The sequence below is a fragment of the Hemitrygon akajei genome, chromosome 15 (genome assembly GCF_048418815.1).
Source record: "Hemitrygon akajei chromosome 15, sHemAka1.3, whole genome shotgun sequence".
Lineage (NCBI taxonomy): Eukaryota > Metazoa > Chordata > Chondrichthyes > Myliobatiformes > Dasyatidae > Hemitrygon > Hemitrygon akajei.
Window position 1 is genome coordinate 55,441,249 of NC_133138.1, and position 144,179 is coordinate 55,585,427.

Consider the following 144,179-nt stretch of genomic DNA (forward strand, 5'->3'; position numbering starts at 1 on the left):
ACATAGAGAGAGTGTGTAAGTCAGACAAAGAGCACAACCAAAGTGAAAAACCACATAGAGTGAAAAGTTTCAAACACAAAACTAAACAATTGCCCAAAGTGACTGACTGTGGAACTGAATCAGACAACACAGAGTCTGACGAATGTGAGCTGTCATGCCTAGAACTGCATAGCATTCCTGAAGCAGATTACAAATGGATCACAATAGATGTGTCTGGTGTAAAACAGAAAATGTGGCTGCATACAGGGTCAGCTTTGTCTATAATTTCAGAGGCTGACTACAACAGACTGTTTTCTAAGCTACAATTAGAGAAGACCTTGGTGATGCTAGAGAACTTCACAGGTGAAAAAGTGTTTCCCAAAGGCAAACTGAAGGTGACTGTGACATACTCTGGCAAAACACAGCAGTTAGAGCTTTACATGTTGATAAGTGAAGTCCATCACTTTTCGGACATTAATGGTTGAGAAAAGCATTTCTCTACAACACAAGGTGGTCACCATTTTGTGTATCAGAACTCTGCTCACGTGATGACAAATCAAACTCCTGCAATGCTGTTCATAAGCAGGAATCTGTGATCACACATAGACCTTCTGAAACCAGGTCTAAGAGGGGAAGTGAAGAATAAACAGTCCAGCCAGTTGCCAGGTAAATCGACAAGGTACTTTGAGATTGGACAGGAAGTGATTACTGAGAAGACAAGTGGACACCTGGTAGGAGAGCTACAAAAACTGAACCACTGCTGTACATGGCGGATATTGGAGATGATGCATGGAGACATCATGTAGACGAAGTATTGGGTGCTCAACCAAAGAACGCACGTGAATCAAATGCTTCCAACAAGGTGGACACTTTGCATCCACCAGCCTTAACTCTCAGTAATGATCATGTCACCAGCAAAACATGACACATACAACAGAGAAACTTGTTTGTGATAAGACACCTACCAAACCTGATGCCACTCCAAAGGTCCAAAGGCATTATTCTGAAAGAAACAGAACACTACCTAAAAGACTGAATCTGTAGTATAGTGAAGTTAATTATGGGCTGTTATTGTGAAAGCATGTTTATTTGAATATGGTTTGTTCCAGGGAAGTTGAATGTTTTGTTACATATACAGTTTTGTGAGACTGACAAATCGACCAAGAGGCTCTTAGTCTAGTATGGGAAATAAAGAAGTTCCACCACTACCTCTATGGACCAAATGTTACTCTAGTGACAGATGGCCTGCCCCTTGTGTCTATCTTCAATCCCATTTTCAAAGTTTGGCACTGTTCTTACAGACTCACTCTTATCACATAGAGTTCAAGGGTACCAAACAACACAACAACATGGCTTGTCATGTTTTCCACTCTTGGCAACTGAAGAAGGAAAGTCTTCATACTGTGAAGCAGCAGAAGTTTTCCACACCACGATGTTGGACCAGTTGCCGATATCAAAAGGGAAATAAGGAATGACTCAACATTGTCAAAAGTCTACGGAATTACCATGCAAAGATGTCTAACTCATGGTAACCCTATGTTTCCAGAGTCCTCAGTCAAATGAGACCAATTGTCAGTATGTCAAATAACTCTGATGTGTGGATCTCGTGTTGTGGTTCCCTCTAAACTGTACACCAGAGTGTTAGAAAATCTGCATGAAGAACATTACCATTCAGTCAAGATGAGGAGATTTGCCCGGAGCTATATGTGGTGACCATGAATAGATAAATAGACTGAAGACTTGTCCACAAACTGTTTGGTATGCCAAAAAATTCAAAATGCACCCCACAGGCACTATTACACCCATGGGATTGCTTCCTTCACCATAGTAAAGAGTACATATTGACTTTGCTAGGCCGTTCATGGACTCCATGTTTCTGATTACTGTAGATGCTTATTCAGGAGCAAAGTGGGAATGGTCAGAAAGATGTGAAACTTATTCGAAGTGGCCGGAGGTTATACCAATGAAGTCAACCACCTCAGGAAAGACTGTCTCCTCCCTGAGGACTATATTCACCAGAAATGGCCTACCAGAACAAATTTTGAGTGACAACGGACCACAATACACGTCAGAAGAATTTCAACTGTTCATGAAGAAAAATATCATCATATTTCAAGTCAGTTCCTCACCACCCAGCAATGAATGGGTTAGCTAAAAAGCTTATCCAAACACTCAAGGGGTACATTAAAGATATGAACAAGGAGGCGATTTCTTTACAGCACAAGGCAGACAACTTCCTTTTTGTGTATCGGAACTCTGTCATGCAACGACAAATCAAACTCAAGCAATGCTGTTCATGAGCAGGAGTATGAGATCTCACATAGACCTCCTGCAACCAGACATATGGAGGGAAGTGCAGCCAGTTGCCAAATGAAGCAGCAAGGAGCTTTGAGATTGGACAGGAAGTCCAAGTGCATGATTACTGAGAAGACAAGTGGACTCCTGGTAGGATAACTACAAGAACTGGACCATTGATGTACACAGTGAATGCTGGAGATCAGACAAGTTGACGTCATGTGGACCAGATACTGGATGCTCAACCAAAAGAACACACCTGAGTCGACTGCGTCCAACAGGACAGACACATTACAGTCACCAGACTTACCTCTCAGTGATGATCATGTCACTGACAGCAAAGTGACGCCACAAACCCAAAATGTTGTCTTAGACAAGACACCTAATAAACTTGATGCCACTCCACATGTCCAGAGGCACCACGGAAACATTATTGTTCACAAGACACCTGTCACAGGCCCAGAGATGTGATGAGAACGTTATCATTGACAAGACACCTACCAAACCTGATACTGCTCCACAGGTCCAGAGGTGCTATCTTAAAAGAAACAGAGCACTACCCAAAAGGTTGAACCTTTAGAACTGTGGAGGCAGTTATGGAATGTTATTGTGAAGGCATGTTTATTTGAATATGGTTTGTTAAAGGGAAATTGAATATTTTGTTACATACTGTTACGTACCCATAACTGGGTCACTTACCAGCAAAGATAGAGAGGTTCGTTGAAGTCTGATGGTACTATTTTTAACAGTATTTATTGATAAAATACACAAAAATAATATCAATGCAAACATACAGATAATATACATCATCAATACTAAATCTAAAAGCGCAGGTATAATAATAATCAATAAGAAATAGCTCTATTGTTGTCTAGGGGATAATGTATTGTCCGATGGAAATATAAAAGTCAGTCAAGTTCATTCAAGCTGCAGCTTTTGGTTGGATAGAGAGACGGAGGCTTAGAACTTGCCCGGTTTTCCGTTTTATGATGTCGATCCTTCAAAATGGCATCGGTGGTGATCTCTTCCTTAGCTAAGCCGCCTTCCGTGGTAGGGCCTCAATCCCGGGGCAACGGGAAAGGACACACGTGGGCCCTCCACCGGCTATTGCTATTAAACGCTGTCATGGAACTTCTAGCATTTCTCCTGGTGCGTGTGTAGGGCTGTTCCCCAGTCCCTCTTTTATCCTGACTCACAGGGTCTCAGATGTCAATCAGGGTGGAATGATGCCATCCCCCCAACCAGCCCACGTTGCCTGAGGGTTTTCCATGAAGTACAGTACTGAATACACAATTCCGTCTCCAAAAGACAATGACCTGTTCCGTGGCTTTGTATCACCGGGGCCAGGACATTCCAAACGTCTCTCTCTCTCATTTCCTGGGTCTCCTGACCTGACTTAATAGCGATCTTGCGATTCTCAAAAAGGAGGGGGGGGGGCACAGGCGTAACACCCCCTTTCTTCAACGCGTTTTTTTACCATCGGAAAAAAACCAAAGTAATACAGAGTCTTACAGGATTTTAGAATCTAACACCATACAAAAGTTTTTTTTTCTACAGGATAATACAGTTATACATTCAATTCAGTATCTAGATGGTTACCCATTACATTGTCACTTCCTTTAATATCTTAACATCTTGTACCTTACTAAAGTCTTGTAGCATCAGACTCCAATTTAATAACCACCTATTTTTAGGTCTTATTTTTCTTTAGCCAACAAAAACTAAAGAGTTGTGATCTTAGCTTACGGGTATACTACAAAAGTTCATGCAAGTACTAATCTTTATGTTGCTTTCAAACTTAACAGGCAGGCTTCCATGGGGGTTGTCTTTTATTATTCACATGCTTTGTCGAAATCCCTTAAAACCGGCTTCTGCTATTTAAAAATGGCGTCCCCATTAACCCTCGCCTCTTTTCCGGTTAATTCCCACGTGGGGAGCTTGTGCACCCTAGCGAAATAGGCTTTCGCCCGCTCCTTCCATAGGATTTATTTTATCAGCAATGTGTTCCAAACTTAGACCATTTCCCGAATTTCCACCCAATTCTGTAATTTTACGCAAGTTGCTAGTTTTCTTTTCAGGACCCTTGAGGCTGTTAGTTTTCAGTTTAAACTCTTTGTTCAAACAGCATTTCAAATTCTGCCTTTTCACACCACACTCTGGAATAACAATAGCATGTGGGGCCCCGTTACCTTCCAACTCAACCTGTAATTGATTCACAGGCTTTGTGGTACCACACCATTGTCTCTGTAGCCTGATTGCTGCTTTTGATATCAGTCCAGCCTTTAAATTTTCTTCATTCAATTTGGGAACTACATATTTCCCTTCTCCTTCAATAATAATATTCATCTCCCCACTTTTGATCTCCTCACTAACTTTTAACACACCTTCGAGCACAAACACCTGGGAACTCTCACTTCCCACTATTACCAAGGTTAACCCTTTCTTCACTGAACCAAGTCCATCTGACCCACAAGGACTGCATTCCTTTTCAACTGAATCAAATACCTCAGACTTTTTCTGAGCTCCATTACTAGGTTCAGTACCACGTGCATCCACATCTTGGACACACTCAAATGGGACATTTGCCTCTTCCAGGCTTTCAATACCCGTACCTGGTCCAAATTCTAAATTCTCCTGATTCTCCCAGCTACTCTCTGGGCAACTCCCTTCCGGAGTAAACTCAACCCCGTGGGCTGAAACAACCTCATCTGCCAACCCAGCAGACTTCTTCAAGGTAAGGGCACCCTTTCCATCTAGGACTACCCTCATTTCATTATCAGGAACACCTTTAGAATTTCCAACTTCTTCAAACAGTTCTGCCAAACCAGACAGATCATCCATGTCCAAATCTGGACCTTTTAACAGCTGTATCTGTTTCTCATCTTTATTTTGTGCCTCTAGAACTTTTCTCCTCGCTAAGGGTAGATCTACCTCCTCTCCCTTACTCTCTTTCACTTTCCTATTCTCCGTTTTCCCACCCTCCTGGTACAGGGTCGGTAAAAACGTCTCGGCCAAATCGATACTGGCCTGATTTAAACTGTTCTCTGTCTCAGCTGCCTTTCTCGACATGCTGCAAGTGACCGCGCATGCGGGATAGATCTTGGAATCTAGGGGCGGGGCCGCAACACTCACAGGCCGGCTCGTTAGCTTCATTGCTGACCAAACCTTACCACCGGCTAAATCGTTACCCAGAAGGACGTCCGCATCAATTCTCGGGAATTCTGATCGCACCCCCATTTCAACTTGTCCAGATACCAGCTCACAATCCATAATGATCCTATGCAGGGGCACCATTTCCGTCCCTTTTCCTATTCCTTTCACGGCTACCATTCCCGTCTTGCGACCAAAATCCAGTACCTTACTGCTAATCAATGATAGTTCCGCCCCCGTGTCTCTCCAGATCCGTACTGGAACTGGTGTGTCTCCCTCCCTCATAGATATGGTTCCGTTTGACATACAAGTCTCAGACCCTTCTCGTACTCTGTCTACCCGGGGCTCTCTTGTCAATTTACTGATTACCACAGCACATCCAATAGGGACTGCTGCTTTCCCTTTTCCTGTCTCCTTCCTCGGAGCAAAGCACCTAGATGCAATATGTCCCCCCTTTCCACAATTAAAACAGGTCAAGCCCGGAAATCTCTGGCTGTCTTGCCTTTCCCCCTCAATCTTACCACTAGCTCCCGGCGGGACCTCTGCCTCAGCCGGCGGGCTTTCTCTATCGTTCCCTCGGTCTCTCTGGGAACTTTTATTCGAGGAAAACTTTGTCTTGTGGGTTAGGGCATATTCATCTGCGAACCTAGCAAATTCTGAGATGGACATTCAGCTTCTCATTCAAATACATCCGGATATCCTCCGAAACACAACCTTTAAATTCCTCAATCAGAATTAACTCCCTGAGACGCCAAAAATCCTCTTCCACTATTTCTGCTGTACACCAACGGTCCAAGAGCACACCCTTCTCATAGGCAAACTCGGTATACATCTGATTCCACCCTTTCTTTAAATTTCTGAACTTTTGTCTATATGCTTCAGGTACCAATTCATAACTCCGGAGAATGGCCGCTTTTACTTTGTCATAACTCTCCGCCTCTTCCTCCTCCATGGACAACGCCATATATGCTCGTCGTGCCTTCCCTTTTAACACACTTTGTAACAGCGCCACCCACTAATCTCTGGGCCACTTCTGATTCACTGCCACCTTCTCAAAAAGCAAGAAATAACTATCAACATCCGTCTCCTCGAACAGAGGTACTAACCTCAACTCCCAACTAACATTAAACCACCCCTCTCAGTCTGACCCTTGATCTCTTCACTCTTGCCTTAACTTCTCCATCTCCAAGTCATGTTTCCTCTGTTTCTCTGCCTCCCTCTCCTTCTCGGCTCTTTCCTTTTCTTTCTCGGCCCTCTCTCTCTCCTTTTCAGCTGCTTCCAGCTGTTTTAACTGAATTTCATGCTCCCTTTGTTTCTCAGCCCTGTCCTGCTCCCTTTTCACCTCTAACGCCTTTAGCTGGAGCTCATGCTCCCATTTCACCTCTAACTCCTTTAGCTGGAGCGCATGCTCCCTTTGTTTGTCGGCCCTTTCTTTCTCTCTTTCTTTCTCTTTCTCGGCTCTTTCTTTCTCCTTCTCAGCTGCTTCCAGCTGCTTTAACTTAATTGCATGTTCCAACCTTAGTTTCTCCAACTCTAACTGAGCCGTCCCACTAGCTGGTACCTTTTCAGGGATATTTTCCAATACCTCAGCTGCAAACACATTCTTCCCAATATAATACTGAGTTATTGCCCTTCGCACCTCCCGCTTTTTCATGGACAACCTCACCTCTGCGAGGTTTAGCCCTTTCGCCAGATTTATCAGGTCCGATTTGGTGGCCGCCTCTAGCGCCTCCAGAGTCGGGTTTTCTATAAATTCATCCACGTCCATCTTTGCTGGTTTCCCGTCTGGCTACCCACATAACCTGATCCAAGTTTGGACTTACAAGCCCGATTCACTGGCCTCCCAATTTGGTGTCAAATCCTGAGACGAGAACCCCAATTGTTAAGTACCCCGTAATTGGGTCACTTACCAGCAAAGATAGAGAGGTCCGTTGAAGTCTGATGGTACTATTTTTAACAGTATTTATTGATAAAATACACAAAAATAATATCAATGCAAACATACAGATAATATACGTCGTCAGTACTAAATCTAAAAGCGCGGGTATAATAATAATCAATAAGAAATAGCTCTATCGTTGTCTAGGGGATAATGTATTGTCCGATGGAAATATAAAAGTCAGTCAAGTTCATTCAAGCTGCAGCTTTTGGTTGGAGAGAGAGACGGAGGCTTAGAACTTGCCCGGTTTTCTGTTTTATGATGTTGATCCTTCAAAATGGCATCGGTGGTGATCTCTTCCTTAGCTAAGCCACCTTCCGTGGTAGGGCCTCAATCCCGGGGCAACGGGAAAGGACACACGTGGGCCCTCCACCGGCTATTGCTATTAAACGCTGTCATGGAACTTCTAGCGTTTCTCCTGGTGCGTGTGTAGGGCTGTTCCCCAGTCCCTCTTTTATCCTGACTCACAGGGTCTCAGATGTCAATCAGGGTGGAATGATGCCATCCCCCCAACCAGCCCACGTTGCCTGAGGGCTTTCCATGAAGTACAGTACTCGATACACAATTCCGTCTCCAAAAGACAATGACCTGTTCCGTGGCTTTGTATCGCCGGGGCCAGGACATTCCAAACGTCTCTCTCTCTCATTTCCTGGGTCTCCTGACCTGACTTAATAGCGATCTTGCGATTCTCAAAAAGGAGGGGGGGGGGCACAGGCGTAACAATACACAGTTTTGAATGTGGTGGTACAGATACAATTTTTTTGTTACATTAATCTAAAAGGGTAGGAAGTGCAATGCATCTATTTCTCATAGCGCTGTGACGCCCCTTGGCACTTTTTATTGACTGATAACTTACCCATGTTACTTAATCTATTGCTCTCTCTCTGTGCAAAGTGAATATGCCCGTTAACCTCACCTTTGTGTGCATGTTTTTATTTAATTGGTATGTAGTTGTACAGAGACAACTCTCCCCATGACTGTGACTGCATCAGTTTCCTCTGGGTGCTCCATTTTCCTCTTTCATTTCAGTAACGTACAGTTAAGCTTAGAGTTAGTAAGTTGAGGCTATGCTATGTTGGTTTGGGGAGTGGCAACACTTACAGGCTGTCCCAAGCACAATCCTTATTGATATGATTTAGCATAAATGGCGCATTGTTCTGCACATGTGACAAATAAACCTGGTCTTTAAAATTTCTCTATCTTTTAGTGCTTAATATTCTATATTTCTTTAAGCAGTTCTTATAATCATTGCAGCTGAGGAAAGAAGTGTTCAAGTACATCTACTAATGGCAATGAAAGCCTCTGGACTTACCCCCACCTCTGGTAGGCCTTGACAAGAGTCAGACAAGATCTGCCCATCTCTTCTTGATCATGGAGTCCAACATCATGCTGAGAAATGGTTCTGTGAATTAATAGAGAAATTACCAAAGGAAATAGCCTTTCTACACAGTAGCCCCATCTCTACCCATTCTGGTGGGACCTGCAAATGCAATTAACTTTATAATTAGAGATGAAAATGTTCAACCAATCAGTAATATCCACAATCACTAGCTCATATAATGGTGCCAGTTACAATGAGTATTATATAACCCTATAACATAGAGAATGATGGAAAGACAATATAGTTAAAATAAGATAACAAAGAAGAACAAACTGATCCTCTATCTTCTTGAATGCTAAAGCTTAATGTGTGGAAGTGTTTAAGATGATTAATGGATTTAATAGATTTGTGAAGAAGATGGTAGAAAAGGCAAAAAAAGAATATTACTATAATAGTGAACGTAAAGCTGAAACTACATTTTCCTCACAGAAGGTTGTATAAGCATGCAGAATAGCCCCTTAAGAAATAATTGAATGATTCAGATAAAAATATTAATGATCACCTTTTATATAGAAAACAAGTTTTTAGGAATCAAACCTTATTTTTACTTGCAATTCACATCATCAACAAAAGTAATTTGCCTTCTATCCTGTTCTGAAAAGTATTTATTGAAATGCTGGTTGTAAATAGATGATTTTCCATCTCTGGTTTTTTAATTTAATCACAAAGGCCATGTTGATCTTCCTTTGTCTTGAGGTATTCACCAAACATTAACAGTACCCTGCATTTTCAATATCTGTCTCCTTCACTGACAGCTGGATATAGTGATTGGAAGATTCATAGCTTAAATGTGGGCAGGCGCAAAGAAGATAAATTAAAAGCAGGAATATGCAGCCTTGAGCCTTCCCCATCATGTAATCTCAAATTTGTAGCATTCCAGAATTTGTGGCAAAGGAGTTCTGTGTTTAGGAATAACAAAAAGACATGACTAAAAGGGAGCACACAGTTATTGAAACAGTCTTTGAGCTTTAGGGCAGAGATTTGGTGGTTGTGTATTTGAAAAAAAGGATATAGATGGATCTGGGTTTTTTTTACTTTAGCTAGAGGTCTAGTTACTATTACAAGAACTGAAAAAACAATAAGATAGAGTGTGGGGTGAGTGAGAGAAAAAGAGAGAGAAAGAGATAAGATCAGTACTAAACCCATGATGGGAATCAGCAAGTACCAGTAAGACCATGAGCCAATGGTTGGGTGATCAGTAAGCTTGTCAAAAAGATGCAAGCCTAAGGACTGGGTGAATTTAAATTCTCTGCAAAGGAGAATGAGGATGTGCTGTAGATGTGGAAAGTAAATTTAGAACATGAATAGATGGTAATATCTCGTACGGTTATATTAAAATGATTTTTTTCAGCCAAGTTTTACCTGGATCCATTACTGACTGAGGCAGGAGAAATAATACTGGAAAAGAAGGAAATTGAACTGAATGTTTGCATCTACGGTATTTTATTTTCCTCTATTGTTTGATCATAGGCTTCTTAATCTTTAGTTTAAATTCTCTAGATTCTCTTCCAGCATCTTTTTGCAGCATAACCTTCTAAAGTGTAAACTTAGTTTATCCAGACCTCTGCCTTTAATTATTATTCATCCTGTTAAGCACTTCCTGTTACATAAGTTGCTTTTTCACATCCTAATTATTCACAGCAACCTTGGACAAAAATACAGAAAATATTTTAGCTGAAAAACGAACTGATAGAGGGAAACTATAATGCAGACAGCATATGTGGAGGCAGAGAGAATGTTGATATTTCAAGTCGAGTCCGATACGGGGTCTCGACCTGAAATATCGACTATCCCTCAGCCCTTTAAAGATGCTGCCTGACCTGTTAAGTTTCTCCAGCAGTTATGTTCCAGATTCCTGCGTGTGCATTTTCTTATGTTTCTGGTAAATATATAATGTTATTGTATATAAAATATAGATGTTAACTAATCTTGTTCATAAGAATAGGACCATAATGGGGTTGAAATGAAATAAATGGACCAGTCACAATATGTCCTTGGGCTGCCTGTTAGCCTATGAAAGGCAGATCTGAATCAGACAGGAACCTCATTTGTTTAGGTAAGATCAATTCTTATTATCTACCAAAGACCAGGATGCAAGTTTAGCAGCTAACTGAGCAGTATTATGATAAGCGGTACATTGGTTGTGGACAGTCAGTTAAATCTAGTGGTATAGAAATCTCCATTGGGTAACTGCTGGTATTACTTTTTTTTTGGTGGCCATCAAGAACAATCATGTTCCCAAAAGTACTTCTGAAAATTAAGAGGAATATGCCTGCTGTAAATCTGGGCAGATATTAACTTAATCCTGAACAAAATAAAGCTGAGATCGACTATCTGATTTGCATGGCGAGCAAAGAGAAAAATTCAGGCATATATTTATTTTTAAAAAAATCTCTGGCACAGTGCCATGTTTGTGCAAGGTTTAGTGGAGTGTGAACCTGATGATGTGACTGCTGAATTCATTTTTCCAAATCTATTCCAGTAACATCATATCCAGTGGAAAGTCAGAGCTTGCTTTTTAATAAATATGATCGGGGAAACAGAGCTTATAATAGAGCTTATCATTGAAAAAGACAAGGTCGATTGTGCACAATTAAGGTCTATTAATAAAGTGCATCTATGCCTGGTTAAAGATAGAGTCATGAACAAGTCATGTGAGGAATCCTGGCATGAAGGCAGATGCAGATGGGGCTTTCCAGTGTAGTCTGTGGATCACTGATGTACCAAAGGACTGATTTACTGTCACTTTCTACCCCAGTGGAAATCTGATGTTGTAATTGTGATGAATTAATATTGCCTAAAATACATTAGGAGTAGGAACACATCCCAACAATGGCATCCCTTGGACGTGCACGCAGCACAAAAATAAATCATACAGGATTTCATATTATAACTTCATACAGTACAAATTATTGGAAACTTTTATCTTTATTCTTTCTAAAAATAGGACAGTAACATCAATATGTAGTCTCATCTAATATGATATATATTTTCCTAGTCTTTATTTGAAACTGTGTCATTTGTGAGTGATGGAGTTCCTTTCAAAGTAATAAGTCTATTGATTGCACAGCCTCTTAGGAACTAGGGTGGAATGATGTCTAGCTATAAAATGGCCTTAGAGACGATTAGCTTTACAAATAACTTGTCAAGGAAATGTGATATTGGCATGGAAATGAAAACTGAGACTCTTTTCAATTAAAGTCAAATAACTTCAGGGCAAGTGTTTTAAATGTTAAGTGCTTATAGCTGAATATGAGTCATGAAACTTGAATATTAGGGGAAAAAGCATTAAATGAATATTTATTATTGCCTTTGGGTAGTTCACAAGATGTTAAAAAACAAATGATGCCTAGTGCAGTTAATGTTTTAAGGAATTTTGAAAAATAAACTTTGTTTACTATGAAGTTTAACGAAAATCAAGAAGGGAAAAAATCTCTTTAAATCCTTTAAAAAGAACCAAAGACCCCCCTCCCCCCCCCCCCACACACACACACACGCACACGCATGCACACGTGCACACACACAGCTACATCACACAGTTACATCATTTTTATTCACAGAATTTAACCTTGAACTACGACATAATATTTAACCAACAACTAGCCCAGCTAGCTTTGGAATGCACTTTGCAGGACTACAGCCAGGATACGGTGAAATCAATAACCGTTAATTACATCAGATGACACTTATCAAAGCATATGAATTAAAATGATGGTACTATGATCCATATAACACTGCCTACTAAATCATTGAAATTAAGTTACTATTAGAGTGAGAGGCAGATTCTATATCTACATAAACTCGGAAATATCATTACAGTGACCATACTCCTTGGTTCTGCTTCCCATTATTGAAGTCCAAATAAATGATTAAACCACCAAGACCTTTTCTTGAACAATCCAGCTGAAGAATATTCTTCAATATGAATTAATATCTTTTTCCTCTTTTTCTTGGTACAATCAAAAATCAAATTACACTAGCTGAGAAATTTTTGCTGCTGTTTAAGGTTATGGCTCTGAAATGGAAGTAGGGACCATTGGAAAACCAGAAGTCTGATCATTGAACAGTATAACACAGGAGTAGATGCTTTGACCCACAATGTCTGTGCTGACCATGGTCCCAGACTAAACTAATTCCATTTGCCTGAACATTATCAATACCTGCCTGTTCATTGACCTATCTAAATATCTTTTAAATGTTACTGTTACATCAAACAGAGACAGTCTCATTGCATCTATGTTCCTTAGACTGTGATTCTCAATTTGAGTTATTAAGATATATTAAGAATTGAATTATTCCAAAAACAATTACTAAACGTATCTATAACCAATTGCTACAGCAGGATACAAGAAGCTGTTCCCTGCACAAGCTCATTTTTCTTAATTAATCAGAGATCATCTGTTCATTTCCGATCGCTCCTGTTTTATTTACAGATACAGTGTGGAACAGACCTTTCCACTCCTTCGAGCTGCAGCACCCGATAACCCATTGATTTAACCCTAGCCTAAGCACAGGATCATTTACAATGACCTATTAAACTACTGACTCTGGATTATTGGAGGAAACTGAAGCACCTGGAGGAAACGCACAAGCATGTAGGGAGGAACATACAAACTTTCTTACAGAGAATACCGGAATTGAATTCCAATCTCCAACACCCTGAGATGTAATAGTGTCATGCTAACTGCTACTCTACCATGCAGTCATAGGGGTTGCACTGTTGTTTATACGGTCGTTCCATTTCCCACAATCTTCCATAATTACATAATTATTTTGAATTGTTAATTTCCAAAGGCACCCTGATCACAAAGCATACTTGCAGTTATTTTGCATTTCACTCCTGTTGGCACACATCATCTCTGGCCTCTCTCAGAACTTGACCCACTCTAATTCATCAAAACAGTTCCATGGTAAAAGCCATCTCTTTGGTCCTACACACATCTTTGGGGTGTACAGTTAATAACGGGCACAGCACCATAATTTCAAAGAAACTTAGTGCTAATCTCCTCAACCAAGGACTAAGCATTTCCCTTTGCATCTGGATCCTCAATTTCCTGATGAACAGGCCCTAACCTGTAAGGATAGATAGCAACATCTCCACCATGATTCCATTGACAAGGTTCCGCATGGAAGGTTAATTAAGAAGGTTCAACTGTTAGGTATTAATATTGAAGTAGTAAAATGGATTCAACAGTGGCTGGATGGGAGATGCCAAAGAGTAGTGGTGGATAACTGTTTGTCAGGTTGGAGGCCGGTGACTAGTGGTGTGCCTCAGGGGTCTGTACTGGGTCCAATGTTGTTTGTCATATACATTAATGATCTGGATGATGGGGTGGTAAATTGGATTAGTAGGTATGCAGATGATACTAAGATAGGTGGCGTTGTGGATAATGAAGTAGGTTTTCAAAGCTTGCAGAGAGATTTAGGTCAGTTAGAAAAGTGGGCTGAAAGAATGCAGATGGAGTTTAAAGCTGATAAGTGTGAGGTGCTATATTTTGGTAGGAATAATCAAAATAGGACATACATGGTAAATGGTAGGGCATTGAAGAATGCAGTAGAACAGAGTAATCAAGGAATAATGGTGCATAGTTCCCTGAAGGTGGAATCTCATGTGGATAGGCTGGTGAAGAAAGCTTTTGGTATGCTGGCCTTTATAAATCAGAGCATTGAGTATAGGAGTTGGGATGTAATGTTAAAATTGTACAAGGCATTGGTAAGGCCAAATTTGGAGTATTGTGTACAGTTCTGGTCACCGAATTGTAGGAAAGATGTCAACAAAATAGAGAGAGTGATGCACTATCAATAACTCCAAAAGACTGGAAGTAGAGTAAATACTGAAAGGCTTTTATTAGCAGTAAAATGGAGCACGTCCATGCCAGATGACTGCCCTGGACTGTGGGAGGAGCAGTGACACAATCACCTTTATCCAGGGGTCAGTGGGAAGAGCCACAAGAGCAGTCAGCAGAGGGTCTGTGTCCGGACAGATATACATGGTTTACCGCAGGGAGTACAGAGAAGATTTACTAGAATGTTACCTGGGTTTCAGCACCTAAGTTACAGAGAAAGGTTGAACAAGTTTGGTCTTTATTCTTTGGAGTGTAGAAGGTTGAGGGGGGACTTGACAGAGGTATTTAAAATTATGAGGGGATTAGATAGAGTTGACGTAGATAGGCTTTTTCCATTGAGGGTAGGGGAGATTCAAACAAGAGGACATGAGTTGAGAGTTAGGGGGCAAAATTCAGTGGTAACACGAGGGGGAACTTCTTTACTCGGAGAGTGGTAGCTGTGTGGAACAAGCTTTCAGTCGAAGTGGTAGAAGCAGATTTGATATTGTCATTTAAAGTAAGATTGGATAGGTATATGGACAGGAAAGGAATGGAGGGTTATGGGCTGAGTACAGGTTGGTGGGACTAGGTGAGAGTAAGCGTTCGGCATGGATTAGAAGGGCTGAGATGGCTTGTTTCCATGCTGTAATTGTTATATGGTTATATGATTACCTTCAATACTGGTGTTCTGCAAGACTGCATTTTCAGACCCCAACTTTACTCCCTATCCATTTACAGCTGTGTGAGCAGTTTCTTCTTTAACTCTGTCTACAATTTCACTGAAGACAAAACTGCAATGGGTCAGATCACAGATAATGATAAGACAGAATACCATAAGAGATAGAAAGTCTAGTGACATGTTGTCAAGACAACAACCTTTCCCTGAATGTCAGCAAAACATGAAATCTGGTCATTAACTTCAGAATGAAATTCCAATGAGGATATTGATCTGAAACAGTGACTGTTTACTTTTTTCCATAGATGCTGCCTGGCCTGCTGAGTTCCTTCAGCATTTTGTGTGTGTTACTTTGATTTCCAGAAGCTGCAGATTTTCTCTTGTTTGTGGATTGACTTCAACAAGTTGGAGTTAGGATGGTGGATGAGTGGAAGTGAGCAGAAATTCCTGTATGTACTGAGGTGGAGCTGGTTGTGACTTTTAGGTTCCTAGGTGTAACCATCACCAGTAGCCTGTCCTGAATCAACAAAAATAGATGCTATTGCCAAGAAAGCAATCCAGCTGTTCCACTTCCTCAGAAGGATAAGGAAGTTTGGCATGTCCCTATTGGCACTCACCAGTTTTTATAGATACACCATAGAAAATATCTTTTTGGGAGGTTCCCAGTGTTGGTCTCTTTACACAGGAGTCCCCTCCTTACCTCTATACTGGGGATCCAGAGAGGAAATTGTTGCACAGAGATGTACCATGTAGAAGTTTGTAAAGTAGATTCAGTGACCTGCCAGCTGGCTGTCTTTTCTGCAGATCGGAGAAGTCAATATATCACATTTGTACGAAGAAAACAGGTTGCAGCAAATATTTGAGTATCTGAAGGGACTGGTTCTCAAGCTGTGGCTGCACTTCAGCCACATGCTCCTAATCTATAGTCACCCAGGCCAGAGGGGATTGGGTCAGTCGGGGGATCTTCTGGTCCATTTACTCCTGGACATGGCCGAAGTGTCCCTTCAAGGGGCCAGACAGTGTGCAATCCAGGGTTCTGCCCAAATTGGTTCCCTGCCCCTAATCCAGGGATATGCTTATGCCCATGTGTCCCAGAGGAAAGAGTATACAGTATCTACTGTTGCAATGGGGGACTTCCAGGACTACTGAACACCTCAGGGGCTTGAGTGCATTTTGGATAGTGCCTTAATTTGAAATTGTAAATAGTGTATTATGAAATACTGTAATATTGTATTCATGATATAATATAATCATCAAATAAGCCATCTTTGGAAAAAAGAAAAGAAGCTTCCTACTTGTTAAAAACAAGGATGTAGTGTTGAGACTTTATAAAGCACTGGTAAGTCCTCACTTGGAGTATTATGAACAGTTTTGGGCCTTTTATCTTGGAAAGGATGTGCTGAAGCTGGAGAGGATTCAAAGGAGTTCATGAAAATGATTCCGGGATTGAATAGCTTGTCATAGGAAGAGCATTTGATGGTTCTGGGCCTGTATTCACTAGAATTCAGAAGAATGAGGGCTGACCTCATTGAAATCTGATGAATGGTGAAAAACTGTTTTAGAGTGGATGTGAAGAGGATGTTTCTTATAGTGGGAGAGTCAAAGACCAGAGAACATAGCCTCAGAAAAGAGTAGTCATTTTTAGAACAGAGATGAGGAGGAATTTCTTTAGTCAGAGAGTGGTGAATCTGTGGAATTTTTTGCCACAGACAGCCGTGGAGGCTAAGTCCTTATGTATATTTAAGGCAGTGGGTTGATAGATTCTTGATTGGTCAAGACATGAAGGGATATGGGGAGACAGCAGGAGATATGGGCTGAGAGAAAAATTGGATCAGCCATGATGAAATGGCAGAGCAGACTTGATTGACCAGATGGTCTAATTCTGCTCCTATATCTTATGGTCTTATGATTACGTTTTGTAACTCCAGAAATTAATCGATATTTAGTTTATTTTCCCTTTTTTTTTGTGAGGTTGTAGCATGATGATGTATGGTATTCATGTACTTCTTACATATAGCCTATAATGCATTATGTATACAAAGAATGCTTAATTAAATATTATATTTATTCAATTATTACAAAAAAATATTAAATACACTACACACTCCACCTTCCTTACCTATAAACTCCAAATCAATATTGAAAGCATCTCCTCTCAAATATGTATCAGGTTACTCTCTAGACATCGTATATATATAAAATGACAGAATCATAAATTTTACAGCATAGTAAAACTTTAATTGTTCCATTCAGGTCTAAAGATTTAATCACTGTGGAAGAATTTTTAGTCCTGTGGGATTATATCTTTCCTGACAAAGTGGGGTTACGCTGTTTGGCAGATGAAACCTATGGCCCTGAAGCTATCTCAGGCTCTAAGGACTCCTCCATGGTGGTTGTAGGTGTTGACTGACAATGCAGGAAATATTTCTAACAGATCTGGACACCTTTCTCCTCTAATATAGTCTCTGCTCTCCTCAACTGATGGATGAATTGTCTCCAGGTGACACCAGACACAATCTCCACTGTGCAGGACAGTGGTCCTGTTCTGTCCTTAATATTTCCAAGTAGTCATATTTGACTATCTCTGTAGTCTCTCATCTGGACTATTTGTCCAGGAGTGAAACATTGAACCTTCTTGTTTAAGGGGCATTCAATTTGTCTCAGTTGTTTGTCTTGCATACATCTTTTGAGATGTGATTTGTGGAAATCCAAGCTTGAGCGCAAGGGACGAACAGCAACAGAATAGCTGGTGAAATGTTGGCTGTGATGTGTGCTGCATTGTGATATGCAAAGAAGTAATTGATTCAGAATTAAGTATTCCGCTGATATTGCTCGCAGAACATTCTTTAGACTCTAGACTAACCTTTTTAGCAGGTTATTTGTAGCTGAATAGTATGATACAGATGTAATATGTTCTATTCGTTCATTCTCTGGAATGAGTGAAACTGTTCAACAAAAATCTGTAGTTCATTGTCACTGATTGAGTGTTCTTTGTCAGAGACTAAATGTTCTGGAACACCAGCCCTTTCGAAGAGGCTTCTCAACACATCAAAAGTGTGTGAGCCTGTAGTGAAGGCTATTGGGAACATTTCTGGCCACTTTGTAGTTGCATCTACTCCTGCCAAGGAAATGCAGGCCATTACCAGGGATGGAAAGGTGCTGCTCTTGGCATCTTCTGGACTTGTTGCCATCCCAAACAGTGTACAACAAATTGCTTAATCTGCCGATCTATCCCAGGCCGGCAGATAAAGCTTTGAGCCAACACTTTCACTTTGAACATGCCCAGATGACCGGCATGAAGCTCTTCTAAAAACTTAACTCTCAGTTTGGATGGTACAACAACTTTCAATCCCCACACAAGGAAAACCCTGGCACTGGAAAAATAGAGGAATTGGAATTTATGCTGCATATTGCAGCCATTTTGGATGATTAGTTAGACCTGAGATAGCGTAGTCTTTTCTGGTTTCCCTTTGGATCATGACTGTGACTTGTCCTTTAGCCTTGGGGCATCACTGCTTGAATTTTCCCAGCACACTTGTGTAATAGTTGTGCGTCAATGATGTGACGAGAATAAGTGATGCTTGGTTTAAAGAATTCACACTTGTTATGTTGTGTGCTGAGTCCATTATCTACTAATCTTAACACTGTCTAGAGATATTTAAGATGTTCCTTGTCATCCTCACTAGTAACAAAGATACCATGCAGGTGACTTAAATTTTAACTTTTTCTCTTCCTTGTGCAGTCATTTATTTTTGTCTGCCCAACATGCTCTTTGAATATTCCCTACTTTATTGGGTTTTTTTTGCTGTAAATTATGCCTTTAAACCTGCATTGGCCTGGTGTATGTGAGCACCTGCTGCAACAGTAACACAATTTCTTTGCCATAGCCCGTTTCTGTTCAGGTGTTGCAACTTTGTTTACACTAACTTTCAATTCTGAATGCATCTCAAGTGCGTCTCTACTTTGTGTTTCTATTGATACAGTTATTTCAAATGATTTTATAAATATAATTCGTGCATCAGTTAAGAGTCACTTTTGAAAGAATTCATGTATGGTATCCGCTAGTGTCGCAAGACCATGGATCTGCGCCTGGAAAGTCTTCTCCAGGGCGCAGGCCTGGGCAAGGTTGTATGGAAGACCGGCTGTTGCCCATGCAGCAAGTCTCCCTCTCCACACCACCAATGTTGTCCAAGGGAAGGACAAGGACCGATACAACTTGGCACCCATGTCGTCAAAGGAGTTGCCAGATGAGGTTGAAGACAACGTCAGACTGCCTTAGGGACTCCAGCTCCGGATTTGTCCTCAGGGTTTACTCCCGAAGAGTTTCCCATGAGTGGGTATGGCTGCAAGGCAACAGATGTTTGAAATCAGAGTTTTCCCTCTCTTTGATGGACTGCCTTCCCAGGCTGATGAGCTCCATCTATCCAGAATTACATGAATTCATGTAAGAGTTCACAAATGAAATGATCACTAAGCCCATTATTAAGCCCAATACCTAACTGCCAATGGTCAAATTGGTACTTGTTTCTTATTGGCTATTCTATTTGCTTTAAAATATTGTTCAATTAGTTCAGTATATATATTCCAGTTATCTTTTTGTGTAATCAAATGCATCAATCATTTCAATATAGCTGGCCATTGCTGTGCTTTTTTGATTATTATCACCTGGTATTCATTGTTTATGAACCCTTGAATTCTTTTATTGTCTGCCTTTTTTTCATTAGATTGTCTCTTGTTTTCAGAAGAAAACATGATCCTCTGAAGGAAAAAAAATGCTGTGCTTTTTTTTAACTCGACCATTTCTCACTACACTTTTATTATTCGAACACCTCACTGCACTTCAACAGGTAAGTAATCATTACAGGTTCATTTTAAAAACACTTCATCAGTACTGTTATGTTTTGTAACTCCAAAACACAAAATAAAATTGAAAGAAAAAGAAGGGAGCTGGGATTACTCAAGTACATTAGTTCATTTTTACTTTTAAGTGGCAGTACATGTATAATATGGTGGTATTATGAGGTATGCAATTTACATACTTTTACAGATAACCCACACTGCATTATGTAAACAACAAAGAATGCTTAAGCTAACAATATATTTGCAATATTACTGAAATGTTAAATACACAACACACACTTCTTGAAGTCAATTCAAGATAAACTTCTATTGTTGATATATGTGCATAATTTGGAACCAGCCAAAGAGGTATTTATGCTCCACAACTGTCAATGTACCATTTATCAAATAGCAATGAATATGCAAAAACAAGTTCTTAGTTGGATAACTTAAGGCTTCAGTTCAGTATATTTGTTATGCTGTTCAAACTCATTTTGTGGAGTGACTGAAAAGGCTGAGTCAGTGTTCAATTCCATTTTCACTCATTTGCCGTTCACTTCTTATGAAGGGTCTCAGCCCGAAACGTCAACAGTGCTTCTTCCTATAGACGCTGCCTGGCTTGCTGCGTTCCACAAGCATTTTGTATGTGTTGCTTGCTTGAATGTTTTCTTGAAAATTCCACAAATTAAGTGATCTCTCAGTGCATTATTGAGCCCATCACTGAGCTGACAATGCTATAGACAATTTCTTCAATTCAGCCACATAAACTAAATGGACACCCTTTCCTTTTGTTTCTGTTTATGAAACCTAAAGTATTCTGCAATCAACAATGGTTTCAGTTTTCAATGTTATTACGTTCATAATATCGGTTAAGCTCATTTCACTTGGTTTGGTTGGAGCAGTTTGACTTCTAAGCAAATGGTGTGCTTTTCCACCCAGTGCAAGCAGCAACACTGGCACTCATTTTTCATCAGGTATTCCCACTTGCTTGATTTGTTCCGTACACTTCATCCAGTTATCTGCTGTGCAAATGAATGTACATCTTTCTGATGTAGCCAGCCATTTCTGCTTTACTTTTTTATTTATTTTTATTATTCCCCAGTACTCACTGTTTATAAACTCTTGATCATACTCATTGCTTGTTAAGTTCATCTGTTTTCTGTCTCATTTTGTAACTTGAACTTTTCTCTGCACTTCCGAAGAAAAGTGCACTGCATTTCAAGAAGTAGGTGGTCATCTCGGGTTTGTTTTAAAACTTCTTTGTCACCTCTGTTATGTTTTGTAACTCTAGAGCTAATTGAAATGAAACACAGGAGCTGGAGTATTTGTCTAGTTATTTTTTCCAGTTTTGTTTAGTGAGGCGCTCTCATATGGCGCGGTGGTGTAATGAAAAATGCTATTCACGTACTTCTTACCTATTACCCAAAATGAATTATGTAAACAAGTAAACACCACTTGATCAAACAACATATTTAGAATATTACTCAAATATTACTGAGGTATTAAATACCTCTACCTGTTATGGCAACTGCTCTGTAATGACTGCAAGAAATTGCTGAGAGTTTTGAACACATAAACCAGTCCTTGGTCTCTGTCAATTCTTTCTGGTGCCTTGGGGAAGCAGCTAACATACTCAAAGACCCTGCTGATCACAGATGTTCTTTCTTCACCCACCTTTCTATTAGGCAGAAGATACAAAAGCTTGAAAATATGCTTCAGCAGGAGATGCTTCTCTCCCACTTTTATAAGACTCTTGAACAGACTGCTTGTTTGATTAAGGTGAACTCAAGATTTCACTACCTACTTTGTCCTGGCCCTTGCACATTATTGTTCAATTTCATTGCAACCTTCTCTATAACTGGATCTGTAACACTATATTCTACATATTGTTACTGTTTTCTTTGTCTTTGTCAGACTCAGTGTATCTATTCTTTGAGATGATTTGCATGAATGGAATGCAAAATAAAGCTTTTCACTGCAACTTGTTATGTGCTGTTCTAAAAAACCAGTTACCAATTACCTAGCTATCATCACCCTTCATTCTAAATTTAATTGGTGTCTTGATGTTCAGGAGCTTGATAACATAAGAACAGAACAGATTAGCACATTTCAGGAATTAATGCATGCTGGCTGGATTCAAGGTTTGGAAGAGGCTGCAAAGCTTGTGCCAAGGGCAGATGTTTAGGCAATTAGTGGAAGTTAGAAAGGAGTGATTGGTGCCTGGTTGAGAAATTGAAGGCAAAAATTATTTCGGCAAAGGAGGTTGGTGATAATCAACCCTTTATGAGGTGGGAGTCAGCTGGCATTGTAGCTGGTGATAAAGGCCTCCATCAGTAACCCTGAGTGATCAAGTAACTTGGATATCGCATAAGGGTTGAAGCAGCATTGGGAAGGTTGAGTTCATGGGGATCATTGAAGTGAATGATCCATGAAGATTTGGTGGGGTATAAAGATTTACTTTACCTGGGTTCAAATTTACCAATGTACTATGAAATCTTAATTGTTCCAAAATAACATTGGTTCCTTGGACAGTTAATATTTCCCCCAGTAGTTCAAAAGGACATTGCAAAAGGAAACAATATTCTTCCATGACTTTGATGCAAAAATTCTACAAAAGGGAAAAGACTGTCTCCTTTGGGGAAGTGACCAGTGCATTTTCAACAAACAAAATGTCTTAATGTATTGCAAAAATAGAAGTAAGCAACTGAATTTCACTACAGCTGTCACTACTTCCCTCCATCCTCCTGCTCAGCAGCGCTGTAAATGGACATGACATTCAAGCAAGATGTTATACAAAAGCCTAAAATTGCTACACCATACAAGGAAGGATTTCAAACCATTGATGGTCTTCCAGTGTTGTATAAAGCAATTCAGTCAGTCCCATTCCTTTTCCTTTCCCCACAATTCTGCAATTATTATCATTTGAAATATTAATCCCACTTCTTTTTGAAGGGACAATAATATCTACATTCACTATCATATCAGAAATTCCAGGCATAACCACTCACAGTGTTGAAATATTTTCCCTTGTTAATTACTTCCTATTCTTTCTATTCACTTTCTCATTCTTGGTATCACACAAGTAAATTCTCAACTAAATCAAAATCCTTTATATCTTTCCTCAAGTTTATTGAATGAATTAGGCACTATGTTCCAGGAATACTTTTGAAAAACAAACTCAAAATAAAGAAGTAGGGAAATTATTCTGTGCTTCTTTTGCTAGAGACCAATGCTTCATTAAAAAATTTTGATTTTGCCCCTGCTACCTTCAATGAATTAATACATATTTTAACCATGGTCATTTTAGTTCTGCGTCCTTTAAAAAATGTATGATTTAATTTATACAGTATCTTTCTTCCTGCTGAAATCTACCTCTTTGTATTTCACTGCATTATATTTCATTTATTCACATCCTCTTGAGGTCTCTTGTTATCCTCCTCATTGTTCATCATACCTGCAAGCACTGAGTCTTACCCACCCAGGGAAAAAGAATCTAGTGCCTTCCCAGCGTATATGATGAATATGCTTTCCTTGGGTGTTGACCTGTACCCGGCTGGAAGCTGAAGAAAAGTAACTTCACCACACACCTGCGTTAAAGTCATTAGTGAACGTTGGTTATTCTGTTATTGATTGCACTAATAAAATGATTTGTATGGATGGCATGCAAAAAAAGTTTTTTTTACCATACCTTGGTATATGTGGCAATAATAAACCTATTTAGCATCTTACATTAAAAATAGCGATGACCCCAGGAATAAATAACTGTCATCTCCCCTTGAATACCTTGAATCTTATTCCTCTTTCCTTAAGACAATTTCTGATCCATTTTGGCACTGCTGTAGCGAAAGAATCACTCACACCCTCCATACTTCAGGATAAACAGAAGTGTGTTTAATTTGATCAATTCTACACTTGCTCGTGGGATACGATGGTTCTGTTCACATTTTCTCCCAGTAAGTACAGAGTAACATGTTTTTACCATTATTAGAGGAAAGGTTTGGACATTCCACATACAAACACAATCAAATAAAAGTGAATATATAAAATCAGTCACTTTTGGTCATCACTGTCCCTGTGTTTTGTTGGCCGCACCTCCACAAAGATGCGCTTTGTGAAAATGGCAGTTGTTTTCCTACAATGATTGCATTCTGTAGCAATCTCAACTACTGCAGTGCTCGTAAGTAGACTCTAGTGGTCTTTGCTACATTTGTTGTAAACTCAAGGGATCTAATATGATCTGAATCCTGTCACAGGACTAATTCCTAGCACACATCTTGTTTTTTATTATGCTCTATTATATCAAAAAAAAGTCCCGAAGTTCTTCCTAAATGATGTAGGGGATAATATACATTGTTTTCTGCCCTGTTTCCATTTACCACCCTGTTCCTCCAAGTCTAACTTCTCAATAACCAAAAGGTATTGAACACATGCTTTCATGCTTTGTTTTGCTCATCCTCCTTTGCTGAAGAACCTTTTTGTCTCACAAAATGTTCAGCCTGGAAAATTCTGTGAAAATTGAGAATGTAAGCATTCGGTAGGCACAAGTTTAGTAAAGTTAGTGAAAGTTTGCTGCCATGCAGCAGACTCAAAAGTGTCAAAGGAAAGCCAAGAGCCTGAAGTTTAGTTTACCCTTTCCCTCTTAATATATCTGCAGAGCTCTTGGGAGGTTCCTTAACCTTCCTTGCTTGCCAGGTCCCTCTCATGACCTTTATGCAAATGGGAATATGTCATCCCTAAACTTGTGATATCACAATGAGCTGTGATCTGAGGAAGGTCTTTTTACCGATGGGTGGTAGGTATCCGGAAAACATTAGCTACTGGAAGTAAGTACTCTCACAACATTTAAGAACCTGGATGAGCAGTTGAACTGCTAAGACAGAAAAGGCAGCAGTCCAAACAGTCACAAGGAAATCTGCAGATGCTGGAAATTCAAACAACACACCCAAAATGCTGGTGGAACACAGCAGGCCAGGCAGCATCTATAAGGAGAAGCACTGTCGATGTTTCGGGCTGAAACCCTTCGTCAGGACTAACTGAAAGGAAAGATAGTAAGAGATTTGAAAGTCCAAACAGTCCAAATGTTGGTAAATGGAATCAGTGGAGATGGGTACTTGATGGTCTTCATGGGCATAGCAATCTCAGTGACATATTTCTGTGCCTTATCAATCTATGACCTTTTGTTTTGGTGCTTTTCTTCAGCTTTTCATAAGGGTATAAATAATTCAATTCTTTACAATTTAATCAGAATTTAATGCTAGGGGTAAGTATGAAACTGATAATCAGTCTAATTCCAACTCAGTTATCAGAGAGAGGAATGGAATCAGGGGCAGAGTCCGATGATGTGAAATCATTGTTCATGTTCATAGCCATAGTGTCACAGAAACAGCACAGCATAGAGACAGGCCCTACAGCCAACCTAGTCAGTACTGAACTATTAATCTGTCCATTCCTTTCGACCTGAACCAGGACAATAGCCTCCATACCCCACCTATCCAAATTCACCACTTCTGCTGGTAGTTAGTGCCACCCTCTTAGTAACCTCTGAATGAAGAAGTTCCCCCTCATGTTCCTCTTAAGTAGTTTGCCTTTCACCCTTAACCCATGACCTCTAGTTTGAGTCTCTTCAACCTCAGTAGAAAAAGCCTGCTTGTATTTACCCTATCTATACCCTGCTTATCTTGTATATCAAATCCCCCCTCATTCTCCAGCGCTATAGGGTGTGAAGTCCAAACCTTGTAAATTTTCTCTGCAGTCTTTCAATTTTATTGATATCTTTCCCATAGGTAGGTGACCAAAACTGCACAAAATGCTCCAAAGTAGGCCTCACCAATGTTGTATACAATTTCAACATAATATCCCTACTCCTGCACTTAATACTTTGATTTATGAATGCCAATGTGCAAACTATTCCACTTGTACAGGTCCCAGATTCCCTGGAAGCGAGCCCATTGATCCAAAAATATGAAGCCCTCCCTCCTGTACCAAATCCTTAGCCACATGTTAAACTGTATTATCTTCTTATTTCTGGCCACATGGCATGGGTAACAATCCTGAAGTTAAAACCATAGTTGTTCTGTGCTTTAACATAGCACCTAACTCCATGAACTCACTTTGCAGAACTTCGTCACTCTTTCGCACTCATCCACAGAATCTTCTGTCTGTCCCTGTAAACACTGAAACCCCTAACACTACAGCTCACCTCTTCTTTCCACCCTTTCCTTCCCCTCTGAGCCTCAGAGCCAGGTTCAATGCTAAAGGTCTGGCTGCTGTGGCTTTCCTCAGCTAGGTCATTTACTCCAACAGTATCCAGTAACCTGTTACTGAGTGGAGGTGGAATGGCCACAGGGGTACTCTGCTTATTCGTATTCATAAATAAAAGTATTCAAGATCATAATATTACGTTTGCATTCACATACAGCAGCATCTCCCAGCAGTAAGCCGAATGTTCCGTTTCTTATCAATAGATGCGTTAGGATAATTATTTACTGACGGTGTGAGAGGTGAAAAGTGATTACCTAAACTCCTGCCATTACAGAAGAGTAGGGAATTAACCTCAAGATGATCACATTCAGATTTCCATGTGTACATTTTATTTCTGTAACATTGATTTTCCTTTTCACTGCTTGGCTATAAAAGGAGAAAGAAATTGAACTATTCCATTACAGCACTGTTACAAAAATTATTAAATCAATTTGTGCCAGAATACTTAAAGCCTTAATTAATGTGAAGAATGTCACAAGAAAGGTGTCAAGTCACTGGAAAACTGATAGCTACACTTAGTGAATGACTGAACTGTCTAGATAAGGTATCATTCAAAGAATACAACACACTGGCTAGGAAATGCTTACACCTCAGTCATCTTAGTTAGATATTTCCATTGCGTATTTTTTTAAATTCTCCAGTCAAACTGATAACAATATTTTGACACGTCTAACATTTGTTGGAAACATGGCAGATCAAAAGATTCTGCTTCCATTTCATCATTGCTGTAAGATCTATTTTAAAATTGCTGATGCAGGCCTGTGGTCCAAAGAGACCAGGTTCTGAGGAATAACCTTTCCTGTTATAAAACTCACACTCCCAGTTGGATAAGACGTAAGGCAACTAGGGCATAAATAAAATGAGACCTTGGTCATGCAAAAATCCAGCAATGTGAGAGTTCTCCTCCTAATCAGCTCCTTGACTAGGAAAGCAGTCTATTGCCACCTCCTTACCAGTGTGTATCCCTCACTTGTTTGCTAGCTGCATGGATAGCAAACTAACTGCCTTACATAGGTCAGCAGAAGAAGCCTATGGCATAGGCTTGTCTTTACAGCCAGAAGAAGTGTTGCATTTGTCCAGGAGTTTGACAGTATTCACATTTTGGAACGTGAATACCTGCTTGTTATAATGCAGCATTCTACTACACAGTTCTCAATTATAACAGAGTAAGGGATCCAAGTCTGGAACACCTACATGTTACAAAACATCGTCTTTATCTTCTCTGCACTTTCCAACTGCTGCAAAGACCAACTTCAGTGTTGATCACAGCATTATTCGCTTCCTCATTGAAACAAGCAGACTGATAGAGTAAATGCAGAGAGATTGTCTCCACTAGTCGAAGAATCTAAAAGTGGAGAGCCATGCTCTGGATAAGAGGTTAGCCATTTAAAATTGAAGGGAGGCATTCTTTACACACTCAGTGGCCGTTTTATTAGGTACACCTGTATGTTAATACAAGCATCTAAATAGCCAATCACTGCATAAAACTTGCAGATATGTCAAGAGTTTCAGTTGTTATTCAGGTAAAACATCAGAATGGGGGAGAAAAGTGATCTAGGTGACTTTGACTGTGGAATGATTGTTTGTGGTATCTCAGAAACAGCTGATCTCTTGGGATTTTCACTCACTACTATCTGTAGAGTTTACAGAGAATGGTGCAAAACACAAAGAAAATCAGTCAGCAGCAGCCCTATGGATGAAAATGCCTTGTTAATGAAAGGTCAGTGGAGAGTGACTACATTGGTTTAACCAGATAGGAAGGCACATACTTCTATTTCAGCAAGGAGATGTTCTTTTCTTTAAAATACGAAAGTCCATCTGCAAGTCAGGTGAATCAGTAGCATTGCTTGGCCTTGCATCACACAATCATTCATACATCAAATTGCGTTCAGTCAGTTAACTCTTCGGATATACTATGACAGAAACAAAAATATGAACTGATACTGCATTTTTATGTTAACCGTGCTGTTTTGCTTGGAGGTTTGAAAGTGCTGCTGAGTGATTGAGTCTATGAATGGGTACAAGGAGTAAACATTTTTTGAGGTTCTTTCCAAAGTCAGGAAAGAGGCACAAAACTTTTTGCTTCTCGATCATTTTATTATCATTTATTATCATTTTATTAAGCATTGATATAACAAAGAAAAATTAAAGCCAACCTGATAGGAATCTGCTAAGCAAAGAGAGTGACAAAAGAACAGAGATACTAAGATGGTGCCCAGCATGGAGCAACTAGCTTATACCCATAGGTAAGTAAAATTCTATTCAAATGTGTAGATAGGAGTTAACCAATGAGATACCTCATTCAAACAATGAAATACCAAGAGAAGCTTTCAGAATCATATCAGTGCTATACCAATATACGCACAAGGGAACTCAATGAACTTGCAGACACATACTATTACCACTAGGAAGCATGGTATGTAAGCAATTATACAAAATACAAGCGGAAAAAGAATTATTAAACTGTAAAAAAAAATCAATTAACTATTTTTATCTAAGAAGTAAACAGTTAGATCCAACACTTGGTATGAAAAGACAAATGCCCAGTAACGGAAAACTCTATCAAAAGCTGTGGACTCAGCATAGTCCATCCCAAGCAAAGTGGTCCCGACCGCTGAATTCATTTACATGCTGACAAAAAAATGCCGAATCAAAGACCCGTATCATCTAGTCCATGCTCGTTTCTCACTATTCCCATTGGATGAAAATACAAAAGATTTAGAACCCACAACAATAGGTTGAGGAACAGTTATAACCCTACAACTACCAGATTCCAGATTCCTGAACTGCTTGGATAACATCATTCTCCATTACTCTGAACTGATTTTCAACCTGCAACTCACTTTCAATGACTTTTTATAATTCATGATCTCAGTATTATTTTTATTTGCAGTTTGTCTTCTTTTGCACAGCCTTTTGTTGTCAATCTATCTGTTTGTGGATAGTATTCGTAAATTTTATTATATTTCTTTATTTTCCTGTAAGTGCCTGCAAGCAAATGAATCTCAAGGTAGTATATGGTAACTTCTACGTACTTTAAAATTAAATTTTCTTTCAACTTTGAAATGTTCAGGAAAGCCCAATTGACACAAAGAAGGACAAATTCAATCCATCGAATTACTGTCCATTGAATCATTCTCAATCATTGGTAAAGTTATTAAAAGTGATGCTGACAGCGCTAACATTACTTCTCACCACTAAACTTCTCAACGATGTCTAGATTTGTCATCAGCAGGATAACCTGGCTCAAAACCTTTTATTATATCAGATACCAAACAAGGTGGAAGGAGCTAAGTACCAGAAGTAAGAGTGACTGCTGTTGTCGTCAAGGACTCCTGGTAAAACAGAAGTCAGTCTGCACCATCGGGAAAACACGTTAGTAGTGGGTGTCACAGCTTATGCAAAAGATAGTTGTAGTTTGGGGGAAGAAACTGTTACATAGTCTGGTCGTGAGATATTTTTATACATCCCAAAGATGAAGAAGTATTCTGAAGGGAGGATGAGACAATCATGGCTGACATGGGAATTAAAAAACAGCATTAAAGCAAAATAGAGGGCATATACTATAGCAAAAAATAGTGGTCAGAGTAAAAAGAAGTCAGAGGGCTGAGAAGCTTTAAAAAAAAACAGAAGGCAACTAAAAAATATAAGCAGATAAATGATTAAATGAGAAGATAAGCTAGTCAAAAATATCAAAGAAGATACTATAGCTTTTTTTCAGATATATGAAGAATGAAAGAGAGGTCAGGGTGGATATTGGACTGCCGGGTACTGCAGAGGTAGTAAGGTGGGTAAAAGAAATGGTGGACAAACTTAAGTATTTTGTGTCTGTCATCACGTGGAAATCACTAGCAGTTTGCCAGAAATCCAAGAGTGTCAGGGGCAAAAGTAAGTGTCATTACTACTACTAAGGAGATGGTGTTTGAGAAGCTGAAAGGTCTGAAGATAAATAAGTCACCTGGACCAGATGGACTACACCCAGGGTCCTGAAAGAGGTAGCTGAAGATATTGCACAGGCATTAGTAATGACTTTTCAAGAATCATGAGATTCTGGAATGATTCCAGAGGAATGGAAAATTGCAAATGTCTCTACACTCTTTAAGAAGGGAGGGGGTCAGAAGAAAGAAAATTATAGACCAGTCAGCCTGACTTTAGTGGTTGGGAAGATGTTGGAGTCGATAATTAAGGATGAGGTTTTGGGGTACTTGGAGACACATGATAAAATAGACCAAAGTCAGCATGGCTTCCTTAAGGGGATCTTTTGCTTGACATCTGTTGGATTTTTTTGAGAAAATAACTGGCAGAATAGACAAAGGGGAGTCAGTGGGTGTCGTTTCTTTGGATTTTTAGAAGGCTCTTGACAAGGTGCTGCACATGAGGCTGTTTAACAAGATAAGAGCCCATGGTATTACATGAAAGATGCTAGCAAGGAAAAGAATCGGCTGACTGGCAGGAAGCAAGGAGTCAGAATAAAGGGGGACTATTCTGGTTTTGTTGGCTGTGACAAGTAGGGTTATGCAGGGAGCAGTATTGGGATTGCTTCTTTTCACATTATATGTCAATGATTTGGATGACAGAATTGATGCCTTTCTGGCCAAGTTTGCAGATAGGTGGAGGGACAGATAGTGTTGAGGAAGCAGATACTCTGCAGAAGGACCTAAACAGATTGGGGAAATGGGCAAAGAAGTGGCAGATGGAATGTAGTGTAGGGAAGTATATGGTCATGCACTTAGGTAGAAGGAGTAAAGGTTTAGTGCCTTCTCTAAATGGGGAGAAAATTCAATAATCAGAGATGTAAAGGGACTTGGGAGTCCTTGTGTAGGATTATCTAAAGGTTAACTTGTAGGCTGAATTGGTGGTAAGGACAGCAATTGCAGTATTGGTCCTTACCACCAATTCAGCCTGCAAGTTAACCTCTCGTGAATTCGAGATGACTAGAATATAAGAGCAAGGATGTGACACCGAAGCTTTATAAGACATTAGTCAGACAACACTTACAGTATTGTGATCAGTTTTGTATCCCTTTTGTAAGAAAAGATGTATGGCATTGAAAACATTTCAGAAGAGTTCACGAGAATGATTCTGGGAAATGAAAGGGTTAACAATCGAGGAGAGTTTGATGGCTCTGTGCCTGTACTTGCTGGAGTTTGGAAAAATGAGGAGTTTTCTTCAGCTGGTGTGGTATACTGCGTCCGGTGCTCCCAGTGTGGCCTTTTATATATTGGTGAGACCCGACGCAGACTGGGAGACCGTTTTGCTGAACACCTACGCTCGGTCCGCCAGAGAAAGCAGGATCTCCCAGTGGCCACACATTTTAATTCCATGTCCCATTCCTATTCTGGTATGTCTATCCATGGCCTCCTCTACTGTCAAGATGAAGCCACACTCAGGTTGGAGGAACAACATCTTATATACCGACTGGGTAGCCTCCAACCTGATGGCATGAACATTGACTTCTCTAACTTCCGTTAATGCCCCTCTTCCCCTTCTTACCCCATCCCTGACATATTCAGTTGTTTGTTTTTTATTCTCTCTCTGCCCATCACTCAGCCTGTTCTCCATTTCCCTCTGGTGCTCCCCCCTCCCCCTTTCTTTCTCCCGAGGCCTCCTGTCCCACGATCCTTTCCCTTCTCCAGCTCTGTATCACTTTCGACAATCACCTTTCCAGCTCTTAGCTTCATCCCACCCCCTCAGGTCTTCTCCCATCATTTCACATTTCCCCCTCCTCCCACTACTTTCAAATCTCTTATTATCTTTCAGTTAGTCCTGACGAAGGGTCTCGGCCCGAAACGTCGACAGTGCTTCTCCCTATAGATGCTGCCTGGCCTGCTGTGTTCCACCAGCATTTTGTGTGTGTTGTTTGAATATTGAAAAGCCTAGATAGAGTGCATGTGGAGAGGATGTTATCTATAGTGGGAGAGTTCAGGACCAAAAGACACAGCCTCAGAATAGAGGGATGTCCAGGTAGAACAGAGATGAGAAGCAAGTTCTTCATTGATCAAATCCAGTGAATCTAACCATGTAGTTTTGCTCTGTGCCCGTAATGCAGCTGCAAGTAATTGTTCTCATTGCATCTGTCTAAATATGAACTTGTGCATTTGACAATAAATTTGACTTTTAGAAGTAGTGATTATAAATCAGTAAATTACGAATTATAGCCATTGGATGATGTATCGTGCTGGCAGAATGCACAGTTAGCACCTGTTTTCATTACAAGGACGATGAAGTTAGAGAGGTTGATATTAATTATGTGGATTATTTGTAAGGAATTTGTTGCTCCCCATGGTTAGGCTCATTCAGAATGTCAGGAGGCGTGTGATCCAGGGATACTTGTCTCACTTTGCTGTGTGAATTGGGCTGCTCATGAAAGGCAAGAGGGTGGTTTTTGATGGAATGTATTCTGGCTAGAGTTCACTGACCACAGGGATCTGTTCTGGGAGCCATGCTCTTTGTGATTTTTATAAATGACTTGGATGAGGTGGTGCGAGGGTGTGTTCGTAAGTTTACAGATTACACAAAAAATTGGTGGTGATGTGGTTATTGTAGAAGGTTGCCAGAGATTACAACAGGATATTGATAGGATGCAGAGCTGGGCTAAGAAGTAGCAGATGGAGTTCAGCCTGGTAAAGTGTGAAGTGATTCATTTTATAGGTCAAATTTGAAGACAGAATAGAGGATTGATAACAGTGTGGAGGAATACAGAGATCTTGTAGTCCACATCCAAAGATCCCTCAGAGTTTCTGCACAAGTTGACAGGATGTTATTAAGGTTTATGGTGTGCTGGTCTTCATTACTCAGGATTTGATTTTAAGAGCTGCAAAGTAAATATGTGGCTCCATAAAACCCTGTAGAAACACATTTGTTCATTTCTGGTTGCCTCATTATTGGAAGGATATTGATGCTTCAGAGAGGGTGCAGAGGAGATCTACCAGGATATTGCCTGGATTAGGGAGAGAGATAGGGCTCTTCTCTTTGGAGTGAAGGAGGATGAGAGAGGTAACTTGATAGAGGTGTACATGATAATAAGAGGCATAGATATAGAAGATAGCCAGCACTTTTTTTGCCAGAGTGCAAATGGCTATTATAAAAGGGCATAATTTTAAGATTATTGAAGGTAAGTGTCATTAAGAGATGTCAGATGTCAGAGGTATGTTTTTTACACAAAGTCTGGTAGGTGCCCTGCCAGGGTTGGAGGTAAATACATGAAGGATATTTAAGATGGCCACATCTATCTGCTCTTAGGTAGGCACGTGGATGACAGAAATATGTAGGACTATGTAGCATGGAAGGGTTAGATTGATATTAGATTAGGTTTAAAGGTTGGTACCTCATCGTGGGTCGAAGGGGCTGCACTGTGCTGTAATATTATATGTTCTATGTTAAAAATAAGATGAATACAGAACAACCAAATAATGTTCACATGCTGAAGAGTTTTGAAAATTATAGTAGCAATTCCACATTCTAACAAGAACAAGATGGGACAGATGGAATATAATGTCAGTTCTGGAGATGTGAGATTAAAAACAGGAAATACTGGATGTACATCATGACTCAGGTAAAATCTGCAGGGAGAGAAAGACTTTTCAGTAAATCTACGTAAGGACTTTCCCTTTACCTGTCAGTGTACATTAGTAGGTCTTCCACTAAAATGTCTATAGGATGACTCCAGAGAAAATAAACTGACAGAACTTCCCTCCTTTTTCTATTGGCAGCCTTTGACGCAACAGTTAAAAACAATATCCTCTTCCAGTATTTCGGAATCAGAATCAGGAATTATTATTGCTAACATAGGTTACAAAATTTGTTGTTTTATAGTAGAAGTACAGTGCAAGACATTAAAAAACTCTTAAGTTATAATAAACAAACAAATAGATAGACAGAAGGTGCAAAAGAGGAATAGTGAGATAGCATTCATGAGTTCATAGAACATTTGGAAATACTGTATGTTGAAGAGGAAGAAGCTGTTTCTAAAATGTTGAGTGTGGGTCTTTCAGCTCCTGTACCTCCACCCAATGATAGTATCAAGAAGCGGGCATGTCCCAGAAGGCACAGGTCCTTAATGATGGTTGCCAACTCTTTGAGGGACCACCTTTGAGGATTTCCTTAGTAATGGGAAGGTGTGCCTATGATGGAACTGGCTGAGTCTACAGCCCTCTGCCACCTTTTTTGATCCTGCACTTTGGTCCTCTACATCAGCTGGTGATGCCACAGGTCAAATTTGCTAGAGTCTTTGGTGACATACCAAATCTCTTCAAACTCTTAAAGACGTATAGTTGCTGGTGTGCCTTTGTCATGATTGCATTAATATGGTGGGTCCACCATAGATCCTCTGAGATGGTGACACGCAGGAATCTGCTCACTTTTTCCCACCTCTGAACCCTCAGTGAGGAGTGGTATGTGTTCTCCTGAATTTTCCTTCCTGAGGTCCACAATCAATTCCTTGGTCCTGCTGCGAGGATGTTGATACAACACCACTCAACGAGCCGATATATCTCGCTCCTGCATGTCTTTCCATTGCCATCTGAGATTCTGCCAACAACAGTGGTGTCATCATTGTGCCTTCATTATGTGCCTTGCCACTCTGATGTGAGTGTAGAGAGAGTAGAGTAGTGGGCTAAGCATGCCATCCTTGAGATGCAACTGTGGTGATTGCCATTGAGGAGATGTCATTACCTATGGTCTCCTGATAAGGAAGTCGAGGTTCCAGTTGCCGAGGGAGGTAGAAAGGACCTGGTCTTGAAGTTTGTTGATTAGTAGTGAGGGGATGGTGGTGTCGGACACCTAGATGCAATCAATAAACAGTAGTCTGATGTTCAAACTTTAAAGTTAATTCATTGTCAAAGTACACTTATGTCACTATATACAGCCCTGATGCAAATTTTTTGCAGGCATTCACTGTAAATAAAAAGAAACAAACAATAATAATTATAATAAATAAGCAATAAATATAGAAAACATGAGATGAAGAGTCCTTGATAATGAGCCCATAGTGTGTGGGAAAAGTTCAGCAACTTCAGTGAGTGAAGTTGAGTGAAGATAACTGCGCTGGTTAAAGGGCCTGGTGGTTGAGTGGAATTAATCATTCATGAACCTAGTAATGTGGGTCCTGAGGCTCTTGTACATCCTTCCTGATGGCAGCAATGAGAAGAGAGCATGGCCTGGATGGTGGGGATCCTTGATGGTGGAAGCTGCTTTCCTGCGGTGTTCCATGTAGATGTGCTCAATGGTGGAGAGGGAGTTACCCATGAGGGACTGGTCTGTATGCATTACTTCCTGTAGACTTTTCCATTAGTGTTTCCATATCAGGCCATGATGCAACCCATTAGTCAAATCAAATAAAATCAAATCAAGTTTATTTATCATTCAAACCATACATAGATACAGCTGAACGAGACAGCATTCTTCTGGGGTCAAGGTGCAAAACATTCAAAATAGCAAGTGCTACAATTCAAAATATCGAGCAAACAAGCATGTTTCCTCAAAAATAATACATTTATATAGCCCAAGACCCTGAGTGACAATGTCCAGCAATCAATGGTGGAGTCTTCCGGCAGTGTACAGATGCACACAATCCAGTCTGTCATTCTACCTCTCAACCACAGGAGGGCAGCACTGACAGGTAAGCCCAGGCCCCAGCTGAGCTCAACCATATGGTAGCACTTCCTCATCTCTCACCTGAACTGCAGCAGCAGGCAAGCCCAAGGTCTGAGGCCTAGTTCTTACTACAACTGAGGCTACACAGCTCCCATGTTGACTGTCCTCCACTAGACAGGGGTAACAGGCCTGTGGCAACTTACATTATTACTGTCCAGCAGAGTCATATGATTACAAGTGAAATGTCCAAGACAATCTCCCACAATTATCACAGTTATACTGCACCAAATCTGATGCTTCTAAGTAGTCGTCATCAATATGGTCTGCAACCAGGTCAGGTCCTTCATACCAAAATTGGCTCCTACAATATCCCAACAAGCTCCTCTGATATCCCAACCAGCTCCTTTAACACCTCAGCTGACTCCACCGCCAACACCAGTCCAGCTACTCATATCAACAAGAAGCTCACTGACAGAGTAGCCCTGCAGTACCTGATGTTCTTGTAGAATTGTCTTCGGACTGTAAAAAACAAATTTTACAAAGAGAAAAAGCACCTTTGGTTGGACCCCAAGAGGCTACTGGATTCACAGTCAATGCCATCTTACCGGAAATATACTCTCTACCACTTATCTGGAGAAGTCTGTCAACGTTTTATATGACATGCCAAGTCATCACAAACTTCTAAGTAGAGGCACTGCTATGCTTTTTTAGTAATGGTACTGATGTGCTGTGCTGGAACTAGGAAAGGTCCTTCCAAATGATAACACCAAGAAATCTGAAGTTGTTGACCCTCTCCACCTCTGATCCCCCGAAGAGGACTGCACATGGATCTTCAGTTTCCTATCCCTATAGTCAATAATCAATTCCTTGGTCTTTCTGGCATTGAGTGAGTGGTTGCAGTTGTAGCACCCCACAGTCAGATTTTCAATCTCTTTCCTGTACGCTGATTCATAACCAATGACAGTGATGCCATCAGTGGACTTTAACGTGACATTGGAGTTGTGCTTTGCCTCACATTCATAAGTAGAAAGTGAGAAGCACATGGGTCGAAGCACCCAGCCTTGTGGTGTGCATGTGCTGACTGTGATTGTGGAGGAGATTCTGTTATCAATCTGAACTGACTGGGGTGTGTAAGTGAGGAAACTAAAGATCTGGTTGCATAAGAAGGTATAGAGTCCTAGGTCTTGGAATTGATTGATTAGTTTTGAGGGGATGATAGTATTGATTGCAGAGCTGTAGTCAATGAAGAACACCCTGATGTATTCATGTTCACTGTCCAAATATTGCAAGGCTGAGTGAAGAACCAATGAAATGGCATTTCCTGTTGACCTGTTGTGACAGTAGGCAAATTGGAGAAGATCCAAGTCGCTCCTCAAGCAGGAATTGGTGATCTTCATCAGCAAGCTCTCAGAGCACTTCAACACAGTGGAAGTAAGAGCTTCTGGACAATAGTCATTGGGGCAGGTTACCCTGTTCTTCTTAGGTGCCAGTATAATTGAAATCTGCTTGAAACAGGTGGGTACTTCAGATTGCTAAAGTGAGAAGTTAAAGATATCAACGGACACTCCAGCCAGTTCATTAGCGCAGGTATGTAGTACACAGCCAGGTACGCTGAATGCTTTCTGAGTGTTCACCCCCTGAATGATACTCTCACGTTAGTCTCAGAGACTGAAATATCAGGGTCATCAGGGGCTGTGGGAATTTGTGAAGGTGCCTCCATGTTTTGATGGTCAAAGCGAGCATAAAACGCATTGAGCTCATCTGGGAGAAAAACCTTATTGTCACCTATGTCACTTGATTGCACTTTTTAGGAGGTGATAGCATTCAAGCCCTGCCACAGCTGTCGAGAATCCTTCAGTGATTCAAGTTTGGTCCAGAATTACTATTTCACATGTGAGGTGGTTTTCCAGAGATCTTACCTGGACCTAGTCACTAGACCTGAATGCCACTGATATGGTCCTCAGCAGATTGTGCAGCTCTTTGTTCATCCACGGCTTCTGATTTGAGAAGATCCTGAATGATTTTAACCATATATAACCGTATAACAATTACAGCACAGAAACAGGCCATCTTGGCCCTTCTAGTCCATGCCGAACACTTTCTCTCACCTAGTCCCACCTACCTGCACTCAGCCCATAACCCTCCATTCCTTTCCTATCCATATACCTATCTAATTCTTTTTAAATGAAATTTTGTGGAGACACACTGATCTACGACTGTTATTATAAAGTAGTGTCAATCGTGGTGCGTTTGTTTAGATCCTCTGATAAGTCCTTGAACTTAGCCCAGTCCATAGACTCAAAGCATTCCTCTAGCTGCTCCACCACCTCATACGAGCACCCCTTTGTTGTCCTTATCTCTGGAGTCTTGCACTTTATTCTCTGCTATTATGCAGGTAAGAGACCAGAGCGATGATCAGATTTTCTGAAATGCATTCTAGGGATGAAATGCTGGGCATTCCCAATTGTAGTATAACATTGGTATGAATTGCTGTTGTGCAGATGTTTTGAAGTTGAGTGGAGAGCCAGTGAGATTGTATCCACTGTAGAGCAGTTGTGGTAGCAGGTAAATGGCTGTGTGTCCAGGTCCTTGTTCAGGCAGTAGTTAATTCTATCCGTGCCCAATCTCTCAAAGTAGATGTGAGTGCTACCGGGTATGTTGTTCAGGCAGCCCACCCTGTTCTTTTTGGACAATGATTTGTGCACTCTTGATGTAGGTAGAAACCTCTGATTCCAGCAGTGAAAGGTGTAAGTTGTCCTTGAGCTCTGCAACCAGTTAGGTTTTTAATACCCTGCGGGTACACCACCAGGATATGATGCTTTGCAAGCTTTGTGAAGGATGTTCAACCTCCGAAACAGAGATCACGCAGTCGCCAGATGCTCTGGGGATTTGGACAGAAGCAGTACTTTTCCTGTCTTACATAATAGATATTGAACTCATCAGGGAGTGAGACGCCACTGCTGTTTATGCTGTAAGGTTTCGCCTTATAGGGAGTAATGGCATGCAAACTTTGCCACAGCTGTTGTGCATCCAACTGTGTCCCTTATTTCACATGGAATTGCCTTTATGCTCTCACAATGGTCTTCTGAATGTTGTACCTGCAGGGTTCTGGGTTACTGCCTTGAACAGCACAGATATTGCTCCCAGAAGACTATGAATCTCCTGTTTCATACAGAGCTTCTGGTTTGCATTTGTTTGGTGATGACTGTGGCATTTTCATTCATGTTATTTATATATTCATATCTTTCATTTTATGTCTCTTTTGCCATTCTTCTGGGAGGAACAACAAACATGCCTTTTGTTCCATTTAATTTAACTTAACTTATTTAATTTAATTTAACTTATTTATCTACTTGGTGATACAGTGCAGAGTAGACACCTCCGGCCATTTGAGTCACACAACCTCTGAAACCCCATAATCCTATTTAACCCTAATCTAATCCTGGGACAGTTTACCTACCTGGTATGGCTTTAGACTCTGGGAGAAAACCAAAGCACCCGTGGAAAACCCAAGCATTTCACAGGGAGAATTAAACAGACTCCTTACAGGACAGTGCCAGAATTGAGCTCCAAATTCCGGATCACCCTGAGCTGTAATAGTGTTGCACTAGCCATTATGCTACCATGACACCTATAGTTGTAATCATAAAGGCATGTTCACTGTAATAAATAAAACTAATGTGACAAAGGGGTGGGAGGAACACAGTGACTGAGCAGCAGGTAGGGAAATTGACTCAAGTATAGAAGGTAGGTAAACAAGTCCATAAGTACAGAGGGAAGAATGGTCAAAGGGAACATTGGAGGGCCTGTTGTCAACTGCTCCACAGATAAGGCAATTGAGCTTCGTGAACGGATTAGCATACGGAGCTATGATATTATTGCAAATATAATAATGTGATTGAATGAAGGAAAGGACAGACAGTTTCATCCCACCACTTTAACAGGGATAGAATTTCTCTTGTCCTTACCTACCAACCCATGAGACTCTACATCCAACACATCATTCTCCACAAATTCTGTTATCTTTAATGGGACCCTATCACAAGCACACCTTTACCTCTCCCTCACTCTCCAATTTCCCCAGGTTTCACCTTCTCCGTGATTCCTCTGTCCAGTTGTCCCTCCCTACTAATCTCCCTCCTGGAACTTAAGCCTGCAATTGGCAGAAGTGCTGTACGTGTCTACTTCCCTCCTCCCTCATCCCTATTCAGGGCCCCAAACTGTCCTTCCAAGTGAGGCAACACTTCTCCTGTGAATCTTTTGGGGTTTTCTATTGTAACTTGTGATCTTGACACGGCCTCCTCTACATTGGTGAGACCCAACATAGACTGGGGGGACCATTTTGTTGAGCACCTCTGCTCCATCAGCAAAAAGCAGAATTTCCCAGTGGCCAACCATTTTAATTCCTAATCCCATTGCCACCCCAACATTTTGGTCCATAGCCTCCTCTTCTACCATGATGAGGCCACTCTCAGGATGGAGGAGCAACTTCTTATATTTTGTCTAGATAGCCTCTAACCTGATGGCATTAACATTGATTTCTCCAGCTTCATGCAGTTTCTTCCCCTTCCCTTTCCCTCTTTTTCAATCTACCACTCTGGCCTCTTACCTGTTCTCCTCACCTGCCAATGACCTCCCCCTGGGACCCTTCCTCCTACCCTTTCTCCCATGGTACATTCTCCTGTTCTATCAGATTCCTTCCTCTCCAGCACTTTACCGTTTCCACCTATCACTTGTAGTTCACTCCCTCCACCACCCAATTGGCTTCACCTATCACCTTCTTCCTTGTCTTCCTCCCCCTCCCCCACCTTCTTATGCTGGCACCTCCCCCCTGCCTCTCCAGCCTTGATGAAGGATCTCGACCCGAAACTTCAACTATCTATTAATTTCCATAAACGCTGCCTGACCTGCTGCATTCCTCCAGCATTTTGTGTGTGTTGGCAGCTTAATGTTCCTGGATATAGAAGTTTCTGACACAACAGAGGTGGATATAAAACAGGAGGAGGACTTGCACTATTGATAGTGTGAATGTCACAGCATTGCTTATGGATTCATAACTGCCATTTGATCCATCTTGCCCACACTAATAAAGACACTTATCAAAGATACTGATCCTATTTACCCGCCTCTAACACCTCCTCTGGCCATTTTTTTCTATATACCCACAATCCTCTGTGCGAAAAACTTTGCCACAGATCCCTGTTAAGTCTTTCCTCTCTCACTTAATATTATGCCCGCTAGTTTTAAGCTCCCTTACACTGAGAAGACTGTGACTACCTACCCTGTTTATGCTCTTCTTGATTTTATAAACCTCTGTGACATTATTCCTCAGCTTTCACTCCTGGGGAAGCAGCCCCAGCCTCTCCAATATCTCCCTCAAGCCCTCCAGTGTCAGGAAATGTAGAGGAGGCTTGACCCAAAAGCAGAGCAGTGGAAACGATTTAGCGGTGAGAGATAAGGTTAATAAACGACAGTGAGGTAACAAGACAGAAGGGGCCACAAAACAAGAAAGAACAGGTACTGACCTCAGATGCATGAAAGTAGCTGAAGGCTAGGAGCAACAGGTGGAGGCTGGCTGATTCAATGAGTGAACAAGGACAGTGGCTGAGAGCTGGGTTTAAATAGGCTGCAGGTGATGATTTGGAAACGAGTGGTAGGTGACTCCTGCTAGATGGGCAGAGACAGAAAGGTGCCTGCCAGTGCCTGCTTCACAGTCAGTCCAGCAACATGCCTGTAAAACTTTTCATCAATTTTTCGAAATATGTAGAATGACTAGTTAGGGACAAGAGGTACAGGATTGGCTTCATTCTGCATCCAACTAGGTAACAGTATTGTGAGCCACCTACAGAATTCTACCATCTGAATATATATTCAATGTTTAAACCAGGGATTGTCATTCCCACCTTTAAAATAAATTCATATTTAAAGTTCGAAGTTCAATCCTGATGTTCATTTTCTTGTGAACATCCTCCGTAAATCCAAGAACCATAAAATAATCATTGAAAGTCTGTGCCCAAAGGGTGGACAAACAAATAATGTGCAAAAGACAACAAGCTGTGTAAATATAAAAGAAAACTGAAATCATAATAAACAAACAAAGAAATAAATAAATACCGGTAGATAGATAGATAAATAAATATCTATCAAGAATATGAGATGAAGAGTTCTTGAAAGTGAGCCCAGTTGAGCCACGTGGCAAATAAAGTTGTGTGAAGTTATTCCCACTGGTTTAGGAGCCTGATAGTTGTTCTTGAACCTGAAGGTCAGAGTCCTGAGGCTCCCATACCTTCTTCCTGATGGCAAGAGTGAGAAGAGAGCATGACCTGGATGGTGAGAGTCCCTGATGATGGATGTGCTTTCCTGCAATAACACTCAATGTACATGTGCCCAATGGTGGTGGTGGTGGTGGTGGTGGAGGGGGGGGGGGTGTTCTTTATCCATGATGGACTGGGCCATATCCACTACTTTTTGCAGGATTTTCCAATTAAGGACATTGATGTACCCAAACCAGGCTGTCATGCAAACAGTCAATAGACACTCCACCACATCTATAGAAGTTTGTCAAAGTTTTAAATGTCATGCCAATCTTTGGAAACTTCTAAGGAAGTAGAGGCACTGCTGTGCTTTCTTTGTAATTATGCTTACATGCTGGGCCCAGGGCAGGTCCTCTGAAATACTAAAACTGCGGAATTTAAAGTTGTTGACCCTCTCCACCTCTAATCCCCTGATGAGGACTGGCTTGTGGGTCTCTGGTTTCCTCCTCCTGAAGTCTCTAACCAGTTACTTGTTCTTGCCTGTTTTTGAGGCATTACTCAGCCAGATCTTCTACCTCCCTCCTATATACTGATTCATCACCACCATTGATTTGGCCAGAGACAGTAGGGTCATCAGCAATCTTGAGTATGGCATTGAAGCTGCACTTAGCCCCACAGTCATAAGTGTAAAGTGAGTAGAGCAGGGAGATAAGCACATTGCCTTGAGGTGCATCTGTGCTTGAAGAGATAGTGCAAGAGACATTATTGCCAATCTGAACTGACTTGGGTCTACAAGGGAGCAAATTGAGGATCCAGTTGCACAAGGAGTTATTGAGGCCAAGATCTTGAAGCTTATTGTTTAATTTTGAGGGCATGATAGTATTGAATGCCAAGCTGTAGTCAATAAAGAGTGTACTGATAAATGCATCTTTGTTGTCCAGATGTTCCAGGGTTAAGTGAAGAGCGAATAACATTGGACCTGTTGTGCCAGTAGGAGTCACTTCTCAGCCAGGAGTCGATGTGTTTCGACACCAACCTCTCAAAACACTTCATCACATTGCTACTGAACGATAGTCATTGAGGCAGGTTGAGGACATTCTTCTTAGGCACTGATATCATTGAAGCCTGTTTGAAGAGGTTAGGTACATCAGACTGCTGAAGCGAGAGGTTAAGGAGATTGGTGAACACTCCCGCACAGGTACTCAGCAGGTACGCCGTCTGAGCAGGGTGCTTTCCGTAGGCTCACATTCTCTTGTCGGTCTCAGAGACCAAAATAGTCAATTAGTTGTAAGAAATGTGCTTTGAATGCATTGACTGTGCCATTAAATGTGATAAAATGTGCATACATTTATTACTTCTCTCATTATGCATGAGTTATACAGTTTTCTCGGTTGATAATTAAAGACCTTGCTTAGAGATGGCACATGGGAAAATTAATGATAAGTATACATACAGGAATATCCTGGCTGAGAATTCAATGTCAAGCACTCAGTATCTGAAATATCAGAAGAAGGAAAAGAATGCCATGTATTTAGATTAGGTAATAACACCAAATGATTGTCATTGTAAGCAGTCTAGATAAAAGCTCTAAAGTTGGAGAAATTAATGGGAAATCAAGGAAGTTTCTAATTTCTCCGTATTTTTATGTTTCCACTTAGGTATCTAACTATATAATACCTCTGTGAATTATTGGCAAATTTAAATACCTGGCTTTCCATCTCCTATTAACATTCTGAAATATTCTGTGCTTTTCATCAATGTCTTAGCCAGTATACTTCTGTATGTAGACTTGTAATTTTTTTTCATTTGGTTAATATTTCTCAGCTAGGTCTCAGGCACATAATGGCAAGGTGGTAGATGTAAATATATAAGAGCCTATCAGTACTATTAGAAGTTCTGAGCACTTCCTTTAGGATGGATTTATTGGTCTTAGACAAAATACATTATAGATTTACCAGAATAATATCTGAATTCTGGTGGCTCATTATAAGGAGACACTGCAGGGACTCAAGTTGCACCCCTTGAAAGAGCAATAGTTTGGAGGAGATAATTAAAATTTTCTAGGTATTAAAGGAAAATGATAATGTTAATAGCTAAAGAAACTACTGTTGTTGCCTGGGGAGGCTGGACATAGGAAAAAAAAAGGCCTTTTAGAAATAAATATAGCAAATAGTTTTCACTTAGGCTGAAAATGGCATTAGGTCATGAATCAACCATGATCTTATTGAATGGCAAAACTGATTTCAGTGAGACTACCATTCTAACAATAATTCTGTATTTTACAAAAGACTCAGTACCTCCGTTACCTGCGCACATTGCTATCCAGTAATGGTACCAATGTGGAATTTCTCAGATGTTATATATCTATTGTAATAAAACAAGGACTGGTGGACATCATCATTGACTGAAGTAGAGCTTGGATGAGCACCTTGGGTGACATGGACCAGATGGATTGACGGGCCTGTTTCCATAGCTCTATATCTGTCTTTCCAAATCTGTGGCTCTATACATTGGCTTAGTTTACCACCATCAGAAAAAAATAGGACACATCAGATTGGAACTTGCTGGAAAATTTTCAATAAGATCTGTAGGCATTTCTCCATAAAATGCCATCAAGTTCAATGCCAGCATCTCTCAGCTACTGACTGTTTCTTGCAAGTGAACCCATCACTATGCTCTGCATGTAGTCTGGTGGCGAAACATGAACTTATGGAATTTCCTAGCTTTTACATTGGAGGAAACAGCACATAAATTTTTAAATGTTGATATATTTTCCTAGCTTTTGAAATAAAATTAATCAAAGCACTGGCATTATACAGTGATTTATCAGATAGCATGTAGTGACTTGCAACCAGCAAGTTCACTTGAACAGATCAACACAAGCTAATGCAGGATAAAATCTCATTCCCTCAGGCATTTTACTTCAGATTCAGATTTCTGTGAGTATAAAGTAGCATGCATAAGCACTTTGGCTAGACAAACCTGTAAACATGAGAAGAGAAACACAACATGCTGAATAACTGCAGAAATTAATCTAAAACGGGTAGAGAAGCACAAGATCTTGGGAGTACAGAATGACAACCATGGAAAAGTGTTGCTAAAACAAAAGCAAACTCAATGGGGCTTTTCTATTGAGGGATGGAGTTGAAAAGTCTGTTAAACTTTTTGCAAAACTTGGTCAAAATGCATAAAGTTTTGGTCAGCATTTTATGGAAAAAAAGTGGAACTGAAGACCTACCTAGAAAAAAAATTACAAATAGAAATCCAATGCTAGAGTTTACACCACAAGAAAGGATGGACAGACAGGACTCCATTCCATTACAAAGACAATACTGGAATTCTTTAAAACTGAAGGACTTAGATAGATTGGTCACAAAAATGATGAAGTAGAGTTCATCCTCTGCCACATGCATGAAACATATAGTAGCTTCTCTAGATTCTGCTGCAGCTTTGAATAGACTAACATTAACTTCAATGGAACTAATTTTCAGAATAATATGAATCTATCTCTATATCATGCAATTAGAGCAAGAAGGAATTTTCATCTGGGTGTTTCTAATTGTGGATTAAAAGCAGAATATTAACACAAGATAATGGCTAAGAAATTAAACAATGTATGGTGGAGAGTACTCACTATTAGATTTGGATCAGATTCTGATTCAGGTTTATTTATCACATAAGTGCATTAGTTTCATTAACAACAAACATACCTACATTCAGAATCTTCCAGTCAATTTTACGTAATGGTTATTGAAATTATAATTAATTGAGAAACCTTAATTTTTCAAAGCAAGTGGGCAGAAAAAAATGTTTTATCCTAGTATTAATAATGGCACATTTAAGATAGTTTTGCGGTGAAATAACAGATAAAATTTGTAGGATTTGGAAATGTTTCAACCTGTATTAATATTGCTTGTAATTTGATGATGGGTCTTATTACGATAAAGATTAACACTTGTTCAAATTAATAAGAATACTTGTCATTGCCATTAGTAGACAAACATCAAAGTAGTGGCCATTCACTTTTAATCAATCAACCAAATAAAGAAGTTCTGTTGTCATTCATCATCAGAATCAGAATCTGAAACAGATTTATTATCATTGATAGTGTTGTGAAATTTGTGGCAGCAGTGATATAAAATTTACTATAAGTTACAAAAATAAATAAATAGTGCAAAATATGAATTATATGCATTTATGGACCATTCAGAAATCTGATGGTGGAGAGGAAGAAGCTGTTCTTAAAACACTGAGTGTGCGTCTTCAGGCTTCTGTAAATCTTCACTGATGACAAGACGTTTATTTTCCTTAGATCATTTATTGAGTTGTATTAACTATTTTGTTTAATGGGTATAGTTAAAAAATTTCCTGTATATAGTACATATAACTTTATACTCCAAAAACCAGTTATATTAAAAAATATAGACATATTGACAATATGCAGATTTCATCTGAAATTCATGATACTCTCCAGTGGAGAAACTGGCAAATTACGGCAGGAAAAGAAGTACAGCATGCGGTGAATCACAATCAAATGAAAGGTGATTTCCATCTTCCCTCTCAAAAGAAAAGGGGATCCTCACTTCTCACTTGGCATTTATTGAGTGTGAATAAATTGCTGAATTTGACCTTAAATAATAACTAATCTCACCAAAGTCATTTAGGGCTGATATTTCATCTTTAATGACATTTTTAATTATATGATTTATGGTCCTGACATGCCACTCTGCCTTGGAACCTGACAAAACAAAGTGGGAGTAAATTGTTCCTAGAGGATTTTTTGATGATGTAAATTTATTTACCTTCTTTCTTTCTTTCTTTTTTTATTAAACTTTTTTTATTGTGTTTTCAAGTAATTACAGAATAAAAGTGTATGAAAAAGAAAATGTATGTTACCCATCCCCCCCTCCCCTTAACCCCTCCCCCCTAACATCCCTATAGAAAAAAAAAGAAGAAAGAAAGAAAAAAAAAGGAATGCCTGGATATTGGAAGATCCCCACATGCTCCATGGAGTTCGTAATAACTTTAGTATATATATTTATTTATTTCCCCAAGTAACCAATTATTTCATCTTCTTCTGACTCTTTATTTTCCACTGAATCCTCTGGTCCATTCTTCTTTTTTTAATTCTCTTTATTTCTTTAGATAAGTTAATTAATTCACTCCATAGTCTAGAAAATGTTCATGCCATTTTCTTGGCATTAACGGAACATAATATGTGGCATACCATCTTTAAAAGGAAGGACTGTAACTGTGAGATTCACAGGGCAGTATTGAGGGATTTCCAGTGCAGTGAACAAGCAATAAATCAATGTCCTGATGGAACTCAACTGGTCATGCCCTATCTGTGGGAGTAAAGAAATTGTGAACAATTCACTTCAAGACCCTGCATCAGGACAGAGAGAGGAGAGGTGCGATGGCCAGCATGAAGAGCAGAAGGGGAGTTGCAAGGAAGGATCTGGAGCTGATTGGTGGACTGAGGAGAGGTGCAAGAAGCAGGTAGTGTCAGGTAGGGATGGTGAGTAGAGGAGGTGGATTGAAAAACAAAGACAATGATAGAAGGAGGCAAACAAAGTGAGAGGGGGAGAAAGGGAAAGTATAGACTGAGCAAGGTGGAGAGAGGGGAGTGTGAAAATAGGGGACAACTGCTGGAGGGACATAATCAGAAAAACAAAGGTGCCAAAACTATTGGATTCTGACAAGTAACTAAGGTGAGAAGGGAAGCCATTATCAGAATCAGGTTTAACATCATCACCATTTGATGTCATGTGGCAACAGTACACACACACATATATATGTATATGTGTGTGTGTGTGTGTATGTATATATATATATATATATATATATTGCAAAAAGGTGGTGAGATAATGTTCATGCATTCAATGTCCATTTGAAATCTGATGATAGAGGAAGGGAAGAACCTGTTCCTGAATCAAGTGCATGTCTTTAAGCTTCTACACCTCCTCCCAGATGGTAGCGATGAGAAGAGGGCATGCTCTGGGTGATGGGAGTCCTTTATAATGAATACTGCCTTTTTTTGAGGCACCATTCCTTGAAGGTGTTCATGATGCTGGAGAGGCTATCACCCATGGTGGAGCTGACTGAGTTTACAACTTTCTGCAGCTTATTTTGATCCTGTGCAGTTCTGCTCCTTCCATACAGACAGTGTTACAACAGTTAGAATGTTCACTATAGTACATCTGTAGAAAATTGTAAGTGTCTATGGTGACATACCAAAACTCCTCAAATTACTAATGAAATATAGCTGCTGCCGTTCCTTCTTTGTAACTTTATCAATATGTTGGGCCTAGAGTAGATCCTCAGAGGTGTTAACACCCAGGAGCCTGAAATTGCTTACTCCTTCCACTTCTGATGCCTCTATGAGGACTGCTACATGTTCTTTGGTCTTACTAGCAATGAGTGCAAGGTTATTGCTGCTACACCACTCAACTAGCTGATCTATCTCTCTCCTGTATGCCTTCTCATCACCATCTGAAATACTGTCAAATATAGTTGTGTCATCAGCAACTTTATAGACAACATTTGAGCTGTGTCTAGCTTCACGGTGATCGATGTAGAGAGCATAGAGCAGTGGGCTAAGCACACATCCCTGAGGTGTAGTAATATTGATTTATCAGCGAGGCAAAGATGCTATTTCCGATCCGTACAGGCTGTTGTCTTCCGATGAGGAAGTTAAGAATCCAGTTGCAAAGGGAGGTACAGAAGCCCAGTTTTTGGAGCTTTTTGATCAGACCTGGAGGAATGATTGTATTAAACACTGAGTTGTAGTCAATAAAAAAGAAGGCTGACATAAGTATTAGTATTGTCTAGGTGATCCAAGGCTGCAAGAAGAGCCAATGAGATTGCATCCACTGTAGACCTATTGTGGTGATAGGCAAACTGCAGTGGGTCCAGGTCCTTGCTGAGATAGGAGATGATTCTAGTCATAACCAACCTCTCAAAGCACTTCATCACTGTAGATGTAAGTGTTACTGGCCAATAGTTGTTATAGCAGCTCACCCTGGTCTTCTTGGGCACTAGTCTAACTGCTGCCCTTTTGAAGCAGGTGGGAACACCCAACCGTAGTAATGAGAGCTTAGAAACATCTTTGCAAACATCCACCAATTGATTGGTACAATCCCACCTGGTACCCCATTCAGGCCTATTGCCTTTCAAGAAAAGACAATTTAATATCAGCCTCCAAGACAGAGATCACAGGGTCATTGAGAGCTGCATGGATCCTTATAGCTGTAGTTTTATTGTCCTTTTTGAAGCAAGCACGTAAGTATGGGAGAGCTAAATGACAATTGGGACCTGAAGGGGTTTAGTGGGGGAAACGCATACGTCAAGTAGGCAGGTAGAGCCAGGAAGGGAAAAGGGGATGATGATGGGTGAAGGGGACAGAGGGGAGACTGGGAAAGAGGACAAAAGGGGAGGACAAGTGGATGAGATGGGTGGAATTAAATGGGATGAAGAGGGGATAAAAATGTATTTCTCAAGTCTATCCTGTCTCCTCATATCCAGTTAATTCTCACCTAGATCCAGGAAGTCCTGCATGACTTCCATCACTTGGACAACTTCTGACTCCCCATTTCCCACTGCCTCATAATCACAAAGGATGCCTGATCTTTATAGACCTCCATCCCCCATCAGGAAGGCTGAAAAACCCTTACCTTTTTTCTACGACAAAGATCCAGCCATTTTCCTTCCACCAACACTTACATCAGCCTGACTGAACTTGTTTTTTTTTACTATAAATGAGTTCTCTTTTAAATCCTCTCACTTTCTACACACCAAAGCAGCAACCATGGGCACTTGCATGGACCTCAGCTACGCCTGTCTTATAGTGGGCTGAAATGAACAATTCCTGTTCTAAACTTTCTCTAGTGCCACACCCCAACTCTTCTCCATACATTGATTACTACATTGATGCTGCTTCTTGCATGCATGCAAAACAAATCAATTTTATCACCTTCACCTTCTCTCAAATTCTCCTGGACCATTTCTGACACTACTCTCCCTTTTCTAGATCTCTCTGCCTCCAACTCAGGAGACAAACTGATATTTACTATAAACCCACCGACTCCCACAGCTACCTGGACTACACCTCTTCCCGCCCTATCTAAAAGTAGTAGATACGGGTAAAGTCATCCCCATCGTCATTGAGAACATCTACACAAAATACGATCGCATAAAAGCAGCATCCATCATCAGAGACCTTCCCCCCACCACCTAGGACATACTCTCTTCTCTCTGCTGCCATCAGGAAGAAGGTCCAGGAACCAGAGTGCCACAACAGTTAGTGGAGAGGTTGTGGTGGTAGATGTTAGTAAGATTTCAGACGAAGTTAGGCATCAAAAGGTTGAGCACAGTGTCACTTGTTTCCTGAGCTGCCCATGTCTAAATCAAAGATATATCATAGGAAAGGAGTATAATCGTGCTGAAAATGAGGTGACTAGTTTACAAACAGAGGCAATGTGTAGTGAAGAGAGGCAGTGGACGGGGCAAAACTGCAGTCGACAGAACGAGCTGCAATGTAAAAGGCAGACTAAATCAAAAAGGGTGAATACAGGACTGAAGTTGTATGGACAGACTATACAGAATAAGATAGATGAACTTGCAACATAGTTGCAGATTGGTAGCTATGATGTTGTACACATCACTGAAGGTGGAATACAAAAGCCAATATTATTAAAGAGGATACCAAAAGTTTCTTCAGATACATGAAGTGTAAAAGAGAGGCGAGGGTGGGTATCAGACTGATGGAAACGATACTGGAGAGGTAGTAATGAGGGACAACAAAATGGCGGATGAACAGAATAAGTATTTTATATCAGTCTTCACTGTGGAAGACACAAGCAGTGTGGTGGAAGTTCCAACTGTCAGGGGGCATAAAGTATGTGAAGTTACTTTAACCAGAGAGAAGATTCTTAAGAAACTGAAAGGACTGAGGGTACATAAGTCACCTAGACCAGACAGTGTACACCCCAGGGTTCTGAAAGAATTGGCTGAAGAGATCATGGAGGCATTAGTAATGATCTTTCAAGAATCACTAGATTCTGGAATAGTTCTGGAAGACCGGAGATTTGCAAATGTCACTCCACTCTTCAAGAAGGGAGAGTGACAGAAGAAAGGAGACTATAGGCATTTTAGTCTGAACTCAGTTGTTGGGAAGATGTGGGAGTTGATTATTAAGTGGGGTCTCAGGGTATTTGGAGGCATATGATAAAATGGGCCATAGTCAGCATGGTTTCCTCAAGAGAAAATCTTGCCTGACATATCTGATGAAATTATTTGGTTCAGTAAGAAGAATTTAGTCACAGGAGAATTGGCTGATGTTGTGTACTTAGATTTTCAGAAGGCCTCTGACACGGTGCCACGCACAAGGTTGCTTAACAAGCTATGAGACCCTGGTATTACAGGAAAGATTGTAGCATGGATAAAGAAGTGGCTGATTGGCAGGAGGCAAAAAGTGGGAGTAAAAGGAGCCTTTTCTGACTGGCTGCTGGTAACTAGTGGTGTTCCACAGGGGTCTGTGTAGGAACCAATTCTTTTTACATTATATGTCAATGATTTAGATGATGGAATTGAAGGCTTTGTTGCAAAGTTTGCAGATAATATTAAGAAAAGTTGCGGGGCAGGGAGTTTTGAGGAAGTAGAGAGGCTACAGAAGGACTTAGGCAGATTAGGTGAATGGGCAAAGAAATGACAGATGGAATACAGTAGCAGGAAGTGTATGCTCATGCACTTTGGTAGAAAAAAATGAAAAAGTTGACTGTTTTCTAAATGGAGAGAGAACACAAAAAAGTGAGGTGCAAAGGGAGTCCTTGTGTATAATTCCCTAAAGGCTAAATTACAGTTTGAGTTTGTAGTGCAGAAGGCAAATGCGATGTTATCATTCATTTCAAGAGGACTAGAATATAAAAGCAAGGATGTAAATTTGAAACTCTATAAAGCATTGGTGGGGCCACTTTTGGAGTACTGTGAGTAGGTTTGGGCCCCTTATCTTAAAAATGATGTGCTGAAACTGGAGAGGGTTCAAAGGAGATTCACGAAAATGACCTCAGGATTGAATTGTTTGTCATATGGAGAGCATTTGATGGCTCTGGGCTTGTATTCACTGGAATTCAGAAGAATGAGAGGTGAATTGATTGAAACTGTTCAAATGGAGAAAGGATGGAGTGGATGTGGAGATGATATTCCCTATGGTGTGAGAGTCTAAGACTAGAGAACACAGCCGCAGAATAGAAGGTGTCCTTTTAGAATGGAGATGAGGAGGAATTTACTTAGCCAGAGAGTGGTCAACATGTGGAATTCTGTGCCACAGGCAGCTGTGAAGGCCAAGTCTTTATGTACTTTTAAGGCAGAGGTTGATAGATTCCTGATTGGTCAGGGCATGAAGGGACACAGGGAGAAAGCAGGAGGTTGGGGCTGAGAGGAAATTTGGATCAGCCGTGATGAAATGGTGGAACAGACTTGATGGTCCAAAGAGTCTAATTCTACTCCTATATCTTATGGTCATGGTCTTAAGGCAGAGGAGCCTCAGGACCCACATCACCAGGTCCAGGAATACTTAGTACCCATCAGCCATCAGCCTCTTGAACCAAAGAGGATAACTTTACTCATCCCATCATTGAAATGTTCCCACAACCTATGGATTCCCTTTCAAGGTCTCTTCATCTCATATTCTTGATATTTATTTCTTATTTATTTTTTATTATTATTTCTTTTTGTATTTGCACAGTTTGTTGTCTTTTGCACACTGGTTGAACGCTCAAGTTGGTGCGGTCTTTCTTTGAATTTGTAATGGTTGTTATTCTATGGATTTACTGAATATGCCTCTAAGATAATGAATCTCAGAGTTGTATATGGTGACATATATGTACTTTGATAATTAATTCATTTTGAACTTTAAGGATGCCATTACTTTCTCCAAATTTCTGTACTTCCGCTACATCTGCTCTCAAGATGAGGCATTCTCTTCCAAACCATCTGAAGCGCCTTCTCTTTTCAGAAAGTGTATCTTCCCTTCAGCGGTAGTTGATTAAGCCTGCTCTCACATCTCCTCTGTTTCTCTCATCCTGCTTCCTCACAGACAGAGGAGGTAGAGTTTCTTTCACCATTATCTTTCACCCCATGAACATCCAACATAACATGCTCTATCATTTCCACCAGCTGCAGTGAGATCCCATCTATTTCCTTCCATCTATACCTCCAGTTTAAAATCTTCAACTATTTTCAGCAGCATTCCTAGAATTGATGTAGCAGAAAGATCAGTGGAGATACACACTAATCTCTCCTGTAGCTGTCAAAGGCATGTGGCTGATACAAAATCTGCCACAGGATCATAAAATAATATCTGACATCAAGCACTGTTTCCGTGACAAAAAAAAGCTGACTAATTAAAGTTATGGCTTGTGCAGGTCTGATTTAGACCACTCACAAATTTATAGAAAAGAATATTTTGTTTCTAAGCATTGCTACAAACATTACAGATAAACGCATTTTTAATGGCGTTGTTTCAATAGATGGAAAAAAAGCTTTGTCTCATTTTACAGCAAAGGTCAGAAAGGATATAATCTGGTTTTATATGGCATTAAATAATGATTCACTGGTACCACTTAAAAAGAGCACTGAGCCCACTCTATGGAAGTGAGGTGAATTTAACCTTAAGCTATTTATATACATTTACGACTTGCTTGACAATTAAGTTGGTCTTCCATTATTCATACCTTCATGAGCACATTTCAGTTTGTCATGTTCTGAATGCCTTGAAGATATAATAAAAGAAAACATCCCTGAATAATTTAACAATTAAAATATGACAATCACTTAAATATCATCTGCATATAGTTACAAATGGTAAGAAAAACTGAAAACTATTGGGCCTGTAGGATGAAAAAAATGATGAAAATGAACAGTGTATAAGAGTTTGGTCAAGCAGACATGCTTATTCTTATCAGTACTGACTTTGAAATATGTTGTAAAAATGTGCCTTAATTACAGTGCTGCTCTTGAGACCCCAGTATTTGCATGCTATAATGAAAGGCATGCTATAATTAAAGTCACTGTGTAAAAGGTAAAATTGTGGACTAGCATTAAAACTTCTATAAAATTGGTATAGTTGAGAACTTTGGGCAGAATATGTATTGTGAAATTATAATCTAACATTTAAACAGTTGTCATTCTTTATATTACTAAATAACAATGATAAAAGTATGATCATTTAAAAGAGTTGTTTTATATTTTTAAACATATAAGTTATCAAACTAAATTTATAATTGGTCCAGATAAAGTAATTGCATTAATCAAATATTGTATTGATATCATGCCAATAAAAATGTCAAAATCATGCAAAATAAAATAATTATTCATATGATCTAAAAGAGCTTATGCAAATATGTTTGCAAAATGCTCACAGCAACTGTTGTGACACATCTTTGTCTGCAATGTTACAGAATGCTTATGAATAAAAATGAATGGAACATTATCAGAATAATTGTGAACTTCTCCCAAGTTATTATGCAAATCATAACAAAGATATTGTTTCAGTTTAATTTAGGTCTTACAACTCTTCATTAAATGGAAATAGTATCCTGAATGACTGTGAAAATATTTTATCAAGAGCAGAAGAGAAATACAGATCAAAAATAAAAGTGCCTAAATTTGACAGAAGCTTTGTGAAAATATGTTATTACTAAGTTGAATGATTTTTTTCACAAATCCCATCGATGTTGATTGAGAACTCAACAACTCTGGTCTGTGCAATCTAAGATTTTTTTAAAATCTTAAACAATATTTAGTAAGACTTTTATGGTATTAGTTATGTCTTTGGTTCCATTGACATGTATTCCATACTTCACATAGATTTACAATATAGAGACAGAACTATCAACTAATATTGCAGTACAAATACAGCATCAGGGTGTTTTTTTCTACAACTAACACAAATTTTAAACACCATCTATTACCAAGTATGAAATATTTTAGGTGATTTCTCATCATATTATTGGGAACATCTAGACAGCTTTCACAATGTACAGACACATCCTATCTCCCCTACCTGGAGCATCCTGCTCTCAGTACTTGTCACATTTCAAATGGTTTTCTATGAGACTCATTTGATTTCCTTCTGCCTAATCCCATTAAAATTATGCATCACTCAATTTTTCTCTTCCATCAAATATTCACACTTGACTCATGTCCTTCAAAACCATTACTCCAATTTTAAGACTCCCCTTCTGAATATTTTATTGGCTGCTAGCCAAGTATGTATTCAAGAAAAGTATTCAACAAAACTGAAATTGATAATTACTGTCTTGAAAATCTTAACAATTAATTAAGTTATGATTTTTATGCAGGGGAAACAAAGCTGTTTGAGTTTTTCAATTTTTATTAAATTTTAGAACGGAAATAATTAATAATTACTAAACCTGGCATTATATTCATGGAGTTTGGAGAAGTTGCAGTGCAAAGATATCAAAGTATGGACTACTTAACGTTCCAAGTTAGTCAAATGTGGAATATTTATTCAAAGTGGTATTTCATAGTAAAACAGATGAAATACTGAGAGACCATTTGTAATTCGGAGCTTGATTGTGAACACATCCACGTTACAGCATAGCAAATGTGTATACAATTGCTTCAGGTACCAGAGGGTCGAATAGGTCAGTTGACATCGACAGGTATTTTTGTTTTAAGAATTGCTTTGCTAATTTTTACTGTTCAATTCTTATCTCTAAAATGTGTCCCAATCAATGTCATATATCAGTACAGACAAGTAAAGTCTTCACTTAGTGAATGTACCTTGATGTGGTGGAATGCCTATGTCTTCATGACAGGTATTCAAGCAGAATTATCCCTCTTTTGATGACCACTAAGCCCAAAACAAAAGTCAGAGGATATGAGTTACCTAAAGCTAGTGAATGATGTTGAGACTCAACTCCCCTAGAGCTGACACAATGTATGGTTTTGGATAATTCCTATTTTAAAAACTTTTCCGTGAAAAAAGTGTTTCACATTACAAGAACAAATTCATAAATTGGTTCATCTCACCACTTGCTGGAATTTGGAGCAGTTGTTGGAATTTCTCACTTTGACTATTCCAAAGATGCCTTGGCCAGTCTTAGTCCCTGCTCATCCCGAATTCTGCTGTCCAATTTTTAACTGATTCCTGGTTTCCTTTGGCCATTTATCTGTGCTTCATTACCAAAACGTACTTTCCTTTGAAACATTTACAAAATCCTCATCATTTTTTCCCAAATCACCCAGGGCCTTAAAACCTACAAACCTGTGATTTTAATACTGCTCCATTTCTGGCTTCTTGGGATTCTAATGACGCTTCCACACTCTGTGATACTTTCAGATCCATTGATCAGAACTTTGGAATTGCTCCCTAAAATTGTTCATTTCCTTCGAGTCTTTGAAGATGCTTCTAGAGCTCATTTCATTCAATTATCTGTATAAAATCTCTTTGTGCCTTGAGATATTTTGAAAAGGTAATTAAGCATTAATTTTGGGGGAAACAATTTGCTGCATGAAAAGTGGTGATGCAATTAAAATAAATCATATAGTTTGTTCCGGACAATAAAAAAAAACCATGAAGGAATTGGACTGCCTCACAGCTAGACGATGGAGTCCAAACTGATAACAGATTTGGACTTCAGAAAAACTCAGTGAACCAATCAATACTTGGCCCTTTCTTAAGCATGTACTCACTACCTCATCAGATTCTGTAAAGACAAAAACTTAGAAAAGGACAATTAGTACCTGGGTCTTTTTGTGGTGTTTTTTTTTTCTTTCTCTTAGCTTTGGGTTACATATTGCCCTCAAGCAGATCAATCAGTTATTTATAGATAATTATTTGCCCATGGATACAATTATTAGCCTGAAGTTTGCTATTATTATTCCTAAATATAGCAAGGACCATGCTTGCACTAAAGGGCAACTGTCTTTAACTCACCATTCAGATTGCAACAATGTTTGCAGTATACATTATGGATGCTTCATATGGCACTGCTGACACTATACAGTCACTAAATGTGCCTGTGCATGAAAGATAACTGGCCTTGCTGGATTATATGAGGTCAGCTCATTTCCATTGATTCCTGACTCAAATAATGTGTCACTGGTGATGTGATGTACACATTAGACAGAGGATACTAGACGTTAATGAAGGCTGCAGGTTGGTCTTTCAGTAATAGAAGCTTTTGCTTCTCTCTTTTTTTCTCCCCGCCCCCTCCACTCCATCTCTCTTTCTCTCTCTCCCTCTTATTCTTTCCTTCTCTCTCTCTCTCTCTCTCATGCAGGGAAGATATTTTTACAGATCTAGGAAAGGCAAAGTCTTTTCATCTAGTCCCTTCGAATTTGGTTTGTTTGGGTTTTCAAGAATACAGATTTATAGCTATTAAAGTCACAAAATGTATCCCTTAATCTTGTGACCATTGTATACCCCTCTCTTCACACTTTGGAACACTTGAAACATTAGCATCCATCAATACTTCTCTTCTGTCAGCCACTTTTGAACAACATTCATTGCCTTGTTCTATTTTGACTATTCAGCCAAAGCCAGGTAATTGTCTGCAATATATTATTTTCTTACATCCAATTTTCCTCATGGTTACATCTGTGCCTCTTTCCTATTTCTCATCCACAAGGTAGCTTTCAGTGGCCTCATTTGATAACATATCTCATGTTTACATTGTTAATCAGAGTACTGCCTTTTTAGAATGTTTCTCAATCTCTCAAATTAGTCACACATGCTTCTCTGGTCCTGGATTAGTAGAATTGTCCCCATTTGAAATTTAGGAAGGACAAAAATTATCCTTTTCTGCTTCCTTACTATATCTGTTTCTTAGCTATGAATTCAATATTTTTTCCTGAAACTACTTACTTCTTCCACTATTATAATATCTATGTTTGGCTCCATCTTACACTATCTGTTGCTCTTGGCATCTACAGCCTCGTCTAATAATCTTGGGAAATATTCTTATATTATATCCTGAAATGGCAACTTAGGCAGGACTTGCAACATATTTTCTTTATTTCTTTACATCCTAGTTGCTCATTGCCCTCCTCTTTCCCAGCAACTATTCAAAGTTGTAATTTCCATTATTATGTTCAAATTCCTCCTCGTTCATTGCAAACACATCTCCTTCAACTTTACAATCCTGCTGAGAGCTGCTGTAATGCCAGGACCTTATACAATCCTATTTTCACCTTTGACACTCATGAGTTCATCCGTTTGGAAAATCATTTTAAAAATATGGTTCATAAAGATTGATGCCTCTCTCTTCCCCTTTAAGATGTAGTTTATTTAAAATAATCTTTTTGTTATCTATTCTTAAGTAATTGCATGTCAAGCCTTATCTGCAAGCATTTCTGTAAACATATTTAGAGGCATACTACCAAATTAAAAGTTGGTTCAAAAATGGAATCTATTGCCTTGTGCCTTGAGGACAACTCTAACAAACTATTTGAATTATCATCTGGCCCTCCATTATGTATGCACTTTGAAGAATCTAATGTATATTTTTCAAAACTTACATGGATTCCAATAGTTAATTCACTAGTCGCTTGCATCTATGCTCAATTCATTTCACTGCCTAAATATTATGGCTACACCTATAAAATTTAAATGATTTAAAATCTTAAACTAAGATTGTGTTTCACTTTCCTGTTTGAAAATGTAGGAAAATATTTCCCCAGGGCTCTAATTTTTCAAGAAATGCTGATGTATGCTCAGTAAATAGCAAAGCAATACTGATTTAAATTGCTCTTCTCTGATCAGTCTTTACAGATTTTTTTTTGACATTTTCAGTAAGTTAAAGCTCCATCCTGAGAAGCATGTGGATCATAGTTGGGAGAGAAGGCATGGAGCTGGGAAAAATATTTAATAACTAATCCCAGAACTCAAACTGAGAATTTGCAGTGACTTCATAAAGGAAACAATGACCCCACCATTGAGTCTATTGAGTAACACTGCAAACAGAACCATGTTTTTCAGTTCAGATCCTTACTTCTACTTTAACAAGGGAATTTTCATCCCCTTAGCATATGCAAAGTCTGCTGTTTGTCTGCTGCCCTTTTCTGTAACCTGAGGAATTACCTCTCTCAGATTCAGCTAGTGCAGGATTTATCCAGTTAATGCATTTACAGTACTTTCCCTTAGTATATGAAAAGAAGACTTTTGTGTAGCTGCTAGAAAATGTGACATTGGGGTATTGTTCTTTCAGTCCAAAAGGCCACCTTATGGCAACTCTTTGACAATGACACTCAAAATTTATGCCAAACATCAGATCATATCAGTTTTCCATCCAATTTCCATAAATTAGTTAAATTGTGTTGCCTTAAGGCATTCATTTAGTTTATTATATTTTCGCTTTAATAATTTGTTTGTAATCGTTTTCTAGTTGAGGCTGTTGAGAGTAAATTTGTTGTCTGTGATATATCGCGGCATGCGATGATGTCACACCCAGTTTCGCTGCATCCTGTGGGAAAATACCGGTTTGGAGGGGGTTGTGTGTGCAGGATCAGCACAAGAAAAGTTTTCTTTCTACGTACTAGAAACATCAGAGAAGCAACGCCGTAAGTTCATAAGATAATTGATATGTTGAAGTAAAAATGTTAACGCTGATTCTGTTAAAAGTAACAACGGTTGATAAAGTTTATGTTCTTTGTTATTTAAAGAGTTGCGGATAGTTTGTGTTGAAGTGTATTTAAAGCAGTTGATGGCGTAGGTAGATTCTGACTGTATGTTGCACTTTAATGTAATATAGTTGTATTTTTACTTTTGCAAGTATTTATGATGTAAATGTGATGCCAAGAAGGAAACAAATACTGTATATATTTTGCATTGTTTTATCAACAGTTTTCACCATATGTTAATGTAGAAGAGTGAACAGTAAACGGTTAATCTTACTGGGATCGCGCCTCAGTGACCGGTTTATACTTGGTGTTTAGTTCAGAGTTTTTACACCTGTGCGAGAACACTACATAAATTGTTTTGTCATTCAATAACTTACGATTGCTGGCGGTAATGCACCTTTAAGTTGGACTGCCTACTGCCATTAAAAGTCAGAAGAAGAAGGATTTACATATTTATAAATGGTGAAACATGAGGAGATGTCCAGGGAAGCATCATAACTTTAAAATATAGAGACAATAAAAAGTCTTTGTGTATGCTTCAACAGCAGATAGCTAAAGAAATGCAGAGGCTGGAGATGTGATATAGGCGATCAAACGATTATGACTGGAGGCTCATGTTGAGGTTAATTTAATGCTGAAAAAGACCACACACCATTTTGCTGTTTTGATCAGTGTAGTGTATACATGTGGAAAAAACATCTTCTACTCATCCAGCACAGGAAATTGAACCAGAGTGTAATAAATATAAACATGAAAAGAATCAAAGATATCCAACTGGATGTTGATGTATTTGTGCAACCTGATGTGATTTTTGAATGATGTACCAGAAGGCAGTGATACACAAGAATAAAATGGATCAAAGATCAATTAGTCAGTGCAAAAGCAGGAGGAAGTAACTAATTCTCTTATCACTGAATAATTGAAAATAGCCTTCTCCAGCTGGACGTTGAAGGAGAAATATGTGAAAAGGCTTCTGATGGTTTATTTTATTTCAATAAGGCGGCAGATATGTGGTGTCAAGGAACAATAACTGAAGTAATCTAAGTACGAATAAATGAAGAGAAGGAGTTGTTTGGAGAAAAGGGTCAAAAGAGCAGAGTATGTGCATGGAGGTCACTATGCATAAATCAAAAATTATTGGCCAGCCTCAGCAGAAGAATTCTTCTGGGGAAAGGAAATCTGATATGTATGCAAAACTGCTGTAGTTTCTAGAAGGATGGGATGGAAAATGGAGAGCAATCAACCATTCATCTAGATTCTGGGTCAATAGTGGAGACAAGTCCAAGGGTCAATGCTGCCAGTCATACTTGGAACAACTACAGGAAGTTTGAGCCTTGGCCCATTTATTAAAAAGTTGGGATGGGGATATATGAAGGACCTGAGGTAATTAAAGAGATTCCAACCCAGTATCATTTTGCCATAGTCAGATGGTCCTGGGAATGCCCAATGAAGAGAACGCCCTGCTCAGCTACTCCATTATCTTATGGCCATATCCTTCTTGCACACAGAATTTCAGGTTGTAGTACATTCTCTAAAACTAACTGGAACCATGGAACTATTGACCTATTGAATTATGTTATCCTGTGTGCATTTGATGCTGAAACAGACTTAGTCCTTCAGGGGTGTTTTACATTGAAACTGGCCAGCTATAGTGACATGAAATGAGCTGGAAATGCTATTGAGTTTATACTTATTTTTTCCTTTGCTGTTAACTGGAGTATTCCAAACTTTTTTTGTAATTCAAATTTTTATTATAATTTATTCTTATTTTACAAAGCAGCACATCATATCATAGAGCAGATACAGTACAGCATATTTACACAGCCACCCCATGACAGGAAAACTGCCCCTTTCCTATACTCCATTCTGAATAGAAATAACCCGAGTTTTTTAATTGCATCTCCTTTTAAACTTTCAGCACTAGTTGGCCCCATTTCAAACTCCACAATGTGTGGATCCCTTCAGAACATAATGAATAATTGTCAAAGGTTATTAGTGCTGCTTTCTTTTGATGCTAAGCAAACAGTTTAAAAGAACAAGTTCTTCAGGGATATGATACCTATTACAACTCCAAACAACACTTAAAACATAATAACATACTAGTTCACTGCATAATTTGGACAACTACTCTTCATTTAAAAACTATCTCAAATATTGAAGATATGACATGAAGACATGACAGGACAGGAATGGTTTGATCTGTGGTTGTTAAAGTGAAGCTCCATATCTTCAACCAATAGACAGCCAAAAGAGGTTTAAACCAGGTGCTCCCAAACACAGAGGAGACCAGAGACAGGGATGGACTTGAACAAAGAATATTTACTTAAGGATTGGTTTAGAGAGAACACAGACAAGGATTGAACTTCACTACACACAGGATACATAAATTCAAGACCAAGCAAAGACAAACAAACCATAGGGAACCTAAATAGAAAAACAGAATTGGTGCACCGAAAACTAAAACAGAATACAGGTGAAAATAATCAACTAATAATCAGGGGAGTAGGAGCATCAGAGCCTGGAGGACTCCAGTGCCCCTAGGTGATCAGATATAGCATGACAAAGAAAATTCAGACCACTGAGCATTGAAAAATTTGGTTCCTGATGGTTGATTATTTTTCATTGGCCTTCATTTCAAAATGACTACAAGATAATAGATATATTTACAATTACATTCCCTAATTAGTTATTTACTAAGAGCCATAACAATTCATTCCTTTACAGTTCAACAATAGAGCTACTGTCTTCGATAGCAAAGGTAAATGCTGGTATGCTAAACACGGTTGTGCATATGCCCATTTAAAGTTGAACACTCTTGTTTCAAAGTAAATATGGAAAAACATAGGTCTGGTCCATAGGTTAAGATTCTAACTTAGAGAAAGGCCTATTTTGATGGTATCAGAAAGGATCTAGCAAATATTGATTGGGACAGGCTGTTTTCTGGCAAAGGTGTACTTAGTAAGTGGGAGGCCTTCAAAGGTTAAATTTTGAGAGTACTGCGGTGAACTACATATACCTGTCTGGACACGCCCCCCCCCCCCCCCCTGCTGACTGCTCCTGTGGCTCCTCCCACGGACCCCGGTATAAAGGCGATTGGAGACACTGCCCTGGCCTCAGTCTCCAGGATGCAGTGTGGTGGTCAATTGCTGTTTGTTCTTTCTTCCAGCCAATAAAAGCCTATATCTCGCCTCACATCTCCAAGAGTTATTGATGGTGCATCAATTTTATTGGCTGGAAGTTTTAAAACATGGAAAGCATTTGACGTCCAGAAAAATTGGACATTGATCCTCAAGACTCAGAAGCAGCTCTTGCCTTTGAACTCTGGCTTGCATGCTTCCAATCATACTTGGAACAGATTCCAGTGACTGAGCCTGCCACAATGTACAAAATACTACTATCTAGAGTAATTCCGAAAGTATTCTCCCTTATCAGGGACCTGCTGACCTACCAAGGGGCACTGGACGCCCTCAAAAGCCAGTACCTGCGGCTGGTGAACACCGTCTACGCGAGACATCGCTTAGCGACGTGGCGGCAGCGAACCGACGAGTCGAGTGGGCAGTTTCTCCGAGCCCTACAGACACTCGTGCGAACTTGCGACTGCAAGGGACTGACAGCTGAACAACATGCGGAGCTCTTGGTACGAGACACCTTCGTTACGGGGATCAGGTCAGTGTACGTGTGCCAGCGGCTGCTGGAAAATGCCGATCTTACCTTACGCTCGGCGATCGACACGGCCGACATGCTGGAGGCTGCTCTGCACAACGCTGACGCTGTTCAGCCGCGCGATCCCCCACCGGTTCCATGGTCGCTGCAGACCCTGCCACCCGCCAGCGAATTCACCACCGACGCTGCCAGTCGCGAGTCCACGAACTCCCCGAAACCAACCACAGCTGCTGCCAGTCGCAAGTCCGTGCAGTGTTACTTCTGCGGACTCGAAAAGCACCCCCGAAAACGCTGCCCGGCCCAAGAAGCTACCTGCTCCAGCTCTGGGAAGAAGGGCCATTTCGCCAAGGTCTGTAAGTCGGAACCACAAGCAGGGTCAGGCAGCGCTGCGTGTGAGGCATGGGGGCCGCCATCTTGGTTGCTGCCATCTTGCCTGCCCTCCTCGTGCGAGGCATGGGGCCGCCATCTTGCCTGCCCGCCTTGCGCGAGACATGGGGGCAGCCATCTTTGTCGGCACCACCTCGTCCCGCCTCCGACCCACCGGTGCTTACCGGGCACCAAGACGGCAGTTCAACTCTGGCCTCCGTAACCCTCGACCAAAGTGCCCCACACCAGCTCGCAAGGTCAATGATGGACATCCTGGTGGAGGGGCACAGGACTAGCTGCCTGTTTGACACAGGCAGCACTGAGAGTTTTATTGACCCGTACACGGTGCAATGCTGCGGACTCGTGACTAAGCCGGTAAGCCAGAGGGTCACCATGGCTTCTGGGTCGCATTCCACAGACATCCAGGTGGGTTGTGTAGTGACATTGGTGGTGCAGGGCACAGAATATCGGAACTTTGCGCTACTGGTCATGCCTCAACTGTGTGTGCCTGTGCTATTGGGGCTGGACCTCCAGAGCCACCTCAAAAGTGTGACTATGGCATATGACGGGCTCCTCCCACCACTCACTGTCAGGAATCCTCAGTTTTGTGGGACTTCATCATATACCCCGCTACTGACCACACACACACACCGACCCGCACATCCCACCCAGCACCATGCCGACAGCTGCGCTACTGACACCACTTGCAGCCTCTCCACCCTCAAGATCCCTCCCCCACCGCTGTTCGCCAACCTGACCCCCAACTGTAAACCGGTGGCAACTAAAAGCAGGAGGTACAGCGCGGGGGACAGGGCCTTCATTCAGTCGGAGGTGCAGCGGCTGCTCAGGGAGGGGATCATTGAGCCAAGCACAAGTCCTTGGAGGGCCCAGATGGTTGTTGTTCGGACAGGGCAGAAAAATAGGATGGACGTGGACTATAGCCAGACCATCAATAGGTTCACGCAGCTTGATGCGTACCCCCTACCCCGCATCGTGGATATGGTCAACCAGATAGCTCAGTACAAGGTGTACTCGACGACAGATCTGAAATCTGCTTACCACCAGCTCCCCATCTGCCCAGAGGACCACCCCTACACCGCCTTCGAGGCGGGCGGCAGGCTCTATCACTTCCTGCGCGTCCCCTTCGGTGTCACAAATGGTGTCTCTGTCTTCCAGAGGGAAATGGACCGAATGGTGGACCAGTGCCAACTGAAGGCCACATTTCCCTATCTGGATAATATCACCATCTGTGGACACGACTGGTCAGATCACAACGCCAACCCCCAACAATTTTTCCAAGTGGCCAAAGCTCTGAACCTTACTTATAACAGGGACAAGTGTGTGTTCGAAACCACCTGACTCACTATCCTTGGGTATGTCATGGAGAACAGTGTCATTGGCCCTGATCCCGACCGTATGCGCCCCCTGTTAGAACTCCCTCTTCCCACCACCCTCAGAGCCCTCAGACGCTGCCTGGGCTTCTTTTCCTATTACGCCCAATGGGTCCCTCATTACGCAGACAAGGCCCACCCCCTGGTCAAGTCTACCACATTTCCCCTCTCTGCCGAGGTCCGCGCGGCCTTCAGCTGCATTAAAGGGGACATTTCCAAAGCAACGATGCATGCGGTGGACGAGACCATTCCCTTCCAAGTAGAGAGTGACGCCTCCGATTTCGTGCTGGCTGCTACCCTCAATCAGGCAGGCAGGCCAGTAGCATTCTTTCCTCGTACCCTTCAAGGCCCTGAAATTCGGCACTTCGCGGTGGAGAAAGAAGCCCAGGCCATTGTGGAAGCTATTAGGCACTGGAGGCACTATCTCACCGGCAAAAGGTTCACCTTGCTGACCGACCAGCACTCAGTTGCGTTCATGTTCAGCAACCAACAGCGGGGCAAAATCAAAAATGATAAAATTTTGTGGTGGAGAATAGAACTCTCCACCTACAACTATGATATCCTGTACCGGCCTGGAAGGCTGAATGAGCCCCCTGATGCCCTATCCCGGGGAGCGTGTGCCAGCGCGCAGCTCGACCAGCTATACGCCCTCCATGCAGATCTTTGCCACCCGGGGGTCACCCGATTTTACCATTTCATGAAAGCCCAGAACCTGCCTTACTCCCTTGAGAACATCAGGACGATGACCAGGGACTGCCAAGTCTGCGCTGAGTGCAAACCGCACTTCTACCGTCCTGAAAAGGCGCAACTTATCAAGGCCACCCGCCCCTTTGAGCAACTCAGTGTTGACTTTAAGGGCCCCCTTCCCTCCACCGACCGCAATGTCTACTTTCTCAACATTATCGACGAGTACTCGCGGTTCCCCTTTGCCATCCCCTGCCCCAATACCACTGCCACGTCCGTCATAAAAGCCCTGCGCCAACTCTTCACTCTGTTCGGATATCCCTGCTATATCCACAGTGATAGAGGGTCCTCCTTTATGAGTGACGAGCTGCGCCAGTACCTGCAGCTAGGGGCATTGCTACTAGTAGGACCACGAGCTATAATCCCCGGGGAAATGGACAGGTGGAGAGGGAGAATGCCACAGTGTGGAAGGCCACACTTTTAGCCCTTAAGTCAAAAGGGTTGCCGGTCTCTCGATGGCAGGAGGTCCTCCCCGAGTCACTCCACTCTAACCGTTCCCTGTTATGTATGTCCACCAATGCCACCCCTCACGAGCGCCTATTTTCTTTTCCCAGGAAGTCTGCCACTGGGACCACCCTACCAGCTTGGCTGACATCCCCAGGGCCAGTGCTGCTCCAGAAACATGTGAGGAGCAATAAATACTCCCCGCTGGTTGAGAGGGTTCACCTTCTACATGCGAACCCCCAGTATGCCTACATGGTCTTACCTGATGGGCAGGAGGACACGGTCTCCGTCCGCGACCTGGCGCCCGCAGGAGCAGCAGACCACTACCCCGAACACTCCACGGTAACTATGAACCCTGTACCCGAGGTGACACAGCGCACACCGAGCCCTACACAGACTTCTCACGACACTCCTATATCGGGCGTCTCACACGTGCATATACCAGGCGCCTCGCACACGCATGAGGGATCACTAACGCCTAGTGGGCTGACACCTCCAGTTAGGCCGGAACCAGCACAACCACCGTCTCCGGTGCAATCACCACCGGCACCTGTGCAATCACAGCCGGTGCTACGTAGATCGCAGCGACAGATTCGACCACCAGATAGACTTAACCTGTAAATATACTTGTAAGAAACTTCGCCCCATGGGGACTCTCTTTTAAAACAAAGGGGGCGTGAATGTGGTGAACTACATATACCTGTCTGGACATGCCCCCCCTGCTGACTGCTCCTGTGGCTCCTCCCACTGACCCCGGTATAAAGGCGATTGGAGACACCGCCCCAGTCTCAGTCTCCAGGATGCAGTGTGGTGGTCAATTGCTGCTTGTTCTTTCTTCCAGCCAATAAAAGCCTATATCTTGCCTCACGTCTCAGAGAGTTATTGATGGTGCATCAAGTACAAAGCTTGTATGTATCTGTCAAAATAAAAGTAAAGGTAACAGGTTTAGGGAACACGAGGAAATCTGCAGATGCTGGAAATTCAAACAACACACACAAAATGCTGGTGGAACACAGCAGGCCAGGCAGGATCTATAGGGAGAAGTGCTGTTGATATTTCGGGCCGAGACCCTTCGCCAGGACTAACGGAAAGGAAAGATAGTAAGAGATTTGAAAGTAGTGGGGGGAGGGGGAAATGAGAAATGATAGGAGAAGACCGGAGGGGGTGGGATGAAGCTACGAGCTGGAAAGGTGATTGGCGAAAGTGATACAGAGTTGGAGAAAGGAAAGGATCATGGGATGGGAGGCCTCAGGAGAAAGAAAGTGGGGGGAGCACCAGAGGGAGATGGAGAACAGGCAAACAACTAAATATGTCAGGGATGGGGTAAGAAGGGGAGGAGGGGCATTAACAGAAGTTAGAGAAGTCAATGTTCATGCCATCAGGTTGGAGGCTACCCAGCCGGTATATAAGGTGTTGTTCCTCCAACCTGAGTTTGGATTCATTTTGACAGTAGAGGAGGGCCATGGATAGACATATCAGAATGGGAATGGGACGTGGAATTAAAATATGTGGCCACTGGGAGATCCTGCTTTTTCTGGCGGACCGAGTGTAGGTGTTCAGCGAAACGGTCTCCCAGTCTGCGTCGGGTCTCACCAATATATAAAAGGCCACACCGGGAGCACCAGACGCAGTATACCACACCAGCCGACTCACAGGTGAAGTGTCGCCTCACCTGGAAGGACTGTCTGGGGCCCTGAATGGTGGTGAGGGAGGAAGTGTAAGGGCAGGTGTAACACTTGTTCCGTTTACAAGGATAAGTGCCAGGAGGGAGATCGGCGGGAAGGGATGGGGGGGATGAGTGGACAAGGGAGTCGTGTAGGGAGCGATCCCTGCGAAAAGCCGAAAGAGGGGGGGGGAGGGAAAAATGTGTTTGGTAGTGGAATCTCGTTGGAGGTGGCGGAAGTTACGGAGAATTATACGTTGGACCTGGAGGTTTAAGGAACCTTGGTTTTCGAGAAATATGGAGATCGTGGTTAAGAAAAAAAGGAGGTGCATAGCAGGTATAGGCAGACAGAAACAAATGAGATACTTATGGAGAATAGGAAATGCAAGAGAACATTTAAGAAAGAAATGGGGGGGGGGGTCTAAAAGGAGACATGAGGATCCCCTAGCAGACAATGTGAAGGAGAATCCTAAGGCTTCTCCAGATATGTTAAGAGAAAAAGGATTGCAAAGGACAAACTAGGTCCTCTGAAAGATCAGAGGGGTAATCTATGCATGGAGATAAAAGAGATGGGGAAGATCTTACATGGATTTTTTTGCATCTGTATTTACTCAGGAGACAGACACACAGTCTATAGAAGTGAGGCAAAAAGGTATCAACTTCATGGACTCTATACAGGTTATAGAGGAGGAGGTGCTTGCTTTCTTGAGGCAAATTAGAGTGGTTAAATCCCAGAGCCTGACAAGGTGTTCCCTATGGGACGTAAGTGCAGAAATTGCAAGGGAACTAGCAGAAATATTTAAATATCCTTAGTGACAGGTGAAATACAGGAGTACTGGAAAATAGCTGCTGTTGTTCCGCTGTCTAAGAAAGGCTCTAAAATATAAACCAGGCATTTGACAAGGTCCTGCAGGAGATTATTGCTTGACATTCAAGATAAGGTAGTAAATTGGATTTGATATTGGCTTTGTGGGAGAAGCCAGAGAGGAGTAGTAGATGGTTGCCTCTCTGATTGGAGGCCTGTGACTTGTGGAGTGCTGCAGGGACTGGTGCTTGGTCCATTGTTGTTTGTCACCTATATCAAAGATCTGGATGATAATGTGGTTAACTGGATTAGCAAACTTGTGGATAACCCTGTTATGACCCCAGCCCCCTCCGTTGTGAGATTCGCAAGAGCCCTAGTCAAGGGGGGGTCAAATGACCCAAGAGGGGGAGAGACGTGCTGAATAGACACAGGAAAATGGGAGAGAGGGCGGGAGACGTGCTGAAGACCACGTTCCCCCGGGAAGCAGAATAAAGCGACTCTTTGACTATTGTCTCATGAAGACCACGTGTAAAGCCCTCGGGCAAAGTGGGCTGGTTGAGAGAGAGATTGGCACCGGCGATCCCGTGAGGAAGTATAAAGGAGGGTCTGGGGGGGGGGAGGACCCCTTCAGACGCACCAGAAGACACGCTAGAGATCCTGTGACAGCGTTTTGATAGCAACAGCCGGTGGTGGGGTTCGTGTGCGTCTTTTCCTTGCCTGGGATTGGCGACTCCACAACGGAAGAACGGCTTAGCTACAGGGGAGGCTGCCGATGAGCGTTCATTCCCCCAACGAGGCTCCGACAAACCGAACTCTTACAGGTTGGAAAACCTGTCGGGTAACTGTTTCATTCAATTCTCTCTCTCTCTTTCTAACAAAAGTGCACCAACGCGACACCACAACGACGGCAGCTGGTGGAACTGCAGTGACCGCAAAAGACTTTTAGATATCCAGTAAACAATATCTATCTACATTACCCCTAGACAACGATAGAGCTTATTTCTGATTGATTATTACTACACCTGTGCTTTAGATTGAGTTGTGACGACGTATATGATCTGAATGTTTTGTATTAACCATACGTTTGTGCCCCTTTATAAATAAAACGTTTGAAAATAGTAGCACCAGGCTTCAGCGGACCTATCTATCTTTGCTGATAAGTCACCCGGTTACTGGGGAACGTAACAACCCCAAGATTGCGGGTGTAATGGGCCGCGAGGAATACTATCAAAGCTTGTAGTGGGATCTGGACCGACTGGAAAAATGGACTGAAAAATTGCAGATGGAATTTAATGTGCGAGGTGTTGCATTTTGGGAAGCCCATCCAGGGTAGGTCTTACACAGAGGCACTGAGGAGTGTGGTAGAACACAGTTATCTGTGAATACAAGTCCATGATTCATTGAAGGTAGTGGCGCAGCTAGATAGTGTTGTAAAGAAAGCTTTTGGCATATTTGTCTTCATAAATCAATGTATAGAGTACAGAAGATGGGAGGTTATGTTGAAGTTGTATTAAGATGTTGGTGAGGCCAAATGTAAAGTAATGTGTGAAGTTTTGGTTACCTAGCTACAGGAAAAATGTAAATAATGTTGAAAGAGTAGTGAGAAGATTTACAAGGATGTTGCCAGGACTGGAAGTCCTGAGTTAAAAGGAAAGGATGAATAGGTTAAGATTTTATTCCTTCGAATGTAGAAGATTGAGAGGAGATTTGATAGAAGTATGCAAAATTATGAGGGGTATAGATAGAGAAAATACAGGTAGGCTTTTTTCACTGATGTTAGGTGGAACAACAAATAGAGGTCATAGTTTAAGGATGAAAGATGAACATTTTAAGGAGAACATGAGGGGAATTTTCTTCACAGAGGGTTATGAGAGGCAGAACTAGCTGCCAGTGCAAGTGGAGAATGCAATTTCGATTTCAAAGTTTAGAGAAGTTTAAGTAGGTAAATGGATGGTAGGGATATGGAGGACAATGGTCTGGGTACAGGTCAATGGGAGTAGGCAGTTTAAATTGTTTGGCACGGACTAGATGGGCCAAAGAGCGTGTTTCTGCGCTGTACTTTCATATGATGTTTTGACTCTAGCAATCTCTTGTGATACTCAACTCTTAAATAGCACTCTGTTAAAAAATGGTAGCAAAGAGACAGACCAAATGATAATTGACATGCAATTCAAAAGGCTCATTAGCTATATCTGCAAGTGTCCCTGATGCAGCTGCCTTAGTGTTCTTGGAAATCTTTATTGTTTAACCCATTAAGTGGCTCATTACAGCTAGAGCAACAACAGCATCACAGCAATGCAAAATAGGGGAATCGAAACCAGAACCAGGTTTATTATCACTAATGTATGTCATGAAGTTTGGTGAGTTGCAAAAGTAGTACAGTGCAAAACTTAAAAATTTACCAAAGGTCTGAAAAGAAATGAATAGTGCAAAAGATGAATAATGACCTGGTATTCATGAGCTCATGGACCATTCTGAAATCTGATAACAAAGGAGAAGAAGCTGTTCATAAAACTTTGAGTATGGGTCTTCAATCTCCTGTACCTCCTTCTGGTGGTATAACATAAAGATGGCATGTCCTGGGTGATGAGAGTCTTTAATGATGGATGCTGCCTTCTTCAGGCACTGGTGGGGAGGGTTGTCTAATTCTACAACCCACTGTAGTCTTTTGTAATTCTGTGCATCTGAGGCTCCATACTAGACTGTGATGCTCTTCACCATATAAGGCATCTGTGGAAATTTGCAAGTCTTTGGTAACATAGAAAATTGCTTCAAACTCCTAATGAAGTAGAACCTCTGATAAAATAGAGAGCAGTAGATAGTGTTAAGTTCTCATGACTGTGTGTAGATGTTCTCCAAAGGAGTCATGAGCAGCTATGTATGCATGGTCCAAACTCCATGTATTGAGTTAGGCAATAGTAGAGAACGTTATTATGTTGCAGAATTCCAGCAAGATAAGCTTAGGTAAAGGTTCTGAGAATGAAGCCTGGGACAGCAGTAGCTGAAATTAGAATTTTGAGGATGGGAGCAAAACTACTGCTCTTCCAAGCTTACAGAATAATCTCTATGTCATCTTGACATCATTCACTTAAGAATAAGATATGCTGAATGCCTACATTTAAGCTCTAGACATCCCATGATAACCCCTTTACAAAAATGTCTTCAGGGTCTTGGTCTGTTCATTATTGCTAACATATTGAGGCTATTTTTACCTACACTAATACTAAGCAAAGATGTGGAAATTGAGTACAAGAACAAAATAAACAGTATTTGTATTCCATGATGGAAGCTTTTATTCTGTATTTTTCAAATTGATTGGACCTTATCTCATTTATCTCTTCATTATCTCATTTCACACTTGCATTTCAAATCTCTAAGCTTGTTTCTATGCTGTATGACTTCACGATCTATTCTAGACGTTACCTTTGAAAGTTACCTTTATCTTTTTGCAGTATTCAATGTTTACTTTTATTTTAAAACTAGCAATTTAACTTAAAATTTGGCTTCAGCCTATTCTGAAAGTTTTAGTGCTCCATGGGATAGCAATTTGGTTGTAATTGACCGCCCTCTTCAGCTTTACCTTCGGTAACATTAAAATAATGGAAATTTCTCAGCAGCAAGCTATTAAGCCTGTAATTACTATTTTGGATTGGAAGATGACAAGTCTATCCTTTATAACCTGTACATGTATCTGATAATTTTAATCCACAGGAAAATATTTATGCCATCTGGCAAGTTACACAAAAATTTTTTCTGCTACTTTTTTTTTCAGAGCAAGACATACAAAATGCTAAAGGAACTCAGCAAGTCAGGCAGTATCTATGGAGGGAAATAAACAGTCAACATTTCAGGCCAAGACTATTCCCAAAATGTCAACTGTTCATTCCCCTCCATAGATGCTGCCTGAACAGCTAAGTTCCTCCATCACAGAATCTCTTAAGTTTAAGATTATCCACAATATTTTTGTCATTTCTGTTTGTAATTTATGAGAAGTCTCAATTCCACATTTTTTTAAATCTACCATTAGAATTTCACATTAGAAAAACCAATGGTTTTAGAAACAAAAGAGTGGACCTGGTTGGAGTTTTTCCCAAGCTAACTGAGGATCTGGAAAGAGAAAAAGTACAACACTGCCACTACCAGGAGCATGTAACTACAGTGTGGGCACTTCATTTAAGCAGAATTCTTTATTAGAAAGAACATAAGTATAAGCAATGGAATTGATATTTAGTTGATTACTGCACTGTCTAGGGATGATTTTTTTTTACCATTTTCATACCAAAATTGTGGTCTGAGACAGATTTGAAGCTGAGAAAATTGTCTTTGTCATTACAAAAACTTAAGTGAAATGAAAGATCTTTAGTAGTGACTCTTCAATCAAAACAAAGAGGGAGGCTAACCTTTAGCATTTGTTATCCTGGAGATGGTGGACACTCACATATGTTCATTCAAACCAGTGACTGGCACATCTCAATGAATCAGGGAATCCAGAGATAGTCCTGCAAATGACAGAGTAGACTCCAATGGCAGGGCGATCTACTACTGTTTCTCCTTAGTTCCTTCTTGCAACCAGGAAACCTCAGAAGATATAATGCTGAGTTTCACAGTTGAACAGGGGAATCTTTTGAAATGCTTGGCAGCTACATTTGGGCAATTAAGAAGTTTCTTAAAAACTTCACTGTTGAAGTAATATTATCACACATAAAAAGGGTGATTTTAAGTCATTCCAGAACTAAGCTTTATGCATCATGCAGCAAGTTGGCATTCGATGCCACATATCCCTTTGTCCCATTGCAGTGAAAGCACTGCTTGCCAAAAGAAAGACAATTGGATTATCCATCTGTGGTTGGTCGCCACTCTACAAACTGCACCTGTTTCAACAAAATCAATCAGTGTATACTCTCAATTAAAAGTAATGTTTCTTTTTAACCTGTCATTATTTTTTAGGATTCTTTGTAAATTGTTTTAAGGCTAATTTAAAGCAGTTTCATAAAAATGAGCAGCAAATTCCACAAATAGGACAAAAATATCCATCTACCGTAAGCTGAAATGATGGGGTTTCTGTGTATTCAAAAGAGACATCAGAAATCGATTTTCTGTTGGAAAATTTATTTGACTGTGTTATGACCCCAGCCCCCTCCTTTGTGAGAATCGCAAGAGCCCTAGTGAAGGGGGGGGTCAATGACCCAAGAGAAGAGAGAGATACGTGCGGTGTCCCTCGTTTCACGGCGAGGCAAAAGCTGGCGACTGTGGTCATTGTCTCGTGGAGACACCTTTGTGAATTGGGAACTGTACTACGTGTATACCCTCAGGGCAACGTGGGTGGAGAGACGGAGAGAGATTGCATCATCCCAACCTGATTGACATCTGAGACCCCATGAGTTCAGATAAAAGAGGGGTTGTAAAGACGGCCCCCCAGACGCACCAGAAGACACGCTAGAAATCCTGTGACAGCGTTTAATAGCGACAGCCAGTGGGGGGGTTCATGTGCGTCTTTTCCTTGCCTGGGATTAGCGACCTCACCACGGAAGAACGGCTTTAGCTACAGGAGAGGCCACAAGTGAGCGGCCATTCTCCAACGAGACTCCGACGGATCGAACTCGTAAAGGTTGGAAAAACCCGCCGGGTAACTGTTCCATTCTATCCCTATCTCTCTATCTCCAACAAAGTGCACCACCGCGATACCCAAAAGACGGCAGCTGGTGGAACTGCAGTGACCGCAAGAGACTTTTAGATATACATCAGACAATACATATATTACCCCTAGACAACGATAGAGCTTATTTCTTATTGATTATTACTATACCTGCGCTTTAGATTGAGAATTGACGACGTATGTTATCTGAATGTTTGTATTAACCTTACTTCTGTGCCCCTTTATAAATAAAAACGTTTAAAAATGGTACCATCAGACTTCAGCGGACCTCTCTATCTTTGCTGGTAAGTGATCCAGTTACGGGGTACGTAACAACTGAAAAAGTATAAAGTGCAAAATATCACCATACCTCCAGATCAAATTTGCTGATGGCCTTTAAAATAAAAGATGAACTGTTAAACAGTATCTAGGCAGGATTGATAGAGCAACAACTTGCTTCATAGAAATCAAATAATAAATCAAATGTTCAAACCACTGCCACAACTGCAAGTGTCAGCAACTGATCAGTTAATTGATTCCAAATTAACTATGTTGACCTTTGGAATGATAAAGATAGTAAAGTGTGCAGTAATAACTGCTAAGTCTTCCTTTGCAAAAAGTGAGTATAACACATTTATGCTTGTTTTGATGGCAAAAACACACAATTAAATAGGGTAATCAGTTTAGCAGGATGGAATTCAAATCACAATCTTCACAGAAGTTTGAACCAGTATTTGGGGAAAAAAGAAACAGGTCCTGTTTTGATATTGAATTGAGGATCCTGCACTCATTTCAGAACAGCATTTGTTTATTGATTTGTCTTAAACTCAGCTTGTTGTAAATGCAGTCCCATTGATACCTCAAGGTTCTAAAGCAGCATAATTTGTTGTACTTACGAAGGGTGATTGATATGTTCGTGGCCTAGGGTAGAAGGAGTCATTTTTAGAAAACCTAGCACATTTATTATTCAACATAATCCCCTCCTACATTTACACACTTAGTCCAGTGGTCGTGGAACATACGGATCTTGAACCTCTAGGAAGTGTCCATAGCAGGGGTGATTGATAAGTTTGTGACTAAGGTAGAAGGAGACAAGTTATACAGCTCCCTTTAGATGCACATGCAGCTCAACTCTTTGAGTGATTATGCAGAAAGTTTGAAGTTAATAACTCATCAGTTAATCTCATTGGGGTGATTGAAAAGTTTGTGGCCTAAGGTATAAGGAGATGAGTTATTAACTTCAAACTGTCTGCATAATCACTCAAAGAGTTGACCTGCATGTGCATGTAATGAGAGCTGTATAACTCATCTCCTTCTACCTTAGGCCACAAACCTATCAATCACCCATCTGTGGACACTTTCTGGAGGTTCAAGATCCATATGCTTCACGACCACTGGACTAAGTGTGTAAATATAGGAGGGGACTCTGTTGAAAAATACATGTGCTAGGTTTTCTAAAGTTGACTCATTCTACCTTAGGCCACAAATATATCCATCACCCCTCGTAAAGCAATGAAGAAATCAGAACAAACACGAGGAAATCTGCAGATGCTGGAAATTCAAACAACACACACAAAATGCGGGTGGAACACAGCAGGACAGGCAGCATCTATAAGGAGAAGCACTGTCGATGTTTTGGGCCGAGACACTTCATCAGGACTAACTGAAGAGAAAGATACTAAGAGATTTGAAAGTAGTGGGGGGAGGGGGGAAATACGAAATGATAGGAGAAGACCGGAGGGGGTGGGCTGAAACTAAGAGCTGGAAGGGTGATTGGCGAAAGTGATACAGAGCTGGAGAAGAGAAAGGATCATGGGACGGGAGGCCTCGGGAGAAAGAAAGGGGGAGGGGGGAGCACCAGAGGGAGATGGAGAACAGGCAGAGTGATGGGCAGAGAGAGAAAAAAAACAAACAACTAAATATGTCAGGGATGGGGTAAGAAGGGGAGGAAGGGCATTAATGGAAGTTAGAGAAGTCAATGTTCATGCCATCAGGTTGGAGGCTACCCAGCCGGTATATAAGATGTTAGACAATAGACAATAGACAATAGGTGCAGAAGTAGACCATTCAGCCCTTCGAGCCTGCACCGCCATTTTGAGATCATGGTTGATCATCTACTATCAATACCCAGTTCCTGCCTTGTCCCCATATCCCTTGATTCCCCTATCCATAAGATACCTATCTAGCTCCTTCTTGAAAGCATCTAGAGAATTGGCCTCCACTGCCTTCCGAGGCAGTGCATTCCAGACCCCTACAACTCTCTGGGAGAAGAAGTTTTTCCTTAACTCTGTCCTAAATGACCTACCCCTTATTCTCAAACCATGCCCTCTGGTACTGGACTCTCCCAACATCTGGAACATATTTCCTGCCTCTATCTTGTCCAATCCCTTAATAATCTTATATGTTTCAATCAGATCCCCTCTCAATCTCCTTAATTCCAGCATGTACAAGCCCAGTCTCTCTAACCTCTCTGTGTAAGACAGTCCAGACATCCCAGGAATTAACCTCGTGAATCTACGCTGCACTTCCTCTACAGCCAGGATGTCCTTCTTTAACCCTGGAGACCAAAACTGTACACAATACTCCAGGTGTGGTCTCACCAGGGCCCTGTACAAATGCAAGAGGATTTCCTTGCTCTTGTACTCAATTCCCTTTGTAATAAAGGCCAACATTCCATTAGCCTTCTTCACTGCCTGCTGCACTTGCTCATTCACCTTCAGTGACTGATGAACAAGGACTCCTAGATCTCTTTGTATTTCTCCCTTACCTAACTTTACACCATTCAGATAATAATCTGCCTTCCTGTTCTTACTCCCAAAGTGGATAACCTCACACTTATTCACATTAAACGTCATCTGCCAAGAATCTGCCCACTCACTCAGCCTATCCAAGTCACCTTGAATTCTCCTAACATCCTCATCACAGGTCACACTGCCACCCAGCTTAGTATCATCAGCAAACTTGCTGATGTTATTCTCAACGCCTTCATCTAAACCGTTGACGTAAATCGTAAACAGCTGTGGTCCCAATACTGAACCCTGTGGCACCCCACTAGTCACCACCTGCCATTCCGAGAAACACCCATTCACCGCTACCCTTTGCTTTCTATCTGCCAACCAGTTTTCTATCCATGTCAATCTCTTCCCCCCAATGTCATGAGCTTTGATTTTACCCACCAATCTCCTATGTGGGACCTTATCAGGTTGTTCCTCCAACCTGAGTGTGGCTTCATCTTGACAGTAGAGAAGGCCAGGAAGACATATCAGAATGGAAATGGGACGTGGAATTAAAATGTATGGCCACTGGGAGATCCTGCTTTCTCTGGCGGACCGAGCATAGGTGTTCAGCGAAACGGTCTCCCGGTCTGTGTCGGGTCTCACCAATATATAAAAGGCCACACCGGGAGCACCGGACGCAGTATACCACACCAGTTGACCCACAGGTGATGTGTCGCCTCACCTGGAAGGACTGTCTGGGGCCCTGAATGGTGGTGAGGGAGAAAGTGTAGGGGTAGGTGTAGCACTTGTTCCGCTTACAAGGATAAGCGCCAGGAGGGAGATTGGTGGGAAGGGATGGGGGGGACGAGTGGAGAAGGGAGTCACGTAGGGAGCGATCCCTGCAAAAAGCAGAAAGAGGGGGGGAGGGAAAAATGTGTTTGGTAGTGGGATCTCGTTGGAGGTGGTGGAAGTTACGGAGAATTATATGTTGGACCTGGAGGCTGGTGGGGTGGTAGGTAAGGACAAGGGGAACCCTATCCCGAGTGGGGTGGTGGGTGGATGGCGTGAGGGCAGATGTGCGGGAAATGGGAGAGATGCGTTTGAGAACAGAGTCGATGGTGGAAGAAGGGAAGCCCCTTTGTTTAAAAAAGGAAGACATCTCCTTCATCCTGGAATGAAAAGCCTGGAAGAAATCAGAAGAGTCATAAACCGTAGAAGTGGTTTATACTTGGTGGTGTTAAAAGAAATAATAGTAACACACACAAAATCCTGGAGGAACTCAGCAGGTCAGACAGCATCTATGGAAAAGAGTAAACAGATGATGTTTCAGTCCGACACCCTTCATCAGAACGGGAAAAATGAAATGAGAAGTAGAGTAGGAAGTTGTGGGAGGAGAAGAAGAAGTGCAAGGTGTTAGTTAATAGGTGAAACCAGGAGAGGGGGAGTGGTAAAGTAAAGAGCTGGAAAGTTGATTGGTGAAAGAGATAAAGATTTGGAAAAGGGGGAATCTGATTGGAGAGGACAGAAGGCCATGGAAGAAATAGAAGGGGGATAAGTACCAGAGGGAGATGATGGGCAGGAAAGGAGATAAGGTGAGAGAGGAAAACGGGAAAGGGAATGGTGAAGAGGGACAATTTATTCAAGTCGAGGAGGCCATGGACTGACATGTCAGAGTAGGACTGGGAAGTAGAACTGAAATAGGTGGCCACTGGGAGATCCCAATTTTTCTGGCAGATGGAGTGTAGGTGCTCTCGGTGAAGTGGTTTCCCGGTCTTCGTTTGCTCTCATCAAGATACAAGAGGCCAGACCAGGAACACCGTATACAGTAGATGACCCCAACAGACTCACAGGTGAAATGTTTGAGTCCCTGAATGGTAGTGAGGGAGGAGGTGTAGAGGCAGGTGTAGCACTTGTTCTGTTTGCTAGGATAAGTGCCTGAAGGTATATCAGTGGGGAGGGATGCGTGGACAAGGGAGTCACATAGGGAGCGATCCCTGTGGAAAGTGCAGGGAGGGTAAAATGTGCTTGGTAGAGGGATTCCATAGGAGGTGGTGAAAGTTACAGAGAATTACGTGCTGGAGGACAAGTCTTGTGGGGTTGTAAGTAAAGACAGGAAGAACCCTATCCCTAGTGGGGTGGTGGGTGGATGGGGTGAGTGTAGACGTGCATAGGAGAATTAAGGGTTATGAGGAAAAGGCAGGAAGGTGGAGATGAAACCATGGCCTTATCAGCCATCATCTTATTGAATGGCGGAACAGGCTCAATGGATCAGATAGCCTACTCCTGCTCCTGTTTCTTATGTTCTTATGAAATAGAAGAGATGCAGTGAGGGCAGCGTTGATAGTGATCTCTTTCTTTGAAGTAGGAGGACATCTCATTAGTTCTGGAATTAAGAGCCTCATCCTGAGAGCAGATGTGCTGGAGACAGAGGAATTGAGAGAAATGAATGATAGATTTACAAGTTACAGGGTGGGAAGAGATATAGTCCAGGTAGCTGTGAGAATCAGTGGGTTTATAAAAGATGTCAGTAGATGAGCAGTCTCTGGAGATAGAGACAGAGAGATAGACAAAGGGGAGGGATGTGTCAGAAATGGACCAGGTAAATCTGAGGGAAGAGTGGAAGTTGGAGGCAATGTTGATAAAGTCTGCGAGCTCCGCATGGGTGAAGGAAGTAGCACCAATGCAGTGGTTGATGTAATGTAGGAAAATTTCGGGAGTGACACCAGTAAAGGCGTGGAATATGGACTGTTCCACATAGCCGACTTAAAGGCAGGCATAGCTGGGATCCATGCGAGTGCACATGGATAATCCATCTGTCTGAAGGGAGTGGGATGAGCTAAAGGTGCAATAATTGTGAGTGAGGACCAGTCCTGCCAGACGGAGGAAAGTGATGGTGGAGGGGAACTGGGTGGGTCTGGTGTCCATAACAAAGTGAAGGGCTTTAAGGCCTTCCTGATAAGGGATAGAGGTGTATTGGGACTGGACATCTTTAGTGAAAATGACACAACCAGGGCCGGGAAACTTGAAGTCATTGAAAAGATCAAGGGCATGTGAAGTGTCACAGATGTAGGTAGGAAGGGACTGAACCGGGGGCAGGGGGATGAAATAGAGTCGAGGTATGCAGATATGAGTTCAGCGGGGCAGGAACAAGCAGAAACAATAGGTCTACCTGGACGGGCAGGTTTGTGGATCTTGGATTGGAGGTAGAAATGGGATGTGGGGATGAAGAAACTATAAGGTTGGTGGCTGTGGATAGGAGATCCCCAAAATTAATAAGGTCAGTGATGGTGTGGGAGACAATGACCTGGTGCTCTTTAGTGGAGCCCTGTTCAAGGGATAAGTAAGATGAAGTATCTGTGAGCTGTTATCTGACCTCCACAAGGTAGACATCAGTCTGTGAGATTACTACAGCACCCCTCTACAAGTTTCATACCCGCATCTACTCCTCCACCCTCGCTACCATTCAGGAACACAAACATTCCTTCTAGGTGAGGCAACACTTCACCTGGGAGTCTGTTGGGATCACATACTCATCTGGTGATCCCTGTGTGGCCTTCTGCATATCAGTGAGACCCTTTGTAGATTGGGAGACCGCTTCGTTGAGCACCGACGCTCCATCTGCCAGAAAAAGCGGGATCTCCCAGTGGCCACCCATTTCAATTCTGCTTCCCATTCCCGTTCCCATTCCAACATGTCAGTCCATGGTCTCCTCTACTGCCATGATGATGCCATACTCAAGTTGGAGGAGCAACAGCTTATATTTGTCTGTGTAGCCTCCAACCTGATGGCATGAACATTGATTTCTCGAACTTCCGATAATTGCTACCCCCTCTCCTTCACCATTCTCCATTCCTATTTCCCTCTCTCACGCTATCTCCTAAACTGCCATCACCTCCCTCTGATGCTCCTCCCTCTTCCCTTTGTTCTATGGTCCTCTGTCCTCTCCTATCAGCTTCATCTTCTCCAGCCCTTTATCTCTTTCTCCAATTGACTTCCAGGGCCTTTACTTTACCCCTCCCTCTCCTGTTCTCACCTATCACCTGCTAAATTGTACTTATTCCTCCCCTTTCCCCCCCCCCCCCACCTTCTTACTCTACTTCTCATCTCTTTTTTTCCAGGGTCTCAGCCTGAAACATCAACAGTTTACTCTTTTCCATAGATGCTGCCTGACCTGCTGAGTTCCTCCAGCATTTTGTGTTCTGATTTCCAGCTTCTGCATATCTTATCTTGTTTGTGAAAAGGAATAATAGTTCAGCTGTGAAACAGTGTTTAAAGACTATGAATAAATATCCCCAAAAGTCTTTGCTAAATTTATGCAGTTTAAAGAAAATCAGTCTTTTAACTTTCTTGTCAGATTTTAAATTTCCATAAAATGTTTTCCAGTATTAGTAAAGAGTGTAAAATAGAGAGTTATTGCAAAAACTTTTACACTTGACAATGTTTTTCTGCAAGTGTACATCTAATTATGCAAGTACTGTTCTTGATTGATGTCTTTATTACACAGACATGCGTTATTACAAATTTCTAACATTTAAATTCTATTTATAGCTTCAATTAATCCATTACATTGTTAACCACATTGCCCTACAATTAACACCCTGCTTTCTAGATACTATTTAAATCATTTTTTAAGTTGTCCAATAAACGCAGACAGTCATGTGTTAATTAAATATTTTGAATGTAGTAAGATGTTCGAGTTAATTTCAAAGATGCCATTCTATTTAGAACCATCATTTAGAATTAGAGAATAGCAATTGTGTTTTAATAAATTTTCATGATAATTCACCTGTTTGAAACAATGCTTCCTAATAGAACCCAATAGTTATAAACAAAACCGGGCAACTCAAGGTATGCCACTGGTAATTTGAGAATCCTGATTTAATAACTAATTTTGATGTTAGCTACAGAGAAAATGTGTGATAGACTCTCATAATACTAAAAAGGCATTTTACAGCGTTGAGTGAAGAATGCTCATTGAGATCTTCTGAAATTTGCATTGCCTCCTGAGTCTTACTGTCCATAGTTCTTATTTTTAGTTTGCATAAATAGCCTTGCTTTAAATCACTTCATATATACAAAGCTCCTCAAGGGGTTGCTACCTCTCACCTCTTCAATTTTCCTCTGTCTCTCTCACTTCTGCAATGAGAAACTAGATTTTCAAAACTGGTTTAAAAAAAAACATTTGTATGTTAAGTTAATGGGTAACATACTTCATTCTCTAAGCTTCACCTGAAGAGTCTGAATTTAAAAGAAACAATTTTAGAAAATAATTTAGTCCCTTTAAGATCCAGCTTGCATTATTGGTATTGCTATTAGTTCATTACTGTCACATGTACCAAGATACAATGAAAACCTTGTCTTGCATTCTGTTTATACAGATAAAATCATTATATAAGGCATTGAGCTAGAATAAGCTAAAAAAAAAAAAAGGCAATACAGAATACAATGTAAAAGCTACCAAGAAAAAGTTAGTGCAGGTAAAGAATGCAGTGCAACATCACAATGAGGTAAATTGTAAAGTCAAAAGTCAATCTTATTTTCCAAGAGGTCCATTTGAGAGTCTGCTAATAGTGAGATAGAAGCTGTCCTTGCATCTGGTGGTATGCATGTCTGCCTTTTTTATCTTCTGTCCAATGGGAGAGGGAGAAGAGAGAATACCTGGGTTCAGTGGGGTCTCTGTTTTTGCTGCCTGATTTACTGAAGCAGTGAGAAGTATTGACAGAGTCCATAGATAGGAGGCTGGTAATTCTATAAAGCACTATACAGGTTCTCTTTAATAGCAAGAAATCCTCCTTTACAACAGATATGCAAAGTATGGAACCTATTGCTCTGGACAAGATTTTGTTCATTATCCTCTGTGAGAATAAATCCAAATGATCAATATGGGATCTGAAACACATGAAAATAGAGATGCACAGTTAGGAATGTCTTTGAAATGTAATATTAATGAGGTATAATATACTTTGATTGTTGCTTGCTCACTCTATCCTCCAATGATGAAGTTATGCAGAAAAAAGTTATTGGAAAGTTCACCACAGTGATAGATCTATTGATCTAACTGATGAGTTCTCTAGCTGACAGCTATAGTAAAACCAGACTGCAAAATGCATTCAAAGTTCAAAAAATTCTAAGTATATTTATTATCAAATTACATATTTGTTACCATATGCTAACTTGAGATTCATTTTCTTGCAGGCCTTCACAAGAAAAAAAGAACATAGAATTTATGAAAAATTACACATAAACAGACAAAGACTGACAAGCAACCAAAGTGCAAAAGAAACCATACTGTGCAAATAAAAATATTGAGAACATAAGCTGTAAAAAGTCCTTGGAAGTGAGTTACACGTACAAAATGCTGGCTTGAAAGTGAGTCTGTAGGTTGTATGTTCAGTTCTGTGCAATGGTGATTGAAGTTTTCCACACTGATTCAGAAATCTGATGGTTGTAGTGTAATAACTGTTCCTGAACCTGGTGGAATGGGATCAAAGGGTTCTGTTCATCCTGCTTGATGGTGATAGCGGGTAAAGAGCATGTCATGGAGAGCTGGGATCTTTGATGCTTGACACTGCTTTCTTGTGGCAGTGCTCCATGTAAATGTATTCAATGGTTGGGAGGGCTTTGTGTATGATGTGCAATCCTGTGTCCACTACTTTCTGTAGCCTTTTCCATTCCTTGGCATTGGTGTTTCCAAAGGCATTAGACTGATCCTTTGATATTCAGTATTGACATCAAGGAACTTCAAGCTACTGATCCTCTCCACCTCTATTCCCCTAATGAGGACAGGCTCCTGGACCTCCAGCTTCTTCCTCCTGGAATCAATAATCAGTTCATTGGTGCTGCTGGCACTGAGTGATGAGCTGTTGCTGTGGCAGCATTCAACTCGATTTCCAATTTCCTTCTTATATGCTGAATCGTCACCACCTTCGAACCGGCCAACAATAGTCATTAAATACGGCATTGGAGCTGTACTTAGCCACTCAATAAGAAGTATGAGGTGAGTAGAGCAGGGGGTTAAGCACAGAGCCATGTGGTGCAATTGTGCAACTAATGAGTTTTCAGGAGATGTTGTTGTCAATTCATGCTAACTAGGGTCCGTCAATGAGGAATTCAGAACCTTTATCAATTTCTCCATACAAATATGGCTTCGTAAGGTTTTCCTAGCCAAGCAGATAGTGGGGACAAGCTCCCAAAACCCATTGCTCCCAAAGGCATGCATCTCAAATAGTCCCTGTCAACCAAGACCGGCTCCTGGCCTTGACATGTGACTTATCTACTAAACCCGGTGGAACCATTTCTACTGACAGGAGAAAGGGCAAAGGAGGGTTACTGGTGCCTTAAAACCATTCGCTTCAGCCAAATAGGACTCATCAGCCATGGTTGGCAGGTCATCTAGAAGAAGCAGAACTCTGACCTCAAACCTCTGCTGCCTTGCAGCTATACTCACTCATGGGGAAGGCTTTGGGAGAAAACCCCAAGGGAAAATTCCGGAGCTGGAGACCCTAAGACAGTTCTACGTTCAGTTCAATGCTGACTCGCAACTCTTGTGGTGCTGCTGGTGGCGGACCATATTGGTCTGTCGCTCCTTTGGATTCATCAGCTGTGTGGAGACGGGGAGCCTGCTGCTTGGGAAACCGATTGCTTTCCTTATCGTAGTGCCCTGGTATTTGATTCAACAGTTGGGATGCAACATGCATGGTTGACCTCAGCCAGGGGAGGAACATCATACAAATACAGGTTTGAAACTGTCAAATAGTAGAGCTCATTATCTATTGGACTACATTTTCTCTATTAAATAGCTTTTACCAATTAATTAGCATCCAACAGTGTTTAAAATAGATACTTAATGGCTGATCTCATGGGGAGAACCAAGAAAAAATCAAATTATAAATCAAATTATAAAGGGCTGATGTCCTTTAATGACTCTTTTTATATCTGACTGATTACTTATTTTATACCAATTGTTGTCTCTTTTTAGATAAAGATAATGGAAACAATACAAATGCAACTCATTTGTAATCCTTGTGGTATTTTCATGTTGCAGCTCAGATTATCGCTTTTGCAGTCTTGTAATATGTCTGACAGCATGGTTCCTATTAATCAGAAAGGATCCTACTGAAGTATTTTATAGAACATAAAAATATTTCCCTTAAGTCTTTACAATACTTTAGTGAAAATGAAATATTAAAGGGAACATAGTATTTCAATCACTTGAGATTATGATGGGTTAGATGCATTATTGAAAATTTGGTTATGCAAGCAAGGTACAGTTAGCCATTTAAGGAATTAATCATGGGTAATATTTATACTTAAGACATGTTTTCAAGAAGGAATCCAAACTGCAGTGATATAAAATGCCCCTAGAGGTTTCATGCAAGGATTTTTCATTAGAAATTTCAGCAGCTTCAAAGAATCTACAAAAAAAATATGCATTGTCCATGGATGGTGGTGCATGATAAGGCTTATTTAGGCACATTTTAATCATGTTCACAATCGCAATGTCTAGGAAGATGCACTTAAATTGCATACTAAAATTTTCTTCAAGAAAAGAGAGTATCTGAGCTGGTTGAATCTTGGCCTGGTATGGAAACACTGATGCCCAGGATCAGAAATGTTTATGGAAAGTGATAGACGCAGCCTAGTCCATCACAGACAAAGCTCCTCCCAGCATTGAATACATTTTCTTGGAGCACTACAACAAGAAAACAGCACCCATCATCAAAGACCCCTACCACTGTGGCTGTCATCTTCATGCTACTGGCTTTGGGCAGGAGGTACAGTAGCCTTAGGTCTCACACTACTATGTTCAGGAACAGTTATTACCCTACAACCATCAGGTTCCTAAACCAGCATGGATAACTTCATTCATCATTGCTCTGAACTATGATCTACAGACACACTTTCAAGTAGTCGTTATAACTCGTGTTCTCAGTATTATTTTTATTTTTCATTTATCTCATGTTGCCATTGGTGTTTGTCAGTCTTTGTCTGTTCGGATATAGTTTTTTTGCAAAAGTCTGTTGTTTTTTTCTCTTTTTTCTGTAAATGCCTGCAAGAAAACAAATCTCAAGTTAGTATATAATAACATGTACATGCTTTGAAACTAAATTTACTTTGAACCTTGAATTTTAAGATGTCCGTGATACAGTATCAGGCCTCCTCAGGTTACCAAAAAAGATGTGAAAAAAGTCACCGTAGATGGTAAAACCAAGGATTGGATTCATATTTGATTTTCGTCTTCAGGAATACAGAGAAGGATGACATTAGTTGGGAGCAATACATTTTGTCTACTAGCTTCAAGTTTCTCTATTTTTGGAAACAACTTAGTGTGATGCAATACCCCAAATGTAATGTTACTGTTCGAGTTCACAGTGACAAACTTAAGTTCAGTTAACCAGAATTTCAGCAGACTTTTAAAACAAAATCCATCAAGCAATATAGTCATCAAACTATCACTTAATTCTACAGGTTATTGTTAATTTAAAAAAAAATTGATTTATGTAGCCCTATTATTTGCTTGTTTAATGTTGGTAATTCCTAAGCATTTCTTTTGTAGCTGGAAGAGTTGCCACTGTTTATCTATATTGGTCTGGATGCTCTGTTCTTGAAAGAATGCACGGTTCATCACAAAGCTCTGGTTATATCATATTGCAACATTCTTTTCAGCATATACTTATATACCAATTCTAATTTGGATTAAGGGACAGAATAACATTAGCAAACTATTCATGTTTTCAAGAAATAATAGTTGATTACTAATAAAAGTAAGAAAGTACTTTGAAAATTCAAAAGATGGCATCTTTAAACCTCCTTCTGACCCAAGGTGCATGGGGTTACTTGGGAATCCCCAAACTTAATAGTGCTAGACTGAAAAAGGTTGAGATTCCCGGTCTGAGAAAGATGAAGCAACGCGCACAAACTTCTAGAGGAACCCAGCAGCGGGCCAAGCAACATCCATGGTGATGAGTGCAGTCGACATTTCGGGCTGAGACCAACAGATGCGGCCTGGCCTGCTGATTTCCTCCAGCATTTGGTGTGTGTTGCTTGGATTTCCAGCATCAGCAGATTTTTCTCTTGTTTCTGAGAAGAATGAAGATGGTTAAGCTTAAAAAAGAAACTTGATTGCCATAGTGTTAAGGATTCAGTTTGTTGCTCCCATCTATATTCTGAGTCCTACAATGATTTCAGGTCAAATACCTCTGTTTTGACATTATACAATCTACCCTCCTTCCCACGGAAAGCATTGTCATAGCCAGTATATTTTAATTTATGTATACAAATAAGCATACCAGCAAAATTATATTAAAATTTAAGTTCTTGAAAATATATGAGTTTTCTAAGTTTATATAAGGTTTCAAACTTATCATGTTTACATTATTACACCTTCACTGTGAGAATGTAACACATATCTAATGTTGTAATAAGAATATTAGAATTGGCAGGAGTTATTTCAGCAATTAAAAAGCTTTAGTGAGTTGCTCATATAGACTGTATGTGTGTGAATGTAATTTTGTAGTGTAACTATGTCGAACACAGGAGTACATATATTTTCTGCTTTTACCAGCTATTAAATATTCCAATGTATATTCTTTGACAATACGAAAGCAACAAAGACACCAAGAAACATGACGGGCTGGGAATGGGGTGTTTATGTCATTTAGAATGTCACTTGACAATTTCTTTCATACAATTTTCAATTATTTCTAAGGTTAAAGTGAGATTTTAGGCTAACTTCTGTAAATTGCATGTGAGATCCAATGTTTATTGTTATCATTCACTGTTCAGTAGCATACCCTACTGCAGCTCTTACTATTTGTGGAGCCATCTTTCACAATCACAATCTTAATAGAAGAAATGAATGAATGAACCCAACAGAGATAATAGAGAACAATTGGTAATTACAGTACAGAAGGGATCATTTGGCCCATACATCTGTCATTGGCTCTGTGCTGCACAATCCAGCTTATTCTCCCCGATCCTCCAAACTGTCCCTGAGATCTACATAAGTGCCATCTCCCATTCTGCTCCAATTCATGTCAGTGAAAACAAGTGTTCAATAAATAATTTCCTAGCTCATGGTGTGAAAAAAAAGATACAGCTGCTGAAAATCTGAAATAAAATAGAAGTGACAAGAAACATTCAGCAGATCAGCAGCATTTGTGAAGAGCAGTAGAAAGTTAATGCTGCAGGTTGAAGACCCTCTGTCAGAATTCAGAGAGGCATACCTAAGTCAGCTTTGAGTTGCAACTGCAGATTAGTTTGTTTTTATCATTTTCCCAGGTATGATAAAAGATCTTCATATGAAATGTTAACTCTACTTCTCTCTCCACAACTGCTGTTGGACCTGCTGAGTGTTTCCAGCATTTTCTGCTTTTGAATTGAATTGAATTGACTTTATTACTCACAACCTCCATATACAAAAATCTTTATGTCTGCATCTAAATGTATAATGTGCAAGTTATAGTAATTTATAATAAATATTATGTACAACAGGATAGTCAGTATAACATAGAAATACAGTTGCGTCAACATGAATTAAGCAATCTGATGGCCTCCTGTCCAGGAGCCTGTTGGACTTTGCTTTTATGCTGTGATACCATTTTCTGGATGGTAGCAACTGGAACAGTTTGTGGTTGGAGTGACTCAGGTCCCTAAAGATCCTTCAGGCCCTTTTTACACACCTGTCTTTGTAAATGTCCTGAATAGTTCACACCTACGGATGCGCTAGGCTGTCCACACCACTCTCTGCAGGGTCCTGCGATTCCCATACCAGGCAGTGATACAGCCAGTCAGGATGTTCTCAACTGTGCCCCTGTAGAAAGTTCTTAGGATTTGGAGGCTCCACCCATACCAAACTTCCTCAACCATCTGAGCTGAAAGAGGTGCTGTTGTGCCATTTTCACCACACAGCCGGTATGTACAAAGCGTGTGAGCAGACCATTGATCAGCTAAATTAAAATTTTATTCCCATATAAATCTGCATTTTATAGGTAATTGCAACAAATGTAAAACATGCTTTGTGATGGGATGGATAGGATATGAAAGATCCAGCAAATCTGAGATATAAGGACTCAAAAAAGAGAGAAACAATTTATTGCAATATTTACAGATGCAAAACTCCCAAGGAAGCAATTCAAAGGAAGTGCCCACTAGCACAAAAGACAGAATACATTTACTCACATTCTACACAACAGTATTAAATTGTTTATTCCACAGTATTTGAGAGAAAAAAAATAAATTTTTAATTGAAAGGCATTAATGTTCTAAAATTTTGAAAATAGTTTCAGTCTGGAATATGAAGATAATTTTCCTGCCACCACATTGCCAACTCAACATGCTAGATAAAGTTTCTGATATATTACTTGTGCAATTTGTGAATGGCATTTAACTTTTATGTACGTACTACATAATAGTTAATGAAAATGCTGACCTTTCAACCGCATGCACTAAAACAATTCCGTTTTTCAGAAAAGATATTACTAAACACCAATGATAAAAATCGAGATGAAGTGTTATCCTTAAACAAGATTGCTATTGTAAATGGTAATTATGACATTTGTGAAAGCAATTTACAGTGCTGATTCAATTTGTCGTTTTTATCAGCCATTATAATCGGTAGAAAATGACTGGTAAATCGAGATGAATATCCCATTTAATTAAATGTTGGGTTTCAGAGGAGTTATCTACCAAAGACAGGTTGCTATTTCATCAGTTTTTTCCCCACAATCAGAATGCAGCAAACATTAGATCAAACCAGAAGACGTTATGCTCCCTACATTTTATAGCATATTAGCTCCCCTAATGGCTAAAAAGAAACTGCGTCACAGCAGAGGCAACTATTGTAAGTTCAAACCCAATTTATATTAATGTCAGTGTGAGAATTACAAATGGCTGCAACATACTAAAACCTTAGATAAAATAAACAGAACACTCGTGAATGAGATGTAGTAGAGGGTAGAATGCAGTGGAGGTTCCCTAAGGCCTAAAGAAAGGGAATGTATTTATTTTGTCTATAAATCTGTCTTTTATTTATTTATTTAGAGATACAGCATGGAACAGACCCTTCTGTCCCTTCAAGCTGCTCCACACAGCATCTCAGCATTTCAACCCTAGCCTAATCACAGGATAATTTACAATAATAATCATATTAGTTTTATTTATACAGTATAGCACCTTTCATGCATTATGAAGCAGGCTCAAAGTGTTTAACGCAAATTGTAAAGATAAATCAATATAATCATAAAAATACAAGACAAAATTAAAATGCATAAGTAAAGACAAGCTTTATATAGAATAAAATGTAAACAAGTATACCAAATTATATAAATATAATCAACAGGAACAAGCATTAATTTATCCTATAAGTTGATCCACTTACAAAAGTAAGTTTTTAGAAGTGTTTTGAAACATTCCACAGTTCTAGCCTGGCATATCTTGGTTGGTAGAGTATTTCATATGTAAGAGCAAAAAGGTGCATCAACAGTTCTTACACGCTTGGCTGTAGGAATAACAAGCAAACCAGTATTTGTGGGTCTAAGATTAAATTAAGGATTTAAGGGGATAGATACTCCAAAATATTTGGAGGAGCTAGATTATTCAGAAGCTTATATACAATTATGAGTATTTTAAAATTGACTCAAAAGGACACAGCAACCAGTGAGATGTGCTCAGATTTTTTTTTGGTTAAGGTTCTTGCTGCTGCACTTTGGACCTGCTGCTGGCATTTTATATCTTTCTTAGGCAGTCCTGAAAAGTGTACATTATAATAATACATTTTTGAAATCAATAACGTGAATCAATATTTCTGGAACTTGAGATGTTTCAAGAAATCAAACTCATGCAATGTTCCTTAAATTTAAAAAAAAATGCAGTCTTAGTAATATTGTTAATATGTGATTTGAAATTTAACTCAGAGCCAATAATAATCCCTAAATTCTTCTGACCTGATTTGTAGGGCTAGATGATTGTTTATTTCAAAAGTTCTAAAAAAAAATTATTGTTACCAGTAACCAACATTCCTGTTTTTCCCATATTTAGTCTAAGGAAATTTGGACTCATTCATTCTGTAATGCTAGTAAGGCATTGGACCAGAGGGTTTAGAGCCTTAGGATCATCTTGTGTAATAGACAAATACAGTTGTGTGTCATTTGCACAGTTGTGGTAACTCGCCTTGTGTTTTGAAACAATCTGACCTAACGGGAGCACATAGAGTAAGAACAACAACAGGCCAAGAATTGATCCTTGTGAATCATCCAATAATTGAAATGACCAATTAATCTGTTAACTGATATATCTTTAGACTGGGGGAGGAAACCTAGGCACCTGGAGGAAACCAACATGAAAGAAACGTACAAACTTGCTTACAGGGGACTCTGGAATTGAACTCCAAATACCAATGCCCTGGGCTGTAATAGCATCACATTAACCTGACTGAAAAGGCTGAATGATTTTCACTCTTTCAGTTCATGTAAAAGATATGCTTACTAATTTTGTTAGGAGATAAGTCTACTAAAATTTGAAATTTCATTCTCCTCCCATACATAAAAAAGAATCTCATTGAATTAATTTTAAACAACTTACACATCCACCTGCATTTTCTTCCTTTAAAGCTTTGATGACTGCTATCTCAAAGAGAATCTTGCCAGCTTCATCAATGAGAAGATGTATAAACTATGTTCTTGTGTGGCATCCGTCGGTCTCGAGAGACCATGGATCTGCACCTGGAGTTTCCAGGGCGCAGGCCTGGGCAGGGTTGTATGGGAGACCGGCAGTTGCCCAAGCTGCAGGCCTTCCCCCCTCGACATCACCGATGTTGTCCAAGGGAAGGGCACTATGCAGCTTGACACCGGTGACGTCGCAGAGCAATGTGTTGTTAAGTGCCTTGCTCAAGGACACAAACACACTGCCTCAGCTGGGGCTCGAACCAGTGACCTTCAGGTCACTAGTCTGATGCCTTGCCCACTAGGCCACACGCCAACACATGTTCTTTAAATGCGGAATTATTGGAAAATTAAGTTGCCTTCTGTAAATCAAAATCCATCTCTCATTATATCCAAATTGGTTGACTAGTCATTTCAGATTGTGATATGTTGACATTCATAAATGTCACTGAAAAGGAGTCATCATCCTTATTTCCAGTGACAGAATCATCAAATATGAGTCAGTTAATTTGGATTTCTGGTTCAGACTGCACACAGTCAATCAACAAGATATGTGAGTTGTCTCCTATAGTCATGCCTGTGCTGATTTTTGACAGATAAAACATAAATCATTGGATAAACTTGACAAACTTCCCTCATTTGTTACAAGTTAAAATCACCCAGCTTCTATACAGTTTTACTCTTGATCACTTTTATCATGAGCTTCCAATGGAAAAGTGGCTCCTGTCAGTCCAAAACCATCAACCCAACAATTTGAGTCAAGTTAGGCATGAATTCAATTTGTGGGACCTGGTCCTTTTACAACTTCATTGCTTGGTTGAACTAATATTTATGTGATAATCAGTGCATTTTAAAAACAGAATGTTTTAACCTTGTAAAGGTTGACATTTTTGATTACGATTTAAGAGTTTAGAGCTGTGCTGAACTTTCTAACAGTTAGAAATGGGCAACAACTTTAGCAGCTTTATGAAGCAGTTAAACTTGCCTTGCTGGCTGCATATTGACAATAAATGATTCCAGCTATTAAGTTGTTTGATTAGATTAATGAGACCTTTTAAAATACTGTTTGCCTAATGTAAAATATTACAGTCTAGCAAAAATTCTACAAGGTTCTTGATCCGATTTTAGTGTAATATTTAGTTGCTTTAAATCAATACAACCCATGAAGAAGGTAGGATTTTCAGAATATATACATAAATCATTGGAGAGAATTCTAACACTCACCGCGATAGTTAAAAGAAATGAAATGATGATATCAGAATGCTCAATGTTACCTAAAGTAGGAAGAGGATTGTCAATAAATCAAAGAAGGAAGGAAATGGCAGTAGACTCCCTGAAGATGGATCCAGAGGCAAGATACTGTACACTATGAAAAAAATCCAATTGTGAACTTATTGTATTTAAACTGCTGCCAGTCAGAAATAATGGTCTACAGTTTTTACATTAATGTAAAACTTCTGCATTAAAGGGACAAAATTATTAAAGAAAGTTCCACACTTCAAAGTGAAAATCATAAAACTCCAGTTGCTGCTAACTGAAATAAAAGCAGATTATGGAAACCTCAACAGTTCAGGCACATTCTGTGAAAAGAGAAATAGTGTTAACAATTTAATTCACAGAATCTGTCTCAGTCTCACAACTCAATAACTCAAAGGAAACTCAGAACTCTTACTAACCCTGCACAAAAGTAAAAAGCCCACATGTCACACTTCACCACACTTACTCCAGGTGTGAATCATTGTTGAACATCTTATGAAGTCAATGCTGAGGAACATCCATATTGAAGCAGCACCTCCACTTACATTGAATACAAAAGAGAAAAGCATCTGTTTTTTTATAGATTTAATAGAAATATGTTTTATTATTAAAGTGATTTCTGATTGTCAAAAGGTTGCATTATTTATTTTAATAATCCGTTTAATTACTAACAGTTCTTGAATTTCATAGACAAATATTTACAGCATGTTTTTTGACAACAGGTTCAGCCTAGAATGTAAATTATGATCTGTCAAAGCATTTCAGTGGCATTTAAGATCTGGAGATCAGGACCTTACCCATTAATTTCAAGTAAACTTCACAGCAGATGTTTGCACCTTGGGACTCACACAAGCTAAAAACAATTTTAGCGGATGGTTCACTGGTTCAAGGAAACATCGGTACCATTTTCATTTAGTAATATGTGTCTGAATGAAAGCATGAAAATATTTTGAAATTGCATTTCATGGTTGTAGATAAACATTCTTTAAGAACAAATAATCTTGGATTATAATTAGATCTTTGAGACATAGTGTTTCAAATCATAAAACGTTCAGCTAAAAAGCTGCTACAAATTGGAATCACACTAGTTTTGTTTGGAAAGCTATTTTCCTACACATGATATGCAGGTTGCAATCAGCATGAACATCATGACTATTCTCATAGGGAGCCATATCTCCTGGAAGTGAAACTAGAATGCCTGAACCAGGAGTAATTGTTTAGAGTTTGGAATGGGTATTATGGTGGTGGAGGTGGTCATTGTGCAGGGAAGTTTTGGAGCAGTAGAGTTCCACCACCCCAAACAAAAAAGCAAACTTCTTTTTTGTCAATGGTGGAAGCAATGGTGTATTGCATTACAACGGCGTACTGCCTGATAATGAATGGTGTTGAGGTTGAGGTTGGCCACAAAAGATTACCGATGCCTCTACTTCCTCAGGAGGTTAAAGAAATTGGGCATGTCCCCATCAACCATTGCCAATTTTTATCAATTCATCACAGAAAGCATCCTATCTTGATGCATCACAGATTGGTATGGCAACTGCTCTGCACATGACTGCAAGATGTTCCAAAGAGTTGTGGACACAACTTAACACATTCAGCCTTCCCTCCATAGATTCTGTCTATACTTCTCACTGCCTCAGTGATGCAGCCCGAGCCCAAAGACCCCGTCCAGTGTTTTCCATCAGGTGGAAGATACAAATGCCTAAAAACATGAGCAGCAGGGTTAAGGAGACCTTCTACTTTACTGTTATAAAACTATTAAATATTTCCCAGTACTACAAGTTGAAATGTTGACCTTGCAATCTACCGTGTTAAATGTTGCAACTTATTGTCTAGCTGCATTGCACTCTCTCTGTAGCTGTTCCACTTCATTCTGCTTTGTTATTGCTTTACCTTGCTCGACCTCAATGCACTGTCTAATGATTTGATCTGCATGAATAGTACAGACGGCAAACATTTCATTGTCTCTTGGTACATATAACAATAATAAGTCAATTCCAATTCCAATTTCTATTTACCTAATTGGTGTATGTTAAAGCGACAGTGACCAGGTTAAATCCTAACCTCTGGTTCTGCTTGTGTGGAGTCCGCATGCTCTCTCTGTGACTGTATGGGTTTCTGCCAGGTGCTCTGTTTTCCTCCCATGTCACAAAGACATGTGGGATGGTAGATCAATTGTCCATTGTAAATTGTCCCTAGTGCAGGTGAAGGGTAGAATTCAGAGAGTATGTGGAAAATAGTTTCCAGCTAAAATTAGCAGAGGAATAGGATTTCTCTCTGAGCCAGTCGAATGACCACATCCTATGCTGTAAGAAAATATTAAGCTGTGTAAGGTACATGCATAGAAACAAAATAATTAGTTAGCAAAGGTCAAGGGCACATCTACTCAGGACTTCAGTCCTGGATCAACAAAGCGGGATGTACTCTCATGAAATATATCTAAACTGCCTTACAGCTTGTTGCTAGGTGGACATCCAACATGTGCTATGCCTACAGTGCAAGAGAGTTTGTAGAGCCCATATATAAATCTCCAGGAAAACTGCACCTAATTTGCAAATGAGTTTAACCATTTTAGGAACTATAGGCAAATTCAGACTATTAAAATACAAAATCATGTGGAAACTAGTATTGTCTAACTTAATTTCCCCAGTCATCTGTTGCAAGTTCTCACAGTTTTCTGCTTGCCTCTAACAGCTGTGATTAGTGTAATTAGTTCTGAATGGAACATACTGTATCTGAGCACAACTATGACTTTTCCAGATGCATTAGAGTGTTCCCAACAAATAGGTGGGTGTTGCATTGATCAGAGGTGGTGTGAGGGTGCACAATATGACAAAAATCTGGACGGAATGGTAAAGACTGGTTTCTGCAGGATACTGTTCACTGCTTCATGGAGACCGCCAAGCACCCATGATAGGAAGTTGCCATGTGTGTCTGAATGTCTACATTTTTGGAAAGAGTGCAACGCAAGTGAAATTCATGTCCAAACTGCCTAATCCTATCCCATCTGCAGCTAACAAACTAGCAAACATCTCTTCCAGTGCCCAGTAATTATCCCCACCTTGCTTCCTATAACATCCGAGGATACCCCTGGTCAGGGCTTAGAGTGTTATACACCTTTGCTATTTTAGTACTTCCAACACCAACTCCTTCATAATACTGATATACTCCAGGATATCTCAGTTCCCTTCCACTCCACAAACTCATTAGTTCCAATGTCCTTCTCCAACATAAATATAAAGATAACCAAATAACAATGACAGCACGGAAACAGGCCATCTCGGCCCTTTTAGTCCATGCCAAATGCTTACTCTCACCTAGACCCACCGACCTGCACTCGGCCCATAACCTTCCACTCCTTTCCTGTCCATATACCTATCCAATTTTTTTCAAATGACAATATCGAATCTGCCTCTACCACTTCTACTGGAAGCTCGTTCCACACAGCTACCACTCTCTGAGTAAAGAAGTTCCCCCTCGTGTTACCCCTAAACATTTGCCCCCAACTCTCAACTCATGTCCACTTGTTTGAATCTCCCCTACTCTCAATGGAAAAAGCCTATCCCCATCAACTCTATCTATCCCCCCTCATAATTTTAAATACCTCTATCAAGTCCCCCCTCAACCTTCTATGCTGCAAAGAATAAAGACCTAAGTTGTTCAACCTTTCCCTGTAACTTAGGTGCTGAAACCCAGATAACATTCTAGTAAATCTCTTCTGTACTCTTTCTATTTTGTTGACATCTTTCCTATAATGCAGTGACCAGAACTGTACCTAATATTCCAAATTTGGCTTTACCAATGCCTTGTAAAATTTTGACATTACATCCCAACTCCTATACTCAATGCTCTGATTTATAAAGACCAGCATACCAAAAACTTTCTTCACCACCCTATCCACATGAGATTCCACCTTAAGGGAACTATGCACCATTATTCCTAGATCACTCTGTTCTACTGCATTCCTCAATGCCCTACCATTTATCATATATGTCCTATTTTGATTAGTCCTACCAAAACGTAGCACCTCACACTTATCAGCATTAAACTCCATTTGCCATCGTTCACCTCACTCTTCTAACTGGCCTAAATCTCTCTGCAAGCTTTGAAAACCTACTTCATTATCCACAACGCCACCTATCTTCATATCATCTGCATACTTACTAATCCAATTTACCACCCCATCATCCAGATCATTAATGTATATGACAAACAACACTGGACCCAGTACAGATCCCTGAGGCACACCACTAGTCACTGGACTCCAACCTGACAAACAGGTATCCACCACTACTCTCTGGCATCTCCCATCCAGCCACTGTTGAATCCATTTTACTACTTCAATATTAATACCTAACAATTGAACCTTCCAAACTAACCTTCCGTGTGGAACCTTGTCAAAGGCCTTACTGAAGTCCATATAGACAACATCCACTACTTTACCCTCGTCAACCTTCCTAGTAACCTCTTCAAAAAATTCAATAAGATTTGTCAAACATGACCTTCCATGCACAAATCCATGTTGACTGTTCCTAATTAGACCCTGTCTATCCAGATAATTATATATACCATCTCTAAGATTACTTTCCATTAAATTACCCACCACTGACATCAAATTACAAGCTGATAATTGCTAGGTTTTCTTTTGAGGAATGAGATTCAGTCCTTTGCAAGGGGGGACATAGGGTCAGGAGAAGTAGAGTCTGTGTGGATAGAACTGAGGAACAGTAAGGGCAAAAGGACCCAAATGGGTGTTGTCTACAGGCCACCAAACAGTAGCATGGATATTGGGTGCAAGTTGAATAGGGAGTTAACATTGGCATGTGGCAAAGGTAATGTCGCAGTAGTTATGGGGGATTTCAATATGCAGGTGAACTGGGAGAATCAGGTTGGTGCTGGACTACAGGATAGGGAGTTTGTAGAGTGCCTACGGGATGCATTCTTGGAACAGCTTGTACGAGAGCCGACCAGGGACAAGACTATTCTGGATTTAGTGTTATGTAATGAACAGGATTTGATAAGCGATCTTGCAGTAAAGGAGCCATTAGGAGGTAGTGATCATAATATGATAAGTTTTTATCTGCAATTTGAGAAGGATAAGGGCAGCTCGGAGGTGTCAGTGTTGCAGTTGAACAGGGGAAAATATGGAGTGGTGAGGCAGGAGCTGTCCAAAGTTGACTGGACGGATAGCCTAGCAGAAAAGACAGTGGAACAGCAATGGCAGGTATTCTTGGGAATAATGCACAAGGTGCAAAATCAGTTCATCCCCCAGAGAAGGAAGGATTCAAAGGGGGGAAAGGGGCCACAGTGGTTGACAAAGGAAGTCAGAGATTGCATAGCATTAAAAAGGAAGTATGACAGAGTTAAGGTGAGTGGGAGGACAGATGATTGAGAAGTTTTTAAGGAACAACAGAACTTAACTAAGAAGGCAATACGGGGAGAAAAAATGAGGTACGAACGCAAGGTAGCCAGGAATATAAAGGAAGATAGCAAAAACTTTTTTAGGTATGTAAAGAGAAAGAAGATAGTTAAGAACAATGTTGGGCCCTTGAAGAATGAATTGGGTGAAATTGTTATGGGAAACAGAGAAATGGCAGAAGAATTTAATGAGTACTTTAGATCTGTTTTCACTAAGGAAGACACAAGCAATCTCCCAGATGTATGGATGGGCCAAGGACATAGGGTAACAGAGGAAATGAAACAGATTGACATTAGGAAGGAAACGGTGATGAGAAGACTGATGGGACTGAAGGCTGACAAATCCCCAGGTCCAGATGGTCTGCATCCTAGGGTACTAAAGGAGGTGGCCCTGGAAATTGCGGATGCATTGGTAATCATTTTCCAATGTTCCTTAGATTCAGGATCAGTTTCTGAGGATTGGAGAATGGCTAATGTTATCCCACTTTTTAAGAAAGGAGGGAGAGAGAAAACAGAGAACTATCAACCTGTCAGCCTGACATCGGTGGTGGGGAAGATGCTAGAGTCCATTATTAAGGATGAAATAGTGGCATATCTAGATAACAGTGATAGGATTGGGCCAAGCCAGCATGGATTTACCAAGGGTAAATCATGCTTGACTAATCTGTTGGAATTTTTCGAGGATGTAACCAGGAAGTTAGACGGGGGAGATCCAGTGGATGTAGTGTACCTCGATTTTCAGAAGGCATTTGATAAGGTCCCACATAGGAGATTGGTGGGTAAAATCAAAGCTCAGGGCATCGGGGGGAAGACATTGACATGGATAGAAAACTGGTTGGCAGATAGAAAGCAAAGGGTAGCGGTGAATGGGTGTTTCTTGGAATGGCAGGTGGTGACTAATGGGGTGCCACAGGGCTCGGTATTGGGACCACAGCTGTTTACAACTTATGTCAACGATTTAGATGAAGGCATTGAGAATAACATCAGCAAATTTGCTGATGATACTAAGTTGGATGGCAGTGTGACATGTGATGAGGATGATAGGAGAATTCAGGGTGACTTGGATAGGCTGGGTGAGTGGGCAGATACTTGGCAGATGACGTTTAATGTGAATAAGTGTGAGGTTATCCACTTTGGGAGTAAGAACAGGAAGACAGATCATTATCTGAATGGTGTAGAGTTAGGTAAGGGAGAAATACAAAGAGATCTAGGAGTCCTTGTTCATCAGTCACTAAAGGTGAATGAGCAAGTGCAGCAGGCAGTGAAGAAGGCTAATGGAATGTTGGCCTTTATTACAAAGGGAATTGAGTACAAGAGCAAGGAAATCCTCTTGCATTTGTACAGAGCCCTGGTGAGACCACACCTGGAGTATTATGTACAGTTTTGGTCTCCAGGGTTAAGGAAGGACATCCTGGCTGTAGAGGAAGGGTAGCGTAGATTCACGAGGTTAATTCCTGGGATGTCTGGACTGTCTTACACAGAGAGGTTAGAGAGACTGGGCTTGTACACGCTGGAATTAAGGAGATTGAGAGGGGATCTGATTGAAACATATAAGATTATTAAGGGATTGGACAAGATAGAGACAAGAAATATGTTCCAGATGCTGGGAGAGTCCAGTACCAGAGGGCATGGTTTGAGAATAAGGGGTAGGTCATTTAGGACAGAGTTAAGGAAAAACTTCTTCTCCCAGAGAGTTGGAATGCACTGCCTCGGAAGGTAGTGGAGGCCAATTCTCTGGATGCTTTCAAGAAGGAGCTAGATAGGTATCTTATTGATAGGGGAATCAAGGGATATGGGGACAAGGCAGGAACCAGTAGATGATCAGCCATGATCTCAAAATGGCGGTGCAGGCTCAAAGGGCCGAATGGTCTACTTCTGCACCTATTGTCTATTGTCTATTGTCTATAAACAAAGGAACCACATGAGCAATATGCCAATCCTCCGGCACCATCCCCATTTCTAATGATATTTGAAATATTTCTGCCAGAGCCCCTGCTATTTCTACACTAACTTCCCTCAAGGTCCTAGGAAATATCCTGCCAGGACCTAGAGACTTATCCACTTTTATATTCTTGAAAAGCGCCAGTACTTCCACTTCTTTAATCATCATAGTTTCCATAACTACCCTACTTGTTTCCCTTACCTTAAACAATTTAATATCCTTCTCCTTAGTGAATACCGAAGAAAAGAAATAGTTCAAAATCTCCCCCATCTTTTGGCTCCACACATAGCTGTCCACTCTGATTCTCTAAGGGACCAATTTTATCCATCACTATCGTTTTACTATTAATATAACTGTATCCCTTTGGATTTATTTTCTCCTTACTTGCCAAAGCAACCTCATATCTTACATAGAACATAGAACATAGAACAGTACAGCATATTACAGGCCCTTCAGTCCACAATGTTGTGCTGACCCTGAAACCCTGCCTCCCATATAACCCCCCACCTTAAATTCCTCCATATACCTGTCTAGTAGTCTCTTAAACTTCACTAGTGTATCTGCCTCCACCACTGATTCAGGCAGTGCATTCCATGCACCAACCACTCTCTGAGTGAAAAACCTTCCTCTAATATCCCCCTTGAACTTCCCTCCCCTTACCTTAAAGCCATGTCCTCTTGTACTGAGCAGTGGTGCCCTGGGGAAGAGGTGCTGGCTGTCCACTCTGTCTATTCCTCTTAATATCTTGTACACCTCTATCATGTCTCCTCTCATCCTCCTTCTCTCCAAAGAGTAAAGCCCTAGCTCCCTTAATCTCTGATCATAATCCATACTCTCTAAACCAGGCAGCATCCTGGTACATCTCCTCTGTACCCTTCCCAATGCTTCCAGATCCTTCCTATACTGGGGAAACCAGAACTGAACACAATACTCCAAATGTGGCCTAAATAGAGTTTTATAGAGCTGCATCATTACATCGCGTCTCTTAAACTCTATCCCTCGACTTATGAAAGCTAACACCCCATAAGCTTTCTTAACTACCCTATCTACCTGTGAAGCAACTTTCAGGGATCTGTGGACATGTACCCCCAGATCCCTCTGCTCCTCCACACTACCAAGTATCCTGCCATTTACTTTATACTCTGCCTTGTTTGTCCTTCCAACGTGTGCCACCTCACACATCTCCGTGTTGAACTCCATCTACCACTTCTCAGCCCACTTCTGCATCCTATCAATGTCTCTCTGCAATCTTTGACAATCCTCTACACTATCTACAACACCCCCAACCTTTGTGTAATCTGCAAACTTGCCAACCCACCCTTCTAACCCCACATCCAGGTCATTAATAAAAATCACGAAAAGTAGAGGTCCCAGAACAGATCCTTGTGGGACACCACAAGTCACAACCCTCCAATCTGAATGTAGTCCCTCCACCACAACCCTCTGCCTTCTGCAGGCAAGCCAATTCTGAATCCACCTGGCCAAACTTCCTTGGATCCCATTCCTTCTGACTTTCTGAATAAGCCTACCATGTGGAACCTTGTCAAATTCCTTACTAAAATCCATGTAGATCACATCCACTGCACTACCCTCATCTATATGCTTGGTCACCTCCTCAAAGAACTCTATCAGGCTTGTTAGGCACGATCTGCCCTTCACAAATCCATGCTGACTGTCCCTGATCAGACCATGGTTCTCTAAATGCCCATAGATCTTATCTCTAAGAATCTTTTCCAACAGCTTTCCCACCTCAGACGTAAAGCTCACTAGTCTATAATTAGCTGGACTATCCCTACTATCTTTTTTGAACAAACGGACAACATTCGCCTCCCTCCAATCCTCCAGTACCATTTCTGTGGACAACGAGGACATAAAGATCCTAGCCAGAGGTTCAGCAGTCTCTTCCCTTGCCTTGTGGAGCAGCCTGGGGAATATTCCATCAGGCCCCGGGGTCTTATCCATCCTAATGTGTTTTAACAACTCCAACACCTCCTCTCCCTTAATATCAACATGCTCCAGAACATCAACCTCACTCATATTGTTCTCACCGTCATCAAGTTCCCTCTCAATGGTGAATACCGAAGAGAAGTATTCATTGAGGACCTTGCTCACTTCCACAGCCTCCAGGCACATCTTCCCACTTTTATCTCTAATCGGTCCTACCTTTACTCCTGTCATCCTTTTGTTCTTCACATAATTGACGAATGCCTTGGGGTTTTCCTTTACCCTACTCATCAAGACCTTCTCATGCCCCCTTCTTGCTCTTCTCAGCCCCTTCTTAAGCTGCTTTCTTGTTACCCTATATTCCTCAATAGACCCATCTGATCCTTGATTCCTAAACCTCATGTATGCTGCCTTCTTCCACCTGACTGGATTTTCCACTTCACTTGTCACCCATGGTTCCCTCACCCTACCATTCTTTATCTTCCTCACCAGGACAAATTTATCCCTAACATCCTGCAAGAGATCTTTAAACATCGACCTCATGTCCATAGTACATTTCCCTGCAAAAACATCATCCCAATTCACACCTGCAATTTCTAGCCTTATAGCCTCATAATTTGCTCTTCCCCAATTATAAATTTTCCTGTCCTCTCTGATTCTATCCTTTTCCATGATAATGCTAAAGGTCAGGGAGCAGTGATCACTGTCCCCCAGATGCTCTCCCACTGAGAGATCTGTGACCTGACCCGGTTCGTTACCTAATACTAGATCTAGTACGGCATTCCCCCTAGTTGGTCTGTCAACATACTGTGACAGGAATCCATCCTGGACACACTTAACAAACTCTGCCCCATCTAAACCCTTGGAACTAATCAAGTGCCAATCAATATTAGGGAAGTTAAAGTCACCCATGATAACAACCCTGTTATTTTTGCACCTTTCCAAAATCTGCCTCCCAATCTGCTCCTTGGTATCTCTCCTGCTACCAGGGTGCCTATAGAATACCCCCAGTAGAGTAACTGCTCCCTTCCCTTAAAATATCTTCTTTTAGCTTTTCTAATTTCTTTCTTAAGATTCTTTCTACGTTCTTTATATTCCACGAGCACCTCATTTACTCCATGCTGCTTATATTTATTGTAGATCTCTCTCTTTTTCCAAACCAAGTTTCCAATATCCCTTGAAAACCATGGCTGTCTCAAACTTTTAACCTTTCCTTTCAACCTAACAGGAACATAAAGATTCTGTACCCTCAAAACTTCACCTTTAAATGACCTCCATTTCTCTATTATATCCTTCTCATAAAACAAATTGTCCCAATCCACTTCTTCTAAATCCTTTTGCATCTCCTCAAAGTTAGTCTTTCTCCAATCAAAAATCTCAACCCTGGGTCCAGACCTATCCTTCTCCATAATTATATTCAAACTAATGGCATTGTGATCACTGGACCCAAAGTGCTCCCCAACACATACCTCCATCACCTGACCTATCTCATTCCCTAACAGGAGATCCAACACTGCCCCTTCTCTAGTTGGTACCTCTATGTATTGCTGCAAAAAGCTGTCCTGCACACATTTTACAAACTCCAAACCATCCAGCCCTTTTACAGAATAGGCTTCACAGTTTATGTGAGGAAGATTAAAATCTCCAACAATCACAACCTTGTGCTTACTACAAATATCTGCTATCTCCTTACAAATTTGCTCCTCCAATTCTCGCTCCCCATTAGGTAGTCTATAATACACTCCTATAATTGTTACTACACCTTTCCCATTCCTCAATTCCACCGAAATAGTCTCCCTAGACAAGCCCGCTAATCTATCTTGCCAAAGCACTGCTGTAATATTTTCTCTGACAAGCAATGCAACACCTCCCCCTCTTGCCCTTCCAATTCTATCACACCTGAAGCAACGAAATCCCGGAATAATTAGTTGCCATTCACACCCCTCCTGCAACCATGTTTCACTAATAGCTACAACATCATATTTCCAGGTATCAATCCATGCTCTAAGCTCATCCACCTTTCTTACAATGCTCCTAGCATTAAAATAAATGCATTTAAGAAATTCTCCACCTCCTACACTCTGTTTATCCCTAATGGTGCAAACAACTTTACTAGCTTCTTTTCCTTCCTTCTCCCATACATCTTCGGTCTGAGCACTCCCTTTCTCTATCACCTGCCTATCCTCCCTCACACACTGTCTACAAGCTTTCTCTACTTGTGAACTAACCTCCTCTCTCCAAGTCTCTTCAATTTGATTCCACCCCCCCAACCATTCTAGTTTAAAGTCTCCCCAGTAGTCTTAGCAAATCTCCCCACCAGTGAAAAGTGTTCAATTAAATCATTGCCCATGTTTTGTGGCTTCACACATGGGTTACCACATTGAGTCTTAAAGAGCTCAACTCTCTCCCTGCTACCCTTTTACTCTGAACATCCTTGAATCTTCTAAGATTCTCTTATCTGCCAGGGCATTCTTTTGCCCCTTTTAGCTGTACTACTTACCTACTTAAATGCATTGCTGCATTTATTATACTTCTCAAGGGACTCAGGTGATACCAGCTGCCTTTACGTGACATATGCCTCCTTATTTTTCCTGACCAGCATCATTAGCCCTAATCTTGCCAGCCTTGTCCTTCACTTTAACAGGAATATGCTGACCTTGTACTCTTATCTCACTTTTAAAAGCCTCCCACTTGCCAAACAACTGTTTACCTTTGAACACTCTCTCCCAATCAATATGTGTATGTCCCTATCTGATGCCGTGGAAATTAGCATCCTTACAATTTAGAACTGCATCTTTTTCCATGGCTACCTTGGCAAAACTTCAAAATAGGTTCTCAGATCTTAGCAATAAAGCAAATCTCTAAAAGGCCAACAAATATTCATTTAAATATAAGAACCTCTTGCAGTTATTGATCAAAAATCAAGAAACTCCCATTTCATTTGAAACATCCAAAGCTTTTGACCAAAATTACACCACTCAGAAGTCTTTGAAGTTCTGAATAATATATTTTAACTTTTGTCCCTTAAGAATTGCTAAAATGGTATAAGCTTACAAATGGATCTTGTATTCTATCTTTAATTAGGGCCTTAGTTTACAAAAATAACTCCTTTGTGGCAACATATTCACCAGAGAGAATATTGTGAAGTAAAGTCAATAACAAAGCTCAGTAACACACTGTTGAAGTAAAATCATAGGAAAGAGCATGCTCAACAAAGAAGGAGCTTAACTGACAGTGCTCCTCCATTTTAATTTACATAATCCCAGAAATCAATGTGATCTTGAGAGACTGAACTCCCATGAGGATAGTGACATGTCTGTCTCAATAAAAGGCAGCATGTTCTTATTGATCTGAACCAGGGAATTTTCTATTGAAAGGAAGAGAAATAGATATCGTGATGCCTTTTGGCCCTCTTGTGATGGTAGAGAAATATTATGGAGAAAAATGGGGTTCTATTCTATTCCTATTTCTTTTCATTCATGTAATAAAGTTAAACTCTACAATTTCCAAAGACTAGTAGATTTTAACGAGTAGATTTTTATTTATCTGGTAACTCCTTCCTTTCCATAGTTTCTATTTTATTCTCAAATCTATTTTATAATCATGATATATTAACGGAAAGTAAGAAATTTAAACTTTTTTTTCTCTTTAATATACTATATTTGTAAAACACAACCTTGACCGGAAAACTATTTCAGCTGCAGAGTAACCTGGTTAAGAGTGCAGCTTACTTCTATTGAATTACTGGAGTGAAATGTTGTATCGCTGATCCAAGTTCTCTTAGTCACAGAATACTCAGTCACATCTAGTCAATTTATTCCTCTGAAAAAAAATAAAATCAGTTAAAATTTAGGCACTGAAAAATTAAGTATACATTATGCTGCCAGCATGAAGATTTTAAGAGGTAAAATGAATTCTACTTACAATGGTAGCAAGCAGAAGAGCTCTCCCACCAGCTCGAGCATTACTTTGTAGCAACTTGAGAATAGAAGACAGTGGATGCCAATTTGATCCTTTTTTCACCTCCCACCTGAATCCTGACACCAATGAGCTTCAGTCTTCAGGATCACTGTTAAATCAAACAAGTAGGTTGTGGAAGCCAAAGAAAGGGTACGGAGGAGATTTACAGGGATGTTTCCTGGATTGGGCAGCATGTCTTATGAAAACAGGTTGAGTGATCTTGGCCTTTTCTCCTTGGAGAGACAAAGGATGAGAGCCGACCTGATAGAGGTGTATAAGATGATGAGAGGCATTTGGATAGTCAGAGGCTTTGTCCCCAGGCTGAAATGGTTGCCACAAGAGGACACAGGTTTACAGTGCTGGGGAGTAGGTACAGAGGTGATGTCAGGGGTAAGTTTTTTACTCAGAGAGTGGTGAGTGCGTGGAATGGGCTGCCAGCAACAGTGGTGGAGGCAGATACGATAGGGTATTTTAAGAGACTTTTGGATAGGTACATGGAGCTTAGAAAAATAGAGGGCTATGAGGAAGTCTAGTAATTTCTAAGATAGGGACATGTTCGGCACAGCCTTGTGGGCTGAAGGGCCTGTATTGTGCTGTAGGTTTTCTATTTTCTATGTTTCTAAGTAGGTCTCTTGATTATAAATAAGTCTGCATGTTTCAATGCTCTCCCTATTACACCATTTACAAGATTAGCTTATGTGTCACATGCATATTGAAGCATCAGAACATACAATGAAATGTGTTATTTGCATCAGAGATGCGCTGGAGGCAGCTCAGAAGTATCACCATGCTTCGGGCGGCAACACAGTATGCCCACAACGATTTAAGCCTAGCCCTTTAGAACGTAGGGGAGAAACAAAGGACCCAGAATAAATCCATGTGGTCACAGGGCTTATGTGCAAAAGCTCATTACAGCCACTGGTGGGAATTGAACTCTGATCTTAAGGTGGCCCTGTAATTCCATAAGTAGGTTGCACATCTATTAAATGAATGATATTTCACTTAATAGCAGCCACAGACATCACTAGCTTTTTATTTGACTTAGCTTATAATGAGCAGTAGATTGACCAGAACCTAAGAATTGAAAACACTTTTCTTTTCTTATAGTTCTCTACCAAAGCTTTGGTTAAAAGATTGGCACTGATTTCATGTAATCAGAACCCATCATTTGGAAAACAAGAATATTGGGTTTATTGTTGAAATACATTGGAAAGTTTTTATTTGCTTTAGTATGAAGAATACCAAATATGTTCCAATTAAATCAGAGCTAGAGAAACAGGCACCATATCTCACCATAACCTGATTCAAATAAAATTTAAATGAGCATAAAATTGAGACAGGTAGTTGGATGATGTCAAATACTTGCAGCTTCAGAAATGATTACAGGTTGTTTTTTTTAACACTTTACAATGTGTGCTGTGGCTTCAATGGAGAGTTTCATCTACACCATTCTTCTTCCCAGCATTCCTCCCTCGCTTTTAGCTGCTAAGCTAATTATTTGATGGCATTTCTGGAAGCACTACAATACTGAAGACCACCTGAATACGGTAGACCACTTGAAGAAGGTTGGTGACCACAGGGCAAGAGATAATTATATAACAAACTGTGAAGAGCCTATTCCTGTAGAGTCCATTGACAGAGCATGGACCTACCTCTTGTACAATGCCTTGTTTGTGCAGAAACAACATCATGGTGTGCTGCATCGTGCTCAACCAGTTCTGATACAAAGTCTCACCCGAAATTTCAACTGTCCATCTCCTCCACAGATGCTGCCTGACCCACCAAGTTCTTCCAGAAATGTGTTTATTGCTCCAGCTTCCTACAGCTACAGTATCTTGTGTCTCCTGATGCACATCCTTGCCTACAATATAACAATCAGCATGAAAGTAAGGGCAGCATTGGGAAACCAAGCCAGAGGAACAGGAGGCCAAGGAAAGTTATCAGGAAGATGTTACTGCTTAAATCGACAGTCTCATCTCCCAGATAAGAGGAAGAAGACACTGCTCACCTGGGTTATATAAGTGTCACTTGTAGGAAGATGTTTTTCATAAGGAATCAGCTAAATCAAAATCACTAAAGTAAACTTCAGTAAAGTAAACTTTGACCTGTACCAATTAATTTTTAAAAATTGTAACGTGATAAGAACAGAAAATACTGGAAATATTGACCATATCTTACAACATCTGAGGAGAGAGAAACAGAATTGATATTTCAGATTGTTTGCCTCTCACCAAAACTAGGAAAATCAAAAGCCAATTATGTTTTAATTTTCAGAGAGATGAAGAATAGAGAAAGGTCATGAAAAGTTGCCTGTTTATTCATTTCCAAAGTCACTGCCTGACCCACTCTTCCTCCAGCATTTTGTGTGCATAGCAAAAAAAATCTGTAAAAAGGTAAATTCTTAAAAAAAATTTAACCTTCCTTTCCAACATTTCTCAGCCAACACTAGCACTACCTTGTTGTTCTTCAAGCTGTTTGGCCCCGCCCTGCCCAGCTATTTCTCTTACATTTCAACTACTTTCTCTTTTGAGCTTTGCCTAATTCTAATAAAAAATCATTGACTTGAAGAAGCTTTACATTCCGCATATAATGCCTGACTTACTCAGTCTTATCTAACATTTTAATTTCAGCTTTCCAGGTTTTTTTTTGATAGTACATTCATAACCAGCTGACATTTGAAATTCCCTCAGATCCTTCAGAGCATTTAAAGGCTGAAACTGTTTTCTAATTACTGTGCAATAAACTGTTGGCAGTTGGACTGAATTGAATGTGGTCCTGTCAAAAAGCAGACAGGTCATGTTCCCAGGCTTATTTCTGGCTTTAAATCACCCTGATGCTGTTTCAAATGTATTTTTACCAATGCTGCAATTTTTTGAAGGAGATCCAAGCTGACATAAATCTAAATGCGCAATATTTTAGTGCATCAAAATTAGGTGCAATCTAATTTCTAGGCAAGATTGTTTTCAAGCTGAATAAAAAACTGCAAAAAAATATATTTGTAAACATTCAGCAAACACTAATGATCTAATTTCAACAACCAAAAGTATCATCCAATATGGTTGTGAATCACCTTAGTTTTCCTAAAGGATTAATGTTGACATTTCTGAGTTGCGGAGTCAATTTTATGTATTAATGAAATAATAGGAATATTTCTGCCATTTAATCAACCAGAAATTATGTGTTTACAGAAAATGAAGCAAAGCAAAGAAAATATATTCAAAAGAGTGAAATTCTTAAGCTTTACCTTAAATCCAGTTGTGTCAAGTTTGCCACAACTTTCAAAATGCAGTTAATAAGCTTTGAATAGTGTGTGAGTTAAAGGTGAACACGTTTATTACAGTCATAAAAGCAGCAATCACAATTAGAATTTGGCTTTGCCATATCTCTGGACTCAAAATAGTTGATTTATGACAGATACGATTGAGCAACAAGAGGACCTGTTTCCCAATTTAGCTTAATTTTAATCATAAATATAAGAGCTTAAGAGTCATGCCTCCAGGGAAGGCATGTTTGAATGGAGATTAAATTTGGACAGCTGTCTCAATAGGAGGTTGAAAAGAAGCATTTCCAAGTTTCATTATCAAGGGACTAAAACTAGCTTTTCTGTCATTTTTAACAGACTCTTCTTTAGGGTAGCAGGGCAGAATTGGGAAATTTAGATAGACTGTGGATGGAGCGTGTTCCACTTACATTTTCCTCAATAATATTGCAGAAGGATGTTGAAAACGCTTTAGAAAATCATTCATTTATTTAATTTGATTCACCATTAAATTTTGGGAACCTCACTGGATATCAGAAGAAGTAATATCGTAAATGTGCAGGTGGACAGGGCCTTGTGTGCATAAATGGAGATGTTTTACACATCTTTTATGCCCTTAAAAAAAGGCAAATAGCTTATTATTTCTAATTCAAAGCCTGGCCTTATTTGCACAAAAAGGCATTCCTTAGAAACCTCAGCAAGGATTTTTTTTAAAAATCACTGAAATCCAACTGAAAATTGTATGAAATAGTGCTTCAAGCCTGTAATGCAGTGCAATCGAAAATCTATACTGGTAATAAATACAAAATCCAAGATATACATTTTTAAACTATTGGGTTTTTTCCATGGTGTTGTCATTTGATCAATGGCAAATATGCTTTTTAAATTATTGCCAATAAATCTTAATATTGCTGGAGTTCGCTAAAAATACTTGAAGATTTCATTTGTGATAACTTGGAATCAGTATTTTGTCTATGGGCAATATATAGATAGATTTCAAAAGTATAACTTTCTCTTCAATAAAACAAGTCTGATGATTTCTGTAATTGCACACATTGGAGGAACTCAGCAGGCTAAACAGCATCCATAGAGAGGAATAAATAGTCAATATTTCGGGCCAAGACTATTCATCAGGACTGGAAATAGGGAAGAACCCAGAATGTGGGAGAGTGGAGGAATACTGCCAGGTGATAGGTGAAGCCAGGTGAGAGAGCCCAACATATCGATGTAATTATAAAAAAGGCAAGACACGACTATACTTCATTAGGAGTTTGAAAAGATTTGGCATGTCAACAAATACACTCAAAAACTTCTATAGATGTACCCGTGGAGAGCATTGTGACAGGCTGCATCACTGTCCGGTATGGGGTGGGGGTGGGGGGTCGTTTACCGCACAGGACCGAAAGAATCTGCAGAGGGTTACAAATTGAGTCGGCTCCATCTTGGGTACTAGCCTACAAAGTACCCAGGAGCGGTGTCTCAGAAAGGCAGCGTCCATTATTTAGGACCTCCAGTACCCAAGGCATGCCTTTTTCTCATTGTTACCATCAGATAGGAGGTACAGAAGACCGAAAGCACACACTCAGCAATTCAGTAACAGCTTCTTCCCCTCTGCCATCCAATTCCTTGAACCCTTGAACATTACCTCACTTTTATAATATATATTATTTCTGTTTTTTGCACAATTTTTAATCTATTCAATATACATATACTGTAATTGAGTTGGTTATTATTATTATGATTTTATTTTTGTTCTATATTATGTACTGCACTGAATCGTTGCTGCTAAGTTAACAAATATCACGACACAAGCCGGTGATAATAAACCTGATTCTGATTCTGGGAAGATGGCGGTGGGGTGGTCTCGGGAAGCTTCAACTGAGAAGCTGGGAGGTGATAGGTGGACTAGGTAAAGGGCAATAGAAGAAGGAACCTGATTGGAAAGGTGAGTGAAACATGAGAGAGAGGAAGGTCAGCAGAGGGAGGTCACAGTCAAGTGAAGTGAAGAGAAGGGGAGAGAGGAGAGCCTGAACGGGGAATGGAAAAAGAGAAAAGTGGGAGGGGGGAGAAATTACTAAGTTAGAGAAATCGATGAAATCGAGGTTGCTGAGGAGGAATATGGGGTGATGCTCCTCCAGCCTGAGAGTTGCCAACCTGACAGTATGAACACTGATTTCTCTAATTTCTGGTAATTTCTCTCTCTCACCTTCTCTCTTCTTTTTTCCCCATTCTTGCATCCTTCTTACAATTCTCTTCTCCTCACTTGCACATCACCTCCCTCTAGTGGCTCTCTTCCTCCCCTTTCACCCATGGTCCACACCTATCAAGTTCCTTCTTCAAACCTTTTACCTTTTCCACCTATCACTTCCCAGCATCTCACCCAATCTTTCTCCTCACCTGGCTTCAGCTATCACCTGCCAGTTTGTACTTCTTACCCCACCCCAACCCCTCCTTCTTATTCTGGCTTCTTTGCTCTTCCTTTTCAGTCCTGATGAAGCTTCTCAGCCTCCACAGATCCTGCAGCAGCTTGTGTATTTCACTCTGGATTTCCAACATCTACCAAATCTTCTGTGTTTCTGACAATGTTTGTGCACAGTATGGATTTGTCAGCTTTTTAAATTCAGACTAAGGGCCAGTTTCTACACTTTTGTACAATTCTATGTTTTTTTAATTCCATCTAAGATAAAAGAATAGAGTATGTACGGAGAAAACTTCAGAGTTATGCAGCAGAGAACCAGGCCTTTTGGTCAACTGAATCTCTATTGGCCATCAAGTACCTATTTACACTAACCTCATATTCAAAGCACCTTCCCCAGGTTCTGCTACCCACATGTGCACTCAGACAGCCTATAGTTAACCTATCAAGCCACACTTGTTTGGGATGTGGTAAGAAACCAGACCACCCAGAAGAAAATCACACTTGTCATAAAAAGAACATGGAAATTTCACACATTCAGCACCAGAGGTCAAAGTCAAACACTGATCTCTGAAACTGTGAGACAACTGCTTGACCAGTTCTGCCACTGGACTTAGTCAAATGGTTCCATGTGAAAATCCGATTAATCAGCATAATAGAACTGCATAGCCAAGGAACTATAAACATTGATTCTTCCTCCTGTGAGTACTGACAAAGAATCCCAGCTGATTTTGTGGAAAATACAACAACAAATAAGTAAAGAAAGGATAATAGTTTGAATACTCCAAGTGGTAAGAGATCATCCACTTCATAGAATCTCAGTGAGTGAGATTAGTAAATAATTCAAATTATTTAAATCTATAACAAAGAGCTGCATATTTGTATTTTCCCCTGAGGAGATTTCAGTTATCTACAGTACATAATATCTGAAAATTTTACAAAGGATAGTAATAGATTTTTCTCAATGAATTACTTGCCAGGAGCATATTAGATAACCCATTAAAAATCAGATAATCAAACTGCAAAAGAGCAAATGTAGTTGCTTATATCACAGTTTTTCTTTTATAATCAGGATAAGTTATTCAGCAAAGCCAATAAATCCTTGGAATAAATATTGAATCCACTGTCAAATAGTTTAGTTTAAAGTGACTTTGCAATTTCTGTAATTCAGGATCTTACTGAGTCCAACTTGAGACTTGTGCATTGTGATTGACCACAATTTTTGGGGAAATACAATATGCTAGAACTTAATTTTAATAAAGCTTAGTTCACAACAATGTGAAATGTGAATTGGGTAATGCTGCATCTGGAATAAAGCATGATGCGTGAAAGGTCAGTCCTTATGACGTTATGCAATAGATGTTTATAACTTACAGATGTGCTAAAATAACTGAACAGAGAAAATACGAATTGAGATATTTAAACCCATTCAACAAGTCTGCTTGGAGAAAGCATTCAAATCTCTGATTGATCCTTCACTTAATTTAGAATGTAGCTTTACATCCCAATTACTGACACACTCCATGAAATCCCTTTGCAATTAATAATGAAATCCCAAAGATCTACCTTCTGAAAGCAGTGCTAAAATAAAAGATTGGTGAGAGACAAACAGAAATTCAATAGTCTGGTTGAGCTGCAGGGACCTTTTGTTGGCACCCGAGATTCAGAGACCACAGAGGTTAAACCTTAGTTGTGAAGAAAACGAAGAATATGGACACACTTCAACAAAATAACAGCATTACTACAAGGATAAATCAATGCTAAACTACAGGAGTAAGTCTGAAGTGCTTGAGGCACTGAGGTTAAAATTAGCTGGAGATTTGCTCCAGCAGACACTACCATTTTACCTATGAGCTGATAAACCACAGTTCACATGAAACTGTGGAAAAGGGAATATGTTTTTGGTTGCATAATAACAGGACCAATGACATAGCATTGTCTAATGTGCAAACTGATTATTTGTGTTCTTGGTGTTCATAGCTCTTAAAAATATGTTACAGTATAACATATAACCTGGCTACAAATCCTTCAACCCTTTGTGTTTTGGGCACATACTGTAAGTATCTATCCAGATACTTCCTAGCATTGGCCTGTTACCTTCTATATGCCTTGGCATTTCAAGTGTTTGTCTCTGTACCTAGAGCATAGAACAAGCCATCATAGGAGTAGGCCCTTCAACCCATGCTGTTGTGGCAAATTAATTAAACTAATAATTAAATGCCTAACTAAATTAACCTCTTCTGCCTGCATAATTGCCAGTCTCTTCATTTCTCTGCACTTCCCATGTGCCTAAGCAAGACTCTCTTAGAAACATCTTTTGTATTTGCCTCCTCTGTTACATCTGGTGCATATTCCAGGCCCCTGCCACCTTCTAAGTAAAGAAAAATTGCCCAGCACATCCCTTTCAATTTAGCTCCTCTCAGATGTATAGCTTTTGTTTTAGATAGCTGAACCCTGGAAGAAAGATAATGGCTCTCTCATTCATCTATGCTTCTCACGGTCTTATGAAACGCTTTCAGGTCTTCCCTCAGCCTCTACCTCTCCAAAGAAAACTTGCCAAGTTTGTCCAACTTCTCTTTACTTTTCTCTTTTTGTGAGAGCACTTGCCTCCACCATTTTCTCAATCAATGCAATCTAGATTTAACAACTCTCTAGGTGAAAAAAAGTTTCTTTACAAATCATCTCAACCTTTAAGCAATATACAAGGCATGATTGTTAAGTTCGCGGCCTAAGGTAGAAGGAGTCAATTTTAGAAAACCTAGTACACTTATTTTTCAACATAGTCCCCTCCTACATTTACACACTTAGTCCAGCGGTCATGGAGCATACGGATCCCTTCTTTGTAGAAGTTGGCATCTTGGACCTCCAGAGGTGGTCCACAGCATGGGGTGATTGATAAAATCGTGGCCTAAGGTAGAAGGAGATGAGTTATTAACTTCCATCTTTCTGCATTTTCACTCAAAGAGTTGAACTGCATGTGCATGTAATGAGAGCTGTATGACTCATCTCCTTCTACCTTAGGTCATGAACATATCAATCACCCCTCGTACACAAAATGCTGGAGGAACTCAGCAGGTCAAGCAGCATCTATGGAAATGAATGAACAGTCAACATTTCGAGACCCTTCATCAGGACTGAAAAGGAAGGAGGAAAACAAAAGAATAAAAAGATAAGGGGAGGGGAAGGAGGATAGCTAGAAGGTGATTGGTGAAGCCAGGTGGGTGGGAAAGGTAAAGGACTGGAGAAGAAGAAACATGTTAGGAGAGGAGAATGGACCATAGGAGAAAGGGAAGGAGGAAGAGACTCTGGGGAAAGCGAGCAGGTGAGAAGAGGTAAGAGGCCAGAGTGGGAAATAGAAGAAAGGGAGGGAATTTTTTTTTAACTAGAAAGAGAAATTAATTCATGCCTTCATATTGGAGGCCAGCTAGTCAGAATATAAGGTGTTGCTCCTCAACCTTGAAGGTGACCTCATCTTGGCACAAGAGAAGGGCATGGACTGACATGATAGAAAGGGAATGGGAATGGGAATGGGAATTAAAATGTTTGGCCACCAGGAAGTTCTACTTTTGGTGGATAGAATGGAGGTGCTCGATGACATGGCCCCCCCAGTTTATAACAACAGGTCTCACCAATGTAGAGGAGTCCGCGCCAGGAGCACCAGACACAGTAGGTGACCCCAGCAGATTCATAGGTGATGTGGTGCCTCACTTGAAAGGATAGTTTGTGGCCCAGAATGGAGGAGCGACTGGAGGTAAAAGGGCAGGTGTAGAAATTGGGCCGCATACAGGGGTCTCTGCTCTCCCTTTTACTGCTTGCTCTGATACACATTTACCAGTTACTGCCGTCCAGAAGGAAAATGACTCAAGTGGCTTTGTGCAGCATAAACAACTAGAAACATCTACGGTTAGAATTGTTGGCTATTAGACAAATGAGGAAACTCATTCTAAAACAGTTTGAATGCTGATTTTGAATGAAAATTTACAAAAAACTAAGTGTCATAAGGAATGATCTGCAGTGGGTCAGAGCAAATTTTTAGCATATTCTTCATAAGGGTTATTTAATAATTTTTTTTCTCTCAACTTCTTAGAACCTTATGTAAGGAACAGCGGAATAGAAAACAAAATAAATCATTCAATGTAATCATTGAACCCCAATCCACTATGCCACTAGAGATGATCCTTAACTTGAAACCCACTCTATTCCTTGATTCATTTAAGTGCCTAAAAATCTGTCATCTTCTAACATGAATGTATTCCATGACAAAATATCTGCCACCCACCTGAATAAAGAATCCTGAAGTTTCATGACATACTAAGATAAGGAGTTCCTCCTCAGCTAATTTCTAGATTGTCAAATCATTAAACTGAAACTATGACATCTTGTTCAAAATTTCCAAGTCAAAGGAAACATCTCCCAAGCTTTCAATAAAGTCAAAGCATGGCTGGTTAAATGAGGTCAATTCACCAACTCTATCCCTTTGCTCTTAACATTCAAGTGTATAGCTTGTTACTTTTCAGTCTCTTCACAGAAGACACTTTACTTGCCCCAGGAAACAACCCAGTTCATTTTATTCACAAATCTTTGTTGCAGATTTTCCAAAAGTTTCAACAGAAATGTCTTTGTTTTATTTGAAAATTCAAAATATCCACCTGGAGCGATATTGCTGCTCCTCGGCCTAGTTCGGCCAGAAAGTGAGAGTGATTGTCCTTGAGCTCAAGACAGCACTCGACATAATTTGGCATCAAGAAACCCCAATAAAACTTTTATCAATAGGCATCAAGCTATTAATGGGAACATTTGCTATTAATTACAAAATATCCAACTCCATTTGCAATTTTTCATTAAATATAGCATTCAAAGCAGGCATTTAACAAGATGTCGACAACGATGTGCTTGGGTAATTAACATCTGTACAACAGAAGAGTAAGATATTGACTATCTTCAACACATGAAAGTACACCAAACTGCTCTTAGCAGATTAAGGTTTTGATTTTGATTTATTACTCACATGAACGTTGAAACATACAGTGAAATGTGTCATCGTAATTAGCAACCAACACAATCTGAGGTGTGCTGGGATAGGCTGCAAGCATTGTCACACTTTCAGCACCAACATAGTATGCCCACAATCTTCAGCAGAAAAACATGCAACCATTATAGAACAAGCAAGAACAAGAACACAACAAACAAAAAAAACCACAATAAACAGGTTGTTTCTGATAAATATTCTTTGGAATTTAGAAGAATGAATGTTGATTTTATTGAAGCATACAAGAATCTAAGTGGCGTGCCAGGGTAGATGGTGAGATGGTTCAACCAGCTGGAATAAATGGGCATAGTTACAATATAAAAGTTCTCCCTGTTCCAGGTGGACAGGTCAAAAAAACCTTTCTGGGAAGAGTAAAGGAGGTGTAATATGCTTCAAGGTCAATATGCCTGGTGCAACCCCCGGAATGTGCTTGCCCTCAAATCATTTCGTTCCCCAGATCTGGAGTACCTAGTGCTGCTGTGTAGACCGTTCTGGCTGCCTAGGGAGTTCATGGCTGTTACTATCACAGCAGTGTATATTCCAATGCAGGATGATACTGACCTGGCTCTCAAGGAACTGTACGAGACCATCAGCACCCTGGAGACTGCACACCTGGAGGCTGCCTTCATCGTCACGGGTGACTTTAATAGAGTGTCACTGTCTAAAGTCTCTCTAAAGTTTTGGCAGCACATCCAGGTGAGCACATCACACAGGGAGACAGCAGACTTGACCACTACTACTTTCCCTTCCGTAACGCTTACAAGGTGCTCCTTCATCCCCCCCCCCCCCCCATTTGAACAATCAGATCACTCCTCCATTTGATTGCTACCAAAGTACAGGTAGAAGTTGAAACAAGAGGTGGCCATGGTTAGAACCATCCACTGTTGGTCTGATCAATCGGTCTCCATGCTACGGGACTGCTTTGATGACGTCGACTGGAATGTCTTTCATGATGAGGATATCTTCAAGTTCACGGAAGGGGTCACAAGTTTCATCCGGGAGTACATCAAGGATGTTGTCCCCCAGAAATTGGTCAGGGTCTTTCCAAACTAGAAACCCTGGATCAACAGTTCCGTGCGAGCAGCACTTACCACGCGAAACAGAGCTTACATTGCCGGTAACCAACAGGAATTCAAGAAATGCAGCTACGATCTATGCAAAGTCATCAAGGCAGCGAAACAACAATACAGAGACAAGAGTCACACTAAACTCTCCAATAACACACGTAGCTTATGGCAAGGTCTGCACATCATCACAAACTTCAAAGCTAAACGCAGTGGAGTTTCCAACATCACTGCATCCATCTCTCTCAGTCAAGCTAAATCTTTTTTACGCTCGATTTGATGTCACCAATACTGAGCCCCCAACGAGAGCCATGGATGTGACCAGCACCTTGGTCATCTCTGAGGCTGATGTACGCAGGTATTTCCAACGAGTGGACAGTCGCAAGGCTGTGGGACCAGACAGCATCCCAGGGCGAGTACTCAGGATGTGTGCAGCACAGCTGATAGGTGAATTTACAGACATTTTTAATCTCTCCCTCTCACAGTGTAGAGTGCCCTCCTACTTCAAAATGTCCACCATTGTTCCAGTAACTAAAAAGACCAAGGTAACATGTCTGAACAACTGGCATCCTGTTGCACTCACCACAATAATAAGCAAATGCTTTGAGAGGCTGGTCAAGGACTACATCTACAGCATGCTACCACCCACACTGGACCCCCTACAATTCACCTACCCTCAGAACTGATCGACAGATGATGCATTAGCAACAGCTCTTCACAGCATCCTTACACACCTGGAGAAGAGGGATGCTTATGTGAGAATGCTGTTCTTGGACTACAGTTCAGCATTCAACACCATAATTCCCTCCAGGCTCAACAAGAAGCTCAGAGACCTCGATCTTCACCCTGCTTTGTGCAGCTGGATCCTCCAGTCAGGTTGCCTGCAGGTGGTAAGAGTGGGCTCCCTCACCTCTTCCCCTCTGACCCTCAACACAGGAGCCCCTCAGAGTTGTGTCCTAAGCCCCCTCCTGTACTCGCAGTATACATATGACTGTCACCACCCACATCTCCAGTCTGCTAATTAAATTTGTTGATGACACTATATTGATTGCCCTAATCTCAAATAATAACGGGGCAGCCTACACAGAAGAAGTCATCACCCTGACACAGTGGTGTCAAGAAAACAACCTCTCCTTCAATGTTGCAAAAATAATGGAGATGGTTGTGGACTGGATCTGGGGTTGAGAGGGTAAACATCTTTAAGTTCTTCGGTATACACATCACTGAGTATCCCACATGGTTGTGCGTTTAAAAGGCACAACAGTGCCTCTTTCACCTTAGACGGTTGAAGTTTGGTAGGGGCCCTCAAATCTCAAGAACTTTCTCCAGGGGCAAAATTGGGAATATCCTGACTGGCTGCATTGCTTCCTGGTATGGGAACTGTACTACAATCACAGGACTCTGCAGAGAGTGGTGCAGACAGCCCAGCGCATCTGTAGATGTCAACTTCCCACTACTCAGGATGTTTACAAAGACAGGTGTGTAAAAAGAGTCTGAAGGATCATTGGAGACCCAAAACACCCAAACCACAAACTGTTCCAGCTGCTACCATCTGGGAAACGGTACCGCAGCACAAAAGCCAGGACCAACAGGCTCCGGGACAGCTTCTTCCAACAGGCCATCAGACTGATTAATTCATGCTGATGCAACTGTATTTCTATGTTATATTGACTATCCTGTTGTACATAATATTTATTATAAATTATTATAAATTGCACATTGCACATTTTGACAGAGACATAATGTTAAGATTTTTACTCCTCATGTATATGAAGTATGTAAACAATAAAGTTAATTCAATTCAATTAAAGGGTAATCATTTTAACTTCCTACATAAAGGAGCAGCCATTTTAAACTGAACACAAAACACTCTGCAGATGCTGGGGTCAAAGCAACACGCACAACACGCTGGAGGAACTCAGCAGTTCGGGCAGCATCCGTGGAAATGAACAGTCAATGTTTCGGGCCAAGACCCTTCGTCAGGACTGAAGAGGGAGGAGGCAGGGCCCTATAAAAAAGGTGAGGGGGAAGGTGGAAAGGAGAAGATCAAGGGGTGGGGAGGGGGATAGGCAGGAAAGGTGAAGAAGAAATGTAAGGGGAAAGCACTATGGGCTGTAGAAGGAGGTGGAACCATGAGGGAGGTGATAGGCAGCTGGAGGAGGAGGCAGAGTAAAATTGGGATAGGGGAAGGGAGGGGGAGGGAATTAAACTGAGATGTGGAGGAATTTTTTTTCTCACAAGGGGACATAAACCTCTGGATTTCTCAATGCTGGAGGTTGGTCACGGGGGCCTTAAAGAGGAGGAGGACTGGGGTCAACAGGGAATGAGTACACAAGAGGATTTGTGGGTTGAGACAGTTCAGCCGTGATCATTTTGAATAGCAGGATGGGATGAGTGACTGCCGCTATTTTCTCACGTGCCACCTTGCTTCATGGTGAACAATGAAGTGAAAAGAAATCATAACATTACAGGGAATGGAATACAAGTTGTTAGTGCACCATCACTGACTACCCAGCTTTGAGCTGTGTTTAATCAAGCTGCCTGCCACTGTGGTAGTGCCACACAATGTGCTGTTCACTTTTATCACAGCCTGCAGCTGTGCTTATTATGCAGTACTGACCAAGGACACTACCAGGTTAAGCAAGCCCAAAAGTTAGGAAACTAAGAACTGGCAGGAGATATCCAACAGGCAGAGGGCCGCCAGAATTCAACACCACCACAGCATAAAACAGCCCTACTGTTATTTCAGCCATAAATATCCTCAGGATTAGCATCGACCATACACTTCAATGGACCAGCCACACAATATGTCTGTAAGAGTATGTCAGAGACTAAGTATCATGCACCTTTGAAACAAATGCAAGCACCGCTAAACATTATCAATAATAAAATGCTTTGGTTAATGGTACAATAGCATAGCCGGTGGCACTGTTAATGAAGTTAACAGCTCACAACTCGAATGTTCCATGTTCAATCTGGTGCTCTTGGTGTGGACTTGAAAACTCTGTCTCTTCAGCATCTCCAGATGCTCTGGTTTCCTCCAGCATCCCAAAAATGTGCTGATTGGTGCATTACCTGATTATTGTAAATTGCCTGTAGTGTTTGTAGGTGAGTTGTAGAGTATTGTAGGGGTGAGTAAAGGAGAATGGGGAGAGAATAAAATGAGTTTTGTTAAGTTTAGTGTAAATAGCTAATATGGAGTAATGTCAAAGGACCAGCTTCTGGGCAGAATGACTCTCTAGGTCAGGAACCTACTTTCCACTTGCTTTGCAAAACTTTAAAATGCTTAGCATTTTAGACAAAGCAGCCCATTGATATCACAAGATCACAGTGGTCTCTCTGGCTTCAATCAATGGTGAAATTTCTTGTCCGGTTCAACCTTTCTATGATCATAAAAGTCTGCTGAACATGAAGAACAATAAATTCTACAAGACTACCTCACTAGCATTCGGGGTAACAGAAGTGCTGCACAGTTACAGGCTAATGCGTGGAGCAGGCCCTCGCTCTGCGGCACGGCCTACTACAGCTACCAGGGAGACAGATGTCAGGGAGTTGCTGGAGGATGCTGAAGCACGGTCAGCATGCTGATATTCAAGCAAGACATAAAGCGGATCACTACAGGCCCATGGTCCTGATGATTCTACTTGCTAACGTCCGATTACTAGAAAATACTGGATTACCCGTGTCTGCGATTGAACCAGCAGGAGTTGAACGATTGCACACTTGTCCTGAGAGAAACGTAGCTCCAGGTCACCACTCCAGACTCGCCATCCAGCTGGAAGGCCTCATCTCCTTCCTGGCGGACAGAAATGCTGCAACCTCTGGTAAAACCTGCGGGGGAGGTCTGTGTTGATAAGATTTGCTGTGTGAATGCTTTGGCGCCTTGGTAGTAACGGCCCACTGCTCACTGAAGATAGTGCATTTAATGGTGAACTACAGGCCCTTCTACATACCCAAGGAATTCACTGCCATTGTGATCGTTGCTATTTACATCCATTGACCACTGTCCCCACCCGCCCACCCCCCCAACACCCCAGTCCCCATGCTTGTGCTGGGGAAGCACTGTAGGAGGTCTAAGGCACCAACTACAACCTTGAAGCCTTTCACTCTGATGATTTTTACATTGATGCTGATGACTTCAATCATGTCAACTTAAAAACTGTCCTGCTGAAGTTCCACCAGCAGGTCAACTTTGCAACCAGAGAATATGTTAGAGCTGGTCTATACCAAAGTTCATGGATGCTACAAGACTATCTGTGGTGAACTACATATACCTGTCTGGACACGCCCCCCCCCCCCCCCCCCCGCTGACTGCTCCTGTGGCTCCTCCCACAGACCCCTCTATAAAGGCGATTGGAGCTACAGACCCTTCCTCAGTCTCCAGGATGTCGTGTGATGGTCACTTGCTGCTTGTGCTTTCTTCCAGCCAATAAAAACCTACCTTAACTCACATCTCAGAGTTATTGATGGTGCATCAATTTTATTGGCTGGAAGTTTTAAAACATGGAAAGCATTTTAAGTCCGGAAAAATTTGGACATTGATCCTCAAGTCTCAGAAGCAGCTCTTGCCTTTGAACTCTGGCTTGCATGCTTCCAATCATACTTGGAACAGATTCCCGTGACTGAGCCCGCTATTATGCACAGAATCCTCCTTTCGAGGGTCACCCCGAAAGTTTACTCCCTTATCAGGGACCTGCCGACCTACCAAGGGGCACTGGACGCCCTCAAAAGACAGTACCTGCGGCCGGTGAACACCGTCTACGCAAGACATCGCTTAGCAACGCGGCGGCAGCGAACCGGTGAGTCGAGCGCTGAGTTGCTTCGAGCCCTACAGACACTCGTGCGGGCCTGCGACTACAGGGGACTGACGGCGGAGCAGCATGCAGAGCTCCTGGTATGAGACGACTTCGTTACGGGGATCAGGTCAGTGTACGTGCGCCAGCAGCTGCTGGAAAATGCTGATCTTACCTTACGCTCGGCGATCGAAATGGCTGACACGCTGGAGGCTGCTCTGCACAACGTTAACGCTGTCCAGCCGCGCGATTCCCCGCCGGTTCCGTGGACGCTGCAGACACCGCCACCCACGAGCGAATCGACCTCGGCTGCTGCCAGTCGCGAGTCCACGAACTCCGCAAAACTGACCACAACTGCTGCCAGTCGCAAGTCCGCGCAGTGTTACTTCTACGGACTCGAAAAGCACCCCCAAAAACACTGCCCGGCCCGAGAAGCTACCTGCTCCAGTTGCTGAAAGAAGGGCCATTTCGCCAGGGTCTGTAAGTCTGAACCACGAGCGGGGTCGAGCAGCGCCTCGTGCGAGGCATGGGGGCAGCCATCTTTGTCGGCGCCACCTCGCCCCGCCTCCGACCCACGGGTGTTTACCGGGCACCAAGACGGCGGTTCAACTCTGGCCTCCGTAACCCTCGACCAAAGTGCCCCACACCAGCTCGCAAGGTCAATGATGGACATCCTGGTGGAGGGGCACAGGACTAGATGCCTGTTTGACACGGGCAGCACTGAGAGTTTCATTCACCCGGACACAGTTCAACGCTGCAGACTCGTGACACTGCCGGTAAGCCAGAGGGTCACCATGGCTTCTGGGTTGCATTCCACAGACATCCGGGGGGGTTGTGTAGTGACATTGGGGGTGCAGGGCACAGAATATTGGGACTTTGCGCTACTGGTCATGCCTCAACTGTGCACGCCTGTGCTATTCCAGAGCCACCTAAAAAGTGTGACTATGGCATATGACGGGCCCCTCCCACCACTCACCGTCAGGAACCGTCAGTTTTGTGGGACTTCATCATATACCCTGCTACTGACCACACACACACACCGAACCACACATCCCACCCAGCACCATGCCGACAGCTGTGCCACTGACACCACTTGCAGCCTCTCCACCCTCAAGATCCCTCCCCCACCGCTGTTCGCCAACCTGACCCCCGACTGTAAACCTGTGGCAACTAAAAGCAGGAGGTACAGTGCGGGGGACAGGGCCTTCATTCAGTCAGAGGAGCAGCGGCTGCTCAGGGAGGGGATCATTGAGCCAAGCACAAGTCCTTGGAGGGCCCAGATGGTTGTCGTTCGGACTGGGCAGAAAAATAGGATGGTCGTGGTCTATAGCCAGACCATCAATAGGTTCACGCAGCTTGACGCGTACCCCCTACCCCGCATCGCGGATATGGTCAACCAGATAGCTCAGTACAAGGTGTACTCGACAATAGATCTGAAATCCGCTTACCATCAACTCCCCATCCGCCCGGAGGACCGCCCCTACACCACCTTCGAGGCGGGCGGCAGGCTCTATCACTTTCTGCGGATGGTGGACCATGCGAACTGAAGGCCACGTTTCCCTACCTGGATAACAACACCATCTGTGGTCACGACTGGCCGGATCACAACACCAACCTCCAATGATTTTTGCAAGTGGCCAAAGCCCTGAACCTTACTTATAACAGGGACAAGTGTGTGTTCAGAACCACCGGACTCGCTATCCTTGGGTATTTCGTGGAGAATGGGGTCATTGGCCCTGATCCCGACCGTATGTGCCCCCTGTTAGAACTCCCTCTTCCCACCACCCTCAGAGCCCTCAGACGGTGTCTGGGCTTCTTTTCCTAATACGCCCAATGGGTCCCTCATTACGCAGACAAGGCCCGCCCCCTGGTCAATTCTACCACATTTCCCCTCTCTGCCGAGGCCTGCGCGGCCTTCAGCCGCTTTAAAGGGGACATTGCCAAAGCAACTATGCATGTGGTGGACGAGACCATTCCCTTCCAAGTAGAGAGTGACGCCTCCGATTTCGTGCTGGCTGCTACCCTCAATCAGGAAGGCAGGCCAGTAGCATTCTTTTCTCGTACCCTTCAAGGGCCTGAAATTCGGCACTCCGTGGTGGAGAAAGAAGCCCAGGCCATAGTGGAAGCTATTAGGCACTGGAGGCACTATCTCGCCGGCAAAAGGTTCACCTTGCTGACTGACCAGCACTCAGTTGCGTTGATGTTCAGCAACCAACAGCAGGGCAAAATCAAAAATGATAAAATTTTGCGGTGGAGAATCGAACTTTCCACCTACAACTATGATATCTTGTACTGGCCTGGAAGGCTCAATGAGCCCCCTGATGCCCTATCCCGGGGAGCATGTGCCAGCACGCAGCTCGACCAGCTATACGCCCTCCATGCAGATCTTTGCCACCCGGGGGTCACCCGATTTTACCATTTCGTGAAAGCCTGGAACCTGCCGTACTCCCTTGAGGACATCAGGACGATGACCAGGGACTGCCAAGTTTGCGCTGAGTGCAAACCGCACTTCTACCATCCTGACAAGGCACAACTTATCAAGGCCACCCGCCCCTTTGAGCAACTGAGTGTTGACTTTAAGGGCCCCCTTCCCTCCACCGACCGCAATGTCTACTTTCTCAACATTATCGACGAGTACTCGCGGTTCCCCTTTGCCATCCCCTGCCGCGACACCACTGCCACGTCCGTCATAAAAGCCCTGCGCCAGCTCTTCACTCTGTTCGGATATCCCTGCTATATCCACAGTGATAGAGGGTCCTCCTTTATGAGTGACGAGCTGCGCCAGTACCTGCTGGCTAGGTGTATTGCTACTAGTAGGACCACGAGCTATAATCCCTGGGGAAATGGACAGGTGGAGAGGGAGAATGCCACAGTGTGGAAGGCCACACTTTTAGCCCTTAAGTCAAAAGGGTTGCCGGTCTCTCAATGGCAGGAGGTCCTCCCCGAGGCACTCCACTCTATCCACTCCCTGTTATGTACGTCCACCAATGCCACCCCTCATGAGCGCCTCTTTTCTTTTCCCAGGAAGTCTGCCACTGGGACCACCCTACCGGCTTGGCTGATATTCCCAGGGCCAGTGCTGCTCCGGAAACATGTGAGAGCAATAAATACTCCCCGCTGGTCGAGAGGGTTCACCTACTACATGCAAACCCCCAGTATGCCTACGTGGTCTTACCTGATGGGCGGGAGGACACAGTCTCTGTCCATGACCTGGCACCTGCAGGAGTAGCAGACCACTACGCCGAACACTCCACGGTAACTATGAACCCTGTACCCAAGGTAACACCGCGCACACCAAGCCCTACACAGACTCCTCACGACACTTCCATACTGGGTGCCTCTCACACACATATACCAGGCGCCTCGCACACGCATGAGGGATCACTGACGCCTAGTGGGCTGACACCTCCAGTTAGGCCGGAACCAGCACAACCACCGTCTCTGGTGCAATCACCACCGGCACCTGTGCAATCACAGCCGGTGCTACGTAGATCGCAGCGACAGATTCGACCACCTGATAGACTTAACCTGTAAGTATACTTGTAAGAAACTTCGCCTCATGGGGACTCTCTTTTAAAACAAAGGGGGGGTGAATGTGGTGAACTACATATACCTGTCTGGACATGCCCCCCCTGCTGACTGCTCCTGTGGCTCCTCCCACAGACCCCGGTATAAAGGCGATTGGAGCCACAGACCCTTCCTCAGTCTCCAGGATGTCGTGTGATGGTCACTTGCTACTTGTGCTTTCTTCCAGCCAATAAAAGCCTGCCTTAACCCCGGTCTCAGAGTTAGTGATGGTGCATCACTATCTCCTGCCCTTACCTCAGGTACGCAGACTGCATATTCATTTTGCTAATCCCTGCATACTGACCACTGGTTAAACAGGTCAAACCAGTTTGAAGGGAGATCAGAACCTGGCCAGAAGGAGTCACCTCAGTGCTACAGGACTACGGACTGGAGCATTTTCAGGGATGCAGTTACCTACGATCATCACATCAATATTGATGAATATGCAGGATTAGTGACTGGCTATATAGGAAAATACACTGAGGGCATTACTGTGATTAGATAGTACACTGCCAGGACAAACTGGAAACCATGGTTGACTGCAGAGACACATGGACTGCATAGGGATATGCATAGAATGTCTCTAAGCATAAAATGTCTCTAAGGTCAGCAAGAGCTGTGCTTGCACGTGACATCAGGAAGTAAAGAGAGAGTACTCATAGAAAATTCACAGGCAACTTTGTGACACCAGGGACATGCAGTGCATGTGACAAATTATACATGCCATAACAGATTACATGTCCACTCTGTGTGTCAATAAAAGCAATGCTTCCTGTCCCGATAGACTTCTCAGGATTCTCAAGATTCAAAATTCAATATTGTTTAATGTCATCTCCTGCACACAAGTGTAAAGGAGAATGAAATAATTGTTACTCCAGATCCAGTGCAGTATAAAAAAACTCACAAAAAAGATAAGTAACACAATAATAATAAAACATCACAATAAATAAAAAAATATGATGGCTTATATAACTAGATTGATTGTATGTTCATAAATTGGCACTAGACTGTACATAAGATGACTGAGAGGAAATAATAAAGTAATGGTGGAGTTAGTGGGTGGAGGCGCTGATCGGCCTTACTGCTTGAGGAAACTAACTGCTTTTGAGTTTGGTCCTGGCTTGGATAATACGTAGCCTCCCCGATGAGAGTAGAAGCTATTCATGATCAAGGTGGCTGAGATCCTTCACGATGTTACTGGTCGTTTTCCAGCACATACATCTTTGATGGTGGGTAAGCTGGTGCCATGGTGCATTGGGCAGTTCTGACTACACTTTGTAGAGCTTTCTGATCCTCTGCAGTGAAGTTTCCAAACCAGGCACTGATGCAGCTTGTCAAGATGCTCTCTGTCGCACATCTGCAGAATGACGTGAGTAAAGCTGTGCAAAGCTATTCATGCACAATTTAATGCAATGAATGATATGAATTTGAAGAAAACCTTCTCTTCTCATGAGAAACAGGCACACTGTCTGGCCACAGCCACGGTGAAGAGGATTCTAGCCGGGATAAGCCCACGCAAAGTTGTAGGGCCGGACGAGATGCCTGGTTGGCTGCTGACAGCTTGTGCGGCCAGGCTAACAGACGTCTTTAATATCTCTTTGTGCTTTGAGTGGATGGTAATAGATTGCATAAAATCCCACCCTCCAGCTACATTGGACACTTTCCTGTTTGCCTAGCAATCAAACTGGTGAACTGGTGATGCCATTGTCTCGGCCCTCCAATCCATTCTGTCCCACCTGGAAAATGATGCCTCATATGCCAGGTTGCTATTCATCAACTTCAGCTTGGCAATTAACATGATCATCCCTCAGAGGCTGGTAGGTAAACTGTCCTTGCTGGGTCTCAACTGTGCTCTCCGTAACTGGATCTTGGACTTCTTGATAGAAATACCCCGATCAGTTCAAGTTGGCAGCAACATTTCGAGCTTCATCACGATGAGCACTGGTATCCCGCAGGACTGTGTGCTCAACCTGCTACTGTTCACACTGATGACTCACAACTGAACTATGTCATCAAGTTCTCTGTTGATACAACAGTGATTAGCCTCATCAACAACAATGATGTCAGCATACAGAAAGAAGGAAGAGAAACAGCAAACTAAGTGTCTGTAAAATTCAGGAAATTTTCAGGAGAGTAGAGGTTAACCACTCTCCACTGCACATCAGTGATTCTGCTGTGGAGAGAGCGAAGAACACAGAGTCCCTTGGTGTGCACGTAACAGACAATCTAACCTGGATCCACAAAACCTTCTCATTAGTTAAGAAGGCACAGCAACATCCACAACTTCTGAGGAGATTGAGGCATGTAAGTCTCCCTGCCCCCATTCTAACAACTTTCTGCAGGAGTACCTTCAAGAGTGTCCTATCTGGCTGCATCATTGTACAGTATGAAAGTTGTAAGGCATCGGACCACAAGAGCCTACAGAGGATGGTAAAAACTGCCAACAGGAACACGAGAGGATCACTGTGTCCTCCCCACCCCCCTGCCCATTTGTGACATTTACTGGGATCATTGTATATAAAGGGCCCAAAATATTATTTAGGATCCCTACCACCCATCCCATAATCTCTTTGATGCACTACCATGAAGAAGGAGTACAGGAACATCAGGACTAGGGCTGCCAGACCATGTAGCAGCTTCTTCCCTCAGGCTGTGAGACTATTCTATTTAGTGCGCTGGGTGTGCTTCATATGTTGTGGGTGCACCGTGGTCCAGAAGAACATTGTTTCATTTGTTTGTATGTTATATATGTACCGTCAGATGACAATAAATTTGAATTTGAATTTGATTGGTAGCCCATCTACGATTCTAAACTTTCATTAACTCCTCCTTTGAAAGATAGTGGTTGCGGTAAGTACTGTCTGCATTGCAGTTACTTGTCCAGTTAACTCTAACAATATTTTACAAGCCCAAACCTTTTCCACCAAGAAAGATAAGATCATTATGAGCTGGAGGTACTTCCACCTTCAGATTTTCTTCCAAGTACACATTACCCTGATTTAGAAATAAACTGATGTGATTTCATGATTGTTTGATCTAAATCCTGGACCTTCTTATCCAAAAGTGTTGCGGCAATAACTTTTTCAGAAGGACTTCGGTAGTTCAGGCGGTGAAGGGTAGAGGGGGTGGAGTCATTACCATCCTCCCAAGGGCAATTAGAGAATTTAAATGAGGACTTATACACCATGTGACTTTAAAGATGGAAATTTTTCAGCAAATCTGTGGGAATCTTTTAGGACTTCTTTGATAATGAAAGTGCCAAACTTACTGGATGAGTCATGCCAACCACTTTCCATTTAGCAGACTCACCACAGGGTTCAGGAACAAAGCAGATCTGCACTGTGAACTGTGCATTTGGACTCTACATGGTAAGAAGCTGTGCAGAAAATTAGGACAAATAAAGTATGTTGCATTCTTTTAGTTATTTGCTTTCAGTTTAATACTTTCATTCATTTGACAGTATTGTAGTCAATTGTTTTAAGTAATATAGATGTTTAAAAACTATTTATTTTATTTCTATTAATTTTTATATATTTCTGAATTGATTCACAGATATCAAAACAAGGAACAGGGAGTGTCTAGCAAAGCTTGTGGTCAAGGCTTGTTTGTGAAGCCCATGCTGCATTATTTTGGGATCATATTGCTGGTCAGGATCTTGATACTGGACTTCAGGACTGTCTGGGCTGGTGGGACCAGATTTCCAGCATCCTGCATCAACTTTTCAAGTAAAATTTCCTGTGATTCTGGTCACTGTTACAAATGACCATAGTCACAGGAAGATGTGAGAATATTAGGTCACATCAGTCAATATGTATAATAGGATCTATGAGACACTGTTGCCTATGACCAAGGGGAATACTGCTTACATTGAAGAAGCAAACGTTGATTTGCAGGATGACTTCGATCTGATCAAGAACTGTAAACAAGAGAGAAACCAATAGGTCAGCAATGTTGGATCAAGTTTTATTTCTTCTATCTGTCTGTGAAAAGCACTTCTTTGTTGCAAAATTAATGACACTAACTCTACATTACTTGCTCATGCTGTGAGTAATAGCTTGACCTGTAGAGAAAGATATTTTATTTTTTAACTTCAGGACCAGTAACAGAATGTTGTATGAGGATTAAATACAATCTAATAGGCGATTGATAGAGTAGAAGTAATCAAACCATCAGTGACGTGACTCTTGTCTGTAGAATTTTTCATTTAATGTAAATACATAAAATTCTGCAGATGACAAAGCTCATAGATAATATGCTAATTCTGTTTGGTATTACAAAAGTAAACTTTAATTTTATTAATTTCTAATACTTCCAATATGCCCTTTCCCACTCTTTCTATTAGAGTTTATTGATTCTTTGCTGTTATGTAACTCTTCTTTCTCTTGCCATGCCACGTTCAGGCAACATATTCGTTCAATAATGTAAATTTTATCTCTGAAGGTTTCATTAGTTCCTGTCCTTGAGTGAACACATCAATTTTACATAATATTTGCAATGTAGATGGGTATGAGCCAACAAGGAAAGCAGTTTACGAGGAGTGCTGAACTTCAAAGCAGAATGATACATAATTTCATATGACATTTTTTATTTGGACTCTTTCAAAACCTGTTTTATCTTTTTCTTTAAATAACATCAAAGCATTTCTTAGAAGGGTTTTTGAAAGCAAGTATCAGCAATCAAAATAGGTAGAGGTCAGTTTTCATCATCTACTCCAGTTATTGATAATGGCATTAAGAGCCACAACATGGACTCAGTAGGGGGCTATATCTGTAGACAACTGGTCATCCATTGAGTGTCTAAACCAGCTGTCTGTTCCAGATAGCAAGCTCATTTTAGTGTGGTAATTGAGATCCTCCAAAGTAATTAAATTCCTGATTGGCATTTGTGGCCAGAAGTGATCAATCAGTCCTACAAATGCTAGAACTAAAGAGGCCTGCTGGAAATAAGTGCAGAATTATATTTGTAGAACTTGAAGGAACAGAAGTTTCTATTTTAATTGTTTGTAAAATAGAAAATGATCAAAACAATGTAAATTAAATTCACAATTAAATCTTGAGAAGTTCTGTGGAGGAGAAGAATTTATAGCATAGCCCTTGCCAACTAAATCAAAGTTGAATTCATTTAATAAACTGCACAGAACCTCATGAATCACATGCACACCATTTTGTGATCCTCTTATTGTCAATGCCATCTAGTGGCATCTAAATGCCATCTAAAGATGGCTTCCAACACATGAACTCCACATTTTAACAGTTGAAATGAGAACTGACTTTACTCACTGTATAAATATATTAATTTACTATGATAAGTGAAGATGAGGATAAAGGCTAATCATGATAATTTCAAGAGTAATCATTCCTTGCTTTTCATGATACATTGGGGTTCTTTTTTGGAGCTGAGGAGAAAACGGTTTATTGCCATTGTGTTGTGTTTTTATCAGTGTATCATAGCGTAATCAAGTTAAGATAACCACAGCTGGTCCTTTAGAATCAATAGTTCATTCTTGCCGTGAATATGTATAAAAAACATTACTGCAGAGAGATAACTTTGTAGAGGAGAACATGTCATTTGTTTTGCTTTGGGCTGTAGGTGTTGAGGCAGAGGAGTTGATGGGAAAAAAATTCTTTGCTGATTCCAATCAAAATAAAAGAGACACTGCAATTGGAGAATTGGTAAAACTAATTGAACAAATGAGTTTCACACCTCATGCTCAATAGCTCAATGGTACAAGAAGAAATTCAAGACTAGCTTTATTTGCCATGTGTACATCAAAGCACACAGTGAAACACACATTTTGCATCAATAACCAACACCGTCTGGGGATATGCTGGTGGCAGTCTACAAGTGTCACCATGATTCTGGCGCCTCAACATAGCATGCCCACAACTTACTAACACACACAGGTTGTATATGGAACGTGGGAGTAAATCAGAACACATGGATGAATACATATGGCCATGGAGAGAATGTAAAAGTCCTGATGGACAGTGGCAGGCATTGAACCTGGATCAATGGCACTGTAAAGCATTACACTGGCTGCAACAGCGCCATACTGCGCACACAGGACATTAGCATCCCGACAGGCTTTGTTTCAGATTTAATTTTGATTGTCGAACTCTGTAAGAATGGTATAAGACTGAAGGTTGTGCAGACCACGATGTGCATACTCGAAGGTGATTGTCTGCTGAGAAGAAAGTGAATTTTGAACAGGCATTTGAAATCACCTGGACAATGGACACAGCAGTCAGGAAATGATTGGGTTTATAACTTCACTTAGTGAAAGCTCAGGCACCAAACACTTGGGACCCAGATCTATAGTATTTTTCAAAAACATAAGAACCACGTGAAATAGAGAAACAGAGTCGAGCTAATGAATGCTGGTCTAAGTTTCTAGTTCCACAATAGCACCAATTTTGCTTGACAGCAAAGCAAAACCATGGCAAATACAAGCAAGCGATACATTGACTCTTGAAAAAGAAAAAGTAAAAATCATTGTACTAAAGAATTAGGTGACAAAGTTGGTAACCAGATGAAGGTATAGACTGCTCTCTCTAGTTTACCTATTGATCATTCTGTACTTTAGTAAACACCGAGAAAAGAAAGCATCAATGGAAATTGACAGTAATTTAAGGGATATTTAAGTGCCCAGATGATACTGTGAAGCTCCAGGACTGATCTGCTGTTCTTTAGTGTCTTAGAGTAATACAGCTTGGAAACACGCCCTTCAGCCCAACTTCTTCATGCTGATCACAGACTTATCCCTGCTAGTACTTGTTGCCAACATTTGGCCTATTATCCTCCATGTCTCTCCCTTCCACATACTGATCCAAATGCCTCTTTAAGACCATAAGATCATAAGACAAAGGAGCAGAAGTCAGCAATCCAGCCCATTGAGTCTGCTCCACCATTTTATCATGAGCTGATCCATTCTCCCATTTTGTCCCACTCCCCTGCCTTCTCACCATAACCTTTGATGCCCTGGCTACTCAGATACCTATCAATCTCTGCCTTAAGTACACCCAATGACTTGCTCTCCATTGCCGCCCGTGGCAACAAATTCCACAGATTCACCACCCTCTGGCTAAAAAATGTCTTTGCATCTCTGTTCTGAATGGGTGCCCTGCAATCCTTAAGTCATGCCCTCGCGTACTAGACTCCCCCCACCATGGGAAACAACTTTGCCACATCCACTCTGTCCATGCCTTTTAACATTTGAAATGTTTCTATGAGGTCCCCCCTCATTCTTCTAAACTCCAAGAAGTACAGTCCAAGAGTGGTCAAACGTTCCTCATATGTTAACCCTCTCATTCCCGGAATCATTCTAGTGAATCTTCTCTGAACCCTCTGCAACATCAGCACATCCTTTCTTAAATAAGGAGCCCAAAACTGCACACAGTATTCTAAGTGAGGTCTTACCAGTGCCTTATAGAGCCTCGACATCACATCCCTGCTCCTATTCTCTATTCCTCTGGAAATGAATGCCAATATTGCATTTGCCTTCTTCACCACCGACTCAACCTGGAGGTTAACCTTAAGGACATCCTGCACAAGGACTCCCAAGTCCCATTGCATCTCAGAACTTTGAATTCTCTCCGCATTTAAATAATAGTCTGCCTGTTTATTTCTTCTACCAAAGTGCATGACCATACACTTTCCAACATTGTATTTCATTTGCCACTTCTTTGCCCATTCTCCCAATCTATCCAAGTCTCTCTGCAGACTCTGTTTCCTCAGCACTACCGGCTCCTCCACATATCTTTGTATCATCAGCAAACTTAGCCACAAAGCCATCTATTTCATAATCCAAATCTTTGATATACAACGTAAAAAGAAGCAGCCCCAACACGGACCCCTGTGGAACACCACTGGTAACCGGCAGCCAACCAGAATGGGTTCCCTTTATTCCCACTCTCTGTTTCCTGCCAATCAGCCAATGCTCTATCCACGTAAGTAACTTTTCCGTAATTTTGGGCTCTTATCTTGTTTAGCAGCCTCATGAGCGGCACCTTGTCAAAGGCCTTCTGAAAATCCAAATACACAACATCCACTGCATCTCCCATGTCTAGCCTACTTGTAATTTCCTCAAAAAATTGCAATAGGTTTGTCAGGCAGGATTTTCCTTTAAGGCTGAGTTCTGCCTATCTTGTCATATGCCTCCAGGTACTCCATAACCTCATCCTTGACAATCGACTCCAACAACTTCCCAACCACTGATGTGAAGCAAACAGGAGTGACATTTGCAATCTTCCTGTCTTCTGGAACCATGCCAGAATCTATTGACTTTTGAAAGATCATTGCTAATGCATCCGCAGTCTCCACAGCTACTTCCTTCAGAATGCGAGGGTGCATTCCATCTGCTCCAGGAGATTTATCTACCCTTAAACTATTCAGCTTCCTGAGTACTTTCTCTGTCGTAATTGTGACTGTGCACACTTCTCTTCCTTGACACCCTTGAGTGTCTGGTACACAGCTGATGTCTTCCTCAGTGAAGACTGATGCAAAATATTTGTTCAGTTCTTCCGCCATCTCCTTATCTCCCATTACAATTTCTCCAGCATTATTTTCTATTGGTCCTATATCTACTCTCACCTGTCTTTTACTCTTTATATACTTGAAAAAGTTTTTAGTATCCTCTTTGATATTATTTGCTAGCTTCCTTTCATAGTTCATCTTTTCTCTCTTAATGACCTTCTTAGTTTCCTTTTGTAAGTTTTTAAAAACTTCCCAATCCTCTGTCTTCCCACCAGTTTTTGCTTCCTTGTAGGCCCTCTCCTTTGCTTTTGCTTTGGCTTTTACCTCTCTTGTCAGCCACGGTTGCATCCTTTTTCTATTCGAAAATTTCTTCTTTTTTGGAACATAGGTCTGTCTTGCACCTTCCTCACTTCTCGCATAAACTCCAGCCACTGCTGCTCTGCCGTCCTTCCCACTAGTGTCCCTTTCCAGTCAACTTCGGCCAGTTCCTCTCTCATGCCACTGTAATTTCCTTTACTCCACTGAAATACCGACACATTGGATTTTGGCTTCTCTTTCTCAAATTTCACAGTGAACTCAATCATGTTATGCTCACTGTCTCCTAAGGGTTCCTTCACCTCAATCTCTCTAATCACCTCTGGTTCATTACACAATACCCAATCCAGTACAGCCGATCCCCTAGTGGGCTCAATAACAAGCTGTTCTAAAATACCATCTCGTAGACATTCTGTCTCTTGAGATCCAGTCCGACTTAATTTTCCCAGTCCACTCGCATGTTAAAATCCCCCACAATTATCATAACACTGCCTTTCTGGCAAGCCTTTTCTATTTCCTGTTGTAATTTGTAGTCCACATCACTGCAGCTGTTAGGAGGCCTGTATATAACTGCCATCAGGGTCCTTTTACCCCTGCAATTCCTTAGCTCAACCCATAAAGATTCTGCACCTTCTGATCCTATGTCACCTCTTTCTAGTGATTTAATATCATTTCTTACCAATAAAGCCACGCCACCCCCTCTGCCTACCTGCCTATCCTTCCGATACACCATGTATCCTTGGACGTTCAGCTCCCAGAGACATGCATCCTTTAGCCACGTCTCACTGATGGCCACAATATCATACCTGCCAATCTGTAGCTGTACAACAAGATCATCCACCTTATTCCTTATGCTGCATGCATTTAAGTATAACACCTTAAGTCCAGTGTTTGGTACTTTTTGCTTTGATTGCACTGCAACTCATCCCAATGCCTGCAAATTTGCCCCATCATGCCTGTCCTTCCTGACATCTTTGCTGCTCACTATCTTAGATTTATTTCTGTTTTCCCCCTCATCCGCTCTATCATTCCAGTTCCTATTCCCCTGCAAAATTAGTTTAAACCCTCCCTAACAGCTCCATTAAACCTTCCCGCCAGGATATTGGTCCCCCTAGGATTCAAGTATAACCCGTCCTTTTTGAACAGGTCATACTAGCCCCAGAAGAGATCCCAATGATCCTAGAATCTGTAGCCCTGCCCCCTGCACCATTCTCTCAGTTGCGCATTCATCTGCCTGATCCTACTATTCTTGCCTTTTCGCTAGCACGTGATACAGGTAGCAATCCTGAGATTACTACCCTGGGGGTCCTGCTTCTCAGCGTCCTTCCTAACTTCTGAAAATCTCTCTTCAGGACCTCCTCCCTTTTCCTATCATTGGTACGAACATGTATCAAGACAGCTGGCTGCTCGCTCTCTCCCTTCAGAATATTCTGGACCCGATCTGAGACATCCCATATCCTGGCACCTGGGAGGCAACACACCGTGTAGTTATCTCTATCAGGCTCACAGAATCTCCTATCTGTTCCCCTGACTATGGAATCCCCTATGACTACCGCATTCCTCTTCTCCCTCCTTCCCTCCTGCACAACAGCTCCAGGCTCAGTGCCAGAGACCCGGTCACTGTGGCCGTCCCCTGTCAGGTCATCCCCCTCAACAGCATCCAAAACAATATACTTGTTGCTGAGGCGGGGGGCAGCCATAGGGGTGCTCTCCACTATCCAGGCAAAATGTTGCACTTAGACCTGCCTCCCCCACTTCCCCACGCAGGTAGTCATTATATTCTGAGTAAAGCAGTTGCCTCTCAGGTCTCTTTTAGATCTCTCCCCTCTTGTCTTATATCTGTGCCTCTTGGACTCTCTAACCCAGAGGAAAAAACTATGACAGTCCTGCTTATTGACACCCCTCATGATTTTATAAACTTCAGTGAGGTCACCTCCCCCCATTCTCCTACACTCCAAGGAATAGAGATCCAGCATGACCAACCTTTTGCTACAACTTAGAACCTCTAATCCAAGTAGCATCCTCGTACATCTCTTCTGCACCCTTTCCAGCTTGACTGTGTCTTTTGTGTAACAACATGTCCAAATCTGTAAACAATATTGCAAGTGCAATCTTATCAATAACTTATAAAACTGGAAAATAATATCCTTACTCCTAAATTCAATGTCGTGCTTGTTGAAAGCCAGCATGCTAAACACATTCTTCACAACCTGTCCGTTTGTATGGCTCAAAATGTTGGGGAAAAGAAAACTTAAATACTTATATGAAGACAACTTGTATGAAGCGAAGCAAAGTTTTCTCTTCTAATTCCAGGCCAAAATTCCAGAAATAGATGAATCCCAGCAAAATCAGGAACATGAATAAAGTACTCTACATTAACCATACTTGACAAGTAATCTGGGTAAATCAGGACATCAGTGTGTTACAGGCAAGACAAGTGACATGTGAAGTTTTACTACTGATCTTCAACACAGACTGCCTAGTAACACTACAAGAGTAATTCTGCTACATGGGTTGCAGCAGTTCAAGGAAGTGATTCATTGTTTTATCACCATCTTTTGGCAATAAACGTTGTCTTGCGGCAATGTAAAAATCCCATGAATGAATAAAAAACAACTCGTTGAGAAAGCATGTCCATTTGTATCCTCAGCAGTTTTTGTGTTGTTAATTTAAAGAGGAATGGTTATTTTAGGGGCCAAGTGGGTGTATTTTTGTTGGGTGGATGCTGACTGGGATAATTTTCACAAAGAAGAAATTGCCTCTGAAGTACCTGACTGCCCTCATTATAATGAAAAAGATTGTTTTTAAGCATCACCAGAGACATACAATGGGGCACTGGTACAGTGAAGATGGAGTGACTACATAGATAATCCAAAAAGAATTTGAAGATAATTCTCACTTTAGTTGATGTGCATGCCTAGAAATTAATCATAGGTAAATAATTTTAGACGAATTATTCTGTGGCATCAGCACATTTTACTCTGCCTCTAAAATTCATTCCACTCACTTTGCTCTTAGAATTCATTCCATTTTACTACTATATTCTATGTCCTGGTGCATTCTTACAATATACGTTTAGCACTGCCAACAGGGGATTAAATTCAAAGAGGGGAACCAATACCCAAAGAGAATGTGGAGACGATGTTTCCTACTGTGGGGGGATCCAGCAGAGTACACAGCCTCAGAACAGAATAGAGGTAAAGATGAATTTCCTTAGCCAGAAGGTAGTGAATCTGTGGAATTCATTGCCACAGACAGCACAGGAGGCCAGCTTATTGGGTTTATTTAAAGTTGATAGATTCTTTATTAGTAAGGGCATCAAAGGTTACGGGGAGAAGGCAGGAGAATAGGGTTGAGAGGGATAGTAAGTCAGTCAAGATGCAATGGTAGAGCTGACTTGATGAGCCTGATTCTATTCCTCTGTCTTTTTGCCTTTTTGCCTCATATCCTTGCAGCAGGTGTTGCTAGAGTTGGTTGGGAGGGTGAAAACTACTTGGACAAGGGATGAGAATCAGAGTTATTGGTCAGAGGATGGGGCACTTGGTATAAAGGCAAATGCAGCATGTAGAGAGACTGTGAGGAAAGATAGGCAGTGGAATTAACATAATTGTAGTTAGCTGGATGGGTTGAATTGTGTCTATTTTAATGTGAGAAGTATCAGGAACAAGAGTGATGAACTTTGAGCATATGTTAGAACGACCCTGTGGCCATTACAGAGACTTGGATGTCACAAGGGCAAGAATAACTGCTGGATATTCCAGTGTTTAGATGTTTCAAAAGGCACATGGAGGCAGGTAAAAAAGGTGTAGGTGTGTGTGTCACTGCTAATCAGCGATATTGTCACACCTGCAGAAAGGGAGGAATTCATGGAGGACTCACCTACTGAATCAGTGTGGTTAAAAGTCAGAAACAAAAAGGAAGCAATTACTTTATTGGGAGTATTTTATTGCCCTCACCCCCAAGCAGCTCCAGAAACAATGAGGTATGTATTGGGAGGCAGAGTTTGGAAAGGTGAAAAAATAACTGGGTTGTTGTCATGGGTGACTTCAACTCTTCAACTTCCCTAATATTGATTGGCACCTCCTTGGCGCAAAACATTTAGATGGGTCGAAATTCATTAGGTGTGTCCATGAAGAGTCCTGACACAATACATAGACAGACCAACTAGAGGAGAAGTCATACTGGATCTGGTACTAGGTAATGAATCTGGTCAGGTGTTAATACTTTTGGTGGGTAAGTACATTGGACACAATGATAACAAGCTCTTGACACTTATCATAGCTTTGGACAGGGATAGAAGCAGTCAGTATAGGAAAATATTTAGTTGGGGGAGCTGAAATTCTGGTGCTATTGGGCAGGAACTTGGGAGCATAAAATGGGGGGAATGGATGTTCTCAGGGAAATATGAAATGGGAATGTAGAGGTTGTTTAGGCAGCACTTGCAGGGGATTCTCTATAGGTTTGTCTGATGGAAGCAGGGAAAGGATGGTAGGATGAAGAAACCATAGTTGGCAAGAGATGTGCAACATCTAGTCAAGAGGAAGACAGAAGCATATTTAAAGTTTAGGAACCAAAGAGCAGACAGGCCTCTAGAGAGATACAAGGTAGCCAAGAAGGAGCTTAAAAATAGAGTCAGAAGAATTATAAGAGGACATGACAAGGCCTTGGTGAATAAAATTAAAACAAACCCAAAAGAGTGCTACAAATGCATAAAGAACAGGATGACTGGGGTGATGGTAGGACTGTCAGGGATTTTTAAAAAAAGAAACATGCCTTGAACAACACACACAAAATGCTGGTGGAACACAGCAGGCCAGGCAGCATCTATAAGGAGAAGCACTGTCGACGTTTCAGGCCGAGACCATTCGTCAGGACTAACTGAAAGGAGAGATACTAAGAGATCTGAAAGTAGTGGTGGGAGGGGGAAATGCGAAATGATAGGAGAAGACCGGAGGGGGTGGGATGAAGCTAAAAGCTGGAAAGGTGATTGGCGAAAGTGATACAGAGCTGGAGAAGGGAAAGGATCATGGGACGGGAGGCTTCAGGAGAAAGAAAGGGGGGGGGGGAGCACCAGATGGAGATGGAGAACAGGCAGAGTGATGGGCAGAGAGAGAGAGAGAAAAAAAACAACTAAATATGTCAGGGATGGGGTAAGAAGGGGAGGAGGAGCATTAACGGAAGTTAGAGAAGTCAATGTTCACGCCATCAGGTTGGAGGCTACCCAGCCGGTATATAAGGTGTTGTTCCTTCAACCTGAGTTTGGATTCATTTTGACAGTAGAGGAGGCCATGGATAGACATATCAGAATGGGAATGGGACGTGGAATTAAAATGTGTGGCCACTGGGAGATCCTGCTTTCTCTGGTGGACCGAGCGTAGGTGTTCTGCGAAACGGTCTCCCAGTCTGCGTCGGGTCTCACCAATATATAAAAGGCCACACCGGGAGCACCGGACGCAGTATACCACACCAGCCGACTCACAGGTGAAGTGTCGCCTCACCTGGAAGGACTGTCTGGGGCCCTGAATGGTGGTGAGGGAGGAAGTGTAAGGGCAGGTGAAGCACTTGTTCTGTTTACAAGGATAAGTGCCAGGAGGGAGATTGGTGGGAAGGGATGGGGGGGACGGACGAGTGGACAAGGGAGTCGCATAGGGAGCGATCCCTGTGGAAAGCAGAAAGAGGGGGGAGGGAAAGATGTGCTGGGTAGTGGGATCCCGTTGGAGGTGCCGGAAGTTACGGAGAATTATACATTGGACCTGGAGGCTGGTGGGGTGGTAGGAGAAGACAAGGGGAACCCTATCCCGAGTGGGTGGCAGGCGGATGGGATGAGGGCAGATGTGCGGGAAATGGGAGAGATGCGTTTGAGAGCAGAGTTGATGGTGGAAGAAGGGAAGCCCCTTTGTTTAAAAAAGGAAGACATCTCTTTCATCCTGGAATGAAAAGCCTCATCCTGAGAGCAGATGCGGTGGAGACGGAGGAATTGTGAGAAGGGGATAGCCTTTTTGCAAGAGACACGGTGGGAAGAGGAGTAGTCCAGGTAGCTCTGAGAATCTGTAGGCTTATAGTAGATATCAGTAGATAGGCTGTCTCCAGAGATGGAGACAGAAAGATCATGAAAGGGGAGGAAGGTGTCGGAAATGGACCAGGTAAATTTGAGGGCAAGGTGAAAGTTGGAGGCAAAGTCAATGAAGTCAACGAGCTCAGCATGCGTGCAGGAGGCAGCGCCAATGCAGTCATCGATGTAGTGAAGGAAAAAAGGGGGACAGATACCCATATAGAGTTGGAACATGGACTGTTCCACAAAGCCAACAAAAAGGCAGGCATAACTGGGACCCATGCGGGTGCCCATGGCTACACCCTTGATTTGGAGGAAGTGGGAGGAGCCAAAGGAGAAAATATTGAGAGTAAGAACTAATTCCGCTAGACGGAGGAGAGTGGTGGTAGAGGGGAATTGGTTAGGTCTGGAATCCAAAAAGAAGCGAAGAGCTTTGAGACCTTCCTGGTGGAGGATGGAGGTAGATAAACATGCCTTGAGTCAGGGGAGGCATAGGAGGTCCTTAATGAATATTTTGTTTCAGTATTCACCAGTGTGAGGGAATCTGAGGTCGGCATATGACAGGCTGATATGCTGGAGCTTATCGAATTTAAGAAAGAGGATATGCTAGAAACTTGAAACACATTGTTCCATCTGTCACCCATTACATTAAGCTACTGTCTAACCAGAGTTTTAGAGAGCTACAACATTACTTCATGGCTCTTGAACTTAACTCCCAACTAATAAAGGCCAACATAACATATGCTTTCTTAGCCACACAAAAATCTTGTGCTGCAAGTTAGAGAAATTGATGGATATGTACTACAAAATCATTCCATTTTTCCACACTGTTAAACACCCTGCTACTAACCTGTATTCTGCCTTCATTCTTCCAAAGTGAATCTCTTTACACTTTTCCGGATTGAATTCTAAATGCCATTTCTCAGCCCAGTTCTGTATCCTTTCAATGTCCTGCTGTAACCAACAACAACCATCTACATTATTCAAACCACCACCAACTTTCATGTCATCTGCAAACTTACAAACACACCGTTCCACTCACTTATCAAAATAACAAATAGCAGGGGTCCTAGAACAGATCCCAGTGGAACACCACTGGTTAGAATATTCTGATAATCTAGAATTAAGGATTACTTTTTAAAAATAATGGGTCACTCATTTAAGGCAGATTTGAGGTGTTCCTTATACAGGTATGTACTTAATGTTTCTGCCTCTACTGCCACCCCTGGGAGGGCATTCTATGCACCTACCACACGGTGTAAAAAAACTTATCTCTGACATCCCACTATACTTTCTTTAAAACACTTTAACTTATGTCCCTTGGATATGGAAATTGTTGAAAAAATGGAGAGCTATGTAGGGGTAAGATTTTACTTAGAGAACGTTAAAGAGTTGGCATAACATCGTGGGCCCAAGTGCCTATACTATGCTGTACTGTTCTATGCTCTATGTTCAAGACAACAGTACAAATGTAGCCACCTATTTCCTGTTTCAGTTTCTTTTGAGGGACCAGAACTGTTTAAGTGGCAGCCAGAGTGATGATGAGCATTTTGACATTTGTCCCAAATCAAATGGTCTCCTATGTTTTTCATTCAAATAATGAAAAAAATGTTTTCATGTATGGGCCTTGATCTTTAAAATTCCTTCCAACATGATTTGGTTGCCATGTCATGCTAGGAAGACAAAGGCACCTCTAGTCAAATGAATTTCATAGTTTGAAATAAAAACATCAAATGCTGGAAACATTCAGCAGGTCAGTTTGCTTGATACACTAAATGTTTCCGGTATTTTCTGCTTTTAGCTCAGATTTTCAGCACCTTTGGATATTTGTTTTTTTTTTATCATTCCAAGTTTTGTATTATACATGGTAGATGCTGACAAAAAGGCAGCAACATTGTGATGGAGAAACAGGGGATAAAATGTAGGGAGATCCTGCTTTCTCTGGCGGACAGAGTGTAGGTGTTCAACGAAACGATCTCCCTGTCTGCATCGGGTCCGTTTCACTGAACACCTACGCTCTGTCCACCTGAGAGCAGGATCTCCCAGTGGCCACACATTTTAATTCCACGTCCCATTCCCATTGGAATCACCATTATCATAAACACAGAGCAGCCACGATAATCATATAATCTGCTTCTGAAATTAATTTTCATTAAGCAATCTTCAGATTACAATGAAGATTGAATGTCAACTCCCTCAGTGTTTCAATGGGGAGTGAGAGACATCAGTATGAATGCTTTATTCCCTATGGGCACCAGCAAAACAAAAATTAAGTTCATCACTGGTTGACTGGAAGAACACCCAGGAAAACCAAATATAGTAGGTATGTTGCCTAGGGTAACGGATGGTCCAATCAGCAAGGAAATGAGTATTTCAGTGAAAGGAGGTAAGGTGAAATGTCCTCCAGATAACTCAGGGAAACCTGCACATCCTTCTGAGGAACACTATGCTCAGGAGCAGACTCATTGTCCAAGAGTATCCATGACAAGTAATTTCCACAGAGATTTCTGTAAAAGTTATGAATTTCCCACTGTATTATTTGAACATTGTATTACATGAGGCTTTTTCCCAGGGCTGAAATGGCTAACATGAGAGGGCATTGGAAGTAGGTACAGAGGAGATGTCAGGGGTAAGATTTTACGCAGAGGGCATGGAATGGGCTGTCACTGATGGTGGTGGAGAGGGATACAACAGCATCTTTTAAGAGACCCTTGGATAGGTACATGGAAGTTAGAAAAATAGAGGGATATAGGTAATCCTAGTA